Genomic DNA, 131,934 nt, shown 5'->3' with positions numbered 1-131,934 from the left:
CTGGCCGGTCTCACCTGGAGGCCGGGGACATGAAAGCCAGAGCCGGTGCCAGCCACTGCCAGGCCGGAGAGTGATGTCACACCGGCCCTGGGCTGTGGCCTGTGAGCTGTTCTCTCCCTTGGCCCCGTGTGAGCTGGAGGTGAAAGGAAGGAAGGAAGGAAGGAAGGAAGGAAGGAAGGAAGGGAGGGAGGGAGGGAGGGAGGGAGGGAGGGAGGAAGGGAGGGAGGGAAGGAGGAGGGGAAGGGAAGGGAAGGGGAGGGAAGAAAGAGAGGAAGGAAGGAAGGAAGGGAGGGAGGGAGGGAGGGAGGGAGGGGAGGGGAGGGGAGGGGGGGAGGGAGGAAGGAAGGGAAGGAAGGGAAGGAAGGAAGGAAAGAAGGAGGAAGGAAGGAAGGGAGGGAGGGAGGGAGGGAGGGAGGGAGGGAGGGAGGGAGGAAGGGAGGGAGGGAAGGAGGAGGGGAAGGGAAGGGAAGGGGAGGGAAGAAAGAGAGGAAGGAAGGAAGGGAGGGAGGGAGGGAGGGAGGGAGGGGAGGGGAGGGGAGGGGAGGGGGGGAGGGAGGAAGGAAGGGAAGGAAGGGAAGGAAGGAAGGAAAGAAGGAGGAAGGAAGGAAGGGAGGGAGGGAGGGAGGAAAGGAAGGGAGGGAGGGAGGAAAGGAAGGGAGGGAGGGAGGGAGGGAGGGAGGGAGGGAGGGAAGGAAGGGAGGAAAGAAAGATGGAAGGGAGGAAGGAAGGGATGAAGGAAGGAAGGAGGAAGGAAGGAAGAAAGGACGGGAGGAAGGGAGGAAGGAAAGATGGAAGGAAAGGAAGGAAGGAAAGATGGAAGGAAGGAAGGAAGGAAGGAAGGAAGGAAGGAAGGAAGGAAAGAAGAGAGAAGGGAGGAAGGGAGGGAGCAAAGGAGAGAGAAAAGGAGGGAAGGAAGGAGGGATGGAGGGAGGCAAGGAAAGAGAGAGGGAAGGAAGGAAGGAAGGAAGGAAGGAAGGGAGGGAGGGAGGGAGGAAAGGAAGGGAGGGAGGGAGGAAAGGAAGGGAGGGAGGGAGGGAGGGAGGGAGGGAGGGAGGGAAGGAAGGGAGGAAAGAAAGATGGAAGGGAGGAAGGAAGGGATGAAGGAAGGAAGGAGGAAGGAAGGAAGAAAGGACGGGAGGAAGGGAGGAAGGAAAGATGGAAGGGAGGAAGGAAGGAAGAAAGGAAGGAAGGAGGGAAGGAAAGAGGGAGGGAGGGAGGGAGGGAGGGAAGGAGGAAGGAAGGAAGGAAGGAAGGAAGGAAGGAAGGAAAGAAGGGAGGGAGGGAGGAAGGAAAGATGGAAGGGAGGGAGGAAGGAAGAAAGGAAGGGAGGGAGGGAGGGAGGGAGGGAGGGAGGGAGGGAGGAAGGAAGGAACAAAAGAGGGAAGGAAGAAAAAGAGAAAGGAAGAAAGGCAGAAAGACTGACAGGGAGAAAGAAGGAGAGAAAGAAAGAGAAAGAGGAACGAAGGAAGGAAATGCTAGTTCCAGAATATCAAAAGGAAACCACAAAACGGAAATTAATGAGAAGTTAATTAAATGTCGGCAAACCCTAATATCTCGCCCATGAGTCAACTGTAATCCAGCTCACCTGCCCGGGGCCGCGGGCTGCCTGCACACCAAGGACGCCTGGGGACGTCTCACCCCATGCCTCAGCTCCACTCTTTGGGATTTGCTGCTGAGGGGGTGGGCCTCTCCCTTGCTCTTGGGGTTTGTGGACCACCGAAGCCTGTTTCAGGGTGGTGGGAGGGGAGCCCGGAGCAGTGGTGGCCCTAGTCACTCTCCAGCTCTGAGTCCTTCCTGGCTCAGAGAGAACAGGAGCTGGCAGTAGCCGGGCACTCGGGGGCAGGGGCGGCACCTCTGTCTGTCTGTCTGTCTGTCTGTCTGTCTGTCTGTCTGCTTCTCATTGTACCCAGTGGTTCTCAGGGCTTACCCCCTGGCTCTGCACTCAAGGACCGTTTCTGGTGCTACTGTGGGGACCATATGGGGCGCCAGAGATCGAACCCGGGTCAGCCTCATGCAAGGCAAGCGCCCTGCCCGCTGGGCCAGCTCTCTGCCCCCCCGCCCGTGAACCCCATTCCTTACCACCTCCTGGGGCTGCTCTGAGCACAGCAGTGCATGGGGGAGGGGGTGGGTCTGACTCAGCTTTGACCCCGCCTGGGAGCGTGTCAGCTACAGCCCGGCTCTGCCGGAACAGCGCAGGACCAGGAGGTCACTGTCGCCGTCTGCCGATTCACTGGTGACTGACGCCCACCCCAGAGCCCAACACTCACTCAGGAAACGCTTCCCAGAAGCCCCAGAGAACGGGTGTGAGATTCCCCACAGGTGTCCTGGGCCGTTGGTACTGCCGGGAGGGGAGAAAAACCGTCATTCCGATGCATCAGGGCTGAGTCAGCATCCGAGGCGCTTTGGGGCCACCAAGGAGAGAGCAATTTTTTTTCTCTTTGGGTCACACCCGGCGATGCTCAGGGGTCCCTCCTCCTGGCTCTGCACTCAGGAATCGTTCCTGGTGGTGCTCGGGGGACCCTATGGGATGCTGGGAATCGATCCCGGTTCAGCCGCGTGCAAGGCAGACGCCCTCCTCGCTGTGCTATTGCTCCGGCCTCGAGGGAGAACAATTTATTCTCCCTGGGGGAACCCCAGAAAGCAGCGCCCCCCAAAGGTGGTGTGTGACTAGAGTCTTCAGCACCGCGTAAGAGGGGCTCGGGGCCCCCGGAGTTCCCCCTGGAGGCTGAGACGCTCTCCCTGGGGTAGGACGGCGGGATCAGGGGAGCACTGGAGACTGTTCCCCCCACCCCGTGCTTTTAGGCTTGGTGTCGCTCTGCTGGGCCCCCGCTGAGATCCGGTCCCCAGGCCCGGTGCCTCCTCCGCGTCCATCCTGCCCCAGATGCCCAGGCCTCATCCAGCACAGATGTTGTGTGGGTCCCCCAGTTTCCCCAACTTACAGTTTCACGGTCCCCTCCTCCCTGCGTCTCCTACGCCGCTTTCCTGCCCTCTCTTCTTTCTCTCTGGATTTCGCTCGCTGGGCCCAATCCTGCTAGAATTTCTGTCTGTCTCTGATTTCCCTACCTCACTCCCATGCCCCCCACCCCCACTCCCAAAGCTCTCTCAGGTCCCACCTCTTCCTCCTGGAAGTCTTCCCTGATTGCCTGACACGGTAGGTCACGTTTCCTTGGTGCTCCTGCAAGACCTCCCCTGCCCCTTCCCTCATTCCAGGATGGCCCTTTGGGTACCAGAGAGGCCTGTTTACCTCCCTGTTAGAGGCTTTAGGGTTAGGACAGAGGGACTCGAGGCCCAGGTTTCCTGAATCCATAACCTGGTGTCTGCGTCCATGAGTGAGATCGCGTGCCTCGGGGCTCTCGGCTGTAAACCCGCCTTGAAAGGAGTTTATCAAAACAAGCCCCAGACTCCAGAGGCCTCGGCGTGGGGTGGCCCCGTTTGTTTATCTTCGTCTGTTTGCTTGGCTGACATTTTCCAACCGTTTTCGAATCTCTGGCTTCCGGCCGGCTACCGGAGTAGCCCGTGGACATATTCCTATGAGCAATGGCTGGTCAGCCACGGTGCCCCAAATAAAAAAGGTTCCTATCTCGTGGGACCCGTGGGAGCTTCCGGAATGTGCCAATTCCTAGCCCGGGGCCAGCTCCTGTTCCAGAAACGGTGCCTATAAGTCAGCCACCCATCAGCCCCAAACTTGGGGGTCCCCGGAGACCAGGGCAGAGTCTTGCTTGCAGGGACCACACCTGGCATTGCTTAGGGTGCCACGTGGGGACATCAGAGACTACAGCCTGGGGTCCTGCCTATAACACAGTCACTCCAGCGCCTCGAGCAAACATTCCGGCCTGAGTCGCTGCCTCCGAGGTTGGCATTTGAACCCGGGCTCCCTGGCCTGCCCCCGGCCCCCTTTCCTGCAGCTGCCCCTTCTGAATGGTGCAGCGGCTGGCTCCGAGGACATCTGTCCATGCGGGCACTGTCCAGGGAGCCGGCCACCCTCTGCCCAGCAGGTGGACCCGCCGAGCCCGGTCCCTCCCACTGGACCCCAACCCCCCCCTCGACCCCCCTCCCGCCCCACCTGGGTGGTCCTTGGTCTCAGCAACAAAGAAGTTTTTCTTGGCAGCGATACTAATTAGTAGCGAAAGACGATTAGTGTCATTAACAGGCTGGAAACATTTGTAGGATGAGCTCCTGGCTGGCAGCTGCGGGGAGCCCCGGACAGTGGTGGGGGTCTGGGGCGACTCGGAAAGGGTGGGAGAGGCAGCGGGGAGGGAGAGAGGGAGGGAGGGAAGGAGCAAAGCGTTGGCAGGGAAAAAACGAAATTTAAAGTGGATGAATTATTTACTGCAGAAAACAATCCTGGACTCACTTACTCTCCCTCGGAACATCCCAAACCGTAATCCCCGGCATTTTTCACATCTCCCCAGCGTGCTGAGTGATTTTCTTTATGACTGAGTTCCAGAGGCCAGGGTAATCTTGTCGGAGATTGGCTTAGCACTGACCACGAGCGGCCGGCCGGGCCCTGGGCTTCACCCCGCAGGCCGGCGGCCCCGGCCGGGGCCAGAACTTGGGGTCAGCTCAGAGAAGGGGGAGTGTTCTGGGGGTGGGCACTGGGGAGCACCAGGAGAGCCCCTTACTCATGAAGGTGCCCCTGCCTGAGGTCCTGGGCCAGGCTCGCTCTCTCCCCCGCCCCAACCCCTGGGGACGAGCCCCTGCTGGTCCCAAGTGGCAGCCGCACTGGGGGCCACGAATCCCCCCTTTTCAGCTGACTCGATGCTGACCTGTCCCTGGGTCCTAGGTGCTGGGCTCATGCCTTCTCTGCATTGCTTTTCTGGCAGCAGCCCTTTATGGGACCGCCCAGAGAGGGTGATTGAGTTGTCTGGGGTCACCCAGCACAGGCGGGCTCACGGCCAGCAGGGGGCGCTCATGCCCTCGGTTGGGAGCGGGAGGAGCTGTTCCGATAAAGACGATACAGCAAGTTCTGTGTATCCCTGCTGAGACCCTGAGGGGGAACCTGGGTCCGCGCACAGGAGGACAAATGGGGAGACAAGGACCATACCAGATGCCAGCTGGCCTCGGAGTTCAGGGAGACAGAGGTCGTGGGAGGTGCGGTCAGTGATGGGAGCTGGTGCCTCTCTGCAGAGGTGGGCTGGGGGAAGCGGGAGATGCCACATCTTCCCGCCCATTTCACAGAGAGAAAAGCTGAGGCCTAGGGACCGCCAGGACAGTCCAGGGGATCAAACGCTTGCCTGGCATGCAGCTAGCCCAGGTTCGATCTCCAGCGCCCCATAGGATCCCGCCAGGAGTAACCCTGAGCACAGAGCCCTGAGCACTGCCAGGTGTGCCCCAAACGCCCCCCCTCACAAAAGAAAAGAAAGTTAAGGTCCAGAACTGGGGCCGACGCGGGGGCCCAAGCCAAGGCGCCCTTCTCCCCAGCCAGGCTTCTCCAGGGTGTGGCCCCTCCCAGCAGCGGGCACCAGAGTCCCCGGGGGCCACTTGGGTTGGGGCAGAGGGATCACAGGTGCGGGGGGGGGGGGGCGGGTGTCAGGGCAAAAGGACGGGGCACTGCGGGCAAGGCTCTGGCCTTGGTGCTCTTTGTCCTGCCCTTGGCACTGTAGATCAGGTGGCCGGGACGGATCACGGCTCTTAAAGGGTTTAACAAACAGTAACACACCACACACACAGCACAGGGATCTTCCAGCCAGTTACTCCTGGCGGTGCTCGGGGGCCCCTGTGGGATGTTAAGGAATAAAATCGGGTTGGTGCCTGCAAGGGAAGCTCCTTACCTGCTGTACTGTGTCTCTCCAGTCCCGAATAATTTTTTTTTTTTTTGCTTGTTGGCTCACACCCGGCGATGCTCAGGGGTTCCTCCTGGCTCTGCACTCAGGAATCACTCCTGGCGGTGCTCGGGGGACCCTATGGGATGCTGGGAATTGGACCTGGGTCGGCTGTGTGACCCCCCCCCCAAAATAAAAGGGGAAAAATAAAGATTTTCGGCGATGAAGGGGTGGCAGCTGTTCTGTTAGACCCAATGTGCCTCGGCACAGCGGACCCCGGCGGAGTGCAAACCACACTTTGATCGGCAGTGAGACCCCCGAGCCTCGAGGGGCTCGATTCATTGCGACGACGACGGCAGCTTGACCGTGCGTGCCTGTGCTGGTCCCCACCTCCATGCCACCCCCCACCCCTGCCCGGGCGCCGTCCTTGGAACTCGCCTGCTTGAGCTCCCACACTGCGCTGGGAGCCGAACCCGGTGCCCACAGGCGCTCAGCGGCAGCTGCTCGGAGCCCGGCTCCCTCCAGCCGAGATGGGTGCAGGAGGCCGGCACTGGCCCAGAGGCTGCCCGGTGGCCGCCCCCCGGGCTCAGACCCCCACCACCGCGTGAGCTCCCTCTCCCCCCGCCACCGCAGAGGGGGCGGCTGTGGAGCAGGGAGCAGGCGCAGTCCCCCAGACAGGGGGGATCTGGGGGGCCCTCGGGGTCCTGCACACAGAGCGAGTCTCGGCGCCCGCAGCCTCCGAGCCGGCACGAGGCAGAAGCGGGGTGGCGTGGGACGGGCTGGTTCCGGGTCCCGGGGAAGCCTGGGATGTGCACGGGGGACAGATGTGGGCTTGGGAGCGAGGCCCCTCCCTGCAGCCCAGCGTGGGAGGTGGAGGGTCTCGCAGCCCCCCATTGGCCGGGAGGGTGGTGGAGCTGGAGTCCAGCTTCGGGCAGGGGGCAGAGGGCACAAGAGGGGCTGGCAGTGGGCCCCCCCCACCTCGGGCAGACACTTGCTCCCCGTGCACCGGCTGAAAGCCCTGCGTGCACCCCGGGAAGGGCCACCTCCAGGCTGGCTGACGAGGGGGGTAGGGACAGAGGGAGCTTCTCAGAGGGACGCCGGCCTAAACCCCAAAGCAGCTGTGGGTGGAGGCTCAGTCTTCCCGTCTGGGAAATGGGCCCAAGGAGTGGCTCCACACCCCCACCCCGCTGCCCCCGCATGTTGAAAGACTTGGTGTAGGTTCTCTAGACCTTGGGCAGGTAACCGAGTGCTTCTGTGCCTCAGTTTACCCAGTGGAGCCTCGCAGGACTTACTGGGATCAGAGCAGCACCTTCTCCGGTCACACCCGGGGCCCCGGCATTTCCAGAGTCACTTCTCTTGGAGCCAGCGGCGCAGTTGGGCAGCCTGGTGCCTGGGAAGGTCACCAGGCCCGGCCTCCCCCCTGCCTGTCCCCCCTCCGCCCGCCTGGCCCCCCCACCATGCCCCTCCACCCCCCTGGCCAGGAGTGAGAGGAGCCACAAATCCAATTAGCCCCGAGCACACGCAGAGCCCGGCCCCTTTAATAGAGCCCCAGGAGCCGCTGAGATAAGTGAGAAATTAGAATTCTGCAGGGGTCCGAGACCCGCCCCGCTGCGCAACCGTCCCCAAACCTGGGGCTCAGAACCACCTCAGGTGCCCGAGGGCCCTCGACTGCCCCCCCCAGACACCCCCAGACAGAGGAAACAGCCTGGCCCGCCTCTCCAGGCCCGAGGGCAGCTTTGTGGGGAACAGAGACGGCACCCCCAGTCTGACCTCAGTTTGGGGGAGTCCCCAGCCCCTGCCCCACCCAGCCTGGGTCCCCCCCGCACCCCCTCTAGCCAGAGCAGGGGACAGTGCAGGGCCAGGACCAGGCAGGCTCGAGGCTGGGGGAGCAACTTCTGGGTCTGCCCAGAAAGTTCTACCCCAGGGGTCTCTGCAGAGCATGCGCCAAACGGGGCACCTGCACCCCCCTCCTTGGGTGGGGTGATGCCACCTCCAGCTGCTGGCAGCTCCCCGCCCTGCTCAGGCCTCAGTTTCCCCTCCTGCACAATGAGGAGAGAGGGGACATCGAGTGGAGACCAGAGGTGGGGGTTCGGAGCCCCCAGCCGGGGGGGGGGGGTCCCACGCTCCCACCCCCTCCCAGAGCCCCGCCCTGCGCCCCCACCCCCTCCCTCCCTCGGGGGACACATCTGCTGCTGGGAAAGTTAATCCATTACAGTTAAAGGCTCCCTTCCTCGCCGGCAGTAAATTACCTGCTTTGCATTTCGCAGCAACAACTTAACGGTATTAATTTATTGTGCTCTGTCTTTAACAAACATCATTATCATATTGCCAGCCAGGATTATGCAAATGGGAGGGACATGGGAGAAAGAGGCCGGTTCTCGTCCCCAAAGTCACCTTGATTTATTAACTTTGGGGACTTGCAACTGGCCAGGCCCAAGAGGTGGGCACGGAGCTCCTGGAGGAGGCCAGGGAGACCCCCGCGACGGAGCAGCTGGCAGGCCTTGCGGGCCCATCCTGCTCCTGTCCTGTCCCGTTTGCCTTCTCTTGCCCTCAGTTTCTCCACCTGTGAAATGGGCGTTTGAGTGGAAAAGACGGCTAGGGTTGATCACACACGCACTCGAGTTTACATATTCTGAATAATCCAAGAGGTGTGTGTGTGTGTGTGTGTGTTGTGTGTGGTGTGTGTAGGTATGCATGCCTGTGTGTTCGCTCGTATGTGTGTGTGTGTTGTGTGTGTGTGTAGGTATGCACGCCTGTGTGCTCGTTCGTATGTGTGTGTGTGTTGTGTGTGTGTAGGTATGCACGCCTGTGTGCTCGCTCGTATGTGTGTGTGTTGTGTGTGTGTTGTGTGTGTGTTGTGTGTGTAGGTATGCATGCCTGTATGCTCGCTCGTATGTGTGTCCACACATACCCTTGTGTGTGTGTGTGCGCATATGTGTATACATATGTGTGGACACATGCATCGTGCGTATGTATGTGCGTACACAGATACCTCCATATGTGCATGGACGTAAGTGGATATAAAGATGAGCCCGTGTGCACGTGTGTACCCCGAGACGACCATGTGTGCGGGTGTGTGCGCACACGGGAGTTTGTGGCACAGAGAGGGGGAAGGTCTGGGTCACACGGTCCGGGCGGGGCCCCTTGCGGTCAGGCTCCTGATGCCCCCAGCCGGGTGGGCCCTGATGGAGGCGGGGAAGGGAGAGGGGACGGAGGCCCGGCCGGGTGGGTGGGATGCTCACAGTGAGTCCTTCGCTCCAGACTGTCCCGGCTGGGCCTGGGCTCCCGGGGGGGGGGGGGGGGGCACACGCCAGGTCAGCCCACCCAGGGAGCACGGCCCGGGGAGCACGGCCTGATTGCGCAGCTGGCTGCCCCGCCTGCTCCTGCCACCTGCAGCCGGGCGCTGCCAGGAACTCCTGGGACGGCTTCCAAGCGCTCCTGCCCAGGCTCTGCCCTGCAGAGGGCCAGGGTCGGGACTGGAGTGGCCGGAGAGGAGACGGTACCCGCTGGGCAGCCGGGGGTAGGGAGGGCTGCCCAGCCCAGCCTGGGGACATCTTGGCTCCTGGTGCCTGGAACGTGGGTCTGGTCTCTCCTCCAGCTCTCTCTGCTATCAGGCGGGCGCAGGGGGAGCGGAGGCGGGGAGGGGTGGGAGCTAATCCAATTTCCAGCCCTCGGGCCTTGCAGGTGTGTAGTGATAAGAAAGCTATTTCCTGAGGGGCCTCCTCAGCCTCTTCCTCTGCCTCTCCCCCCCCCCCCCAGGGGCCAGGGGCCCCAGGGACACCCGGTTCCTGTGGCAGAGGGCCGCTTGGCCCAGCTTTCTCCACCCATGAGTCACATTGAGGCAGTCAGTGAGGCCAAGCAGGGGCGCAGGCCTTCAGGAAGGAGGAAAGGAACAGCCCCCCAGGACATTCCGCTCCCCCCTCCCTCAGCCTCCCTCACAGCTGGCCTGGAAGGTGCCCATTCTGCAGATGGAAAATTGAGGCTCCAAGTGGCTTAAAGATCTTCTGAGAAGCACCGCGCCAAGCAGTGTAGTTGATGGGGAACCGGTGCCCTGGGCACTCGGGAGGAGCGGGAGGGGGGCGGGAATGGGATCAGGCCCCGACACTTGGGGGGTCCCTTTCACCATCCCCTGCTGACGGCGGAGGTGGGCAGGGACTGGGCACTGCTGGACGGTAGTTGGGGACTGACCCGAGTGACATCCCAGGGACTTAGGGTCACCTGGGGGCCTGTCACAGCAGCAGCCCCCGTGGCGGGTGACTGGGGTGAAGAAACGGGGGACACAGAGGGAGAAGAAGGAGCAGACGCCGGAACTCGGGGTCTGGGAGGAGCAGCCTCAGCTGGGAGCCCCGAGGGCCGCCCTGTACCCCGAGTCCTCATACCCTGCCCCTGGGTCTGAGGGACCTCGCAGGCCCTGAGGGCTGCCTGGAGGAAGAGGCCAGGGGAGCAGGGTGGGAGAGGGAGCTGCCAGGGCTGGGCCCCGCCCCGGGGGCGGGGACTGGCTGGGGGGCTGCCGCCCACTTCTTCTCGCTCGGAGGGACTCCGCAGCTCTGGGCGCCCCGTCCTGTCTGCCTGTCTGTCTGTCTCCCTCCAGGGTGGGTCCCTTCCTCCTCCTGCCCCTGCCTCGACCCCTCCCCTGCAGTGGAGCGGTGGGGGGGGCGGCCCTGCACAGCTGGCGCTGCTCGGCCGTGGGTGGCGCGAGGGCCCGCGTGAGCACCGAGCTAATCTCATTTGGTTGCCGCAGCCCCAGCGACCGGGGCTGCATGCTAAGTGGCCGGCGCCGCCGCCGCAGGGCCCAGGACGCGCTGAGCGAGGGTGTCACCCGCCAGCGCCCAGAGCTGGGCGCTGTCCAGGATGGGAAGCCACTCAGGGCACTGGGGGGGGGGGGGGGGAGTCCCGGGAGTGGGGGTGGCAGAGGTCGCCGCAGCCACTGTCCTCTTCTTCGGAAGGGGGCCTCTGGGGTCTCCGTCCATCCTCTCCCCGCCTCCTGGGGGTGCCGGGCGGGCTCTGGGGACCCGGCAGGAGACAGATGCGGAGTCGGGGCCTTGGGCAATGGCACCAGGGAGCGCCGCAGCCCAGCCGTGGGAGCTGCAGAGGGAAAGAGCTGGAAGCAGGAAGGGCCCCCCCCCCCCGGCTTGGCGGTGGGCCCCCTGCTCTGACCCCCCCACGGGGCCCTGCCTGGGGGAGGCCCTAGTGACATCCAGGACCCGCCCCAGCGGTAAAGGATGATCCCAGGGGACCATGGAAGGGCCTGGGATGGAAGGATGGGTAAGGATGCAGTCGGGGCTGGCACCAGACGCAGAAGCCGCGTGGTCCTGCCTGTGTCTCCCGACTCGGGGTCCCCTGGGCCTTTGCACAGCCCATGCGTCTACTCAGTTGCCCCCTCTCGCTTCCCGCCTAGACTCAGAGCTTCAGGCTCAGATTGGGGGGGGGTTCCTGACCTGGGGTGTGGGGCGCACACACAGCCAACGTGGTGGGGGAGATGAAGGGCTGTGTCTGAGATCTGACACTCGTGGCCCAGGAGCATGGAGGGACCATTCGCACAGTGCTGTGGGACTCAGTTTCCCCAGGGGTCCCCGCAGGTGGAGGCTAAGAAAATGAGAAGAGGAGGATGTTCATCGTCCCTGGGTCCCTGGGGCCATGTTTGAGCTTTACAGCCAGCACCTTGCGGGGCACCCCCAGGCATCCCCAGCACACCACAGTCTCCACTCCGGGCATCTGGCTGGCCTTTAGGGAACTGCCTTTGCTGTGCGGCGGCCGGAAAGTGTCTCCGTTTCTCTGAACTTCAGCTTTGCCACGGGCCACGCAAGAAGAGGAAGGCTGGGATTGGAGCAATAGCACAGCAGGTAGGGCATTTGCCTTGCATGCAGCCGACCCAGGTTTGATTCCCAGCATCTCATAGGGTCCCCCGAACACCGCCAGGAGTAATTCCTGAGTGAATGAGCCTGAAGGAACCCCTGTGCATTGCTAGGTGAGACCCAAAAAGCTAAAAAACAAAAAGAAGGAGGAGGAGAAAGAGAAGGAGGAGAGGAAGAAGAAGAGGAAGAGGAGGAGGACAAAGTGGTGGAGGAGGAAGAGAAAGAGGAGGAGGAGGAGGAGGAGGAGGAAGATGAGGAGGAGGAGGAGAAGAAGAAGAAGAAGAAGAAGAAGAAGAAGAAGAAGAAGAAGAAGAAGCAGCAGCAGCCCCACCAGGAGTGATCCTTGAGCACAGAGCCAGGAGTCAGCCCTGAGCACTGCCCACCGCAAACACAATAAAAAAGTTTGTTCCCCGGGAAGCCTGTCTGTCAGGGAGACTGTGAGACACAGCTGAGCTCCAGGCTGGAGCGGAGAGGGTTAAGTGACCAGGACAGGAGTTTAGCCCTTGGACAAGGCCCCCAGGAGAAGGCCGGGGGCCTATGGGGCTCCCAGCTGGGCGCTGAATACTCAGGACTCAGCCGAGGGGTTCCAGAAGCTTCTTTTGGAATCTACCTCCTCCCGTTGGGTCTCAGCTCTGGCTCAGTGACCCGTGGGTGCGCTGTCCAGGGTCCTGGCCACCCAGGCCACTTGCCCGTGCAGCTGCCCTCACCCGCCGGGGTCAGAGGTGCCTGACTCGGCTGACCTGGGGGAGAAGTGACCCCTTCTGAAGCCAGGTGGCGTCCGAGCCTTGGATGCCGGCTCTGTTGGCACTGAAAGTCCCCCCTGGTTGTCTAATTTAATCACAGCTGTGTGCACGGCAACTCTATAAATAATTTTTAGTGCGACATAACCATTATTTCACTAATTGCCTCACTCGCACCCCTGGCCTGTGAGATAAATTAATGTTTGCTGAGTCAGCACCTTCGGCTGCCACCGCTCTGAGGCTTGGAGGTGTAGCCCTGAGACCCGCTGCTCCGGTGCCAGCCTCAGCCGGGCAACCTGAGGTGGGCAGACAGCTCGCAGGCAGGGAAGAGGCAGCGGGAGGAAGAGCAAGGAGGAGGAAGGCAAGGCAGGGTGGCTCTACCTGTCGTAGCCTGGGCAAAGACGGCTGAGCATGGAGGGTCCGGGGTGGCTGGGCCAGGCAGGGGGGTCTGACAGGGCACCCTCCTGACCGGGTGATGGGCCTGCTGGTACCGCCTAGACCTGCAATAGCACCTCCCAGACCCACCAGAGTCTCCACGGCCCAGAAGCCCGTCCGCCTCTGCCAGTGCCCGGCCCGTCTATCCCAACTCAGCGCTCAGATCTCTTGGACCCCAGACTTGCTCTTCCTCTCCCTCTCAAACTCGTGGGAACGGGAGAAAGTGGATCCCTCAGAAGCCCAGCGTCACCTGTGCCTATGGACCTGGTCGCTGAACTGGTCCAGTCACCAGGGTGTGGACAGGGACTGGACACTGTGTTATGAGCGTCTCTCTTCGACTCCGGCTCATTCATGTGGCATTCTCACCCACGTGGCATCTCACCCACGTGGCATATCACTCACGTGGCATATCACTCTCATGGCATGTCACCCCTGCGGCATGTCACCCATGTGGCATCTTACTCATGTGGCATCTCACCCATGTGGTACCTCACCCTCGTGGCATCTCACCCATGTGGAATCTTACCGATGTTGCATTATCACTCATGTGGCATCTCACCCACGTGGCATCTTACCCACGTGGCATTCTCACCCACCTGTATTTGGTGACGACAGGTCTGGAGTGTGTGACTTGTCTGTCCAATGGAGACATATATGGCCATGCTGAAGCCCCACCAGGTTGGTCTGGTTCCAGAAGCTTCCTTGAGTTCCCAGCCCCAGTCTGGGAGGATGTGCCCGCCTGCCCCACCATTGACTCAAGTTCTGGTCCACTGGGTCCCTGTGTGACGGCCACCATCATGCCACCCCTGGGGAACATCCTAGGCCTTTGGGTCTCTCCCAACCCCTCTGCACGCCACGTCCTAGTTACCTGGCCTGGGCATTGCTGGGGCGACTGAGACATAGTGATGACACTCGGGGGCCTGACTGGACATCGGGGACAGCCAGGGATGGGGGGAGCAGGCAGGGAAGGAGGCTGGGCTTTGCCTCAGCAGAGTTGTTCAGGCCTGAGCTTCCCCCGAGGACTGCCCCAGGAGGCAGGTTCTCCCTCCCCTTTGTCTCAGCTGTCACCCGGCTGCTACGGGGGCAGGTGACCAAGCAGGCCACTGGCCAATCTTTGCTGGCCGCTCTCCCGAGAGGGACATGCAGAAGGACGGTCACAGCCTCTCCAGCCTCCCGGAGCGACCCTGGCCTGTTCCCTGTCCTGAACAAAGAAATGGAGGATCTGGGGGTGGCCGCGAACACCTGCCCCGCAGGGTCGCGAGTTCAATCCCTGGTGTTGCTACCTGTGTTGAGTGCAATCCTGGAACTCTGCTGTCTGAGATGATAGACACCCTGAGCGGTTCCGGGTGTATGATTACCCCAGACGGACACCCTGAGCTGCCAGAAGTGTATGATAACCCCAGCTGAGAGGGTGCCACGCCCCCGGAGTGGGAGTGGGGGGACCAGATCTGAAACCGGCACCAGCATCCTCATCATCAGGGAAGTGCGCCCCCTGGTGTGCGGGCTCTGCAGCGTCCCCGGGGAAGCACCATGCCCTGACCGCATCTGAGCACCCCAGGGAAAGGATGGGACCCACAGCGAGACACGCACCAGAACAGGGGTCACAGGAGCCTTACCCTCGCGAGCACCCCCCCAGTGCGTGTGACTCTCAGGATGTGTGAGCCCACAGCTCCGCCTGCTTGAGTCTGGTCACCCCCACGAGGGTGGGGCGGAGCGGCACATCAGGCAAACATAAAGTCTTAGAATTTTTAAAATATCACTCAGAGCAGACTTCTGTGAACAATCTAGGGCCAGAACACAGAGGAAGGAGAGCCCGAGCGACAGTCCAGCGGGGAGGGTGTTTATCTTGTACGCGGCTGACCCAGGTTCGATCCCCGGCATCCCATAGGGTTCCCCGAGCACCGCCAGGATTAATTTCTGAGCACAGAGCCAGGAGTAACTCCTGAGCATCGCCAGGTGTGACCCAAAAACACCCAAACCGAGCAAACAAGAGCACAGAGGGAGAAGGCGGGAAGGTGGGGCTTCGTTGCGCCCGCTTCGAGCCAAAACCGTTTCTCTGCCGCGGGTTGCGTTGTCGACACACCAGTCATCTCAGCGAAGTCCCGCGACTTTGTCACCTGCAGAAATCAGATCTCTCCTATCAGGCTGCAGCCGTGGCTTTCCAAATATCACTGACACTCACCGCAGCCTCTGCTCTAGAGTTAACATCTCTGCTGCTGGATCTCATTACTCCCGGGGCTGGGAGAGAGGCACAGAGACCACCGAGGCACACGTTGGTTTGGTCAATATTTTGAAAACCGTGTTTCCGTATATAATTAGCGTCCTTTGTAACGCTCCGCTTGTGAAGAAGAAAATGTGGAGAAGAGAAAGCATGAGTCGGTCTCACCAGGCGCCCAGGCCGTAGGGACTGAAGGGGTTAAGTGCCTGCACATCACTGGAGGGGGCTGAGGTTCAGGTAGAGGCATCTGGGGTTTCCCTGGGGAGGTGGTATTTGTGCAGCAACCTGCAGAATCAGGAGCCACCGGGAAGGAGGGGAGTGAAATTCAGTCTGGGGCGCAGGGAGCAGCCAGGCTGGGGTTCGAGGACTGCTGGGAGCAGGAGACACCCTGGCCGGAAGCCCAGTGATGGCAGGAAGAGGGCAGACCAGCAGGGTCTCTGCAGGGCTTCACCGCAGAGACCGCACGGGACCCTGAGCATCATCAGGATCCAGGGTCTCCTCACCAGGAAAACAGACTTTATGAACCCATGCCAGTTGTCAGCAGTCTAAGAGCACTTTGTTGAGAGCCGGAGCTTCTCGATTGGACAGGAGTTAAAGCACTTGCCTTGTATGCGGCTGACCTCGGTTTGATATCCAGCACCACGTGGGGTTCCCCAGTCCCCGACTTCCAGGAGTGATCCTGAGCACAGAGTCAGGCGTAGCCCCTGAGCACTGCTGGGTGGGATTTGCCCTCCTCCCCCCAATTCCTTCCTAACACAACCACAGGCCAGATGTTTATTAGAGGCCTCAGCTGATTAACGTGGGCCCTCAGACAAAGCATGTCATCTTTCTCTCAGGACTTCTGCTTTTGGAACATACTCATCTGAGAAGAACGAGGAATGAGAGTATGAGATTCTCACTTCCCATCTACGACCCCTTTATCCACCAACCCACCACCCATTCAGTGATATGGACACCCACCCAGTCATCTGTTCACCGACCAACTCAACTTTCCACCCACCACCCACCAACTTTTCTTCTATCCATTTATTCATCCATCTACCATCCACCATCCACCAATTTTCTATCCATCTATCCATTTATCCATTGACCCACCATCTATTCACTGCCCACCAACCTTCCATCCATCTATCTACTGCCTACCAATCTTCTATCTTCTATCCATCCATCCATCCATCCATCCGTTCATCCATCTATCCATCCATCTATCATCCATCCATCCATCTGTTCATCCATCCATCCATCCATCCATCCATCTGTTCATCCATCCATCCATCCATCCATCCGTTCATCCATCCATCCATCATCCATTCATCCATCCATCCATCCATCCATCTGTTCATCCATCCATCCATCCATCCATCATCTGTTCATCCATCCATCCATCCATCTATCCATCCATCCATCCATCCATCTGTCCATCTATCCATCCATCCATCCATCCATCCATCCATCCATCCATCCATCCTTTATTCCACCCATCCTTTTGTCTTCGCATCCATTTACCCAATAAGCTTTTGTCAAACATCCACTAACTCTTGGGCCCTATGCTTGACAAAGCTGCTAGAGATATGAATAATATATAATATTTGATCTCCACTTGCTTTCGTGGGAGTGGCTGTCTCTGGAAGAGGGTAGCTCCGAGGAAGTCAGAAACCATGGCTTGTCCTCACAGAGGGAGGCTGGGGACTCGTCGTTACGGGGGTGCATTCCTTTAGAACCCTTTGAATTTTGTCGCGTCTGTTTGGATTCACTATCTAAACAGTTTAAATTAAAAATATATGTACATCCCATCCGGATTCCCAGCGTTTGCCTTCTCCTGATTTGAGGCAGCTTTGCGAGAATACACAGAGATGAAGGAAGGCCGCCTGCCCGGCTGTCGGGAAGCCAACGGTCTCCTGGGGAAGAGACAGGCGTAAACAATCCCAATTCCTTGTCACCTGAGGGGCAGACGGACGCGGCTGGTCCCACCCGCGTGCACCGCCGAGCCTTGGATGGGCTTGAAAGCGGAGGTGGCGGGTAGGGGGCGGAAGTGGCTGACGCCCCCCCAGCTGGCTCAGCCACTTCTCGGCCCCCCTGCACACCCCCCTCTCTTCCCGGGGAAGCTGGAGAGGCAGCTGGGATGGAGGATTTGGACCCTCCCCTGGTCCCCGGGGCCCTGTTCGTGCAGGCGGGGGCTGACAGAGGCAGGAGCGCCCCCGGGAGGAGCCGGTCCAGCTCCTGCAGAAACGGGGTGGCCTTTTCAGAGGCGCCCTTTGAAACGGAGCAAGAATAACTTTCAACAATGAGATGCTTCTCAGCTCCCCCTGGCTGTTTCCCAGGCAACGCCCGGCTGCCCAACAACTGTTTGGTTCTTTAAGGAACCACGCGGCCCTCCCCCAGGTCAGCCCCCGCCGGGAAGATGAAGGGGCGGCGTGGGCGCCCCTCAGCCCATCCTGCGCGTGTGCGGGAAGCCGGGTCAGCGCCGGAGGCAGTGACATTTAAATCTGACGCGCCACGGTATAGATGAACCCCAGAGCCGCGTTGCCCAGCCGCCGCGGGCACCCTGCTGGCACACTGCCATCGCCTGCCCCGCTTCTGGTCCCTCGTGGGGGGTGCCCTCGGTTGGCGGGGTCGCGGCACGGAGCATGCCCTCCACTTGCTAGGCCCCTGGTGGCCGCTGTGAGCCCAAGGAGTAACCCCTCCTCCGTGCCGAGCTCTGGACATCACCCCCAACTCACCCCCAGGGGCTCCCCTATAACCCCTGCCTCAGAGGGGGAAAGTCCAGCTCGGTCATGGTGTGTGTATGGGGGAGGTTGTCCATTTCTGGGAGGGGTCAGTTATTGGGACGGATCCATTACCTGGAGTGGCCCGTTATCCAGAGGGGCCCTTACTAGGAGGGGAGCCGTGACCCGAGGGGTCTGTGACCCAGAGGAGGGTTTTGTTACCTGGATTGGCCTGTTACTCAGAAGGTAACCTGTTACCTGGACGGGTCTATTGTCCAGAGGGCCCCGTTACCTAAGGGGTCCGATATCCGAGGGGTCCACTGCCCAGAGGAACCCATTACCCAAGGGCCCCATTACCTGGAGGGTCCATCGCCCAGAGGGGCCCGTTACCTGGATGGGTCATTGCCCAGGCTCTAGAGGCTGTGGACACCGGGCAGGGACCCCTCCCACCAGCAGCTGCTTTTGCTCCATTTGCCAGAAGAAAACGCGGAGCTACCTACCCCCTTGGCTGGAGCCAAGGGGCACGGCCTGTTTGAGGGCCCCGCTTGCCTCTGCAGCAGGAAAGCCGTGAGCTGTGGACAGAAGTTCTGACTCTCTGCATCCCTCGGGGGAACCCCAGGAGCACTTGGGGCCTCCTGGAGCTGGCCAGGGAGTGGCGTTGGGTGACGGATCCTGCCCTGGAGGAACTTTCACTGAATCCTGGCGGGAGCTCGCCCTGGGGTCTCCGGAAGCAGCCCTGGCAGCCTGGGGAAGCCGGGCCGCTGGTGAGTCACCTCACCCCAAAGCTGACAGGAGGCCCCCACAAGCTGGGGCCAGGTCCTGGCCCACAGAATATTCCCCAGTAAGTGTGGGCTCTCAGCTCCAGGGCGGAGGGGTGGGGGGCGGGGTAGTGCTGGGGTGGGGGTGGGGAATCCGTCTCCTGGGAGACCCAATATGGGAGAAAGTGAAATTTGGAAGAACCCAACCAGGTTAGAACCAGCCCCTTCTCCGGGCCCGCCAGCAGCAGCGGAATGAGGCTGGGAAATTGTCTCCGACCACAACGGAGCCCAGAGGCCAAGTCTCCACCGTGTGTGAAATGAGAACGGCCTGGGCTGGGTAGGAGGAGGGGAGCCACCCCCCGCCCCCTGCCTGTCCTGCCGGCCTTGGAGGGGGGGTCCCACACGGGAGCTGGGCAGAGCTGGGCAGCTCGGTCCCACACGCCCCCTCCACCCCCCACCCCCCTGCTCCCTGACACGCCCCCTCCGGCCTCTCGCTTCTTCCCGAGAACGCCCCCCCACACACACACCTGGAGCCCCCTCCCCGAACTCTGCTAAATAGCAAGCCCTGAGGTGCGGCGACAGGAGGGTAATGAACCCCCATTGGCTCCGGGCTCCAGATCACCGCCGTAATTTACGAGGCCTGAGTGAGTCTCATTTCCCCAGTGCGCGTGGAGTAATTAACTATTAATAAAAGCATTACTGAGTTAACCACAGGGGCATGTTTAATTCATGGGCCAGCCCGGGAGCCGGATGGGCGGCCTGGGCTGGGGGGGGGGCGGGTAACATTCTTCCCTGCGCTTACATCTCCTTCCGTGGGTGCTGCCCTGTCAGCCTGCAGAGGGGGCCTCGTCCTAGAGGGGGGTCCTGGTCACCAGCCGTCCCCCCAACGAAGCGGGGAAGAGGGGTGGCGGGCGCAGACACCCCAGGAAGGGGCCCAGGGGGCAGGGGGGCTCCCTCCAGCTGGGAGCTGGGGAGGTGAGCGCCCTGAGGCAAGGCACTGGGAGAAAGTTGGGGCTAAAGGTCCCTACCGACCCCCAGGTGGGCGGCAGGAGTAAATCTAGGGAACGGTGCGGGAGGGAGGAGGGAGGGACACACCTGCCTTTTGGTCAGAACCTGCAAAGATTGCTACCAGGAGCCCCCCAGACCCAGGCCCCCTCTGGACCCCAGATGCCCCTATGGCCATCCCCAGGAACCTGATTCTTGCAGGGTCCTTGGTCTTATGCAGGTTGGGCCCTCGGTGAGCTGAGGCCACCTTCAGGGCTCAGCTGAGGGTCCGTTCTCCTCGGCCACAGCTGTGGACGGATTATGGACATATGTCCATATGTCCTTCCCACTGCCCATCACACAGTCATTCACCTCCGTCCCTGCTTACCCATCCATCCGTCTGTCCATCCACCCACCCGCTCATCCATCATCCCTCCATCCACCTCTCCGTCTGTTTACCCATCTATCCATCTGTCCAGCCAGCCAGCCATCTAGGACCCATCCCTTCTGTCCATCTGCTTATTTACCTGTCCACCCCTCCATCCATCCACGTGTCTGTCCATTGTTCATCCATCCGCTTCTCTGTTTACCCACTCATCCATCTGTTCCTCAATCCATCATCCATCATCCCTCTTCATCCATGTCCATCTATCATCCACTCACAGTTAAGAAGCGTCTCTCCGTTTACCCATTCACCCATGTTCCCTCCCTCCCTCCTCCCTCTTTCCACCCACCCAGCCATCATTCATCCATCCATCCATCCATTCATCTCTCCCTCTATTTGTACATGTGTCCATCTGTCTGCCATCCATCCATCCATCCATCCATCCATCCATCCATCCATCCATCCACCCACCCATCCATCCATCCATCCATCCAGTCATCCAGCCAGCCAGCCACCCATCCACCCATCCATCCATCCACCCATCCATCCACCCATCCATCCACCCACCCATCCATCTATCCATCCATCCAGTCATCCAGCCAGCCAGCCACCCATCCACCCATCCATCCATCCACCCATCCATCCATCCATCCATCCATCCATCCATCCATCCATCCATCTCCCCTCTGCCCTCAGCAGCCCTTCACTCACCCGCCACCTACCACGTCTTCCCTGGTGTTTATTGAGTACCTACAGTGTCCGCCTCTGCCCTTGTCTTGTCTGATTTGCTCTAGACCAGTGGTTTGGGGGGAGGGGGGCTGGTCACCCTGTGCTGGGAAAATGCGCCACGTACGTCCAATGCCAAGGACTGCTCCCTCCCCCATGCCGAGGTCAGGCTGTGGAACCCGGGCCTGGGGGACCCAAGCGTGGAGTTGTTCAGATCTCTCCGTGGATAAGAAAGACTGACATTCCCCCTGCCCGATGCCCCCAGGAGCGAGACTGGGACAGCCCTCTGTGGCCAGGTTTCTCTGGCAACTCGACCGGAAGAGAAGGCGGTGTCCAGCGCCACACCACGTCTGGGGCCGGACCTGTCCAGGCACCAGGCAAAGGTTCTCACCCCCATGTGACAGAACTTTAAAGGGTCATCCCTGCTCTGGGGGCTTCCGGCGGGGCTGGCTGGAGCCGTCATCAGGGTTATTTGAAGCCCTTTTCTCTCCCCGGCCCGTGCCTGCATCCTCCTCCTCCCATCCTGGGTGCTTTTCCCAGGAGGACCGAGTCCCGCATCTCTCACACCCTATCCTCCACCTTGAACCCGCCTCCCGGGAAACCCGTTCCCGTGGGACACAGGCGTCCCGTAGAAGTGCCCCGAGGACAGACAGTATCTCTTCAACCTCTGAAGCCTCCCGGGTGGGTACCTGGTCCAGGCTCTGCACTGGCTGCCGGGGGTCCGTCCTGCCCCTCCACTCCCGAGCAGGCAAATTCGAATCCCACCCAGGGGAAGGGCTGGAGCCTGCAGTGCGAGGCCTGTGGGACTGGGTGGGGGCTGGGGATTGGGGGGCTTCTGGCTGCTGCAGAAGAGCCGGGAGCAGAAGTCAGGCTAGTTGTGAGCAGGGCTAGGGCTGGGCTGGCCTCCAGGCTGCGTGGGGACAGGTCAGGGCTGAGAGAGATGGGCTGGGGTGTGAACAGCCACTTCCTGTGGGGCCCAAAGAGCCGGCCTGGCCTCCTGCAGCTGTAAAATTCCCTTTCTTCTCCACGGCTGGAAATTCCTTCCAGAACAAACAGCCTTCAGGGGTATCATATCTGCTGTGCCAGCCGCCGTGATGTGGTGGGAGGGGGGCCGGGAAGGACAGCACCCGCTGTGGGTCCCACCCCCCGCCTATCAGCTGTGGCCTCCTGGCCTGCCAGGAGTGTCCAGCACCCAGCACTGTGCCAAGCCTCCCGCGGGCACCGCCATCCAGCCTGCACAGTGCTCGCAGGAGAGGGGCACCATCGCTGATGCTTGATGGGCGAGATCAGCGGGTGGGTGTTGCGCCCCAGGTCACACAGCAGGCACGGGGCCAGCTCTGGGAACGTCTGTCCGGTAGAGCCCGCGTCCCCTCACGCAGCTCAGCTTGGCGCCCGGTGCCTACCACAGTGCCCACCGAGGTGCTGGGGGCTCCATGAGCCACACCACGGGCCACGAGGATGCTGTGAGATGCCGTGTCCACCCCAGGCCCTGCCCAGCTGAGTAGCTGGTGGCCCCATGCACCAAGTCCCCGAGGACGATGTCTGGCCCCCAGGACCGGTGCTCAATTCTGCCCGTGACCCCCGAATGCTGCTGAGCCAAATGGGTGGTCTGGGATTTGCACCTGGGGGACCCTGTTCTCAGAAGTGCCCTTTGCAGACCCAGCTCCTGGCATCACGGAGAGCCACGGGGGGCACCGTGAATCGGCCTCCCTCTCCCGGGACCACGGAGCTCACGCTCCGGCCACGGGGGTCTTCGGGGAGTTTCTCCGGGGAGGCAGAGGCGAGCCCCAGAGGCTGCTCTGCAGTCTGGGTCCCCCCCACCCCACGCACCCCACCTGCAGGCATCCCGCAATGTGGTGGTGGGGGGGCACCGACTTTCCGGGGAGCGGCCGCCGCTCGCGCACCTGCAGTCCCCGACCCCCCGCCCCCCACTGGAGGCTGCTTGGGGACAGACACCACAGCCTGGAGATCCGAGTCACATCCGTGGCTTCACATCCGCGGCTTCCCTCCACCGGGTTGCCATGGCAACGGTGCAGCCCGCGCTGCAGTGGCTGCAGACAGCATGGGTGCTCGGGGCTCCGCAGAGGGCGGGCGCCATCCAGCCCCAGAGGCCAGAAGGGGCGGGCGGGGTGGGCTGGGGGGGCGGGACAGCTCCTTGAGGCCTGGCGGGTAATTGAGGGGATGTCACTGACCCGACACGACACGACACAACACGTAGGGCCATCACGGCACCAGACAGCAGTGCTTCCCGCCCCGTGGGCCCGGGAGGGCAGAGAGCGGCGGCCGGGCCCTGCCCGCCCTCCCCCACCCATGCGTCCTGCAGGCCAGGGGCGACAGATGGGGAGTCGGGGCGGGGGGGGGCACCCCTGTGTTCCCCACGGGATGAGCCCCCCAGGCAGATTTCACCTTCCCTCCTCCCGGGATGCGGGGCAGGGCCTCAGCGCCCTCCTGGGCCTGCCTCAGGCCCCAGACTGGACTTGGGGAGGTTCTCGGGGCGTCTCCCCCTGCCCGGGCTCCTGCCAGGCCCTGAGGAGCCCAGAGGCCCTAGGGGCTGAGTGAAGGGGCCAGGCCCATGGCGGGAAGTTCGTGGGTCCGCTTCTAAGGGATGGACCTCTGTCCCTGGTAGGGACATCGCCTTCGAAGCTCCTGGTCCCTGCCACCCGGCAGATGTCCACCCGCTGGCTGGGGCAGTGGCCGAGGGGGGGGCTGGAGCCTGGTGCAATGGCGCCACCTGCTGTCCAGGGCTGAAAGAGCCTCGGTCCCGGGTCCAGGCCTGGGGGTGGGGGTGAGGGGGGGTTGGGTGGTCAGCCCCAGCCCTTCTGGAGTCAATCTTGCCCTTCAACCCTTTTTTGTTTTCTCAACAAGGAAAGCCTGGCCGGATAGCAGAGCGAGGAGGACACCTGCTGATCCCGGTTCGATTCCTGGCACCCCATAGGGTCTCCTGAGCCCCCCGCCAGGAATCAGCCCTGAGCACGGCCAGGTGGGGTGGGGCGGGGGCGAGGGGGATCAAACCCGGAGCCAGTGTCCTCCCTGCTTTACCAGGAGTGACCCCCGGAGGTGCTGGGCTCAGACCGGGGCTGGCAGGATGCAAGGCCAGCACCTTACCGCGTCGCGTCCCATCTCCTGAGAGGGGGCCGTGTCCTCCCTGCCCCCCCAGGAGGCCCCAGGCCCCTCCACCCCCCAGAACACACACGTGACCGTGAGCCCCTTGGCTGCTCCCTGAGGCTCTCAGACTTAAACAGACAAGACTTCTGTCGCCCGGCGAGGTGACCGGTTTGGGTTCACACGGTGTTGGAGTCCAGGCGGGGCCCGGCCGAAGCAACAGGCTGTCCTGCCTGCAGAAACGGGGTCTCCGGTGGGTGGGCGGCCCCGGGGCTGAGCTGGAGGTGGGGGGGATGGAGGGAGGGGTGGGGAGGAGGCGCAGGCCCGTGCCCACCCCCCAGTCGGCACCGGCGCCAGTGGACCAGAAAGCCTTTATTCCAAACTATAAATAGATCCGCTCTCCGGGAGAAAACGCCCCCGCAGGCCCAGCCCCTCAACAGTCCAGACTCGGCCCCCGGATGGGCCGTGCACGCCCGCCGGAGCGGCTGCTGGACCCCGTCCCTGAGCTCGGGCTGGGCTGTCACTGCGGGCCCTGCGCCAGGAAGTACTCCTTCTCGTCCTCCGCGCCGGCGTCGTCCTCCTCCTGCGCGTTACTGCGCAGCAGAAGCTCTAGGTCGGGGCTGGAGCCCAACGCCTTCAGGGCCTTCGGGGGACCCTCACCTGCGGGGACAGGGTGGGGGAGGGGTTCTGGAGGGGCTGCCGCGGCCTTGAGGGCGGAACAGGGTAGGGGAGAGCCTGCCCGCGGCGGGTGTATGTCTGCGAGTGTGTCCGAACATGTCTCTGCGATTGTGTGTGTGTGTGTGACTGCAGGATTGTGTGTGTCTGAGGGTGTGTCACTGCAAGAATGTGTGTCTGAGTGTCCTGAGTGGGTCTGCAAGAGTGCGTGTGTGTGCGTCGAGAGAGCAAGAAGGCAAGTGCCTGCCACAGAGGAGGCTGGGGGTGGGGGTGGGGTCAGGGGCTGGCGGGAGGGGAACGGGGGCGCTGGCGGAGGGACGGGTGCTGCCCAATTACGAACCCAATTTGTAGTGGTCTCTCCACTCACAGATATGCAATTAAAAGGGAATGTGGAGTTCATGCCCACTTCTGTCGGCTGAATCAGTGGCTGAATGACTAGCAGTGCCCCAACATTAAAAAAAAATGTGTATCTGAATATATCTATGAAACTGTGTGTGTGTATCTGCGTGTGAGTGTATCTCTGAGAGAATGTGTGTCTGTGTGTGTGGGTGTATCTATGAGAGACTATGTAGCTATGTGTGTATCTATAAGACTGTGTGTGTCTGTGCATATATCTTGTGTGTGTCTGTGTGAGTGTATCTATGAGACTGTGTGTGTGTGTATCTGTGTATGTGAGTGTCTGTGTGAGTGTATCTGTGAAACTGTGAGTGTCTGTGTATCTGTGTGTGTCTGTCTGTGAGTGTATCAAGAGACTGTGTGTGTCTGTGTGTGCATCTGTGAGTGTGTGAGTGTATCTATGAGACTGTGTGCATCTGAGAGTGTGTGTGTCTGTCTGTGAGTGTATCTGTGAGAGACTATGTAGCCAGGAGGGTGCGTGTATCTCGAAGACTGTGTGTGTCTGTGCGTGCATCTTGTGTGTGGGTGTCTGTGTGAGTGTATCTGTGAAACTGTGAGTGTCTGTGTATCTGTGTGTGTCTGTCTGTGAGTGTATCAAGAGACTGTGTGTGTCTGTGTATGCATCTGTGAGTGTGTGAGTGTATCTATGAGACTGTGTGCATCTGGGAGTGTGTGTGTCTGTGTGCGAGTGTATCTGTGAGAGACTATGTAGCCAGGAGGGTGCGTGTATCTCGAAGACTGTGTGTGTCTGTGCATGCATCTTGTGTGTGGGTGTCTGTGTGAGTGTGTCTGTGAGACTGTGTGTATCTGGGCGTGTGTGCCCGTGGCGGGCAGTGGGGTGCGCCTTACCTCTGGAATGTATGGCCTTGAGGGCCACGTGCAGGGAGATGCCCGAGAGGCAGAGAGCGAAGCCCAGCCAGTTGAGCAGGCTGATCTGGTCGCCCAGCAGGTGTGCCGCCAGCAGCAGCGTGCAGACCTCCTGCGGGCAGAGGGGCAGGGGGGCGCGCGTGAGTGGCTGCGCTCGGGGGTCCCCAGCCCTGCAGGGCCCAGCCGGCCGCAGCTCCTCCCAGCGGTGCTCACGGCCCACGGCGGCTACTGCCGGGCAGAGCGGGGTCAGTCCCGGCCGGCTGGCCACGGCGCCTCCACAGGGGGCTTCGCTCTGCCCGCCTGGGGGCCGTGGGGTCCCTCAGGGGTGCGGGGGAGGGGGCGGGGGCGGCCCTCCCGGATGGCGCGACTCTCCTCTGCCGGGCCCGTGTCGGCACCTTGAAAATGCCGGCGATGGAGAGGGTGAGGCTGGAGGTCCGGGAGACCAGCAGGAACTCGGAGAAGCCCAGGCCGAAGGCCAGGATGCCGCCCAGGAAGAGGCTGCCCAGCACACGCAGCAGCAGCGTCAGGTCCTGCGAGCGGAAGATCTTCTCCGACGTGGACAGGTGCAGGCCTGCGGGCGAAGGGCATGGGCAGGGCGGGCAGGGGGCTGCCCGAGTCTGGGGGAGTCGGTGGGTGCAGGCACGGGGGCCTCCAGGGAGCCCCGGCGACCCAGCCCAAGAAGTGAGGGGGACGGGTCGGTGTGCGTGCGCGTGCATGTGTGTGTCTGTCTTTGCAGCTGTGCTAACCGCGGCCCAACAAGGGGGCAGCCTGTCCAGCGAGAAGGCCCCCAGGGCACCCCGTCCCCCTCTCCACAGGTCAGTGACCCTGGCACCGCACTCGAGAGCAGGTGCTGCTATTCTTGGCTGTGGGCCTTGGGCCAGACTGATTAGCCCCGCTGGACGCTCTGCCCTCGAGACTGAATGACACTGTTGGACAAGGGCAGTTTCAAAACGCACACACACACTCTCACACACACTCTGACTCACAAACAGACAGACACACAGACACACACACTCACTCACAGACACACACAGACACACACCCTCACTCACAGACATACAGACACACACACTCGCTCACAGACACGCAGACACACACACTCGCTCACAGACACGCAGACACACAGACATGCACTCACACACAGACATGCACCCAGACAGACACACACAGACAAGCAAACAGACACAGACACGTATACACACTCAGACACACACACACTCACTCACAGACACACACATTCACTCACACACAGACACTCACACACACACTCGCTCACACAGACACGCAGACACACAGACATGCACTCACACACAGACATGCGCCCAGGCAGACACACACAGACAAGCAAACACAGACACAGACACGTATACACACTAAGACACACACACACTCACTCACAGACATGCACACACAGACACACACGTACACACACTCACAGACACACACATTCACTCACACACAGACCCTGACACGCACACAGACACTCACACACACACTCGCTCACACAGACACGCAGACACACAGACATGCACACACATACTCACACACAGACATGCGCCCAGACACAGACACTCACTCACACAGACACAGACAAGCACACACACAGACACAGAGACACGTATACACACTCAGACACACACACACTCACTCACAGACACACACATTCACTCACACACAGACCCTGACACGCACACAGACACTCACACACACACTCGCTCACACAGACACGCAGACACACAGACATGCACACACATACTCACACACAGACATGCGCCCAGACACAGAAACTCATTCACACAGACACAGACAAGCACACACACAGACACAGAGACACGTATACACACTCAGACACACACACACTCACAGACACGCACACACTGACACACACTCACAGACACACACATTCACTCACACACAGACCCAGACACGCACACACACACTCGCTCACAGGCGTCCTTGGCCGTGTACCAGACAAGCGCACGGCCCGCCCCCGGCGCCAACATTCTCTCCCCCGCTCTCCCCTGCTCTCTCTCTCCTCTCCCGTCCCTTTGGAGAAGGACTGTGGGTGGCTCCCTGCAGGCCAGCCCTGGGGGCGGGGGGCGGGGGCAGAGGCCACCGTCCAGCAGAGCCGCCCGCGTCCTGGCCACGCGCCTGGCGTGCGTGGGGCTCGGCTGCTCGGGAGCGGAGACTGCGGGGAACTCGGGGAAGAGCATCGTCAGTAATGAAGGTGCTTGGGGGATTAATTTAGCGGGGAAGATTAAAGGAGGTAAATCCATGCAGCTCTGCTAAGTGCCCACGACCAGGGGCTTGGGGCGCGCAGCGGGCACGCCTGGGCAGGGCGGGAGCGGGCGTCTGGCGGGGAGGGGGGCAGGAAGGAGGAAGCGGGGAGGTGCTCCAAAGGAATAAAGCGGGGCTGGAGACCTTCACTGCAGGGTGTGGGGGGGCGGTGGGGGGGTACGGAGGGGCAGGAGCAGGGACCCCGCCTCCCCACTTCCCCTCCAGGCCAGGAAGGCCACTTCCAGCCCACAACGGAGGCTGCCCCCTCCCCTCCCCAGACCCCTGAATCCTGGGCCCCCCAGGGCCCCGGGCAAGGCTCCCTGCACTGAAGCTTCAGGCCTCAGTTTCTCCACCTGCAGGTGGGGGCTCCTCAGTGCTGATGGCCACGGGGAGTGGAGGATGGCGTGAGACCCGCCATGGCTCTGAAGGTGGGTGACTGGTCCGAGGGGAGGGAGGGGGACAGCGACGCCATGGGAGGGAGGTGACTGACCTCGCACCCGGGGAAGGGAATAAAGGCGCCCACCATGGGGGGGGGGGGGGGACGGGTGGCAGACTCAGGGCCGGGGGTCCCTGGGGAACACCCGGATGACGGACACACCTTCGAACACGGCGAAGAGTGGGAAGAGCCCCAGGAACATGAGCGGCTGCAGGTGGAACATGGTGTCGATGGGGTTGTGCAGGCCTGCAGGGGGGCGGGGCAGGGGTCAGGCTGGGGCGGGGGGGGGGGGGCGGCCCTGCGGCTGCCCGCCACCCCCGCCCCCACCCCCGGGCGCCCCTCACCGAGCTCGGCCTTCTGCAGGAGGATCTGCGTGAGCGTCCAGCGGATGCCGCCGATGAACGAGGCGCCCAGCACCAGGGCGAAGCCCTCGAGGTTGAACTGCGTGGACTTGTAGGTGAACATGAAGAGGCCCCCGGCGATGAGCAGCACCACGAGGACCAGCGCCGCGCGCTGCGGGGCACAGGGCGTCTACAACGGCCCGCCCTCCCTGCTCGGGCCCCTCCTCCCTCACCCCTTCTCGGGTCCCTCCTCCTGCACCCCTGCTCGGGTCCCTCCTCCCTCCCACCCTGCTTGGGTGTCTCCTCCCTCCCACCCTGCTCGGGCCCTCCTCCCGCACCCCTTCTCGGGTTCCTCCTCCTCCACCCTTTCTCAGGTCCCTCCTCCCTCCCACCCTGCTCGGGTCCCTCGTCCCTCCCACCCTGCTAGGGTCTCTCCTCCCTCCCACCCTGCTCGGGTCTTTCCTCCCTCCCACCCTGCTCGGGCCCTCCTTCCGCACCCCTTCTCGGGTCCCTCCTCCCTCCCACCCTGCTCGGGTCCCTCCTCCCTCCCACCCTGCTCGGGTCTCTCCTCCCTCCCACCCTGCTCGGGCCCTCCTCCCGCACCCCTTCTCAGGTCCCTCCTCCCTCCCACCCTGCTCGGGTCCCTCCTCCTGCACCCCTTCTCGGGTCCCTCCTCCCTCCCACCCTGCTCGGGTCTCTCCTCCCTCCCACCCTGCTAGGGTCTCTCCTCCCTCCCACCCTGCTCGGGCCCTCCTCCCGCACCCCTTCTCTGGTTCCTCCTCCTCCACCCTTTCTCAGGTCCCTCCTCCCTCCCACCCTGCTTGGGTCCCTCCTCCCTCCCACCCTGCTTGGGTCCCTCCTCCCTCCCACCCTGCTTGGGCCCTCCTCCTGCACCCCTTCTCGGGTCCCTCCTCCCTCACCCCTGCTCAGGTCCCCCCTCCCTCACCCCTTCTCGGGTCCCTCCTCCCTCACTCCTGCTCAGGTCCCTCCTCCCTCCCACCCTGCTCGGGTCCCCCATCCCGCACCCCTTCTCCTCGGGTCTCCCCTCCCTCCCACACCCCTTCTCTCAGATCCCTCCTCCTGCACCCCTTCTCCTTGGGTCTCCCTCCCTCCTGCACCACCCCCGAATCCCAGGAGCCTGGGCTGCCCCGAGTTGACAGGCCTTCTTGCTCGTGTCTGGGCCTCACCAGCTCCTCCAGCTTGAAGATCAGAGAGAAAATCAAGATGAAGAGGACGGCCGAGGACTTGGTCATCGTATACCTGGGAGGGAAGGCGGCCGCGATGTGGTGGGAGGGAGTGGCCTTGCACCCGTGCAGGAGAAGCAGGCCCCTGTTCCCGGGGCGGCTGCGAGGGTGCCCGGGACAGAAGCCTTCGTGGGCACTGGCGCCCGTGAGACTCTCTCCGGGCGGGCCAGGCTGGTGGGTGGGGTGGGCCACGACGCCTGACAAGAGCCACCCTGCGCCCTTCTGTTGGGACGCCCGGCCAGGGACACGGGGAGCCGCCCGGGGAGGGAGGCCACGGGCAAGTGGTGGCAGGTGGGGAGCAGGGTGCCGGGTGGGGCATGGGGTGCCGGGAGGGGTAGGGGGTGCTGGGTGGGGTGCAGGATTTCAGAAGGGGTGCCAGGCGGACTGTGGGGTGCTGGGTGGGGTGTGGGATACAGGGAGGGGTGCGGGGTGCGGGGCGGGACACTGCACACTCACAGTGAGACGGTGATGTAGAGGAAGCTCCAGTTGGACAGTCCCACATCAAGGGCTGTGGCCAGTGCTGTGGGGGACAGGCCACCCGGTCATCACACGATGGGGCCCCTGCGACAGGCATGGCCACTAACAGTCCCGGGGCCCCAGGAGGGACCCCCCTTTACTCTGGGCAACTGCTCTTTCTTGGGGTCTCAGGTCTTCCTTCCTACCCAGGAACTGACGGGTTGACTCCAAACCACCCCCCACCCCAGAAGAAGATGGAGGGGGGAGGGTCTGCTCCTGCACCAGTGCTCGGCCCGTCTGCACGGTGGGGGGGGGGGTCTCCCCGGACCCCGCCGGCTCTGGGGCATCTGCCTCCCTTTCTGCCCGTGCTGGACCCTGATGCCCACTTCTCCCCGCCCCTCCCCTACCCGTGGGGGCCGGGCCTACCCGTGGGGGCCACCTTCCGGAGGTAGTCGGCCCAGCTGAGCACCACACGAGCACGGTGGCTGGAGCACTGAACCAGCGCCCGTGACAGCGCGGAGAAGAGGAAGATGACGGCCAGGTGGAGCATGGTCATGAAGAGCGGGAAGTGGAAGCTCTGGGGGTCCGGGGGGGAGGTGGGACTCAGGCGCGTGGCATGCCACGGGGTCACAGGCCGGTCCCCACCCGCTTGGGGGCTCCAGCAGGGGGCGCCGGGCTGCGCCTGACCCCCCCCCAGGGGACCGCCCAGTGTGGGCGAGCCCGGGCCTTGTCCCCCCGCGGCTGGTGGTGGGCAGCCGTCCTGGCCGTCACCCCTGCGGGGGCTCCGACGTCCCCCCTGGCCCCGGCCCGGCGCCCGGCACCTTCGTCAGCCATTTGTTGTAGAAGGTGATGCCGATGGAGAAGCAGTAGTACAGCAGGACCAGCCCCAGCGTCAGGCCCGCCTTCCACACCAGGGCCAGGTCGAGGGCCCAGCGCGGCCCCATCCGGGCTCAGCAGGCCGGGCTGGGGTCTGTCCCAGGGCACGCGGCTGCTGCGGTCCAGCGCCTCAGAGCTGCGGGGGTCCTGTCCATGGCGCCGGACGTGAGCGAGCTCTCGTCTCTCGGGCGTGCGGCTGGAAGGAGAAGGCAGCTGGGGAGGCCGGGCTGGGGGCAGGCGGACGCGGGGAAGGAGCTCCGGTTGGCAGTGACCACCCGCCCTCCTCGGCCTCCGTGAGCATCACCCCGGGGACGCTTCCGGGAGGTCAGCACTGGCTGGGGAACGGAGCTCAGCGGGGAAAGCTCACCTCCTTGCATACGTGAGGCCCCCTAGGCTCATCTCTGACACCGTGCACACACACACACACACACACACACACACACACACACACACACCCCCGAGTTAGACCCCGTGCATCAACACACACACACACACACACCTGAGTTAGACCCCCTGCATCAACACACACACACACCTGAGTTAGACCCCCGGCATCAACACACGCATGTACACACACCACACATACACACACAACCGAGTTAGACCCCTTGCATCAACACACACACACACACCCGAGTTAGACCCCCGGCATCAACACACGCATACACATGCACACACACACACTCACAACCGAGTTAGACCCCTTGCATCAACACACACACACACACACACACACCCCCGACTTAGACCCCTGGTATCAACACATGCATACACACGAGTTAGACCCCTGGCATCATACCACATACACACACACCCGAGTTAGACCCCCGGCATCAACACACACATACACACACACACACATACACACACACAACCAAGTTAGACCCCTTGCATCAACACACACACACACATCCGAGTTAGACCCCTGGCATCAACACACGCTTACACACACACATACACACACACACCCGAGTTAGACCCCTGGCATCAACACACACACACACACACACACACACCCGAGTTAGACCCCTGGCATCAACACACGCATACACACACACATACACACACACAACCGAGTTAGACCCCCCACCAGCATCAACACACACACACACATGGGTAGCATCACCCACGAGTCCAGTACAGGAAAGCTGTGAGGTGACGACACCTGCATCCCCTGGTCACAGCCACCACCGTGCAGCCTCTCCTCAGGGGACAGGCACCCTCTGCCCTGTGGGCCCAGCCCAGCACACCCTTCCGACCTCTGCCTCGGGGGCCGCCACCCGATGGGCTCGAGATGCTAGCTGTCTGCAAGGCCCAGGGCATTTGGGTGGTGTTGGTGTCCCCAGTGGGGCTGTGGGACCCCTCCATGGAGGGGGCCACCGTGTCCGCCTAGCCTCACTCCCAGCTGCCTTGTCCACAGGCCATTCATGCTGGGCATGGGCAAGAGAGTGCAGGGGTGAAGTAGGCCATGCAGGAGCTTGACAGAGGGCAGGGAGTGGCCCTGCCACGCGACCTGGGGGACTTCCCTTTCCCAGGCCGCGGGAACAGCGGCCTGGACCGCCCGGGTGTGTCTGTCTGTTTTCCCTGGTGATGCAGAGCATGTCACGCCACTGAGAGGCCACCTCCTCCCAGAAGCCCTCCTAGCCCTGGTTCCCTGTCAGCATAGAGGTGACAGACTTTTGTACTCTGGAACCTGGTTATCACAATTCCCCTCCCCCTTGGCCAATGGGGAAGCTGGCTGGAGGCTACCTGGAGGGCACCCAAGGTCACAGAGTCACTTGCTCCACAGGCCTGAGAGACAGCCTGGGGTGAGGGCAGCTGCCAGCTCCCTCCCCCTCGCCCCCAGCACCACCACGAATGATCCTGAACACAGAGCCGGGAACAAGCCACTGGGGGTAGACAAACTCGGCCTGACCCCACTAGAACCGTGTCCCCCACGCAGTCACGCTGAGAAGACACCGTGTGCCGACATGGAGCGGGACACCCACACTTCCGGGCTCTGAGTGGACACAGGTTCATGGTTCACGGAGTCTGTCTTAGTAAGACAGTGATAACTGCGCGTTCAACACCTCAACACATCCCCAGCTTTTTGTTGGTGGCGTTTTGTGGGACACACCCGGCAGTGCTCAGGGATCACTCACTCCTGGTGGGCTTGGGGACCACACGGGGAAGCCGGGGATTGAATCTCGGCCAGCCGCATGCAAGGCCAGCGCCCTGCCCGCTGACCTACGGCTGCGGCCCCAGTTTGGAAGAGCCGCACTAGTAGCCATGGCACACAAGGGTTTGGGGTCATTTGGGGGCTGGGGGCGGGTCACCATGGGCGCAAACCTAGAACTGCAGCCTGCCGGGACTGTGGGGTTTTGGAGCTGCTGGTGACGGTGACCTGGTGACGGTGACGTGGTGACGGTGACGTGGCCACAGAACCGAGACACGGGAACTTCCGTGCTGACACCATCTTATTTATCTGACCGCCACCTGCCTACCTGCTCAAGGGCCCTGGATGTGACTCCGGAGCGGAACCCAAGCCTGGCACGCCTGGGGCCCTGGGGTCAAAGTTCAGCTCCGCACGTGGCCATCTGTTGGGGCCCTTTGTCTTCAAATCTCTTTCACAGGACTAGCAGAGCCGCTGAGGCAACAACTCAGCAGAAGGGCCCGGGAGAGCTTAGCGGGACACAGTGCATGCCTGAGCCCCAGGTTCTGCCCCTGACAACTGCCTGGTCCCCCGAGCACTGAGCCCGGAGGAGTCAGGCGCTAAGCACTGGCTGGTGAGTCCCGGCACAATTCCAGGGAGGCAGGCAAGGGGCTCGTTGACAAAACTGTCTCAGACTGGGCAGGAACCCAGAGCCATGGTGTCCCTTGAAATACCTCCTGCATGCCGGCCTCGGTGGACACAGCCCTCGGACCCCCGGTGCATTCTTCGTGGGGTGTCTAATACCCGGTACCCCCCCTCCACCCTTTTCCTGCTTCCGTGGTGGGGCTCAGGAAGGACTTTTCACTGCATCAACACACATGTGGTCGGCTCCATCTTCAAGACACATTCCTGGTTTTCTGTTTGTTTGGGGGGCCCCACCCAGCGACGCGCAGGCGTTACCCCTGGCTCTGCACTCAGGAATCACTCCTGGCTGGTGCTCGGGGGACCCTAGGGGATGCCGGGGATCAGTCCCGGCTCTGCCACGGGGCCAGGCAAGCGCCCTCCCCACTGTGCTATCTACTCTGGCCCAAACATTGCTGGTTTGTGCCCGCACAGAGACCCCTTGCGCCCACCCCCCACCCACATAAAGAAAGAAAAGTATTCCAAAGACCGTCACAGGCTCCGATTCACCGTCACAACCAAACCACCTCCCCTCCCTGACAGAATGCCTCAGTTTCTCGTACTGTCGTCTCTGCACGTGGGGTCCCGCCCACCCTGCTAGAGCAAGGGGCAACCCCCACTTGGTGGTGACATCCCCCACTCTTTCCTCTTCACCCAGCTGCCTTTGGGGCGAAGGGCCCCTCCTGGGTACTGGAGTGGCAGCTCCAGGGCCTCTACCGAGAGGCGCCCCAACGATGCAAACGCCTGAAGCCCCGACCCCGAGCCCCCTGAGGGGTCCGGGGCTGCTCCCGCCAGACGGGACCCAGGGCACACGGCCCTGAGAGTGTGCTCAGCTCTTGCTCACCCTGGGGCCCCCACACCCTCCAGGCCAGGCCGTCGACTGGTCCTGGTCGACGGTCCCCCTCTGGGGATCACGTCCTGGCATCATGGCTGCTGGTCCCTGCTGGGCCACTGCGGAGGCCCCCCTCCCCGTACTCCTCCCGCAAGCAGCGACGGGACTCCCGGGGCACCTCGGCGGGCCGGCGCCACTAACGGGGCTGACTCTCTGCCAGGCCACTCAGAAGGAGGCACGAGCCTGCTCAGCAGGGAGTCAGTGTGCAGAGACAGACAGGAAGCAGACAGGGCCGCGGGCTGTCAGTAAGATAAAGGACGCCCGCAGGGAAGGGCCTGCCAGGAGAGCAAGTTCAAGTTCATCTACCTGCCTGGGGGCAGCGGGGCAGCCCGGCCTGGGGAAGGGGAGGTGCAGGGTGGGATTCAAAGTGTGGGCTTGGGGGGTCCTGAGACAGAGAGAGAGAGAGAGAGAGAGAGAGAGAGAAAGAGAGAGGAGAGTGGGGAGGGCATTTGCCTTGCATGTGGCCGACGCGGGTTCGATCCCTGGCGTCCCTTCCAAGAGTAAGCCCTGGGCATGGCCCCCAAACCAAAACCAGGTGTGTGGGCTTGGAGGGGCTTGGAGAGATAAAAATGCCCAGGCACGGCCCTTGCCTGGCACCCGGTCCGCCTGGGCTCGATCCTGGCATCACATATGTTTTGCCGAGCACAGCCAGGAGTGACTCCCGAGCACAGAGCCCGGAGTAAGGCCTGAGCGCCGCGGAGTTTGGCCCAATAAAACAGAACAAAAAGCATGCTCCAGGAGTGCAAAAAGACCTCAGGGAACATCCGGGGTCCTCCACTTGCTTCCTGCTGACCTTCGGACCTCAGTTTCCTCAGACACAAAGAGGACAAGGACGAAAACACCTGTTTCCTGAGGGCAGTCCCTGGCACTTGATGCTGGCTCAGGGCAAGGCTGGTCCCCTCCTGCCTCTGCAGAATTTCTGTCCCCAGAGCCCCCTGGCACTGCCAGGTCTGGGGCAGGGCACCCTTCCTCCTCCCCACTCCCCCCTCCCACACACACAGACACTCTGGCCCCAGGGGGCAGGCCTCTGATCTTACATAACTGATCACTTCCTCCTCCGGGATAACATCTGGCCACCAGCCTCCCCCAGTCCCTTGGCTCAGGTCCTGTTTCTCTGAGACACTTGGTCCAACACTGGCTGTAAACCCCAGGGACTGAGGGTTGCATGAGTTCCTTCACTTCCCAGCAGGGGCCCGCCCCGGGGTCTGCACCCACACGCACACAGCTCGTCTATTCAGCCCCTGGGACCCCGCCAGTGGGCCCCGCTGGCCTGGCTGTGCTTGGGGTGGGGTGGGGTCACACCCAGCAGGGCCAGGGGAGCTGGAGTCAGCTTGCAGTGCCAGGGATGGAAGCGGGGGTCTCAGATACACCAGGCTGGACCCCTTGAGCCACACCCCCCCTCCCCAGACCATCTCCCTCTCTTGCACACAAATCCCCCCCCCCCAGGGCTGTACCTGCACCTCCCAATGCCTACTTGGTGGCACCCCAGTCATGACCTGAACTCTAGGCGCTTCAGACAGAATTCCCGACTCCTGCCCCATTCTGCTCCAGAGTCACCAGCAAGGAAGTTAAGCGCAGAGCGACCCTGGCCACTTGCCCCCCAGACCCCCTGTAAACCAACGATGAGAATGTTCTCGCTGTTGCTCCCTTCTTCCCCTCCTGTGGGTCAGGGGGCACCTCCCGTATGCTTCGTTCGGGACCCCTGGACCTCTCGGTGGGACTCACCACCCTGCCTAAGGCGAGCTGGGCTGTCCCGGGGCGGGGGGTTGGGGGGTCCCCGCTTCCGGTCCCGACCCCTCCTCCGTCCAACGGTGGGGGGGGGGGGTCCGCACAGCTGCGTTCGGGGGGTCGGTGGGGGACGATCACGCGTTACACACAGGAGAGTGGGGTCTGCAGGACCCAGGCAACCCCGGAGCAGCCGCCTTGGGGCGCCCCTGCACCCCCGCTCTCGGCTCTGCACACCTGCGCTCCGCACCTGCTGGGCGCCCGACCCCGAGGTGCGCCTGCCCAGGCCCGGGCATCCCTGCGCGGGCCCCGGGCCCCTCCGCGGCGTCCGGCTGCCGGGCCCGATCGGCCCCGAGCATCCCCCGCCCCGGCCACCCACCCCCCGACCCCGCTCCGGCCAGCGCCGCCCGCCCACCCGCGCGCGCGCCCCCCTCACCTGGCCGCGGGCGGGCGCCGGCCGGACGCGCTGTCAGAAGTGGCGGCGCGGGGCGGGACTTCCGCCGGAAGTGCCGGGGGCGGGGCGACGCGAGGGGGACGGGGGGGGGGGACGGGGGGGGCGGGGGGCGCGGCCGAGCTGGGCACTGGCCCGCACTGACGGGCGGGACGGGACGCGCGTCTCTGCAGCGCTGGGCGAGCGGGGCGACCTGCAGCGCGCCCGGGCGGGGCCGAGTGACCACCCCGGACCCGGAGGACCGCGTCGCGGACGATGCACCTGCAGCTCTTTGCTGCGCCCGCTGCAGGGGCCCGACCCCTCCCCGGGGAACGAGGCCGGAGGGGAGGCTCACACCGCCCCCCACCCACCTCCGGGACCCTCCCCAGACTCTGGCCAGGGCAGGTGGAGGCCCCAGGAACGCTGCCCGCGACCGGGATCTTCCTCCTCCCACAGGAGGACTCCGGGCGCTGATGGGAAGGGTCCTGGCCTGGGAGCTTTGCAGCCGCCTCCTGCTGCCGCCGGTGTCCCCTACTCTAAGGCCGCACTATCCACGCCCAACAGAATGTGCAAGGCCAGACTGTATGCAGGGCATTGTCCCTGCCCTGGCCCACTGGCATCATTCACTGGGTACCGCCACCAGTGGGCACCCACCCCCTGCCACGGCCCCGAGCCCAGGGGTTCTGCACTCCTGCTGCTTTAGAAAGTGTCTGAGGGTCTGGAGCGATAGCACAGCAGATAGGGCATTTGCCTTGCCGACTGGAGTTTGATTCCCAACATCCCATATGACGCCAAGAGTCATTTCCTGAGCATATGAGCCAGGAGTAACCCCGTGCATCGCCGGGTGTGACCCAACACACACACACACACACACACACAAAGAAGTGACCCAGGAGGCTGGGCCAGTGTCTTCCACCACCTCTAAGCTGGGGATGGGGAAGGGACAGTGCACACCACAGCTGGCAGATGGGCGCCATTCCCGTGGGCACAGTGCACGGGCCGTTCCTTGGCCCCATGTCCAGCAGGAGAAGGCAGGGGCTTGCTGACGGGGCGTCCGGCCAGAGGTCTCCCTGCTGTCCCAGTAGGCCGCACAGACCAGACCCCAGCAGTGTGCGCCCCGGACCGGGTTATGATTCTGAGCACCTCAATCGGGGGGGTGGGGGGAGGGAAACAGAAGGTGAAGAGCAGGAAGGGGGTCTATGTACGAGATTGGTGTCAGCAGAAGCAAGTGCGGCACCCAGAGCTGGGCATGAAGGTCGCCCGCAACTCAGTGCGTAAGTCAAAGAGTCTTTATTGAAAACAGGTTACTGGCAGGCTCCTGGCCGCTCACCTTGGCACGCCCGGAAGGGTCCCTTTCCCAGGTACCAATACAACTGGCCTCCAATGTTGCTTTCCTCACAACATTCATTCCTTGGGTGGGCAGGTCTCATATAAATATATATACATGTCTGTCGACGTATGGCCGAGAGTAAAGAAAACAGTCCCCCCTTCCGGGGCAGTACCGACCACGCCAGCTACCGGGCCAGATGTCCCGGCTCCTGGCTGCCCGCAGCGGCTGTGCGGGAGGGGTGGGGGATGAGGGTGGGTGGGTGGGTGGGTGACCTGCCACTGGCACAACTGTGGCCTTGGCAGCCCCCTGAATCCATGGGCACGGAACCACAGTGCCAGGGCGGGCGAGGGAAGGCAGACATCCTGAGGACAGCAAACCCGGGGGCCGGCATCCTCAGGCTTGGGGCCCATCCTGCCCCAGGAAGGAAGAAGAGACAAATGAAGGGTGGAGTGGGGAGGGGCAGGGAGGCCTGTGTGACGGCACTGCTGTCCAGCTGGAGGTGAGCGGCAGGGCCTGCATGTCTGGGTCAGCTGGGGGAGGGCGGGAGAGGCAGGAGGGTGAGCCCGTCTGCCCCATGGGCAGGAAAGAGCCGGGGCGGTGGCCACGGGTGTGTAGCCATGGCAGCAGCCCGGCACGGGAGCCCGGATGTGAGATGGGCACAGATGCTCCCCCGCTGGCAGAGGCTCCTGGGGGTCCCCGTTCGGGTCCAGCAGTGGGCTGACAAGATGGGCTGAGGGCTGTGATGACACCCAGAGGCAGCTCGGGTGTTGGCGGGGCTCCTGGGCCCCCTTCAGGCGGTGCCCGGGAGGGGGAGTGGAGTCGAGAGGATGCCCCGGGTGGGCCCTGGCCGGCTGCCCCCTCCCCAGTGGCCACTACAGGTTCTGTACAAGCGGAAGACAAGGCACCAGACCGAGGGTCGCTCCTGGGCCCAGCCGGGCACGGCGGCCGCCCCCCTCCCCCCCGCCCCACCCCGGGCTCAGCTGTAGTGGTAGACGAAGTCATAGCTGCTGGGTTCCTTGGGCACCGGCGGCGGCGCCTCGGGGATCTGCACGTTCTCCAGGTCCAGCAGCCGCAGCTTCATCTCCATGCTCAGCAGCGTGTCCAGGTCGCTCTTGGTCAGCTCGCTGGACATGTCCTTCCCCAGCAGGGCACTGATGCCATCGATCCAGATGCAGTACTGCGGGCCGGGGTACACAGGGTCACGACGAGGGGGCCTTGCCCAGGGCCCTGTCTCGTCGGGGACTCAGGGCCTCATGGGCCCTGTGCCATATCAACCAAAGTGATCTGGGGGGCTAGATCCCCAGCAACACCCCCCCACCATGTCCACCAAGCACTACCAGAGCCCCCCATCACAGTGAAAGTGAAAATATACAAGGAGATCCCACTTTCAAAAAAAAAAAAAGCATCTGGGAGAAGAGCAGAGATCAATCAGGATGGTGTCATTCATTTTTGCAAAAGATCAACTGTTCCTTTTTAAATTTTTTTTTTTTTTGCTTTTTGGGTCATACCCCGCGATGTACAGGGGTTCCTCCTGGCTCTGCACTCAGGAATTACTCCTGGTGGTGCTCGGGGGAACCATACGGGATGCTGGGAATCGAACCTGGGTCAGCCGCGTGCAAGGCAAACGCCCTCCCTGCTGTGCTATTGCTCCAGTCCCCCAACTGTTCCCTTTCGCTTGTGAGGGCATACCTGGCAGAGCTTGGTGCTTACTCTAGGCTCTGTATGCAGGGTTTGCTTCTTGTGGTGCCAACCCAGGCCGGTCGCAAGCAAGCACCTTGCCCACTGTATTCTCTCTCTCGCCCAGTATTTTGGTTTTGTTTTGGGGCCATACCTGATGGTGCTCAGGGGACCCTGTGTGGTGCTGGGCATCAAACCAGGGTCGCCCCCAAGCAGCCGCGCACCAGGCAAGTACCTCTTGTGCTACTTCTCGGGTCCATGCTTTGGGATTTACATTTTAAGGTAGTAAGGGAGCATGGACTGCAATTTAAGAAATGCAATTAAAGGGCCAGAGAGCCCAATGGGCTGGATCTCTGGCACTGTGACTTACAGTGCCCAGAGCACTGCGAGGAGTGACCCCTGAGCACCAAGCCAGGAGCCCCAGGCATCACTAGGGGTGTCCCCAAAGCCAAACACCAAAAAAACGGGAAAAAATATAATTAAAGGGCTCGTAAAGGCAGGGATAAAGACGCATAGGAAGGCGAGGGGCAGGAAAGAAACCTTGCCGACCTCAACTGCTTGCAAGTCCATCTAGCCACGAGCCGCGCTCTTTAAATCCACCGGAAGGCGCCTGCCCTGGCATCCGGCGCCCTTGCCACTCACCTCATACTTATTAGGTGCTATGAAGTTCAAGGTCTCGTCGGGGTCGTAGAGGATGGAGAACGCCAGCTCCAGCACCTCCTGAGGAGAACAAGGGCGCTGTGAGGGCACAGCCCGACCACCTTAGTGCTGCACACCGAGGCCTGGGCCACTGGACCATGTGTTCGGATGGGGACAGGTGCCACTGGGGTCCCTGGACACACGTGTGACTGTGGCCAGAGGCAAGGCTCAGTGATGACTGGCGTCACCACCTGCTCCCTGCCCAAGGAGCTTGTGAGGGTGCTTATGAGGGTGGAGAAGCCGCTTCTCAGCAGGAAGAGCCTGAGTGTCGCTGCCCATGAGTGCCTGTGGCCTTAGGGAGACAGCCTGGTCATGGCTCCGAGTCCCGACGCCTGAAGAGGGCCCATATCTACGGCCATACCACCCGGAAGACGCCCACCTCCTCTGAAGAGAATCGGAGCGAAAGTGCAATGGGAAGGGCGTTGGCCATGCACGAGGCCGACCCGGATCCAATCCCCAACTATGGTCCCCCGAGTAATTCCTGAGTGCAGAGTCGGGGGTAAAGCCCTGAGCATCGCTGGGTGTGGCCCCCAAACTAAAAACAAACCAACAGCCTAAAGAGCCACTGCAACGAAAGCACATTTTGGCCAAAGAGAGGATGACCCGAGCGGCAGCCAACAACTGCGGTGGAAGTGAGTCGGATTTGCTCAAATCCCTGAATTCAGGACAGTGTGGAGAATGGACATAAAGCCACTCGGACTGGGTCATGGCGCGGGGCCTCCCTGGGGGGGCTGGCTATTTTAACAGAGGGTCCAGCTGGCCCACGCAGAGGACAGGCGGATCAGGACCATCTCTCAGAAGCCACAGGCCAGGCGGCTCTCACCACACGCCACCCCACCCAGGTGGTCATGCAGAGGGGGGTTGGGGGGTGGGCCCACTTGGCTGGGCTTGGCGTCCGCATCTCTCAACCAGCGGCAGTCCTAGGACCGAGGAACAAACTACACCACACCCAGGGAAAGGGAACTGGCAAAGCCTGGCTCGGGAAACTACTCTGACTGCAGGAAACTACTCTGGGAGTTGGCTTCTTCAATACCGAAGTTCACAGAGACAGAGGGAAGGCTGGGAGGGCCAGAGGGAAGGTCAGGAGTGAAGAAACGTCCCAGAATAATCACTGTGTGTGTGCGTGTGTGTGTGTGTGCGCGCACATGCGCGCAGAATTGGTATTCTGAATGAGAGAGCGACAGAGACAGAGACAGAGCACACTTGTACGCGCACACACACACACACACACACACACACACACACACACACAGAGTACGAGTCTATACACACAGCAAGTAGCAAGTCAGGACACTTCTAGGACAGTCTGTGGAAATCCAAACATTGACACATTGACAGAATGTCAGATACCAGATACACGTTTAGGTGTGGCCTCGGTGCCGTCAGCTGGAGCGAGAGCCTGACACTGGACCAACGCTCTCAACAGCCCTGACACACGGGGCTTCCTCAGCGTGCTAAGGGAAGGGGCAGGATGGTGCTTGTCTCACACTCTGTGAGAATGTTTATTTCTGGGAGTGTTCAGGATGCTGAGCCAAGTGTCCTGGGGCTGGTGAGAGTGAGCGGGGCAGGGGGGGGAGGGGGAGGGAGGGCGTCCCAGAGGATGCTTGGGTGTGGATTCGGGGTTCCTGCCCCTCTGACCCTGCCCTGTCTCAGGGCCCCTCACCTTGTTCTGCTTCAGGGCGCTCTTCTCTTTCATGTGGGGGCAGTCCTTCCCGGTGACGATGGCTTTGATGTCTGCAACGGGAACTGAGGGACGGGACGAGGCGGGGTTAGCTTCTGGGAGCTTCTATGTTGCAAGTGGGTGCTGGAGGCTGGACCGGGGAGGAACTGCCTGGATCCCAGCACCCCCCGCCCCCCTCACCCCGCCTCAGCTCTGCTGGGGAGGGCTGGTGACGTCCCCTTGTCTTGTTCCTTACTGAGCGTGACCCCGGCCTGCAAGCTGGGGCCCACTCAGGGGCCCCTCGACCTGCAGCGCCCCTGGCAAGCAGAGAGAGCCGGCGGGGATCTGCAGAGTGCCCGGCATGCTCCCGCCCATCCTGCGCCCTAAGGAGGGGCAGGCGACAGCAACGCCCACTTTCCAGAAGGATCCCAGAGGCAGGCACCCGGGGCGGGGTCAGGGGAGCCCCCAACAATCATGCCCACTGCTCTCGGGGAGGGAGGGTCTGTCCCTACCCTCTAGTCTCCAGGTGCCAGACCACAAGAGCCAAGCCCCAACTACTAGCTCCCGAGGAGATGATCAGGCCATGGCCAGACACAGCTGGAGACAGCCTGATACCAGGCCCAGCCTCAAAGTGCCACAGATGGAACCTGTAGGGGTCAGTACGAAAGGACAGCGGACCAGGCTCTGGCCCTGCACACGACTGACCCGGGTCTATCTGATCCCCGACACCCTCCAGGGTCCCTGAGCACAGAGCCAGGCATGATCCCTGGGTACTACCAGGTGTGGAGGGGAGCCCGAAAGGCCCTTACTTTTCTCCTGCAGCGACTCAAATGTCACCTCCCCCTGCGGGTGGTCGTCCAGGTCCCCGTAGTGCAGGACCTTGTGGTTCAGCGCCAGGCGGCAGTACCAGAACCGTTCTGGAACAAATGGGCCAGGCCAGTGAATGAGTGAGGAGGAGGCCGCTGGGAGGGGAGGGCTCGGGGCCGGGGGTCCCGGGCCTCACCCTGCCGCCGGCGATTCCCGATCTTGCGGAAGCTGCTGCCCTCACACAGCCGGTTCAGGCGCTGCTGCTTGATGAGCTCCAGGATCTCGGGCTGGATCTTCTCCCGCAGTTCCCTGCAGAGGACACGGGACACGGGAGGGTGCAGGTCACGGGGCTGCGGGCCTCCTGGGGTAGTGCCCGAGTGTGTGTGTCTGCGGGTGTGTGTGTGTGTGTGTGTGTGCACTGTGTGTGTGTGTGTGCGTGTAGTAGCAGATGGGGGGCGGGGCGTGGGCCCCACCCGGGCACTCACACGATGGGCGGCGACTGGAAGTCGTCCTGGCTCATCCGCTCCGACTGGCGCAGCCGCAGGATCTCCGAGTAGCTCAGGCTCCGGAGCTTGCTCTTGAACTGGTCCAGGGAGTTGGGTTTGGAGGGCAGAGCCCGGGTAATCTGCTCGCGGACCACCTGCATGACCTGTAGCGGGAAGAGGCCTCAGTGAGCAGCAGGAGGCACTGGAGGCAGGTCCCGGCAAGGGGCGTGGCTAAGGGGCGCGGCCAGGGTGTGGCGTGGCTGGGGGGCTGGGGTGAAGCTGAAATGGGGGATGGGGCCAGGAGAGGGGCGGGGCTGGGGGAGCAGGGCCTGGACTGGGGGGCGTGGCCGGACCCAGGCTGGGGCCTGGACCACGGGGTGGGGCCTAGCATATGCTGGGGGCGGGGCCGGGACAGGGCCGAGTGGAGGCGGGCCTAGCGTTGGGGCGGGGCCAGGCTGGGAGAGGGGCGGGGCCCGGCCGAGGCTGGGGGCGGGGCAGGGCGAGGCCAGGCTGATGCTGGGGGCATGGCTGGGGCATAGCCAAGCTGTGGCCGGGGGCGGGGCCAGGACAAAGGGCGGGGCCGAGGTCGGGGCGGGGCCAGGCCTGAGGGGCGGGGCCTACGCACAGGCCACGCCCACCCACCTTGTTGAAGTCCTCGGCCGTGGCCCGCATCTCCTTCCAGGTCTTGTTCAGCAGCTGGATGCAGATGCCGAAGAGCTCCTCGAAGGCCCGGTCGTGGGTGAAGAACATGGGGTGGTAGTCGTTCCGCCCCTCGTTCGCTGCAGGAGGAAGGGGGCACGCTGGGTGCGGGGGCAGGGCCGGGGGTCCCGGGAGCGGCCCTCCCACGCGGGTGGGGAGCCCGGTCCCCAAGGACGCCCGCTCGGGGCCCAGCTGCAGCCGGCGGCGGCGACTTACGGAGCTCCCCGACCTGCAGGATCTCGCACAGCATCTTGGTGAGCTCGATGGCGCTGCGGCCGAATGGGCACTCGTGCTTGTCTTCGCGGCTGCTGTTCTCCAGGACGATCTGCAGGGCCCGGGGAGGGGGCGGTGAGGGGGGCCGGGAGCCAGGCGGGCGCCGGGGCCGTGGGCGGGGGGAGGGCCGGGCTCTGCCTTTACCCGGATGTAGGTGTCCTGGTGGACCTTGGCCAGGTACAGCATGTTGTCCAGAGCCAGCATCCCAGGGGGCGTCTGGGTGAAGTCCATGGCGGGGTTGATGTGGTTCTGGAGGAAGGATGGACCCGACTGAGACCAGGTAGGCAGCAGGTGTCAGGGCCACGTGGTGGGGGGGGGGCGGGCTCCATTCTTCCATGAGCACAGCCTGCGACGGGGCTCTGCTCACATGGGTGCTGACGCCCCCCAAAAAACCTTGTCGCACCATCAAAGACCCACTCCAGCTTCTCCCTCAGGGGACTCTGGGTCCCAGTGCTCCTGGGCTAGGCCTTACAGTGCTCAAAAGGGCTCGAGGGACCATGTGGGGTGCTGGGGTTGAACTGGGGTCAGTCCCACGCCAGGCAAGCACCTTATCCTGTCCTGCGGCGGCCAAGGGACCCTCCTGTCCTACTGACAGATCCTGCCACTGGGCCAAAGGTGGCGCCTAACTCTGACAGCCGCCAGGTCCCCTCCTGCTTTTCCATCGGTCAGCCTTGGGCTGCCCTGAGGAGGTGGGGTATGGGGTGGGGTCCCCGATCTGTCAGTGTGGGCCCACTGCCTGCACCGGGGGGACTCACGGTGAACCCCAGCATCTTGTAGTCCTTGGTGTACATGGCTTTGCGTTTCTCCGTGCCACTCCCGGGGCCGCTGCCGGGGTCAGCCTCAGCGTCAAACGCAATCCGCCGCAGCTCAAAGATGATGTCCCTCTGCGCCTGAGACGGGGAGACAGGGACGGAGCCATAGGACGGCGGGCGGGCACTCACCTCTCATGTGGCCGACCCAGGTTCCCCAGTTCCAGCACCCTAGGAATCACCGGGAGTAGCCCCTGAGCGCAGAGCCAGGAGTGACCCTGGGCATCTCCAGGTGTGGTCCAAACACCCCTCACCCACCAATAAAAGGAGGGAGACAGAGTCAGTGGGTGAGGCAGTGAGTGAGCAAGAGTGCAGGCCCACGAGTCCCTGTTGAGCCCGACAGCTCCAAGCAGGCGTCACTCATGGGCAGGAAGGCTGCAGGCTCGGGAAACGGCCGGCAGGAAGTGGGCTCAGAGAGGCACCAAACTGGACACAGGGACACCAAACTGGACACACCAAACAGGTGGTGGGGGGTGGGGGGAACCCACGAGGACCCACGAGGCCCAGCAGGGCTCAGCACCGCCCGGCACCTGCCTGGTCATTGGGGTCCATCTTGGTCATCATCCTTTCCTCCAGCAGGTTAAAGGTCAGGACCTGGAGCACGTACAGCTGATGGGCCATCTCGGTTTTGATGGGGCGGTTCCCGCGAATGACGTGCTGCGAGGAGCAAGGCGGCGTCACTCGCTGAGCCCCGGGGGGCTCTGGGCAGGGGTCTGCGGTGCGCACAGGCCGCTTGGCTGCAGGCTCGGGGGCTCCCGCCGGACCCCCACTGCTCAGGGCTCCACGAGGCCAAGCGGTGGAAGGGAAGGCGGAAGCTGCAAGTGAGCTGGGTCAGAACCGAGGACTACAGACACGGGCCATGGGCGGAGGTTGCCTCCCTACCCGGCCTCGTGGCTCTTAGCCCCCCTCAGATGCAGCAAGTGCTGCCCGCCCCCTCCCCCAGAGCGGCTTCAGGAAAGGCTGTTTCCTCTCATGCTACCAAGAGACCCTCACTCAGAAGGGGCTGGGGGGAGGCACACATCCAAGGGTCCTCACCCCCCACCCCCCGGCCTCTCCCGTCACTGATGTGTTCCTTCCCTTCTCCACGTGCCTCCCCCCCCAGTCCAGCCCCTCCTCCCGGGGGTCCCTCCGCTGCCCACCCCTGCTGCCCGTGTCCTTCCCCCAGCAGCCTGCATCCTGCCAGCTCCCAGCACTGCCCGCGCCCTCTGGACAGTGTTGGACTCTTCCACGCTCTCGAATGGACAAGGCTCCAAGTCTAGCCCCACCCGCAGTCTGCCATGTCCTGCCTGCTCTCCGACTCAGACTCAATGCGAGGCCGTTTCCATCAGTGGAACGAGGCACGATCTCGGGCGCTCTGGCCGCGGGGGAGGGCCAGTGGCCATGTGTGGCCAGTGGCTGCCCCTGGCCACAGAGCAGGGAGGGGGCGTTTTCCATCCTCTCCGAATGTTCACGTCAGGGCTCTGAGTGACAGCGGCACCTTTACTGTCCTCAGGGGGCAGCAGAGCTGCGGTGTCAGCTCTGGATGGACCCCTTGACACCTGACAGCCGAGGCCGCGAGTGTCACACGAGTGTCACCTCTCCCTACGAGGCAGCCTCCTGCGTGCGTGCAGGACAAGGGGAGGTCACTCTTGGGAATGTATGGGGAAACCGGGATGTCCAGTCACTGGCCGGCCGGCTGCTGGAGGGAGGTGGGCGCGGGCCCCTCCTGCCAGCAGGCTGGGGGGTGACGGCCAACGAGAAGGGGCTGTGTCTGCAGCCTGGCACCTGGTTCGGTGGTTCTGCCTGCCAAGAGCCATGGTGGCTGGCTCCATGCACAGAACCGGGATCCTGTGCGCTGGGCACCCTGGCACTGCACCGGCTGCCCGGTGCTCTTCAGCCTGGCGGTCCGTCCGTCCTCCGTCCACCCTTTGCTCCAGAGAAGCAGATGGAGGCCCGGAGACTCAGAAGTCCACGCTCAGATGCACCGGGCCGGACACGGTCATCTCCCGGTGCCTCGTACCGCTCCCAGCTGCCCCAGCTCCCAGCCTTACCTCGTTTCTCACGACCATCCCCTTCCTGTCCCTGGCCCTCCCTCTCCCCTGGATCCCTGGGCCCGCCCCTGAGAGAGAGCTGAAGCCCCACTCCACGCCTCCATCCCTCCCCGCCACACACGCAGGACCTCCAGGTGCCATTTGAGGAAATCCCGACCGTGGGCCCACAGGGCTGGGCCTCGGGGCCACTTTCCGGCCTCCCCCGGACCCACCACACCTTCCCAGGTCCTGTCCCTGCAGGTCTGTGTGGTGTCCACTTGGGGCAGACATGCCTCACGGGGCGCCTGTCCCTCACCAGTCTGGCCTGTTCCTGCTTGGTGCCCTCCAAGCCCACATGGGCCCCTGACACCCATCCTTCCCACTGGCCCGAAGCCCCAAGTGGACGAGGCACTGCTCAGAGACCCCTCCCACGATTCATCTGGACTGACGGCCTCTTGTGGGCCCAGTTAAATACACCCATCCCACCCCACTCCCACCCCCTGATAAAGCCAGGTGTGGAGGGACAGGGCGGCCTGAACCCTTCCTGGGCTAGAGGCTGTGGTTGCTGGTGAGAATGGGATGGACATGAGAGGCCCACATTCAGCTGACCAAGGAGGAAAAGTTTCCTGGGCCCAGGCTCAGCAGGAATGTACGAGGCCTGGGGAAGGGGGTGGGTGTTGGTCTCCAGCATGATTAAGATAAAAAAAAAAAAATCTTCCCTAGCCTGAGTAGTGTTCTGGAGTGTTCGTTAAGTCCTCTCTACGTGACCACCCACTTGACACAAATCTCATTTTTCTTTTTTGGTGATGCTCAGGGCCTCCTCCTGGCTCTACACTCAGGAACGGCACCTGGCGGTGCTCAGGGGACCACACGGGGTGCCAGGGTGCCAGGGGCTCAAACCCAGGTCATCGGCCACGTTTACGGCAAGTGCCTGACCTGCACCACTGCTCTGGCCCCTTCGAATATGCGTTTCCATCGTGACAAGGACGGGAGCGACCGCAGTCACCCACAGCTCAGGAGCGGGACCTCAGGGGAGCCAAACCCAGGCCGGGGCGGGAACTTACGTTCAGGATGATGGAGCGCAGGTGCTTCTGCGCGAAGGCGTTGGCCATGTCCTGGGAGAGAGAGAAGCTGGCGTGAGGCCAGCGCCTGCTGCCCGCCGCCCAGCTGCCCCCGCTCCCCTGGGAATCAACGGGCCGAACAACTCCCCCCCCACCCCCGCCACCCTGGTGCTTCCGACTCGAGAGAGCCCCCGAGTTTTCTTGGTGTCTGTGGGTGTTCACCGGCCCCAAAGAGGTGGCCCTGCTCCGGGCAGGGCAAGGACATGGTGGAGAACGAGACAGGCAAGGCACATGGACGCCGGGGATGGACAGATTGTGCGCGGCTGCAGCAGACACGGGCCCCACGGGGGGGCAGCACGGACCCCCACACCCTGTAGGCCCCCCGCCCAGCACTGCAGCTGCACAGAGCCGCGCTGACCCTCTGGTCGGGAGAGCATGGGGTGACTGGCCACGCTCCGGGTGCTCTTGGAGCTCTTTTCCGGGTGTGAGGTCCTGACCCTGACAGGGCACCCCAGTTCCCGGGAACTCTGGGGGAAATAAGAGCCCTCGCCCCAGGGGCCTCCTGGCGAGGGAATGCGAAGCACAAAGGGTGACCCCCCAACCGTCCCCTTCAACCGTTCTGCGGCTCTTCAAAAACACATCTGCTCTACACTGTGTCTCTCTGTGTGTGTGAAGCGATGACAATGGTGATAGTTTAATCACCGCCGAGGGAATGTCAGGGTGGTGACGTCAGAACACCCTAAGGAGCTCCGCAAGGTGAAGCTGTTCCCCCACAAACAACGCGGGGGGGGGGCTGCTACTGCCCTTCAGGGCACTGATGGCCTCTCATGGGTCTTGTCTCCTGGCCCCGCGTCACCTAATAACTTTAAGTACTGTGCCTTCCGAAATTAGATTTTTTTTTCTCTTTTGGGTCACACCCGGCGATGCCCAGGGGTTACTCCTGTCTTTGCACTTAGGAATCACTCCTGGCGGTGCTCGGGGGACCCTATGGGATGCTGGGAATCGAACCTGGGTCAACCGCGTGTAAGGCAAACATCCTACCTACTGTGCACACTGAGGCCTCAGCCTGGAAGCTTCCCTTGGGGGATATGCTCGTCCTATGTCACTGCCTCATGAGGCTGACCTCTCTGAACTGCCCAGAACCCAGCATCTGAACCCCTTTTGGGTCAACGGCTGGAGCCTTTCCAAACTTCCCCAGATCTGGGAAGCAGCCCATGCTTAGGGCCAACGGGACGGAAGGCCGCCGGTGCCCAGGGCCTGCCCACATGAAAGTCATGGGCCATTTCCAAATCTGATCTTCCCTGGCAGAACCACCGTCCATGGACAGGAAGTGAGAAGCGTGAGACTGGCCTCACTCTCCGGCTGTGGGCGGGCACCCCTGCACCCCTGGTGCGCCCCTGAAGCGTTGGCATAATAGGGAGATTTGAGGGCCGGCTGCCTGCCCCGCGTCTGGGCGTCCTGAGCCGTGCCCTGCTTGGCCGCCCCCCTCCGGCACGCGGCCGGGGCCCTTGGCACGAGGCAGAGCTACTTACAGTCACAGGCAGGTCTAGAGGGTTAAGGTGCTTGTCCTGCCGGCAGGAAGCAAAAAAGCACAGAGAGAAGCAGATGGAAGAATGAGCTTTCAGCCGACACTCAGAGCAGGGAGGGAGGAGGGAGGAGGGAGGAGCCTCACAGCTCGAAGCATCCGAGAAAGACGAGGACACATGGAACCACACACAGATGCCCCAGGTCCTCCCACGGGGCCGACCAGAGCTCGGGAATGTGCCTGGGGCCCAGAGAACAGCGGCGGGAGGAGAGCAGGCAGGCTCCCTCTTCCCCTCCGCCCCTCCAGGCTTCCAAGCAGGGAGACCCAGGGTGCTGGCATGCCCCCTGGCCCTCGTCCTCAGGGGAGATGGAAACTGAGTCCCAGAAAGGCACCAGCCCCACCAGCAGCCGGAAGTTGCGGTCTCAGGGCCCTGACCGGGGTCAGCCATCGCCCCCTGTTCCCTGACCCCCTGCTGTTCCCTGGCTTGTCAGCCTTCGCTGTCCCCGGGACATGCCCAGGGCTACAGATGAGTAGCAGAGAGACCCAGGGTGCGGCTCGCAGGTGAGGGAAAGGGTTCAGAGGAGTGAAGGGCGAAGGGCACGGAGGAGGAAAAGCACCGGGAGCCGGGGCTGAGCTGTTGCACCGAGGGCCACGCTCGGGGCTCTCTCCCACTTCTGTTCCCGGGGGTCATGTGAGTCCAGTCCCTGCGGACTCAGCAGAGTGGCCCTGAGGTCGGTCTGCGTGGCCAGCGGAGGGGAAACCCCAGTGGCTGTGGCTGGCTGCCGGGGCAAGGGGCGTGGGAAACAGCAGCTGGCCCCTCCCCCCACCAGGGAAGTTCTCTCTGCCAGCTGGGCCCGTCCCACGCAGTCCCCGAGGGGGCTGGGGAAAAGGCCCAGGTCACAGTCTGCAGGGCCCAGGCGGCTGGGGCGGTTCCCTTCGGAACAAGCCGGGCGACGCCGCACGGGAGGGTGGCCACAGACCTGCCGCTTGTCCTCTGGGGCCTTCAGGAAAAGTGCGTTGATCAGTGCGATGGCGTAGGTCTGGATCTCCTGGTTAGAGCTGCGTCAACAGAGAGAGAGGCAGAGGGGTTAGGAGGCCCATGCGGCGAGGTGACACATGCGGACGGTGTCATTGCATCCTCCCATTGCATCCTCCGGGGCAAGGCTCCAAAGCCCCCAGGGGCAGTTCCACCCTCTGGGCACTGCTTCCCAAACAGGACGCAGAGCTGGGCCTGGGCTGACAGCCAGCTGCGCCCTCACGACCTGGTTAAGGAAAGCACCAGGGTTGGGGAGATTATAGGGCAGGTCGGGCGTCTGCCTTGCACACGGCCGACCTGAGTTCAGGCCCCGGCACCCAACAGGGTCGAGTACTGCCAGGAGTGAGCCCTAGGTGCAGAGCCAGGAATAAGCCCTGGGCACCATGGGGTGTGAACCCTGAGTCCCCCTAAAGAGAAAGAGACGGTGACGGATGCAAACGGCCACGTTCTTCAGAGACTGAAATCAGGGCGGTCACTAAAAACCTTGTCAAAGCCTCTTGATCTGGGGCTCAGGGATGGGCCCAGAGTAAGTGTGAACCCTGCAGGGGCTGGAGCGATAGCACAGCAGGTAGGATGTTTGCCTTGCACACGGCCAACCTGGGTTCGATTCCCAGCAACCCATAGTGTCCCCGGGCACCGCCAGGAGTAATTCCTGAGTTTAGAGTCAGGAGTAAGCCCTGTGCATCGCCGGGTGTGACCCAAAAAGCCCCTCACCCCCCTCCAAAAAAAGCACAGGGGAGTCTAAGCAGGAGCATGACGAGATCAGGTTTGAACAACGGCCGAAGGTGGTCGGAGACTAGAAGAGAAGGGGGAGGCAGGGAGGCAGGAGTGTGCGGCGGGCGCCAGCCCCCAGAATGCAGCAGGGCTGCGGCGGTGGCCCGGGGCCTTACTCACACCTGGAGGTGGGAGATGAGCTGTCCCACCGTGATCTCCTCGGCGACCTTCTGGTACAGACTCTGGCTGTTGAGGACCATGCTCTCCAGGATGGCCAGCGACCTCTGGAGGATGGACACGTCCACCATGGGCTGGCTCACGTACCCCGCGATCTACAGCCGGGAGGGATGAAAACCCGTCAGGGTGCCCCGGGCCCCCCTGTGGGATGGACGCCCACCTCCGGGGCCGCTGCCTCCAGGGCGGACAGGTGCCCTCTCCGCCCAGCTGACGGCTGCCCCGGCCCACGTGCCAGGAACCATCTCGGCATGGACGCCGCCACCTCTGACCGCTCGACACAGTCTACTGTGTCCCCTCAGAGTTAAAAGGCGGGATCCTGGTTTCCTCCAGGAGGGCTGGAGCGGGAGGGAGCTGAGTGAATGTCCTCTCCACGGCCCCTCCCCCAACCGCCACCCAGCCACTGCGAGGACCTCAGAGACAAAAAGGCCTGAATTCTCCCAGTCCAACCCCCCAGTCTGACATCCTTGCCATGGGCTCAGCTGGCTCTTGCCCACACCCCTCCGACATCAGCAAGTGCAAAGCGCTAAGTCAGGAGGCACTGTAACGCTAGCAGCCCATAGCACTGCTTGCAGGGGTGAGGCCTGTGGGGTTTTTTTTTTCTTTCTTTTCTTTTGTTTTGGTTTGGGTGTGTATTTTGGGCCACACCCAGCGATGCTCAGGGCTGACTCCTGGCTCTGCACTCAGGAATCACTCCTGGCAGGGCTCGGGGGACCCAAAGGGATGCTGGGCATCGAACCCGGGTCGACCACATGCCAGGCAAGTGCCCTCCCCGCTGGACTACTGCTCCAGCCCCTGAGTTCAGTTTCCTAAACTGGCACTCGGAGAAGAAAAAAGAAGAGGGCAAAACTAGCAGGGCCTCCTCTTGAGCTCCGCCCGGCAAAATCCCAACGGAATCCGTGAGCGGAAGGCAGGTCTGCACGTGCAAAGCTGAGAAGTGGGGGCTGGGAAGACCCGGGGAGGGGCCGGTGGCCTGGCTGGTGTGACCCCAACTCTCACTGATGGCCGTTCTCACCCTGGGCAGGACTCCCACTCAGGGTCCCCCCGCGAGAGGAGAGCAAGACAGTAGGCGGGAGCCGCACCTGCTTGATGAAGGTGATGGAGACCATGTCCCAGGAGACGATGCCGTGGTCCATGAGCTCCAAGAAGGCGGTCAGGGTGAATGCCAGCATCTCGCTGTAGCTGAGACACGCACGGAATAAACCAAGATTCAGAAACGGGCTCTGGGGGGTGGGGGGAGGCCCAGGCACGGCCCCGAGGGCGGGATGGAGGAGGACAGCGCGAGCACCCCTGGGACACGGGGGCAGGCGCCGTCCCCCCACCCCCGTTGCCCTGGCCCCACGTGGAGCCTCCTCTCCACATCACCTCACTGCGGGGGTGCTGTCCGCTGCATCTCCCAAGCCAGCCCCCTGCCACACCCCGACACGCGAGGGGCGGGGGCTCCCTTAGGAAGCTTCTGTGCCACCGTCACCTTGAGGCCAGAGGGTGACGGCGTGCGGGGGAAAGGACCAACTCTGGCCCCGCCGAAGTCAGCTCCTGCACAGCGATTTTTTCACCGTGCACATTTCCTCTCCCGAACTGGAGATCCTTCCGGTGTAAAACCCGTGAAAGCTCTCTGTGCTCAGCTCGCCGGGCTGGGTCACAGGCAGGATGACAGAGGGAGAGGAGCGGGAAGGGTGGACACGGTGTCTCCATTGTCCCGTGCCCTACACCCGAGTCCCTGCCACGTGGGCACGGTGCTCTCATGAACCGGCCGTTCAGATGGGGCTGAGCCACACCCCTCGCTGCCCCCACGGCAGGGAGGCACGACCCTCGCCTGTTCTTCAATGTGGCCCGGCCCCGACCTGGCGGGAGTCGGCAGGGATGCCCGGCCTGGCTCCTGGCAGCCTAGGACTTGGGGATTTCAGTGCGGTTGGGAATCCGAGGCTTCCGACGGTGACCTGGGATTCGTGGCTGAGCTGAATCGTGGTTGAGCTGATTCGTGGTTGAGCTGAATCCCACAGGGGCGGAGCCACGGGCTACACGCCCTCGACTCCCTGTGTGTGAGCTTAGCAGACAATGGAAAGGTCTGCTTCTTCCCTGTGGGGGGCAACGAGGCTAAGCCCCACAAGGCATCTATTTTTTTTTCTTTTTTTCTTTTTGGGTCACACCCGGCGATGCTCAGAGGTTACTGTTAGCTCTGCACTCAGGAATGACTACTGGCGGTGCTCGGGGGGACCCCTAGAGGATGCTGGGAATCGAACCCGGGTCTGCTGCATGCAAGGCAAACGCCCTCCCCGCTGTGCTACCGCTCTAGCACCCACCAGTGCATCTTAACTCTGGCGTCTCCTGAAGGTACTGGTGGCGTGTCACCGAGTTCTGATCTCGGATGAGGGGGGGAAGGAAGAAGGGGGATGGGGTGGGGTGTGCTGGGGGGTGGGGGGCGTGGACACACACACACACGTACGTGTGTGTATGCAGTGGGGGCAGGCTGGGGAGTGGGGGCCGAGGAGTGTTCCGGGCACACATCCATGCGGGCACAGGCCAGTGGCCCCAGGTACAGCAGGCCACACGCATCCCACTCACCAGCAGAGCCTGTAGCTCTCATCCTGGCTTCCCGGGCCCCGGTTTCCTCATGCTCACCCAGCACAGAGGTGCTGGGTGCCGCCTCTTAGCGTGAAAGAACCCAAGGCTGAGGAGGGGCCGGTGGGGAAGCACAGTGCTGAACGAACAACCCCCAGGGCACTGACCCCAGGACATTGGCCCAACCAAGGGCACAGCTGGGGGGGGGCGGGTGAAGGGGGGTGCGGTCACTCACTGGGACAGGAGCTTGGTTCCGCTCTCCACCAGCCGCGTCAGCACCACGATGCCGTCCATGTTGATGAACTCGGTGGCGAAGGTGACGTCGGCGGAGAGCTTGGCCAGCTCCTTCATGGCGTCCAGCCGGGTGTCCATGCTGGAGGACTGCGTCCGCTCCATCAGCTGGCGGGCAGCCCGGGACTGCGGGAGACCAAGAGCTCAAGGTCTGCCACTTGCCCGGGGGGCGGGGGGGGCGGCGGTGGGGAGGGGGGAGACACGCTCACGGCGGGCAGCGACGCTCTCACGCTGCTCACAAGTTGCTATAGAAAACGCCTGTTAGGGTGGACCGGGATATCAGCAGGGAGAATCCCGCCAGCAGCTCTCCGAATCCATTCTGCACCACCAACCACTCTGCTCTTTGGAGAATGCAGTTCCCACCAAGGGCTGGAGCCATAGCACCGTGGTCTGGTTTGATCCCAGCACCCCATGCGGTCCCCCCAACCCCTGCCAGGAGTGATCCCCTAAGTGCAGAGCCAGGAGAAAGCCCTGAGCACCACTGGGTGTGGTTAAAAAATAATTTTAAAAAGTTCCCCCCACTGGGAGAAACGGGGACAGTCCACTCCCTGTGGGTGTCTCAGAGCGACCGGGAGCAGAGAGGGACAGGAACGCCCCCGCTGCAGCTAAGCCGCCCGATGGTGGAAGCAGCTGTCTCGTGGCGTCTGTTTGTAGGATGACACTGGTTTGTGCTTTTCCCCGCTGCCACAAAGAGTTTAGGTTTACCAGGTGGTACCCGTCACAGTGCTCTTGAAGCACCGCCATTTCTCTGTGTTTATCGGCGTGTAGCTCTGAACATTTTAGGATAACGTTGGCATGTCCTGTTTCCCCTTGCTACTAACAAGGGAGCTCAGGTTTATCACAGTGCTCCTGAGGCACTTCCATTCCTCTGAGTTTATCGGTAAACTCTTCTCTCTGTGCTCTCTTCCCCAACCGGTCTATTACCTTTCCCCCTTCATCAGACTCTTAATTTGTAAGGTCAGATTCCTCAAAAATCTATGATTTTTATATTTGTGAATGAAAGATTGCTTTTCAAACTTTGGTACATCGACACAGTGGAATACTATGCAGCTGTTAGGAGAGATGAAGTCATGAAATTTGCCTATAAATGGATAGACATGGAGAGGGTCATGGTAAGTGAAATGAGTCAGAAAGAGAGGGACAGACATAGAAGGACTGCACTCATTTGTGGAGTATAAAACAACATGACATGAGGCTCACACCTAAGGACAATAGATACACGGGCCAGGAAGATTGCTCCATAGTTGGAAACCTGCCTCATGAGTGGGGGGGAGGGGAGAAGGTAGTTGGAATAGAGAAGGGATCACTAAGGAAATGCTGGCTGGAGGAATCGGTTGGGACGGGAGGTGTGTGCTGAAAGTAGATAAAGGACCAAACGTGATAACCTCTCAGTGTCTGTATTGCAAATCATAATGCCCAAAAGTAGAGAGAGAGAGTATGGGGAACATTGTCTGCCATGGAGGCAGGGGGTGGGTGGGAAAAAAGGGGTATACCAGGGATACTGGTGGTAGGGAATGTGCACCGGTGGAGGGATGGGTGTTTGATCATTGTGAGATTGTAACCCAAACATGAAAGCTTGTAACTATCTCACGGTGATTCAATAAAATTTTTTAAAAAAGAGACAGAGAAAATAAGGGGAAAAAAAAAGAAAGAAATTGTGCTTTTTTTCCCTTCTCTTATGTCCTTTTGCATAGTTTACTTTAAAGCACTGTCCTTTTGTATAGACACAGGAAGACAGTTAATAATACGCTTTTGGAACTTGGGAGTTAGTTGGCTCTGAATAATATTCCCTCCAGGACATCTGCTTCCTCAACTTAAGCCTCAGTTGCCCTTAGCTTTTAGCACCCCAAAAGCAGGGTCCTGACGAGGGACTATATGGACCCAGGGCAAGCTGTGAGCTACCCTGGCATCAAAATGGGCCAGGCCAATTGCCACAATACTCAACTGTAAGTTAAGAGCCTGGTCATGGACAAATGCTGTCATGATCCAAAAAGTAACGATGAGATTAGGACCCTGATAGGGATAGGAAAGACTAATCTGGCCTGAGCCCTGTCGTCTGAGATCGAAATGGCCCCAGGAGAGCAATTCTATAAGCTTAATGTCTCTCTTACTGTGCCCATACAAAATGACTAATATTGTGAATGTGTGTTTGTTGGACTAAGGAAAGGAGAAACCACACCCATAAGTGGAATTTCAGTCTTGGGAGAGTCCTCTTGCTGGATGAGAATCTGTTCTAGAAGCAGCTTCCCCTGAGGGAAGGACTTTACCTCTGTTGATTGCATGACCACTCCTACGTGTAAGCCCCAACCCTTCATGTCTTGGGATTTAACTAGACTGTACGAGTGGTCTGGGGGGGCGATGGGCAAGAAGGAGAATGAAGTAGAATGGGGAGGCTGAAGCAGGGAGGAGAGGTATGAAGGCGCAGGACCCAAGAGGAGGATGAGGGGGGTCTGGACGGGGAGGAAGCAGCAGGAGGAGAGTCAGAGGAGAATGGAGATGGGAATGGAATAAACTGCCACTGACACCAGCCAGCCTGGCCCTCGTTCCTTCCTTCGTCCACCCATCGCCATCGGCCTCTCCGGGGTGGGAGAAGCGGCCCGAGACCACCGAACATGGGCGGCGAGAGAGACAGAGCGCCGTGGCCCATTAGTAAATGCACATCTGGCCCCCCCGGGGGTGGGCGTAATTTACTTTTAGTAAATACAGAGTTGTTGTTCTGCTTTTTGGTTTGGGGGCCCCACCCTGCAATGCTCAGGGGTTACTCCTGGGGGTACTTGAGAAACCATATGGGCTGCCGGATCAAACCCTGCTTTGCCTTGAGCAAGGCAAGCCCCCTACCCCTTTACTCTCCCCCCCACCCCCCTGCCCGGGAGGCTGTCCTTAGAGATACTGAGCCCTCCTCCCTGGAGGCAACCAAACAGCATCTGTCAAAGCAGCTGAAGAAGGTTCCAGGTCTGGGTGGAGAATTGGATCTGGGAACCACCAGGAGACAGTATTTTCTGAACTTTCTCTCAAAGTCCTGATGACAGGTCCAACAGGTGACAGACAGTCCAGGGGACACTGGAGGGCTATCCAGGGCCCAACGGGCTACTTTCTAAAGAGCCCTCAGACAAAGCTTCTCTGTCCCAGGGGAAGGAAGTGCTCCTGCAAGGCTCCTTCCTGTCAGCCCACGTCTCCATGCTCCCAGGGCGGGAGAGATCGGCCATTGGGCCATCTCCCTTTGGAAAAGAGGCTTCTGGACCAAACCGGCGCTGCTCAGGGCTGTTGCTGGTTCTCTGCTTGGCAATCACTCCTGGGGGTGCACAGGGGAACCTCAGGGTGCCTGGGTTTCAAACCAGGGCCACGGCTGCCACGCAGGGTCCCCCTGAGCACTGTTTGCGGAGGGCAACCGTGAACAGCTCCCCCGGCAACTTGCCCTCTGTCCCCCAGGGGTCTGGAGCCGATTTACTCCCGGCATGGTTCTGAGAGCAGGGCTAGGCTTTCCCGATGCCAGCACCAGTTTCTGGGACGGCGTGGGAGGGTTGGGGGGGCGCAGAGCACTCACCGGGGAGACGGCCAGCTGGAGGATGGTGCCATTCTTGATGTCACCGCGGGTCTGGGGAGCAGAGAGGGGACAAGAGGAACCGAGGCAAAAATTAAGGAAAGAAAGACAGAAAGAAAGTTGGGGCTGGTGCGATAGTGCAGAAGGGAGGGCGGCTGCCTTGCACGTGGCAGACCCCGGTTTGACCCCCAGCACCCCCTACGGTCCCCCAAACTCCCGCCAAGAGAGTTCCCTGAGCAAAGAGTCAGGAGTTACATCGCCAGGTGTGCCCCCCGCCCAAATAAAAACAGAAGGAAACAGAAATGCGACAGCAGGTTGGCCCGACGAGAGCCGCGAACGCTTTTCCAGCGTTGGAACTGGGGCTCCTCCCTCCGGCCCGCTGGCGTTCAGTTCCTTGACAAAGCGTCGGGAGCCCCGAGCACTCAGGGAGACAGCCGGGGAGCAGCTTGGGGAAGGACCGCACTCAGGAAGGAGGGCGGCCGGGCGCAGGAGGGGCCGGGCCAAAGGGCCACGATACTCAACTAGAAGTTACGAGCGAGGTCACGGACAAATGCTGCCACGATCCAAAAGTAACAAACAGATCAGGACCCTGCTAGGGATAGGAAAGTCTGCGCACCTGCTCGGTGATGTAGAACTGGGGGCCGTCGGCGTAGCGGAGGGTGTAATACTCCGGGTTGGGCAGCGACCACCTGGGTAAGAGAAGGGGGACGTAGCCTGCCGGGCCGCGCCTCGGGGCTGGCCGGAGGCTGCAAGTAGTTGTCACTGGGGCTGCTTGTGGGCTCGGGGTGGGGGGTCCGGGATGAAGGGACAGGAGGCGAAAACACACAAGGCCGCAGGGCCCGGGGGATGTTCCGAAGGGCTAACGCACGAGCTTGGCAAGCAGGCGGCCAATAGTCACACCACGCGCCCCCCCACCCCCACCCCCTGCACTGAGTGGTCACCCCCCAGTCCAGATGGGGAACATGCTGTCCAGGGGCATCCACTGTGCGGGGCCCAAACAACAATGAACGAAGAAGCGTTGGGCTGGGGCCAGAGAGAAGGGCGGGGACTCAGTGCCACCCAGCCTACGGCTCACCTGTGACCTGGCTGGGCCCCCGGCACTGCATGGCCCCTGAGCATGGCCGGAGGGACACCCAGAGTCAAGAGTAGCCCCTGGCCGAGCACTGCCCGGGGTGACCCAAAGCTCCCCGCTGCAGAAAATAAGTCTGCCTTCTGCAGGTGACAGGCCGCAGCCCCGGGGCTCAGGCTGGCCTTTCCGGACCGGGACAAGCAGAGCCTGACCCAAGGCCCCGGGCCAGCTCCCAGCTGGGCACCACGGACCCCCCAGAGGCCTGGGCGGCTTCGGCCCTTTCCGTCCGGGGGCCAGCCAGGGCTTCGGAAGGGCAGCTCGACTTACCCGTCACAAACCTCCTTGATGATGGACGCCAGGGGCCGTTTCTGCAAGGGAGACAGACAGAGGCCCTGCAGCAGTGCTGAGCCCGAGCACGCCACAGGAAGTCCCTGCCCGGCCAGCTGACCTACGGGCTGGCTGCCCCAGAGGCCCGCAGGCCTCTCCCCTGAGGCTGGTCTCAGAGGCATCATGAGTCCTGACCCTGCGTCCCACCCCCAGCCCTGACCCCAGATCCCCTCCTCTCCCCAGCCCTGATCCCAGACCCCCTCTCAGCCCTAGCCCTGACCCCAGGCCCCCTCCCCACCCCAGCCCTGACCCCAGACCCCACCCCCACCCCAGCCCTGACTCCAGGCCCCTCCCCATCCCCAGCCCTGACCCCAGATCCCCTCCTCTCCCCAGCCCTGATCCCAGACCCCCTCTCAGCCCTAGCCCTAACCCCAGACCCCCTCCCCACCCCAGCCCTGACTCCAGGCCCCTCCCCATCCCCAGCCCTGACCCCAGATCCCCTCCTCTCCCCAGCCCTGATCCCAGACCCCCTCTCAGCCTTAGCCCTAACCCCAGACCCCCTCCCCACCCCAGCCCTGACCCCAGACCCCCGCCCCACCCCAGCCCTGACCCCAGGCCCCTCCCCATCCCCAGCCCTGACCCCAGATCCCCTCCTCTCCCCAGCCCTGATCCCAGACCCCCTCTCAGCCCTAGCCCTAACCCCAGACCCCCTCCCCACCCCAGCCCTGACCCCAGGCTCCTCCCCATCCCCAGCCCTGACCCCAAACCCCTCCCCCAGCCCTGACCCTGACCCCAGACCCCCTCCCCACCCCAGCCCTGACCCCAGACCCCCTCCCCACCCCAGCCCTGACCCCAGACCCCCTCCCCACCCCAGCCCTGACCCCAGGCCCCTCCCCATCCCCAGCCCTGATCCCAAACCCCTCCCCCAGCCCTGACCCTGACCCCAGACCCCCTCCCCACCCCAGCCCTGACCCCAGACCCCCTCCCCACCCCAGCCCTGACCCCAGACCCCCTCCCCACCCCAGCCCTGACCCCAGGCCCCTCCCCATCCCCAGCCCTGATCCCAAACCCCTCCCCCAGCCCTGACCCTGACCCCAGACCCCCTCCCCACCCCAGCCCTGACCCCAGACCCCCGCCCCACCCCAGCCCTGACCCCAGGCCCCTCCCCATCCCCAGCCCTGACCCCAGATCCCCTCCTCTCCCCAGCCCTGATCCCAGACCCCCTCTCAGCCCTAGCCCTAACCCCAGACCCCCTCCCCACCCCAGCCCTGACCCCAGGCTCCTCCCCATCCCCAGCCCTGACCCCAAACCCCTCCCCCAGCCCTGACCCTGACCCCAGACCCCCTCCCCACCCCAGCCCTGACCCCAGACCCCCTCCCCACCCCAGCCCTGACCCCAGGCCCCTCCCCATCCCCAGCCCTGATCCCAAACCCCTCCCCCAGCCCTGACCCTGACCCCAGACCCCCTCCCCACCCCAGCCCTGACCCCAGACCCCCTCCCCACCCCAGCCCTGACCCCAGACCCCCTCCCCACCCCAGCCCTGACCCCAGGCCCCTCCCCATCCCCAGCCCTGATCCCAAACCCCTCCCCCAGCCCTGACCCTGACCCCAGACCCCCTCCCCACCCCAGCCCTGACCCCAGACCCCCTCCCCACCCCAGCCCTGACCCCAGACCCCCTCCCCACCCCAGCCCTGACCCCAGGCCCCTCCCCATCCCCAGCCCTGATCCCAAACCCCTCCCCCAGCCCTGACCCTGACCCCAGACCCCCTCCCCACCCCAGCCCTGACCCCAGACCCCCTCCCCACCCCAGCCCTGACCCCAGACCCCCTCCCCACCCCAGCCCTGACCCCAGGCCCCTCCCCATCCCCAGCCCTGATCCCAAACCCCTCCCCCAGCCCTGACCCTGACCCCAGACCCCCTCCCCACCCCAGCCCTGACCCCAGACCCCCGCCCCACCCCAGCCCTGACCCCAGGCCCCTCCCCATCCCCAGCCCTGACCCCAGATCCCCTCCTCTCCCCAGCCCTGATCCCAGACCCCCTCTCAGCCCTAGCCCTAACCCCAGACCCCCTCCCCACCCCAGCCCTGACCCCAGGCTCCTCCCCATCCCCAGCCCTGACCCCAAACCCCTCCCCCAGCCCTGACCCTGACCCCAGACCCCCTCCCCACCTCAGCCCTGACCCCAGACCCCCTCCCCACCCCAGCCCTGACCCCAGGCCCCTCCCCATCCCCAGCCCTGATCCCAAACCCCTCCCCCAGCCCTGACCCTGACCCCAGACCCCCTCCCCACCCCAGCCCTGACCCCAGACCCCCTCCCCACCCCAGCCCTGACCCCAGACCCCCTCCCCACCCCAGCCCTGACCCCAGGCCCCTCCCCATCCCCAGCCCTGATCCCAAACCCCTCCCCCAGCCCTGACCCTGACCCCAGACCCCCTCCCCACCCCAGCCCTGACCCCAGACCCCCTCCCCACCCCAGCCCTGACCCCAGACCCCCTCCCCACCCCAGCCCTGACCCCAGGCCCCTCCCCATCCCCAGCCCTGACCCCAGCCCCCCTCCCGAGCACTGGCTTCTCAGCTCCCGCTTACCTGGTCGATCTCCAGCAGCTGTGCGTTGGCGCCCGGCCATTCGATGGCCACCTTGACTATGTCTGACGGGGGTGGCATGGCTCCCGTCTACCCGACTGCGCCAGGACACACAGCAGGATGCCGCCGCCTGGGGACAGAGTCACAGAGAGGAAGGGGTCGGGCTCGGCCCCGCGCCTCCCCTCTGCAGAGTCAGAAGCCGGGCGGCAGCGTCCAGAGCACCATCCGGAACTGCTCGGCTTGGATTTTTCTCAAGATCAACAGCACCACCTCTCCGGGCGCTTTCTGTCTCTTTAGATGAACTCGGGAGCAGGAGAGGGACAAGTGATTTATCAACAAACAGCACATCAGCCAGGGGCAAGAGCAGCCCGGGTGAGGCTTCAATTTCAGGGTCAAGAGGCCTCTGGGGTGGAGGAGCTTGTTTACCGCCGGGTCCTGCCGGCTGGGCCTCGAGTGGAGCCGCTGCTGAGGCCAGCGGAGCGGCCGACAGACGCAGCCACCAGGCGGCTGAGCGTGGGGAGCCGCCCGTGCTGAGACCCCTGTGTGTGTGGGGGGGGGGGGCGGCCTCCCTCCCCACCCCCACCCCCAGGGCCCAGCGTGGCACCTCCTCTGTGTGGGATGCCAGAGGACAGGAAATGCCATTTCAGTCCCTCCTGTCCAAGGACAGGGCCCCGGGGAGGAGGGAGGAGACCCTCCCCAAGACCCTCCCCCACACCTCTGGAAAAGGAAGAACTCAGTGAGTGCGGAAGATGGGCCCATGTGACCCGTATCCTAGGCAACCCCACGGGGCTTGAGGGCTTCGAGGTCTCCAGCAGCCGCTCCAGCTTCCCAGGAGGACTCATGGGCCTTGCTGAGGGGCCCACAGAGGCCCCTCCCTCCGTGAAGACCCTCCTCTGGAGTGACCCCGGAAAACCCTCCCCCACCTCACCCGGCCGCGAGCAAGGCCCCCGCTCCTCAGTCCTGACCCAGGGCTCGGGTCTCACAAGCCCCGGGAGTGAAGGGTCAAAGTCTCAGGAAGGGGGTGCACATCCCATGCACCTACTATGGGGGGGGTCCCGCTCACAAGTCGACAGACCCCAAACTCTGTAGCCTTCCCAGCAAGCAGGCGAGCCGGCGACAGGGGACTCCCAGGGGCTGGAGCCGTAGCACAGCGGGGAAGGCACTTGCCTTGCGGGCAGCCCTGCTGGGGTTCAATCCCCGCATCCCACATGGTCCCCCAAGCTCCGCCACAGCTGACACCCTGAGAGCAGAGACGGAGTGACCCCTGGGCCTCCCTGGGTGTGGACTCCCGCCCCACCAACCAAATAAAAAAAAAAAAAACAACGAAGGAAGGAAGGAAGGAGGCTTCCGAGAGGCCCCGGGCTCCGCGGGTGGCCAGGCAGCTGGCGCACGGGCGGGCAGGGCCAGTCTCCAGGGACGGGGGCGAGCGGCGGAAGCTCAGGGCTGATCACGCCGCCACCTCCTCCTCCGCCCGCACCTCGGGAAGGAGCCAGAACCCGGGGCTGACGCTGCCCACCCTGCCCACGCTGCCCAGTCGGCCTGGCCATTGGGCCCACCCCGGGTGCCGGTAGGTCCGCGGAATTCTTCGTGAGTGAGTGACGTTGTGCCTGGACTAGCTTCGGAGAAGAGGGTCCCACTAATGCGATTCCTATGGCAGTGCCCACTCCGGTCACGTGGGGGAGCGGGCAGCTACCAGGATGCCTCCTGCCAGGGCGGCTGCCACACCCACGCCGGCAATAGACGCCCTCGGCACGCAGCGCCGCCTGCTTGCAGGACCTCCAGAAAGCCCCACTTGTCTGGGTTTTGTTTTTTTGTTTTAGGATAGCCCAGTGGGTAGGGTGTTTGCCTTGCACGTGGCCGACACAGCCAAGCCGGGTTCGATGCCTCCACCCCTCTCGGAGAGCCCGGCAAGCTACCGAAGAGTATCTCGCCCGCACAGCAAAGCCTGGCAAGCTCCCTGTGATGTATTCGAGATGCCAAACACAGTAACAACTAAGTGTCACGATGGAGACGTTACTGGGCCCACTCGAGCAAAAATCGAACAACGGGAAGATAGTGACAGTGACAGGACCACACCTAGCGGTGTTCAGGGGTCACTCCTGGCAGGGTTGGGGGGTTGGGGGGTGGCTCAAGGGACCATACGGGGTGACGGGGATTGAAGGCAGGTCCGCCAGCACCTCCCCGGGTGTCCTACGGCTCCGGCCCACCCCAGGCCTGTTCACACAGAGCAGGATACAGCGGCCACGGGAGGGGTGTGTCTACCCACGGGAAACCGCAAGTGACAGACGGACAGACGGACAGACACATCTTCCTGGCCCCGCCCCCCAGGGATGCACATCCGTATCCTCCCTTGGAATCTCCCTCACGCCCTTCCAGTCGCCCCCCCCCTAGCCCCCCAAGAGAAGGCTTTTCCTTTTGCTGGGATTTGGGGCCACACCCAGCGGTGCTCAGGGCTTACTCCTGGCTCTGTGCTCAGATCCCTCCTGGTGGGTTTGGGGTGGGAGGGGGGAAAGGGGTGGGTCAGGGATCAACCCCCGGGCCTGCCTTGTGCATGCGGGGCAAGCGCCCTGCCCGCTGCCCCCCCCCCCCCCCAGCCCCAGGAAACAGCTCCTTTCTGGCCTCCATCCCCATCCATTCACCAGGCCGCGCGGTGGAAGGCAACGCTTTCAGCTCTTGGTTACTTGGCTCAGCTTCCCCCTTCTAGAATATATGCACAGGGTGGGTGCACGAGAGATGCTCTTGGCTGGGGGGGGGTGTCTCCCACGAACCTTCCCCCCCACCCCACGTCACACACAGCGGATGCTCAGAGATTCCTGCTGGCTCTGCACTCAGGAATCACTCCTGGCGGTGCTTAGGGGACAATGTGGGATGCCGGGGATCGAACCTGGGTCAGCCGAGTGCAAGGCAAGTGCCCTACCCGCTGTGCTATTGCTCCAGCCCCTGGGACTGTCTTCCTAGATGAAGCATCTCTGGGGGGGATGGTCCCTACACGGCGTGCAGCTGGACTCCCGGCTGGGGCCTCGTGCCCGGCCTTCCACCTCCGCTGTGTCAAGGCTGTGTCCCCACCCCTCTGCCCAGGTCCCGGCTCTTCTCCGCTGGACGCGTGAGCACTGGATCTAGGAGCGGGCCCGGCGCCTTCCGGCGTGAACACCCTCTGCCGGGAGGAGCTCGGCGACGGCGCCTGGCAAAGTCCCTCACCCAGAGACGCCGCGTCCCGGTTTCAGCCCTGCTGCTAAGAAACAAGTGTCCCCCACCCCCCCTTATCTTCTTCAACTCCTTTCCAGATACTATCTTGGGAGACACACCAGCGCGCGCGCTCATTAGTCTTACAGTTACACTTCGTTTCGACCCTAGGTTGCGCGTCTCTTTCCTTATTTAAGTTGAGTCATTCTGGGCTGTTCCAAAAATTCCCATCCATTTTGAAGCATGCAAATCCGCCCGGCGAGGCGAGGGGAGGCCAGGCCAGCAGCGCGAGGAAGCCCCTGTTCCCGGCAGCCCTGCCCTCCCCACCAGGCCGGACACTCCCCGCCGACCCGCCACTGGCCAGGGACCAGGACGCCCTCCGGCCTCCTGGCCTCCCAGCCTCCATCCACGCTTCCTCTTCTCGACTGGGGGGAGAGGGCACGCAGGGCCACAGAGTCGCGGTGGGGGGGCGGGTGGACAGGACGGTCACGGCCAGCTTCCCCTGCAGGTTCAGGGCAAGCCAACGCCACAGAGAAGCCATGAGGCGGAGCAGCAGGGAGGGAGCACTTCTGCAGGAGGAATCCAGACAGGTCCCCGGGAGAGAGGGACGAGGCCATAGCCCAGGGTGACGCTTCTCCCGTCTGGTGGGCCCAAGAGCCTCCCCCCCTCCCCCCCGCGGCCATCCTACCAAATCTCTCCATGAATGGGTCCGGGCTTCTGTTCATTCCCATCCAAATGACCCTGGTCTAAGACTGACCCCTCCCCACCACAACACACACACACACATACACACACACACACACACACACACACACACACACTTCTGAAGGACTCTCTGGTGGAGGTCTGGGGGGACAGCAGCCTAAGAGGGTGTCCCTGTACGAGCTCCATTTGAAGCGGAGGGTCTGCGGGGGGCTCAGGAGTAACCTCCAGGGCTGTCAGAGCGACACATGGACACGTCAGAAAATTCTTGGACACAGGCTCAGCCCCGCCCTGGACCCACAGTGCAGCTCAGAGGCCCAGGAAGCTCCGTGAGGGCGCAGCCTCCGTGCCGACCCTTCCTCTCCGCCCCCCCTCCCCCCCCAGAGAGAGACAACGGGGTCCCAGGACTCTTGGCTCTAAACCAGATCTCCTTTGCAGGGATGCTGACACCAGCGAACGAGGACAGGAGCACACAGCCATTCCCGGGGACACCACACCAGGCCCCACACGCGGGGATGACGGCCCTTGCCTGCCCAGCAGGGAGGCAGACACACACACACACACACACACACACACACACATACAGGCAGGGAGACAGACACACAAACACGTGTGTGCGCAAAAACACAGGCAGGAAGGCAGACACACACACACACACAAAAGCAGGGAGATAGACACACACACATGTGCACACACACAGGCAGGGAGACAGACACACACACACAGGCAGGGAGATAAACACACACACGTGCGTGCGCACACAGGCAGGGAGGCAGACACACACACGCGTGTCACGCGTGTGCACACACACGCAGGGAAGCAGACACACACACGCGCACATGCATGCAAACACACACAGGCAGATAGACACACATGCACACACGCACACACACACACGCACACACACACAGCACTGAGTCACACGGCCAGCTGTCCTTTGAAAGGCACCTGGGAGCAGGTCTCGCGCCACCTGGTCCGCCCCGCGACTCGGTGGATACTTTAGCCTCACTGCCCGCAAAGCTGGAGCACAGGGAAGCGAGTCCACGGCGCTGCCCCAGACAACGGCCTGTCCCGTGTCTACCGCGGGGCTCAGGCTTGCCCGGGCGGCGGCTGGTCTTCCTGGTTGGCTGGCCAGCCTGGCCCCCCGCCCCCGGACTGCCTGTGACTTCCACGAGGAGGCCGCATCTTTCCTTTCCTTTCTTCTCCACCCTGGCACGGCAGGGCTGCCCCACCCCTGGCCCCCCAAAAGGAAAAGACGGAACTGGTACCTTAGCAAAGGCCCCCGTGGCGCCTGCCTCTCCTGGCAAGAAGATGGGCACCTCCCCCACCCGTCCCCGAGAAAGGCAGGGGAAGGCACCCCAAGGGCAGACGCAGGGTCAGGGTCCCAGCCCCCCCGCCCGCACCCCTGCACCCCTCCCCAGAGGCAGACGGACACGTGCTCGATGGCACTTTTGCTTTTGATTCGGCGGGGCGGGTGGGGGAGAGGGCACTGGGGGGCGGGGGGTGGGTGGGAAGGTCTGGTCTGTGCTTCCTGCCACAGCGCACCCCGCCACCCCCGGGAGGTGACACCCCAGACGCTGCACCCCGCCGCTTGTGGACAGTTTCCCTCCAACAGTCCCTACCTCAGAGGTGACCCTGCAGACCACAGAGCGAGGCACAAGGCTTGAGGGCCGGAGGAGGGGGACGGGGTGGGCAGAGGCGCCGGGAATGGACCTGCGGCCAGAAGGGCGGAGAGGGGCGAGGACCCCAGGGGGCGGCTGGTGGATCCTGGAGGGGAATCAACGTGGGACACATGGGACAAGGATTAACAGTCACAGAGTCGGGCAGGAGTCGGCTGAGGAAGTGGGCGGAGGGGAGCAGGGCGCCTCCCTCGAGCACTGCCCCGGGCTCTGCTTTCCCTACTCAGCAGCCTGTCGGAGCCACAGAGCCACAGGTCACGACACAGAGGGGGGGGGGGGGGGGCCCACCCCTCAGGGCAAGGGAACTCGCTCCTTGCTCTGGGTCCTCCCTGGCCAGTTCCGTTACTCTGAACGCTCCCTGCGCAAGGTTCGTGGCTCCTTCCTCTCAGCTCTCCCTGGTCGGTCCCGTGGCTTGTGTGGGATCCTTGACTGCAGCCCTCCCTGACCAGTTCCATGGTGTGTTACTCTCAGCTCAGAGGGCGGTTCACTGCATGGAGCAGCCCCAAGGGGCTCTCACCTCTGCGAGGGTGTCATCCACACCCACCCTGCGCTCTGGTCAGCACCCCCCCCAGTGGCCAGGGACTCAGCACCCATCAGTGCCGAGAGCAGGACGTCACCAAGCCACCTTCCTGCCCCACTCTTCCTTGAGGTCTGCAGTGCAGTGCCTGGCCTGGTGGGGCCCGTGAAATCCCACCTCCCCAGAGGCTCTCCAGAAGACACGAGCCCTAGTGAACAGAAAACGGTGCTCACCAGGGCCAGATCCTGGGACGCCCGACGCTTCAGAGATAAACACTAGCACCCACGTCCCTCTGCATCAGACCCAGAAGGCACGAGGGGGTCCAGCCTGGACGGACTCTGAGCTGCCGTGTCCCTTCCCACAGCTCTGCTTCTTTGGGGAGCTGAGAAGCGCCCCAGGCGAGGGCGGAAATCCCGGGGTGCGGGGCCGGCTCAGGACAGAACCCAACAACAGGGCATTGTGCTCGCCGGAAAGGGAGCCAGGCCGCTTGCTTTATACAGCAGGGAACTGCGGTCCAGAGAGCCGGCTGGGCCACCCTGCCCAGCAGGGGCAAGAGGCCGAGTAGTCCCCGCCCCTGCCCACCCTCCCATCAGGCCTGACCCTCCCTCGGCCCACAGGACACTGGCCCGGAACAGACTGTCCGCGGCCCTGCTCTGGTTCTCTTGGGTCTTGTCCCAGCTTGACCGAGAGAAGAGGGCAGCGGGGGCGCTTCCTGGGATCCCAGATCAAACTTCTCCGTGAACGGGCGCCGGCAAACCCCGCAGTGAACCTTACGGGGCGGCCCATCCTTGGAAGCGCTTCCGCACAACGCCCAAGTGGCAGAAACTGGGTACTCGGGCACGCCACCTCCCAACCTCAGAAAGAAGCCGCGCCCCCACACGCCTCCAGGCACCCCACCCTGACAGAAGGAGAGCGGGCAGATGTGAAGGCAGGCCAGGAGGAACGGGGCTAGGTGGGCCCACCAGTGCTGGCTGCATTTGGCCCCGGGGGGATGTGGAACGCCCACTCGGGAGCCCAGTGGAGGCGAAACTCAAACCTAACGCAAATCTAACACATCCGCGGCTGGGCTAGGTGGTCACTGCAGCCTCCGGCTGCACCTCCTGTCACCCCACCATTCTGGGACCCGCTCTGGCCTTTCCGCCTGCACCGTGGACGCCCCACGGCCTGGACTGATTCGGCCCAGCACCCTGGGTGCCTGGGACAGGGCTGGGCCTCACTCAGGAAGCACTGCTGGGGTAAAGGCAGCTCAGATAGAGAAGGGAGCACCAAATAAAGGGTGTTGGGAAGATCCGCCCAGGATGGGAGATGCATGCTGAAAGTAGACTATAGACCGAACATGATTGCCACCCATTGCCTCTTTTGTAAACCACAGCACCCAAAGGAGAGAGAGAGAACAAAAGGGAGTGCCCTGACACAGAGGCAGGGTGGGGTGGGGGGATGGGGGGGCGGGAGGGATACTGGGATCAGTGGTGGTGGAGAATGGGCACTAGTGGAGGGATGGGTACTTGATCATTGTATAACTGAAACCCAAGCACAACAATTTGTAAGTCTACAACTGTACCTCATGGTGTTCCACTAATAAAAATTTTAAAAAAGATTTTAAAAATTGAATTTTAAAATTCAAAACTGTCAATCAAAAAAAATAAAAAATAAATAAATAAACTCATGTGTTTCGAGGCTTGAAAAAAAAAAAAAAAGGAAGCACTGCTGAACCGAAGTGTCAGACAGTTAACTCAAGCCGACATCTGCGGGTGCTGCCTCGGGAGGGGTGGGGGCACACAGACATCCTCCCACCCCCACCTCCCAGTTCCCCGGACCACCCGAGCAGGTGCAGGCTGGGTCAGGAGTGGGGATTGGGTCAAACAGGACTCACTTTGCAGGGTTTTCCCCTCAGGAGAGTGGGAACGAGGCAGCTCCCCACACCCACGACGCACCCCCATTTCCCATACCGCCAAACATCCCCAACACCTTCTAAAGTACCATAAAGTGTAAACGAGACCACGTTTCTGATTCACAGATGGGGGGGTGGGCAAGTTTAAATACCGCCCCCTCGAAGATGATGGGTGACCCACAGCAGAACTCTTAGGAGCCTCCTTATTTTCACTAGTAAAATGCAGATAATAATAATAACCTCCAAAGACTATACGGGGGGAGGGTTAAACACCCCAGGTTACAACATGCTCGGCCTCACAGAGCACTGTGGCTTCAAGAACCAAGATGGGCTCAAAGCATCCCATCACACCACACACACACACACACACACACAAACACACATCCCAGATGGGCTCGAAGCATCACACACACACACACACACACACACACACACACACACACACCCCAGATGGCAAAGACGGAGCACACACATGCTCTCACACACGCGCAAAGTGAGAAAAATCTCATAAACAATGTTGTTATATCGATTACATGCCCCAAATAACATTATTTTGAAAACTACCGGGCGAAGTAAAATACATTATGAAGATTGATTCCACCAGTTTCTTTTCACTTTGCAAAGGCAGTTACTAAAAAGCTGTAAATTACCTGGTGGCACCCTACTTCTGCCGGGCAGCGGGGCTCCAGCAGAGAGCCCTCACTGGGCTTGCGGGCCAGCTTCCTCCTCCCAGCCTCCCCTCAGTCAGATCCCAGCCCTCCACCCAGTTCTTCCAAGACATTCCCAGTGCTGGGGCTGGAGCGATAGCACAGCGGGTAGGGCGTTTGCCTTGCATGCGGCCAACCCAAGTTGGATCCCCAGCATTCCACAGGGTCCCCCGAGCACCGCCAGGAGTAATTCCTGAGTGCAGAGCCAGGAGTAACCCATGAGCATCGCCAGGTGTGACCCAAAAAGCCAAAAAAAAAAAAAAAAAGACAGACATCCCCAGTGCCTGGCCCTAGGTAAGAGACAGGAGCTACCAGAAGCAAAACCAGACGCTCCCAGTCTATTATCTCTTATTGCAATAAAATCTTATTATTATAAGGTTGGGAGGAAGAAAACAAGTGTTGTCTTCACACACTTGTTTTCAAAGATCAGGGATCACTCTTGGCAGGGCTCAGGGACCATATGGGATGGGGTGGGGGGTGGATCCTGGGTGAACCGCATGCCAGCCCAGCGCCCTGCCCACTGTACTTGCCAGCCCACCACGGTGCCTAGTCGGGTGCTCACTTGTCAGAGAGCTGGGGACTAAGGAAGCTGATACCTCGTGAAGTCTGAAGGGCGAAGGGGTTTACTGGGTCCAAACTGGCCCCAGGAGCGGCCTGGGGTGAGTGGGGGGTGGAGGTGGAGTAGCTGAGGCACAGAGACCGAGGTATGTATGGGGAGGTAAGTTGAGGCACAGAGACCCAGCGCGCGCGCACGGTATTAAGAAGGAAGCGGGCAAGGTCACTGCAGGAGAGGATTGGGCAAGAGGGATCAGTGACCCGAGCCTGGAGAGGTCAGCGGGCCCGGTCTCCCGGGAGAGGGCGAGGACGGGGGTGAGGCCCCGCGCGCGGCCGTGGACAGCAGCCGGCCAGCTCCGCGCGCGCGAGCTCCGGGCTGCGCGGGGGCGGGTCTGATTTGCATTTTGCAAAGATCTCCCGGGGCTCTGGGTGCATCAGCCCGGCTGGCTGGAGGGCAGGGCCCGGGGCAGAGCGGGTCAGAACCCTTCCACGGCCCGGCCCGGGCTGAACTTGGGAGAGGCGCAGTGGGGGAGAACGGGGGTCTCCCGAGCCCCCATCGGTTGATGGATCGCCCCGTGGAGCAGGCGCGACAGGACGGCGGCGATCCTGATGGGCGGCGTGCAGCGGGGTGCAGGGCGGGCAGCGATGCACGCACGAACCGGGGGGCTGGCTCTGGACTGGGGTCCCCCAGCCCTGCCCCGTCCGCTGGCCGCGCCCCCCGAGCTCCGACTCCCACCTCCCCCCACCCCACGCCCCTGCCCGGCGCCGCCCCGGTCCCTCCAGGCCTGGCCCGGCCTCTCCTGCACCCGACGCCCTGTCCTGGCCGTCCTGGAGACGCCCCCTGCGTCCCACCCGGTCCCCCACCCCCACCCCCACCGGCTGGGCCGCGACCCCTCGGGGACCCGAGGAAGCGCCGCGGTGCAGCCCAGGCCCGCCCGGTCCAGCCCCTCGGTCCTCCGGACAGCAGCAGGCCGCAGCCTCCGCCCCCTTCGCCTTCCCGGCTCGGCCTGTCCTCCCTGCATCCCTCGGGCCTGGCGGCTCAGGCGGCCCGCACGACCCCGGCCCCCGCGACGCCCCCCAACTCACCAGGGTCCCGACCTAGGCCCGGATCGCGCGCGCCCGGGTCCCTCCCCGCCGCGGCTCCCGCAGCCTCCGCCCGGCCCCGCCTTCCGGGGGGCTCCGCCCCGCGCGCGCCAAGGCGGACTCCTATTGCTCCGTGGAGCCGTCACTTCTGACTTTTCTTTCTCCGATTGGACGACGTGCTTGTCAGTCAGAAGGGGGCGGGCGCAGGTGCCCGGGAAACGCCGGCAGCGCCCGCCCCCTCCTCGGTGGAGGCCTCTTAAAGGAACAGGCGCGTTTCCCGCCGTTGGGGGCAGGTCCCCGGGAAGGGACACTTCCCGGCAAGGGGAGAGAGAGGCCGCGGGTCCAGCCCGCCGCCGCCACCACCTCCAGCCTCCGCCCACCAGGCGTTTCTCCGGGCTTTTCTAATAAGGAGAAGGCTTCGGTCCTCGGCGATGCTCGGGGCCCCGCGCCCAGCCGGCTCCCCGGTGGGGGGGACACCTGGGCTCGGAGCTGGTGGGAGGTGACAGCCGTGTCAGAGGCTGCGAGCAGCCGCGCCGGAGCTAATTATACCGGCACCCAGGGCTGGCCGTGGGCGCCGAGCTGAGCAGAGGGCTCCGCGCGGCGGTGCCGTCGGTGGGCACCCGTGGGAGGCGGCGCTGCCCGCGCACCTGCCGAGCGGACCGGGCCGGGCGCCGCGCCAGCGCCGCTGCTGCAGACTCAGCGCCCCTCGCTCGAGGGGGGCGCCGCCCCGGGGGGTGCAAACGGGGCTAAATGGGGCACATGCACGGGCCCCGGACCAGGCACGAGCAGAGATGCCAGCTCCTTGGACGGTGTGCGTGCGTGCGTGCGTATGTGTGTGGGTGGCTGGGTGGGTGGGTGCGCGTGCGTGCGTGTGCAGTTATTTTGTTGTGCATTTTACAGATACTCAGCAAAGAGACCCTTTCTTTGGCACTTTCTTTTTTGGTTTTGGGTTTGGGGCCACATCCTGCGGGGCACAGGTCTTAGTTCTTGCTCAGCACTCAGGGATCACTCCTGGCAGTGCTGGGAGACCATGTGGGGTGATCAAATTAGGGTCCTTCAAGAGAGGAGGGAGACAGAGAGAGAGGAGATGAGGGAGCCAGAGGAGAGGTGATGGGAGAGAGACAGAGGAGAGGAGGGAGAGAGGGAGGGAAAGAGAGGAGAGAGGAGGGAGAGAGAGAGGAAAGAGGGGGAGAGAGAGGGAGTGAGAAAGAGAAGGAATTTGCTTGCCATAGAGGATGATGGGAGGGAACCTAGGAACACTGGTGCTGGGTAATGCACACCGGTGGAGAGATGAGTGTTGGAACACTGTACGACTGAAGCCTAATCATGAACAGCTCCGTAAGAGTCTATCTCACAGTGACCCAATAAAAAACAAAGGGTGCTTGGAGTGGGAAGCAAACACTTCACCCCTGGGCTTCCTGGCAACTTGCTGTCTGCAAAGACCTTTGATGGGTGCTGATTCATGGGGGAAGGGGGGGTTCTACTTTGCTAGTGACTGAAATGATGCCTGGGGGTCCTGCAGGTAACTTGGGGGTGTGCCCCACTGAGGCTCCATCCTAGGCACCCCATGGCCCTCGGGTACCAAACACAGCCTGGGAGGCTCGACTGTGTCCTGGCTCCAAGGAGCTCAGCATCTCTGATCTCACCTCTCTGGTGAGCCCAGTATTGCTTGGGAGAAACCCTAAGGCTCCTGAGCACTGCTTGGGAGATGCAACAGTCCCTCCCCCGCAGCTCAGGGGCGCCGACACTAAGTCACCATGAGCATCACAGCTGGAGTTGGAGTCAGTCATTGCTTGTGGCCAGCCCTGTGCAAGCTGCTGCCATCTGCATCCAAAGGCCTGGGACCCTGTTCCAGTAAAACTATTTTTCTTAATTACTTATATGTTTGGGGTTGGAGCCATAGCACAGCGGTAGGGCATTTTCCTTGCGTGCAAGCCAGCCCAGCCAAACCGGGTTCAATTCATCTGCCCCTCTCAGAGAGCCCGGCAAGCTACCGAGAGTATCTCACCCGCATGGCAAAGTCTGGCAAGCTACCTGTGACGTATTCGATATGCCAAACACAGTAACAACAAAGTCTCACAATGGAGACATTATTGGGCCTGCTCGAGCAAACCGATGAACAACGGGAGGACAGTGCTACTTATATGTTTGGGCTGGAGCAATAGCACAGCAGGTAGGGTGTTTGCCTTGCACATGGCCAACCCGGGTTCAATTCCTCCGCCCTTCTCAAACAGCCCAGCAAGCTACCGAGAGTATCCCACCCACAGAGCCTGGCAAGCTCCCCGTGGCGTATTCCATAGGCCAAAAACAGTAACCACAATGTACGTCCTCACAATGGAGATGTTACTGGCGCCTGCCCAAGCAAACCAATGAACAACGGGAGGACAGTGCTACAGTGATACAGTGCTTATACGTTTATTTGTTTTGGGCATACCCGGCATGCTCAGGGCTTAACTCCTCCTGACTCTGCATTCAGGAATTACTCCTGGTGGTGCCTGGGAGGGCCAGATGGGATGCCGGAGTCAGACCCGGGTCAGCGATGATATGCAAGTGGTACCCGCTGGACTATCCCTCCAGCCCCTGCAAAACTCTCCTGACAAAAGCGTGGCTCCAGTGTGCCCGGTCCTGGGTCACAGCACGTTGCTGGCTGCTGGTGGCTTTCATAGAGGTTTGCTCGGGGCGGGGCTGGGGAGCTCCGGCTCGCAATCGCATCCTTCTCTGTGCTATTCTTATTATTTATTATTTTGCGCTGTTAGCATCCTCACCCTTTGACAAACGAGGAATTACAACCAGGTGGGGATTCCCCCGTGCCCACCCCCACTGCCCCCTCCCCCAGGATTGTCCGCCAGGCTCCACACTTCTTGTCCCATCACACCAGAGCAGACAGCGGGTCCCCTCTTTGGAAGCTGCCTCCCCCGGGTCTCAGCCACTGTCCTTTACTCCCTGTGAGTGTGGGAGGCAGGGGACGGTGCTGGGAGGAAGGAAGGGGGGAGGGAAATGGTTAACCCAGGCAGGACTGCAGCCAGGCTGCCAGCAGCCCCCCTGAATCCTCCCCCCTGCCTCCCACACTCACAGGCCCCAGCTTAGCTTCCGGGCCCAGCCTGGCGGCCGTTGCCTGTTGGCGCTGCCTGAGTCGTGGCTGGGGAAGTGATGCGGGAGGCGCAGGTGAGTGGACGTGGCCTCTGCCTGGCTCTTCCCAGGTCTCGGTGGCCGGAGGAACCTTGACCTTCTGTCTGATGAAGTGCCGCCACATAGATGGGTGTTGGGGGGGGGCGGATGTTGGGGGTGGGGGGTCCTTCCATGATCACACAGTCACTGTCACTGTCCTCCCGTTGTTCATCGATTTTCTCGAGCGGGCCCAGTAACGTCTCCATTGAGACAATTGTTACTGTGTTTGGCATCTCGAATACGTCACGGGGAGCTTGCCAGGCTTTGCCGTGTGGGTGAGATACTCTCAGTAGCTTGCCGGGCTCTCCGAGAGGGGCGGAGGAATCGAACTCGGGTCGGCCATGTTGGCCACTTGTAAGGCAAATGCCCTACCGCTGTGCTATCGCTCCAACCCATGATCACACAGTGGACCTGGAATCTTTTCTTGGTTCTCTAAGACATTTTCCCCCTCTTTTTTGTGGGGGTTGGGCTGGAACGATAGCACAGCGGGTAGGGTGTTTGCCTTGCATGCGGCCGACCCAGGTTCGATTCCTTCGTCCCTCTGAAAGAGCCCTGCAAGCTACCGAGACTATCCCACCCGCATGGCAGAGCCTGGCAAGCTCCCCGTGGCGTATTCAATATGCCAAACACAGTAACAACAAGTCTCACGATGGAGACGTTACTGGTGTCCACTCCAGCAAATCCATGAACAACGGGAGGACTGTGCTACAGTGCTCTGTGGGGGTGAAGGTTGGGAGTGCAGGGTGGAGGGGCATTATTGAGGCTCTTCCCTGCCTCCCAGGCGAGCACCCCCTGAACTCACTTGCCAAGCCCATCCTGCCTCGCCCTCCTCCTGCCCCTCATGCATGTATCCAAGGAGTGAATCACTCGTGTTGGCTGTAGGACGCTTGATCTTTCCCCAACCGGGCCAGCCCGGGTTTTTTCAGTGCAAGTCCCAGGAAGTAGATCTGCCGAGCTTTCGCACAAAAAAAGGGTTTATTGGCAGGCTGGTAGCTCATTCCCGGGGGGGGGGGGGGGGGGGGGGGCGCCAGGAAACTAGAGAACCAGAAAAGCACAGACCCTGAGGGTTTAGAGAACCAAAATGAACAGGGCCAGTCTGGCCTCCCCTTCCAAGTCAGGTCCTCCTCCTCACCTTCTCTTCCTCTTCCCCTTATTTCTCTTCCTCTTCTCCTCCTCCTCCTTTTAAATTAATTTCTCTTTCTCTTTCTTTCTTCCTTCTTTTTCCCCCAAGGCCACACTTGGTGATGCTCAGGGTTTACTCTTGGCAGTGCTTGGGGGACCATATGGGATGCCGGGGATCAAGCCCAGGTTCACCGCGTGCAAAGCCAGCACCTGACCCACTGTGCTATCTCTGCAGCCTCTTTCCTTTCCTTTCCTCTCCTTTCCTTTCCTTTCGTGTGTGAAGATTGTTGTAGTTCATCCTGGAGCCATTAAGCCCTTGCATAAGAGATTACTAACATGCCTGTTAAAACCCATCAAATGTTGCGTGTTACTCTTGGCACATCAGTGGCGTAGGGTATGAGAGGTCGCGTGGTTGCCTTTGCTCCGGGAATTCTAAAATTCAGGATACAATTATACAACAGATTCACTCATGGGTCAGGCCTCTGTTGCTCTCTTCAGGGAGTTTATTTCCGAGTCTCTGGATCATGGCCGTGGATGAGATTTCCTTTTCTTTTCTTTCTTGATTTTGCAGAAGCCTGGGTCTCGCACACGAGGAGCAGAGATTCCAGCACGAGCTGCCTCCCTGGCCTTCCCAGCTCTTTCTCTGAACACAAAGCCCTGGGAGCCACAGTGGGGATGTGACATCCTCCCCTTAACAAGGGCGGGTCGGAACTTGATTGATTAGCTGCAGCAAAGCGCCAGACGGTGAGGAACCCCACGGGTCCGTATCTCTTCCTTGGGCCGCTGTCGACTGGCGGCGCTCTGTGTTCAGGCCGGGGGTCAAGCACCTGAAGTCGAGAATGTCGTGATCACACAAACCAACAACTTGCTCCGCGTGTGGAGGAGCTAATAGCTGAAGCCTCTGAGGGCGAGAGAGAGCTTAATGGGCTGGGACACCAGCTTTGCATCCAGAAGGCCTGGGTTGGACTCCTGGTACCACGCAAACTCCCTGATAACGCCGCTAGGAGTGACCCAAGAACACCAAGCCAGGAGCAGCCCCCAGGTATGGCCCACAAACGTAAAGCACAGCCAAGAGGTATGAGCTTTCGAACCCCGCAGAGTTCAGGCTGACTAGAGCTCTGGGAGCCTCAGTCTCCTCATCTGTACAATGGGATAACAATGGCACTGACCCATAGGGCCGTTGTGAGCAGTAAAGGAGACACAGTACGTGGACCCCAGGGGGCCCATCCCGAGTGCCCGCCACACTGTTTGAACACAGCAGCACGCCCACACTGTTTGCTGTGCTGGGAGTTCCTCCTCGAAAGTCACATCTGAAACTGGAGTGTGTCAAAAGACTCTGCCCAGTTCCCTAACCATGACCTTCTACACAGATGTCTGACCTTTGCGATGTGGCTGCACTTCCTGCCTCTCCCAGAGCAGAGCCCAGATCTCCCCTAAAATCACCCCCTTGGGCTCTTGCTCAACTGCCAGCTCCCTCTCCCCTTGCCCCCCAGCAACCCTCCCCTGGCTCCCCACCAACCCCAGCCCCAGGAGACCCTCCCTTTCCCACCACCCATTTCCCGCCTGTGCTCAGCAGTTGACTGGAGCAGAAACATACAAACCTTCTTGGCTTGGGGGCATCGTCCCCACCGGGTCCGGGTGAGGGAGGCTCTGCACTACTGTTCCCCTGCTGGCCCATGCCCAGGTCCCAGAGGCCGCCTTGCTCCTTTCCTTAGAGAATGGCCTTATCTCTGATAAGAAAGAGCATGAGGGGGCTGGAGTGATAGCACAGCGGGGAGGGGGAGGGCGTTTGCCTCGCATGCGGCCAACCCGGGTTCGATTCCCAGCATCCCATAGGGTCCCCTGAGCACCGCCAGGAGTAATTCTTGAGTGCAGAGACAGGAGTAACCCCTGTGCATTGCCGGGTGTGACCCAAAAAGCAAAAAAAAAAAAAAAGAGAGAGAGAGAGAATGAGGAGGAGGAGGAGGATAAAAAGATAGAAGGACAAGGGAGAGGAGGAGGAGGAGAAGGGAAAGGAGGAGGGAAAGGAGGAGGGAGAGGAGGAGGAGGAGGAGGAGGAGGAGGAGAAGGAACAGGAGGAGAAGGAACGGGAGGAGAAGGAACAGGAGGAGGGAGAGGAGAGGAAAAGGAGGAGGAGGAGGGAGAGGAGAGGAAAAGGAGGAGGAGGAGAAAGAGGAGGAGGAGGAGGAGAAGGAAGAGAAAAGGAAGACAAGGAGAGTAGGAAGAAAGCATCTCTTCCTTTCCAAGTCTCTCTCCACCCACACCTTCTCCATCTCGCCTTCCGCTACCCCCAAGGCACCTCCCTGCCCTTCCATGAGGGTGACTGTGGGGGTCCCCGCCGCCTTCTCGGAGACTTGCCTCCTGTGTCCCCTCCTGGCTTCTGCATCTCATCACCCCCTTCTCCTGTACCGGGAGGGAGGCAGCAGCTGAGAGGAATGAACTTGCTCTGTGGCCCAGGGCGCCCTGGGAGCTGGGATGCCCACCGCGCCCCCTTCCTCCGTCCCCTCCCCGCTCCCTCTGCCAGTTGCCATGGACCATGGTCTTCCTGCCCCTGGGTTGCCCTCCCCTCCGCCTGGCTCCCCCCAGGCTGTTCCTGAGGTCCCTCAGCCCAGCCTGGGCAGTTTCCTGGCCTCTTAATGCATCCTCCTCCTCCTCCTCCTCCTTCTCCTCCCCCTCTTACCTCTCTTCCTCCTCCTCCTCCTCACTCTCCTCTCCCTCCTCCCCCTCTCCCTCCTCTTCCTCATCCCCCTCCTCCCCCTCCTCTCCCTCCTCCTCTCCCTCTTCCTCCCCTTCTCTCTCCTCTCCCTCCTCCCAATCCTCCTCCTCTCCCTCCTCCTGATCCTCCTCCTCTCCTTCCTCCTGATCCTCCTCCTCCCCCTCCTCCTCCCACTCCCCCTCCTCCCTCTCTTCCTCCTCCTACTCACTCTCCTCTCCCTCCTCCCCCTCTCCCTCCTCTTCCTCATCCCCCTCCTCCCCCTCCTCTCCCTCCTCCTCTCCCTCTTCCTCCCCTTCTCTCTCCTCTCCCTCCTCCCAATCCTCCTCCTCTCCCTCCTCCTGATCCTCCTCCTCTCCTTCCTCCTGATCCTCCTCCTCCCCCTCCTCCTCCCACTCCCCCTCCTCCCTCTCTTCCTCCTCCTCCTCACTCTCCTCTCCCTCCTCCCCCTCTCCTGGTGCGGCCTTGCAGCCCAGCCATTCCCTGAGCCTGCCCGGACCCCAGCCAGAGCCCTGAGCATCTGGGATGTCCCTCTCCGACTCCTGCCGAACGCGTGCCCCCCGCCCCGCCACGGCAGGCTCTGAAGCTGCTACCCGCTCCCCACCTGCATTCCCACCTTCTGGAACCGAACCCGCCACCAGCATCCTACTGATCGCCCCAGTAAGTAAACACAGAGAGAGAGAGAGGAAACCATGAGAGGGCCAGGAAAACAGCTCAGGGATCAGGAGGGACCCAAGTTCGAGCCCTGGAACCGTGTAGTCTCTGAGCAGTTGGGAGTGGGGGCGTCCCCAGAGATAGAGCAGCAAGTAAGGCACTTGCGTTGTACACGGCCTAGCTAGGTTTGATCCCCAGCACCCCGTAGGGTGCCCCAGTCCCTTCAGGAGTGACCCCTGAGTGCAGAGCCAGAAGTAAGCCCTGAGCACTGTGGGGTGTGCCCCCAAATTAAACAAACAAAGCACTGTAGCATCCTCCTCCTCCCCGTTGTCCTCCCGTTGTTCATTGATTTGCTTGAGCAGGTACTGGTACTGGTAATGTCTCCATTGTGAGACTTGTTGTTACTGGTTTTTTTTTTTTGCTTTTTGGGTCACGCCCAGCGATGCTCAGGGGTTCCTCCTGGCTTTGCATTCGGGAATTACTCCTGGCGGTGCTCAGGGGACCATATGGGATGCTGGGAATCAAACCTGGGTTGGCCGCGTTCAAGGCAAACGCCCTACCCACTGTGCTATCACTCCAGCCCCTTGTTACTGTTTTTGGCATATCGAATACACCACGGGGAGCTTGCCAGTTTTCGCCTGTGGGTGCGATACTCTCAGTAGCTTGCCGGGCTCTCTGAGAGGGGCAGAGGAATTGAAACTAAGTTGGCCCTGTGCAAGGCAAATGCCCTACTGCTGTGCTATCGCTCCAGCCCAGAAACAAACAAAACCCCCAAATATAACCCTGGAGGTCATATCCTAGGTACTTGGGGATTACCCTGGTGACCCCCAGAACCACATTCTTGGGCTCAAGCATTGAACTGGTGATTGTATAGCACTGGAAGGGACCCCAGCTTGCCAGAGCACTGATGAGGAGCACCCCCACCCCATGAAGATAATAGCAATGAAAAGAAGCCGGGAAATCAAGTTTTTCTGGACTGCACTCATACCCATCCTCCAAACCCCACAGGGAAACCCGGGTGCCAGACAGTCCCTCTTGCAGGGGTCCTGGGCACTCAGGAGCTCCCATATGGGGTGCACAGATACCCAAAACTATGTGTTTTTTTTTTGCTTTTTTGGGTCACACTCAGCAATGCTCAGAGGTTACTCCTGGCTCTGCAATCAAGAATTACTCCTGGGGCTGGAGTGATAGCACAGTGGGTAGGCCATTTGCCTTGCACGCAGCTGACCCGGGTTCGATTCCCAGCATCCCATATGGTCCCCTGAGCACTGCCAGGAGTAATTCCGGAGTGAAGAGCCAGGAGTAACTCCTGTGCATCGCCGGGTGTGATCCAAAAAGAAAAAAAAAAAGAATTACTCCTGATGGTGCTCAGGGGACCATATGGGAAGCCGGGAGTCGAACCCAGGCCGGCCGCGTGCAAAGCAAACACACTACCCACTGTACTATCACTCCGGTCCCCAAGCTTACGTTTTTCTGTTCAAGAAACAGGACCCGAGTTTACTGCGCATTGTCTGGGAACCAGGTTGTTGATTTTTGGGTGGGGGTTGGGGGGCTGGCCCACATCTGGGTGCTCAGGGGTTATTTCTGGCTCTGTGTCCAGGGGTGATCCTAGCAGGGACAGCACTGAGCAAGGCAAGTTCTGGTCACCAACCCTATACTCGTCCCAGCCCTGCATTTCTGGTTTTAGCTGGGGACTGTTCTAAACACTCATCAACTTGCTATGAGTATCAGCGTACCCATTTGTTTATTTATTTATTTATTTATTTTTTTGCTTTTTGGGTCACACCTGGCAATGCACAGGGGTTACCTCCTTGCTTTGCACTCAGGAATCACTCCTCGTGGTGCTCAGGGGATGCTGGGAATCGAACCTGGGTCAGCCGCGTGCAAGGCAAGCGCCCTACCCGCTGTACTATTGCTCCAGCCCCTAGGCATACCCATTTAATAGAAAGGAAGACTGAGATATAGAGAGGCAAAGACACTTGGCAACACTGCCTGGTTGGTACCCAAGTTGGCGTGACCTCAAAGCACATGGTTTTCTCTTTAACTCCCCACCGGAGGCCATGACGGTCATTTCATTCGTATTTTTTTTTTCTTGCAAACGTTCACTAAGCCTGAGTACATACGAAACCTGGTGCTGAGCCCTTCTCCTGGTCCTCCTCCCCATCTGATCCTCGGAGACTCACACTTTTGTTACCTTCACTCCACCAGCAGGGAAACTGAGGCACGGCGCAGCCTGAACGTTTGCCCGCGTGCCGTGATGCAGCAGCCGGGCTGAGATCCAGTTCCAGCCGGTCACAGGGCCCGGCCCGCTCCTGCACCCCTGCGTGCTCTCCTCGCAGACGGCTCCCTGCTGCCGAAGCAAAGAGAAGAGAAATGGCTAAAACGGGCGAATAAAGTATCATTACGAAAATTCATGGTGACTTGATTCTTTAAGTGGGAAGCAAAGGGCAGGAGGCAGACAGCCAGTCTCGCGGCGGCCCCGGCAGGTTGGGGGTTCACATAACTCACGATAACTTAATTTGGGAAGATTGCTCTTCCAGGAACTGGGGTTTATTATGTATTTGTGTGAGTGGAAGCGGAAAGAGGGGGCGGGACTTGGAGACAGTGGGGAGCACTCAGCTGCCAAAGGGACTTGGGGATCACAGGGAGCACCCAGGTCTCAGAGGGACTGAGGGAGCACGGGGAGCACTCTGCTGTCAGAGCGACTTGGGGAGCACGGAGAACACTCAGCTGCCAGAGGGACTGGGGAACATTCAGTTGTCAGGGAAGCTTGGGGAGCACGAAGAGCACTCAGTTATCAGGGGGTGGGGAGCATGGAGAGCACTCAGCTGTCAGGGGGGATTGGGGAGCACGGGGAACACTCAGCTGACAGGGGGCTTGGGGAGCACAAAGAGCACTCAGCTGTCGGGGGGCTTGGGGAGCATGGAGAGCACTCAATTATCAGGGGGTTGGGGGACATGGAGAGCACTCAGCTGACGGGGGGCTTGGGGAGCATGAGGAGCACTCAGTTGACAGGGGGACTTGGGGAGCATGGAGAGCACTCAGCTGTCGGGGGGCTTGGGGAGCACGGGGAGCACTCAGCTGACGGGGGCTTGGGGAGCACGGGGAGCACTCAGCTGACGGGGGCTTGGGGAGCACGGAGAGCACTCAGTTGTCAGAGGGTTTGGGGAGCATGGAGAGCATTCAGCTGTCGGGGCTTGGGGAGCACGAGGAGCACTCAGCTGTCAGGGGGCTTGGGGAGCACGGAGAGCACTCAGCCCTCAGAGGCAGCCAGAAGCACTCGGGCCTCCTGTGGGAGACCAGCGCCACCTGCTGGTGCCATGACTCATCTTCAGACTCTGGCGGTGTCGGGGGCTGGGGGGTGGCGAGGGATGCATTGGGGATCATACCCAATGAGGTCTGCAAATGTCTAGCACACCCAGTAAATGAGAAATAACAGCCACCGCTTACCCAGCTAGCATCAGCGCAGGGCTCAGGCACCATTTTATGGATTTTATATTCATTTTATTTACTCCTAGGGACTTTACATATGGTATCTCATTTAGCCTTCACCCAAAGCCCTCTGTAGTAGGAATTATTATTAGCATTATTACTCTCATTTTTCCACAAGACGCGTACAAAGAGGTTAAGTTCTTTGCTCTCTGGCTCTGGGTGGCAGATGCGGGGTTGGAACAATTGCTCTTTAATCCCAGGCAGAGACCGTCTGCCGGGGGGGCCCTTGGCAAGCCCCTTTGTGGAGTTTGACTCTGAGCAGGCACCAGAATGGCTCACAAATTTCTCCAAAAATGGGAGCAAGCTGGGACTTGGTGGCAGGAGAGAGCGTGCTGAGTGATGTGCTTCCCAGGGCTGCAGCTGTCTGGGCCCGAGATAAGCTCTGAGCTGGGCCCCCCGGACCAGCTTCTCCGGCAGGCAGACCGGAGCCGAAAATCCCAAATAATAATGCAGAAGAGTTAGCAACCAGCCAGGCGTGAGAGCCTCACGGATCGCGCAGACAGCTCTGGGTTAAGACCTCCACCTCTTAACGCTTTCCTGACGGGAAAGTGGGACTGGACAGAACCGGGGGAGTATCAGAGAGATAGTACGGTGGGGTGGGGAGGGCACTTGCCTTGCAGACGGCCGAGCTGGGTTGGATCCCTGACTCCCCTTCTAACCACCCCACCTCCCCAGGCACTGCTGCGACTGATTCCTGGGTGAGCCAGGAGTAAGTCCCGAGCACAGCTGGTGTAACCCCAAAACCAAAACCAAAAACAGGAGCTGGGAGGAAGAGATCTGGCTGCCTGCGGATTAAGGAAACAGGGCAGGAAAGGAAGGGTACCAAAATTCCAACCCCTTAACCTTGGAAGTGTGGCTCAGGGGGCGTCTTGCCTGGGGGAATTTGCTCTATCTTCTCTGAAATAAACAGGGACATTTGCAGAAACTGCTCTGAGTCCAAGCTTTTTCCCCTGGTCACGTGAGTCCAGTCCTGTGAGCGTCTGGTTCCTTTGATTTGTTTTAGTTTGGGGACCACACCTGGCTATGCCCAGGGCTTACTCCTGGCTCTGCACCCGGGGAATCATTCCTGGTGGACGCAGGAGGGACTATCAGGCCAAGGAAGACAGGCCAGGGAGACTGGTCAATGGTTGGTCAGTGGTGTGGGAGACAGAGGCTAGTTAAGATCGAGGAGGGTCCGTTATGACAGTGCGAGTTGGCAAGGATCACTCTGGACGAGAGCTGAGTGTTGAAAACGTGTAAAGGGATATACGTGATAACCTTTCCTTATCGCAAACCATAATGCCTAAAATGAGAGGGGGGGGGGGAGGGAGGAAAGAGAGAGAGAGAGGAGGTGCCTGCCATAGAGGCAAGCAGGGATGGGGGGTGGCTTGAGGGGGTGGAGGAACACTGAGGACCAGGTGCAGGGACGTTACACTGGTGGAGGGATGGGTGTTGGAACACCGTGTGACTGAAACACAAGCATGAACAATTTGCGATGCTCACGGTGATTCAATAAGCTAAAAAGGAAAAAAAAAAAAAACAAAGTCGGTCCTATCCTCGGAGGTAGGCAGGAAGGATGCGCAGCCCAGCAGGGAAGGGAGATGACAAAGAAACAGGGCAAGCAAGCAAGCTGTGAGGAAGTGCTAAGCACGCCAGGAGCATGGCGTGGTGCCCCTCCCCACGGCCTTGGCGTCCTCGGCAGTGGCGAAGACGCCAAGGCCAGACAAATGAATGGGAGTCCTCTAGGTGCACAGCGCGGGGAGGGTGTTTCAGCAGAACCAGCGTTCCTGTGGGAAATCGTGGTTCTGCCGGGAACTGTGAAGCGCCCCCTAGAGGTGGCTTTTCTTTTTGCAGCACAAAAGCTGTGAGGTCCCTTTGGGGCAGCTGAGCAGGATCAAGCACCCACAGCTGGGGGTGGGGGTGGAGAGGCGCTGCTGACTCAGTGGTCCCAGCCTCCTGCCTTCGGAGGCTTCGTATCTCCATTTAGGCATGGCTGGGAAAGCTTTCTGCTATATTTATTTGTTTTTATTTTGTTTGTTTGGTTGGGGATCACATAGGGCCCTATCTGGGTATTTGGAATATGGTTCACTGGCCAGACGGTACACAGTAGCCAGTGGGCAGCTTGTGGGGCCTCACGGCAGCCTCTCAGGGTCCCCCTTCGCCACCCAGCAGTGACGGCAGAAGCACCCCTCCCCCCAGAGAGCTGAACCCCACAAGAGCGGGACACACTCATGAAAGAAGCACAGAGAGGGGGGTATAAGGTCTCAGGCCTGGTGCTCACCTGGCAGGCGACCCCAGTCCATTTGCAAGGGCGCTGAAGGAGGCCTGCGGAACTGGAAAAGGCTCAGCGGCAGAGACTGGGCCTAAAAGCAGAGAGCACTCAGGGTCCGATGCCCCACTCAGCTGCCTACACCCGCCTCTACCACGGGGCTAACGCCGGGCCTCTGGGGTTGGCGGGGAGGGTTAACTGTCTTCCTCACGGAGTGCCAGCAAAGCCTTTCGGGAGACAGATGCCGGCCTGTTCTACTCCCCCTCAGCAGCCTCACCACGTGGGGTTCAGCTTCTCGCTCTCGGCGGAGTGGGCGTGAAGGCTGGTGGCGTTCCCACAGAGCGGAAGCCGGGAACGGAGAACCTTTGGATGTCATTGTCTCGGTGAAGGCTGATAATGAGGGTAATGGTAGTTTGCTTCTGTTTAATGAGCGTCTACTAGGGAGGTGCCGAGCATTTCACAGATCTTATTGTGCCTTGTCTCGTCATCAAATCGGTATTTAGCGCACTCCCCGCCAGGCAGGGTGCTTGGAGCTCTGTAATCATCACCGTGGCACTTAAGTGTGAGGTTCGGTGACTCCTGAGGGCGCTGAGGGCGAGCGGAGAGAACCAGGTTGCAGAAGCAGTTTCAGGAATACCAAGGGCACATGGAAACGTCTCTTACGGATTTTTCTTTTCTTTTTTCTTTTTGGTGTTTGGACCACACCCGGCGGTGCCCAGGGCTGACTCCTGACTCTGCTCAGGAATCATTCCCTGCGGGGCTCTGGACCATATGGGGTGTTGGGGACCCAACCCAGGTCAGCCACAATGCTCTGAAGCAAATGCTCTCCCCACTGTGCTTTTTCTCCAGCACCATCCATTTTATTTTTTCAAAGCTCTGAAAGTGTGGGGGGCTGGGAGTTAGAGGGGCTTTGTAGGCAGGAGGCTGGGGTTCTTTCTGTTGTTGCTTTTAGTGGAAAGGGTGGGTGTGCATACCCAACTGTGCGCCGGGCTTACTCCTTGCTCTGCGCTCAGGGATTGCTCCTGGTGAGACTCTGATGGTTGAACCCAGCCAGCTGCTTGCAAGGCAAACGCCCTACCTGCTGTACTATCACTCCAGCCCAGCAGGGACTGACTCTTACCCAGCATTGCATGGTCCTCAGGCATGCCACGGGTGAGCCCTGAGCACTTCTGGGTGTGATCTTAAAACAAAACAACCAACAAAATCACCCAAAGGGTTTGGCTTCTCTAAAAAAATAATGATTTCTGGCTGGAGCATAGCACAGCAGGTAGGGCATTTGCCTTGTACATGGCCGACCAGGGTTCGATTCCCAGCATCCCATAGGGTCCTCTGAGCACCGCCAGGAATGATTCCTGAGTGCAGAGCCAGGAGTAACCCCTGTGCATCTCCAGGTGTGACCCAAAAAGCAAAAAAAAAAAGAAAAGAAAAGAAAAAACCCAACCAAACAAAAAATAATAATTTCATTAAAATAGACGGGTTAAATAGTAAAAGGAATTAGGGAGTGAATTAGTGAGCCAGGTCAAGACAATCTTTTGGAATTCAGGAGAATGAAACTAAATGGACGGAAAGTATGAACCACATTGTTGAAAGAGACGTGATGGACAGATATAAAAACTGCACCATCTGCTTACTTGGGGGAGAAAACAGAGGAGAGAAAGTCGCCGAAACAGGCAGGCGTTCAAGACATGTGTTTAGAACTTAAGCAATGCATGCGCTTTTAGAGAGAGCCCTGAGCAAACAGATACCGGGAGGAGGAAAACGACCTGCATGGAAGTACATCCCGGTGCGATTTAGCACGCTGAGGATGAAAGGCAACCCCGAGGGTTTCCGGAGTGAGAAGGAATAATGCCGGGTGGGCTAAGGCTGACATCCATCCTCTCATGCTCGACCTTGGAAGCAGGAAAACAGCAGAAGGAGAGCTTCAAAGTCTTCGGGTGGAAGTGAACTTTCCTGATCCCACCAAGCTCAGCATGAGGACACCATAGAGATGCTCTGAGGCGTGAACGGCCTGAAAACACTTGCACGTCACTCTCTGTTTCTCGGGCCAAAGGGGGAGAGAGAGAGAGAGAGAGAGAGAGAGAGAGAGAGAGAGAGAGAGAGAGAGAGAGAGAGAGGAAGAGAGAAAGAGGGGGCTGGAGTGATAGCACAGCGGGTAGGGCGTTTGCCTTGCACGCGGCCAACCCAGGTTCAATTCCCGGCATCCCATATGGTCCTCTGAGCAAAGCTAGGGGTAATTCCTGAGTGCAGAGCCAGGAGTAACCCCAGTGCATCGCCTGGTGTGACCCAAAAAGCACCAAAAAAAGAGAGAGAGAGAGAGAGAGAGAAAGAGAGAGTCCAATGGACAGCAGGTCATGCTTTGCTTTGCATAGTTGGATCTCAGGGCGAGAGAGAGAGAGAGAGAGAGAGAGAGAGAGAGAGAGAGAGAGAGAGAGAGTTAGTTCAGTGGTCAGTGCACCATGCTTTGCTTTGCATAGTTGACTCTCAGGGCCAGACAGAGGGCTCAGTGGGTAGCGCACCATGTTTTGCTTTGCATAATTGAAGCCCTGGAGATGAAAGTACCATGCAGACTGCTTATACTCTCCGTTCCATCCACGAAATACCAGCTGCGTTCCTCGCCGGTCACTTTACTAAGAGCAAACACCCTCATGCCGGGAAGGAGTGCAGCAAAGCTTCTGGTGGAGTCCGGAAGGTGTGGTCCACCAAAGAGGAAATTAAGAAAGTCTTGGTGACCAGAACCGCAGGTAAGCCGGAGCTCATCCAACCTTTTGTCTAAATAAGTATCTATTCTGGCAACAATTAATTAAAATTAGAGAAGTGGAGCCCTGCCAGCCTTCTCGAGGACGTGAGTCAGGAGAGGGCGAGTCATTGCCCCGAGGGATTGATTCAGGAATCTGGGCCGGGTCTGGCTGTGGTTCAAGTGATGGTGGTGGAGTATGTGCTTTACATGCATGAGGTCCTTGATTCTATCTCCGGAATTTATGCCCTCTTTTGCACAGCTGGGAGTGGCCCCTACAAAAATAAAACGAGAGAGACTCAGAAACAAGCCTCGGAACCCAGCGGCTTTTGACAGAAATGCCTCCGAACTCCATATTAGGTCACCGGCGATGGGCCACCCCAGGTGGGAAAAGGTTCTGTCCCTCTGCCTGTTCCCCCTAGTGGCTTGGTGGCCACCATCTTCCAGAGGTCATTGGACAGTCAGGTTTGGGCCCACAGTGACGAGACACGCGGGGCCTCATGGGATGGGGGTGGAGCCGGCCCTTTCCTCCTCCAGACCCCGAGTAGCTGCCCACAAAAGACCTCTCTGACTACTGATCAAGTTGCTTAATGACCATGATCCCAGAGACTCCAGGAACAAATCTCGGAACCCAGCAGCTTTTGGCAGAAATCCCTCCAGATTTAATTATTAAAATTTCAGAATTCCAAAATCACTTGAAATCATAGGCTATTCATAATCAGCAATAGAAAACAAATTGCTTAATAATGTTGCCCTTTCGGTAGATCTGAGTGTTGGGGTAAAATCCCAAATAATAATGGTGGGTCTGATGTCAAAATATTGAACGTAATCAAAGTAGAGAGTAATGTGGAAATCATCTGCCCCACAGGTAGGGGGAGTGTGTGGGATGGGGGGGGGTATACTTTGTTTTTTTTTTTTTAGTGAGACACCATGAGGTACAGTTGTAGACTTACAAATTTTTGTGCTTGGGTTTCAATTGTACAATGATCAAGTACCCATCCCTCCACCAGTGCCCATTTCCCACCACCATGGATCACAGTATCCCTCCCACCCCCTATTCCCCCCATCCCACCCTGCCTCTGAGGCAGGGCATTCCCTTTTGTTCTCTCTCTCCTTTTGGGTGTTGTGGTTTGCAAAAGAGACATTGAGTGGCAATTATGTTTGGTCTATAGTCTACTTTCAGCATGCTTCTCCCATCCTGGGAGGATCCTCCCAACACCCTTTATTTGGTGCTCCCTTCTCTATCTGAGCTGCCTTTCCCCCTAGCATGTGTGGCTGGCCTCCAAGCCATGGAGTAAACCTCCTGGTACTAATCTCGGCTATTCTTGGGTGTTAGTCTCCTATTTTGTTACTTTATGTTCCCCAGATGAATGCAATCTTTCTATGTCTATCCCACTCTTTCTGGCTCATTTCACTTAACATGATACTTTCCATGTAGTATCACTTGTATGTAAATTTCATAACTTCATCTTTTCATAACCGCTACATAGTACTCCATTGTGTAAATGTACCAAAGTTTCTTTAACTACATACTGGAATTTTTGATGGTGAAAAAATGGGCACTGGTGAAGGGACCGGGTGTTTCATCATTATATTATGAAACTTAAACCCGAAAACTTTGTAACTGCTCTCATGGTGATTCAATAAAAAAAATTATAAAAATGGTGCATCTTTTGTCGAAATAATGAATGTAATCAATGTAGAGAAAAGTTAAGTGGAAATAATCTGCCTCACAGGCATTGGGAGGGGTGGAAGGAGGGTATATTGGGGTGCTTGGTGGTGAAAAATGAGTACTGGTGAAGGGAAAGGTGTTTGATCATTGTATGACCAAAACTTAAACCTGAAAGCTTAGTAACTTTTCCCACAGTGATTCAATAAATAAATAAAAGAAGAAAAATAAATAAATATGATTGTGAAAAAAAGTAAGGTGGAGTTCATGCCCAATTCAATCAGCTAATCAGTGGCTGAATAAATAGCAGTACTCCTACATAAAAAATAAATAAATTTATAAAAGAAATTAAATTAAATTAAATAGAAAATCACCACCACTCCCCCTGAAAAGAGTTATCTTTGAGGCCCCTGAGGGATATGGCTCAGAGGAGGAGCATGTGCTGCGTGTGTGTGTGTGAGGCCCTGGGTTCGAGTCCTGCCACCACTAGTACCCGACACATGGCTTTGCTTAACCACGTCTGCCAAAATATGAGGTTAATTGGAACAGTTACATACTGAGTTGAAGAAAAATTAGTTGGAAACAAACAGAATGCTGTCAAGAGACTTAAATAAAAGGATGGGGGAGGATTTAAAGGAGAACCATGAAAACATCACACAGAAGAGTAAAAACAAGGTAATTTGGTAAAACATGGAAACATATCAGTACACATGATACATATGAACACAGTGAATTCATTGTTAAAGATGGAGATTCCTGAATTGAGTGAAAAGTGAAACTATATGCTGCTTTATACCAGACAGTGGGAATAGAGCAATGGACAAAAGTCGAAACGACTGAGGTAGGAACAAATTGTGAGACTTGTTATTACTGTTTTTGGCATATCAAATAAGTCAGGGTAGCGTTCCAGGCTTTTATGTGTGGGCAGGATACTCTTGAGAGCTTGCTGGGCTCTCCGAGAGGGGCGGGGGAATCGAATCCGGTTGGCCGTGTGCAAGGCAAACACTCTACCCGCTGTGCTATCGTTCCGGCCCTCCTAATCCTAACAATTAACGTTATTTGCCATAATATTTTAAACTTAGGATTTCCATTGTACAACAATGTTTTTTTTCTTTTCTTACATCAATGTCTGACATGAGTAGGTTAGAAAAAGATAAACCAGGCCAATACCAGGAAGAGGAAACGGAGTGTACAAATAATCTCAGCACGACCAAATGGATTTCAGGGCCAAAAAAAATCAGTATGATTTGAGAAGAAAAAAAAATAATCATATGTACTGTAATTATATGTATCTACTCTACCGATATGTTTATCTTGTATGCTTGTCTAGTTTATGTCAACAGAGATTTTAAAAAATGGTTTCAATGGTTAAGCTAGAAAAAAAAAGAGTTGATTAGCTAATCCAAGAGAAGATTCGAACCTGGAAACTGTCAGAGAGCTGTTCTCTAACTGGGAATTCTGAATCCAGCGTAAATACCTCATTATGCAGTCCACACCCCGACCTCAAGCAACAGTGAGTCCTTTCCGTCAGGAGTGTAATAGCTGGACTGAAGAGACAGAAGAGCCATTTGGGTTCTTACCTTGCACGTGGCCAACCTGGGTTCAATCCCTGGCAACCCATGGGGTCCCCCAAGACCGCCAGGAGTAATTCCTGAGTGCAAAGCCAGGAGTAACCCCCAAGCATTGGTGGATGTGGCCTTCAAACAAGGACAACTACAATAACAATGGAATTTTAAAAGTTCATCTTAGTTTTTCCCTGGTGATGCTCAGGGGTTACTCCTGGTTCATGCACTCAGGAATTACTCCTGGCGGTCTTGGGGGACCCTATGGGATGCTGGGGATTGAACCCAGGTCAGCCGCATGCAAGGCAAGCGCCCTACCTGTTGTGCTATCAGTCCAGCCCCCCCGAATAATTCTTTTAAAAATAAATTGCTGTTATGTGGCTCCTTGTGTAGCTCCTGGTCTACATAGACGTGCTCAGGGATCACTCTTGATGGGGCTCGGGAAACCTTACGTGGTGCCAGAGATCAAACCCAGGTCAGCTGTACGCAAGGCAAATTCCTAGCCCACTGTGCTATCTCTCTGGCTCAGGAATAGAATATATCTGACGGGGGTCTCTGGGTTTTGCCTCTGAGATCCCGTCTCCTAGAAACACTACCCTGTGTGTGGCGCTGGCACTGATTCCAGAGTCTTCTACAGGCAAAATGAGTGTCTTTCTGTGGAGAACCCCAGCAGCTCCACACCCCAAACTATCTGAGCCTAAAAAGTGCAGATTCCGTCGATGCCCAGAAAAGGCCAAGCTCAGGAGGTTGTGCCCCTGGGGTGTTCTGGCATCTGTAATGTACCCCCGAGGCGCATGGGCTGGCACCCATCTCAGAACTCCCGGAGCTGGCCGCTGGGCTCAGAGCAGAGGTGGCGCTGGCCAGGTGCTGCCCCACTGCGTGGCTGCCTCGTGGAACAGCTTTCTCAGCCTCTGCAGATGGCATAGCTCCTCAGCCTGCGAGACTGGCAAAGGGGGTCAGATATCCCTACATTCCAACTGGCAAGGGAGGACGGAGATTGGTGGTGGGACAAAAGAGATGATCTTCTACCCCACTGGGTTCTGGGTTCTTCAGAGGTGAACAGATAACTTAACAGGCACCAGACTGAATAGAGACACTGTAGCACTGTCCTCCCACGATTCACTGATTTGCTCGAGCGGGCAGAGCAGGCACCAAACGCCCTACCCGCTGTGCTATCGCTTCAGCCCCGAGGTGGCAAATTTTTGTTCCCCCACACAAGTTCTGTAATACTAAAACTGAGAATTACAGGGGAAAAATTATAAGGAGGGGGGGAAAAACCCAAAACTAAACCTACAGCCTAATGGAAAACTTGAATATACTTGTTAGAAAGCTACAGAAAAATCAGTCAATCAAGAAGGGAGTGTGGAGGGTCTGAATACCATGATTGACACACTTTATCTTTAGAATACATTTATAGAGCGAGAAACGCGTCTTTGAAACACGCAAGATAACTTCGCCAACCTTGTCCTTATTTAACATAATTTTTTTCCCCTTTAGTCCCCTCTCCAGCTTCTTCAAGTCTTAGTTTTTCATTCCTCCGTTTTTCTCTGTCTGAAACATCTACTTTCCTTTGCAGATATAACCTTGCTTGCTAAATGATTATAGCCTTCTAGATTTTTCTTTATGCGCAGAAAATCAGATGCAAATAAATGCTTACCGTGTCATTTTCTCTCCCCAGCTCTTACGAAGTTAGAACCAGGGTTTTTCTTGCCTCTCTCTCTTGCAGAGATGGGAGATGGAAGCTCCCGGAAAGTCAGTAGATTAAAAAATTGTTTCTAGGAGCTGGAGCAATAGCACAGCGGGTAGGGCGTTTGCCTCCCACGCAGCCGACCCGGGTTTGATTCCCAGCATCCCATAGGGTCTCCTGAGTACCGCCAGGAGTAATTCCTGAGCGCAAAGCCAGGAGTAACCCCTGAGCATCGCCAAATGTGACCCAAAAAGCAAAAAAAAAAAAATGGCTTGGAAGTCAATAAAATAATATTAATTTTTTTTTTCTAAAGTGGGATTTGGGCGGTGCTCAGGGATTGCACCAGGCATGGCTCAGGGGAGTGTGGTGCCCAGGATCAAACCTAGCTGGGAGTCGTGTAAAGCAAGGGCATTTCCTGCTGTGCTGGGAGGAATTTCCAGGCATGGCATTGTGGGTCAGCGCACAGGTGGCCTGATCTTGTTTTGCCATCTGTTGCCAGATGGCTTTCCAACAGGGGCCTTGCTACTCAATGTGGCACCGAGAGTCCCTTCCCAGCCTGTCGTTGGTGTTATCATGTTTCTGATTTGCAAGTCTCATGTGAGTAAAGTGATAACTCTATGCTAGCTAATTTGCATTTCCCTGACTCCTAGGGAGAGTGAAGGCATTTTTATGTTGTTGTTGTTGTTTTTATTATTATTGTTTTACCATTTGGATTTCTTCTGTATGTTTAACCCAATGGTAGCTTCTGCCATTTTTATTTAGATATTAATTTAAAGGAGCTCTTTGTGTGTGTGTGTGTGTGTGTGTGTGCATTGCAGATGATTAAAATAATGTTATTTAGTGCCAGGTATATATTGTGTCATGTGCTTTTCTAAGATTTAAGTCATTTCATTTTAGTGTCCGTTTGTTAATTTTAGTGGTGCTGGGGATTGAACTCAACAAGGGCTCTGCCGCTGAACTGTCCCTCCAGTCCCTTTATGGTTTTCTTTTTCAGATTTAAGACATGAATTCATCCAGAATTTATTTTTATTGCAATCATGTGAGTGCAGGACTCTGCTGTATTTCTTCTATCTCTACACTGATCAATGACGTCATCGCCAGCCACATAAATGGTTTATAGATGTGGGTTATTTGAAGTCAAAGATAGGTACCGTGGGCCAGAGAGGTAGGAGAAAGGTAAAGATGCTGGCCAAGCACGTGGCCCTGAACTCGAGCCTGATTCTAATTCCTGCTCCACACACGGGCCCTCTGAGCACAGAGCCAGGAGTCACACCTGAGCACCTGTAGCTGCTCCCCTGAACGATACATACCACATTTCCAAGACTGTAGCATTGTAGCACTGTCCTCCCATTGTTCATCAATTTGCTCGAGTGGGCCCAGTAACGTCTCCATTGTGAGACTTGTTACTGTGTTTGGCATATCCAATATGTCACGGGTAGCTTGCCAGGTTTTGCTGTGAGGGCAAGGTACTCTCATACTCTCGGTAGCTTGCCAGGCTCTCCGAGGGGGGTGGAGGAATTGAACCCGGGTCAGCCGGGTCGGACACGTGCAAGGCAAACGCCCTACCTGCTGGGCTATCGCTCCAGCCCCTTCCAAGACAGTAAGAAAAACAATATCAAATATTTCATTCAGTTTTTATAGTGGTTACACATTAAAATCGTATTTGGAATGGATTAACACATACGCATATACACACATTCAACAGACACTCACTCACATAGGTGCACTCACACCTGCTCCAGCAACACACATGCACATGGACTTACAAACACATTCACAGCAACACACAGACGGACTCACGCATGACCTCTGTGCACTTACACACACATACATGCACTTATACAAAACCCAGTGCGCATGTGCACACACACGCACGGGACCGAGGGCCAAGGGGACACCAAGTGTTGAGGCTGAGCCTCCAGAGGGCGGGACAGCCCCTGTGGAAATCACCCTGTGGCACCCCTGGGAGCTGAGCCGCACCCTGACCCAGAGCGGGGGAATCAGAAGCTGGGGTTGAAGCAGCCTCTCCAGGTCTCATGCATTCTGGCTGCCGGAATTGTTGGGGTCGGCGGAACGCGGGAGACGGAGGACAGGCACTAAGGAAGAAGGGGGGACCCCTGTCCCGTAAGAACCTCCTTCTGTGACCGGCCAGTCCCCCAGCCGGCGCTCTGCCATTCTTCTGTCTCCTTAAAATTGGCTGGACTGGGGCGTCCCTGACCGAGAGAGAAGACGCGGAGCTGACTTTATTCTGAATTCGAAAGGCCAGAAGCTGACAGGTTTCCTTATGGGACAGGACCCACCGCCCTGCCAGGAACCCGGCCTCCCTTCCGGCCCATGAGCGCCCCAAGGGGTTGAGTGGTGGCACCAGCCAGAGGGCAAATGACTGGTGGGGGGAGGCTGGAGCGACAGCACAGCCGGTAGGGCGTTTGCCTTGCACGCGGCCAACTCGGGTTCGATTCCCAGCATCCCATAGGGTCCCCTGAGCACCACCAGGAGTGATTCCTGAATACAGAGACAGGAGTAACCCCTGTGCATTGCCAGGTATGACCCAAAAAGGAAAAGAAACAAAAAGAGAGAGAGTGCAAATGACGGAGCAGCCGAGTTGTGTTCCGGGAACCAGCGGCAGAGCAGAACCATCCACTCGACCCACAGACTGGGGAGAAACACGTCATCAGGGGCTCAGGCTATACCATAGAGCACTTGCTTTGCATGTGTGAAGCCTGGCTTTGATCTCTGCACCACACACACACACACACACACACACACACTGTTGTTCAGTCCATCCCCATACACCCATTTCACAGACACAGATTACTGAGGTCTAAGCGGAGCTTTTGAAAAGAGGACTCATCTTCAAGTATGTTTTGAGCAAAAACACTGAATTTTAAGAATAAAGTGCACCAGCCTCTAGACAGAAAAGGTGAGTAACTTGGGGAGGAAAAACAGTAAAAGTGGCACAGGCTGGCTTATCTGCAACCTGGAAGCAGAGGGCCAGGTAATAGCAACCGCAGGCATTTGAGAGAAAATAAAGTCTGAGCAAAATATCATCCTGATATTTCCTCATAGGGAACTGCGGGTGTTCAGGGATCTCAGCCCTGAGGTCTGAGTAAAGGCATTTGAGTCTCTTTGGGGGCTGGGGGTAATGGAGAGGCAGAAGTGTTATAAGTGGGTCATCTTAATGTGGGGAATGGCTTTTTTTTTGTACAATGGAAGATTATGTAATTGCAGTTGTGCATTTTACTCGGGCTCTGGAAGAAAAGGCAACTGCAAGCAGAATAGCAAAGTGTCGAAGAACAACCAAACTCTGAAAGCAAAAGAGATGATAAATGGCCTTTTTATCATTTACCAGCAAAAAAAAAAAAAGGAAAAGAGAAAGAGCAACGTAAACGAAATAGGAAACCTGCCTTCAAAGGAAGGAACGAAGGAAAGTGCATCCATTTTGGCCCTAATCTCAAATGAGCTGAAGCTCCTATTAACCCCCTCCCCCCCCCCACTCGAGCCTGCTAAGCAGGATCAGAGAACAAGCCGAGGCCCGGCTGTTATTCGAAATAGAGTCCGACGCGCACGTCACATGTTCCAAAACTCAGAATCGCTCAAACGCAGAAGGAGCCTGGTTTTTTGTTTGGAACGAAACCTCTGCTCTCTAACCCCGGATTGCCCCTCGCCCCGGGGAGTTTTGCTGAGTCCAGGGCCCGATGTGGGCTGGGGCTTTCTTGGTGCTCCTTAGGGATCTGAGCCCTGCCAGGCCCCCGGCTTGTTCGCACGGCTGCATCCATCTCCTCATCACCCCAACTGTATCCCTCATCCACCTGCTACCCCAGGGTTCTGCTTCTCTGTGGACCCCGCGCCCAGCCCAGGCAACCACGCCTGCACCGGGGGTGATGGTGGGTTAGGGCTCACGCAGCTTCCACCTGCCACCTTGTCCGCCTCTGTTCGACCCCCTGGGGCACCGCCCTAGGCACCGGCCCTGATGTCCAGTGGCCACCCTGACATACTGCGGACCCACCCTCTCTCCGGACCTAGCTGGCTGGTAGAATTCAGCGAAAGCCAGTTTGCTCCAGCCCTATGACCCTTCATGCTCCCAGAACTCGGACTCCACTCCGAACCGCAGCCCACAGCACGCCGGATGCCATTTATTAGAGAGGTGTGTCAGTCACTCTCTGCCGTAAGGGACCCGGCCTGGCTCCAGGATGGTGGGAAGCTGAGTTATCCCCTCCCCGCCCCCCCACGGTGCTTTTCCATCCGTCCTCTGGGCGTTTTCTCTCGCTTCCTCATTCTCTAATCGCACTAGGCTTGCTGGTCAGACAGTCCGACTTTGGGGCCACTTAGGGAATGCTGGACCTGCCAGGGACCCCTTTCCCACAGAAACTCCCCTTCTTTCCCTCCCTCAGCGTGGGGGAGGCATCCAGGGCACCCAGGATAACAAAAGCAGTGAGGCCAGGGGGGCTGCTGAGATCCATGGGGCTTATGGCAATTGCTTTCTATGGGGTCAACCCAATTTGATCCCCAAAACTGCATACGCAGACTGCCAGGAGTGACCCCTGAACACAGAGCCAGGAGTAAACCCTGAACTCTTGACAAGTGTAACCCTCCCTTATCCCTTGCCAAACACACACACACACACACACACACACACACACACACACACACACACACACACACGAACTGTTGAGTGGCCCCAGAAGCACTGTCTGGGTATCCCCAGCACTGCAGGACCCCGTGAATCACCTGTGTAGCCCCAGGACTCCCGCGCACTGCTGGGGTGCCCCCCCTTAAAAGAACTATTGAGGTTGACCTACCCCAAACTCCAGGAGAAAGAACAAGACCGTGTAGATCTCAGAACCGAGCGGCTCGCTGCAGAGCTGCCTCCGGACTTTAAGGCAGGTCGACTTCACCGGGGTGCCTCAGATGGAAGTAGGCATCGTCCCTCCACCTGCCCCCTAAGAATCCTGGAAGTCGCCAACTTCCAGAACCCAAAAAGAAGTGCAGGTACATGGCAAACTCCGGGCCTCAAGGGGTAGGGGAGGAGCTGGTCCTTCTCATCTCCCTGTCCCCATGGGACCCTGGAGGTCACACCCACAAACTGCTCAGGCTGCTATTTAAGCTTCTTAACCGCCAAGATCCAGAGACACACAAAAAAATCTCTAAACCAAGAAGCTCGCTGCAGAGATTTCTCCAGATCCTAATTATCTAAATTTTAGAATTCTAGGAGCATATAACTCTCTTTCTATCTCCCCCTTGTAAAGAGAGTATGGGGGGAGATTGTCTGCCAGAGAGGCAGGGGGAGGGGTGGGATAGGGGGGAGGATACTGGGGACATTGGTGGTGGGGAATGTGCACTGGTGGAGGGATGGGGGTCCGATCATCGGATGACTGAGATTCAGACATGAAAGCAACTGTATCTCACAATGATTCAATAATAAAAAAAGAATGAGACCGTGTATCCCTAGGCGCAGGTGTGGGACATTAGTGGCATCATCTCTTGATTTATATCCATGTGATGTAGGGTTTCTCAACCTTTATTTACAAAATTATACACCCCTTCCCACACCCCCCCCCCCAAAAAAAAACCTTTTCAGGTATTTTTTTTTCCTTGTCTTTCTCCCCATGAAATTTTAATACCACAGATTTCGCCATGTAACTGTTTGTGGCACAAACAGACCTCTGAAATATCAAAAACGTTTTCTGAGTCCCGGGAACCTGTTTTGGTCTCCTTGGGCTAATATTGTTCTTACTGGGAAGGCATGCCTCTTCCCAGAAGAAAAAAATTACAGCAGACAGGGACAAAGCGGTATTGTAATTAAAATGATTCGATTTGATTCTTTGACAGAAATGTAGTGGCACATCTAACTGCAAAATATGTTTCCCCGGCACTGTGCGCTAATGTGGATAATGAAAATGGATGGTTGCTGGGGGGGGGGGGGGGGGGGGGGGGCGCCGCCAGGGTCTTTGGTGTGTGGCGGGAGCCCCCTGGTGGCCACTGGGGAACAGAGTAAACTATCCACCATCCCAGAGCATCCTCTGCATTTCCTCTGCATCCCGGTTTGCCCTGCATCCCTCGTGAGCCTCTGCCAAGCACCAAGCTTAGTAGAGTCAGAACCCCTCACATGATTTCTTTGGGGATTAAAATGATAGCATTTACAATAAAGCATAGAGCCTTGATCATAGTGGTGAGCAGTGATTGTTCTGTTGAGATCATCTATGTCACTGTCACTGTCCTCCCGTTGTTCATCGATTTGCTCCAGCGGGCCCAGTAAAGTCTCCATTGGAGACTTTGTTGTTACTGTGTTCGGCATATTGAATACATCACGGGTAGCTTGCCGAGATCATCTAATATGTATCTAATATGCATCTAATATGTATCCTTTGTACAATAAGCATGGCAAAAGAAGTAAAATTAGCAACATTTATTCAAATTCAACAATATATACAAAGACTTTTAAAATATGTATTATTTTTCCTATGGCAAAAGGATTAAATCTTTGGTAAACTTGTTCCCATTAAATTGCAATTCAGAACATAAAATTTAAAAAAAAAAAGTAGAGTCAGAACCACACTGTGGTAAATGACCTTTCAAAGCCAGGCTCGGCTCGCCCCAACATGAAGCCATTTTCTCCTCTCCTGCGAGTTCTGACTTTTTTGTTTGTTTGTTTGGGGACCACACCCAGTGGTTCTCAGGGCTTACTCCAGCTCTGCACGCAGGAGTTACTCCTGGTGGTGCTCAGGGGACCATACGGGATGCCGGGGATTGAACCCTGGTCCTCTGTGTGCCAGGAAAACACCTTAGCTCTCTCCGACCCCATGCCAGGTTCTTGTGACTTTACAGGAAGGAGGACTCGGGCCAGGCAGGGGCGGGCTTGTGGTGAAGTCTTGGATATTTCACTTGACTTCCCTTCCTCTGAGGAGGAGACTGTGCCCTCAGGGAAGCCTGAGCCGGCGGGTTCTGCAGAGACCCAGGAGGTGGCTGAAGAGAACAGTAATGAGTAGGCAGGAGTTTCTCAGGTGAGCAGAGCAGAGGGGGTTCGGGGGCCCAGCGACCCTCCTAGACATAACTCAGGAGGGCTGCTTTCCTGCCCCAGGGTGGTGTAGACAGGGGAGAAGTTCCTCAGAGACAGGGGTAAAGGCAGCTCAGATAGAGAAGGGAGCACCAAATAAAGGGTGTTGGGAAGATCCGCCCAGGATGGGAGATGCATGCTGAAAGTAGACTATATTGCTGAAAGTAGACATGATTGCCACTCAATGCCTCTTTTGCAAACCACAGCACCCAAAAGGAGAGAGAGAACAAAAGGGAATGTCCTGCCACAGAGGCGGGGTGGGATGGGGAGGATGGGGGTGGGAGGGATACTGGGATCAGTGATGGAGAATGGGCACTGGTGGAGGGATGGGTACTCGATCATTGTAAAACTGAAACCCAAACACAAAAATTTGTAAGTCTACAACTGTACCGCATGGTGCTTCACTAACAAAAACGTAAAAAAAAAAAATTAAAAAATAAAAAAAGAAGTTCCTCAGAGAGAATAACCTGAACAGCCTGCAGAGGTGCCGGTCACAGACAGCGGGTGGGAGCAGTGAAAGCCCAGACAGCGCATGACCCTGCCACTCCCTTGTGCTTGAGGTCCCTTGGGTGATGCAGGCACCCGGGCGGGGGCTTCCTATTCAGGAACTGGCATCGGGGGCCAAGGGCTCTGATATGCTTCTCTGAGCTACAGCGAACATAGCGGCAAGGGACAAGGATACCAGGTCCTGTTTAGGACACGCAGCGGGGTGTCCCCACCACGCTGGGCCACTTCACTGACAAAACTCGCCCGCGGTCTACCAGCGGCCAGCCGCGAAATGATGGGCACCGCCAGGCTTGATCCCAATGTCTCGCTCTAGTTAAGCATTTCCTCTCCAGGCATTGATTCTGAACTGTACCCCCAGCGTAAGAATGTTTTGGCTCCACCGTCAAACTCACTTTAGACATCCAGACATCTCCCTGCCTGAAGTTACAGTAGTTCGTCTTCTGTAATTTCCTTTCTGTGGAGAGAAATGCCCAGAGTGGTTCGTTTTATTTATTTATTCGTTTTATTTTGGGCCACATTCCTTGGTCCTCACGCGCTCCTGGTCCTGGGGTTGTGCCTAGATGTGACGGCCCTGTGGTGGTGCTCAGGGGTGTCAGGGATCAAACTCTGTGTGTGCGGCGCACGGTCAGAGCTGCATGCAAGGTGAAAGCTCTCCCTCTGGTGCTCTCTCTCCGGCTTCCCTTGAGTGATCCTTCAGGGCAGGCCTTCAAGTTAGTGGCTGTTTGGGGTTTTCTTTTTTTGCCAGGGGAGGGGGGAGGGATCACACCCGGCAATGCACAGGGCTTACTCCTGGCTCTGCACCCAGGAATTACTCCTGGCGGTGCTGGGGGACCCTATGGGATGCTGGGAATCGAACCCGAGTCGGCCGTGTGCAAGGCAAACGCCCTACCCGCTGTGCTATGGCTCCAGCTCCTCTTTGAGGTTTTCTTTACCTGAGTTTTGCTTCTCCACTCCCAAAGAATATTGTTACTGGAGATCACGTGTGGCATGGCAGAGTTCTTTTCTGTCTATGCTTGGAAAATGTCATGTTTTCTGATCTCTGTGGTCACCCCAGACAAGGCCACTGCCTTTTCAGCTTGTTCTTCCTTTAAAGAACACAGCATCTGGGGTCCGAGCAATTGTCCAGTGGGAAGGGCATTTGCCTTGCACGTAGTCAACCTGGTTTCAATCCCTGGCATCCCATATAGTCCCCCAAGCACCACCAGGAGTAATTCCTTACTGCAGAGCCAGGAGTAACCCCTGAGCATCGCTGGGAGTTACCTCTCCCCCCAAAAAAGCAAAACAACACAGCATCTGGACAGCCATTCTGCCCCTCTCTCTCTGCTTTCAATAATATTTCTCCTTTAATTTTTTTTTTAATTTTTTGCTTTTTGGGTCACACTCGGCGATGCACAGGGGTTACTCCTGGCTCTGAACTCAGGAGTTACTCCTGGCGGTGCTCAGGGGACCATATGGGATGCCAGGAATTGAACCCGGGTCGGCTGTGTGCAAGGCAAACACCTTCCCAGCTGTGCTATCACTCCAGCCCCAATATTTCTCCTTTAGAGTTCAGGTATTTGCTTTGCTGGGTCCTAAGTCAGGGTTTTTTTTTTAATTTATTCTTTGTTTTTTTTTGTCACACCAGGTTGTGCTCAGGGCTTGCTCCTGGCTCCTTGCTCAGGGATCACTCTTGGTGGTGCTCAGGGGACCAGACAGGGTGTCAGGGATTAAACTCAGGTCGGCTGTGGGCAAGACAAATGCTCTCCCCACAGTACTACTTTTCTGGCCCCTTTCCATGATTTATTCCATATGGGGGTTCACTCTGCTTTTCTAGATTGATTCTTCTGCCAAAGTTAGCTTCCCTCTGAAGCAGGATGTTGCATGAGAGTCAGGAATGTGCATCAGAGGACACAGAGATGATTCTAGAGACTCTGATTTGGCAGGTGTGACCTAACCAAATGTGTAATCTGGTAATCTAAGAATTTTTTTGGGGGGGGTATTGGGTGGGTTTGAGGGACACACCTGGAGGTGCTCAATGCTTATTCCTGGCTCTGTGCTCAGAGATCACTCCTGGTGGTGCTCAGGGGCCCACTGTTCCATACCGGGAATTGAACCAGAGTTGGCAGTACACAAGGCAAGTGCCTTAACCTCTGCATTGCCTCTTCACCCCGAAAGAGGCAGAGTTTCATTGGAGTTCGGAGGAAAATGAATATTCTGGGCTGACCTGGAAAAGGCAATGACGGGGCAGACGCGAGTGAAAGCAGGCGTGTCGAGCCAGAGGGAACTGGGCAAAATTCCAGGCGTGACAACTCTGCTTCCTTCCAACTCTAGTCAGTTCGAGAAATATCTGTAAACCTCATCGCCTCGCCTTGCCTCTTCTCTCCTCAACTCTCTCCGCCTCCCCTCTTCTCTTCTTCTGGGGCTGGGGTGGGGGATCTCCCATGCAGTGCTCAGGAAGCCTGGCTGGGGTGGGGGGTGTGGGCTCCACTGGTGATTCTCAGTCAACCAGGCTGTCGGTTCCATGCAAGAATCTGAGAAGAGGGGGCTGGGGCGATAGCACAGCAGGTAGGGCGTTTGTCTTGCATGCAGCCAACCTGGGTTCGAACCCCAGCATCCCATATGGTTCCCTGAGCACTGCTGGGAGTAATTTCTGAGTGCAGAGCCAGGAGTAACCCCTGAACATCACCGGGTATGACCCAAAAAGCCAAAAAAAAAAAAAAAAGAACCCAAGGAGAGGATGCAATACTGTATGGTGCTATATGGGCTCTGCATTGCCAAGGGCCAGTCAGGCCACCCCTGACTGCCGTGCCTGGAGGCTTTGAGGATCACACCTGGGGGTGCTCAGGGGCCACCAAGTGAGGCCCAAGAGACCATGTGGTGCCGGGAATCAAACACGGGTTGGGAGTCTGCAAGTGTGCTAACCGCTGTACTATCTCCCTAAACCTTGTTTTTCTAATTTCCAAGATGGGTGTGGAAAGAGAGTTCGTCTCAGGGCTGGAGTGATAGCACAGTGGGTAGGGTGTTTGCCTTGCACGCGGCTCACCCGGGTTCGGGTCCCAGCATCCCATATAGTCCCCCAAGCACCGCCAGGCGTAATTCCTGAGTGCATGAGCCAGGAGTAACCCCTATGCATCACTGGTATGAGAGAGAGAGGGAGAGAGAGAGAGAGAGAGAGAGAGAGAGAGAGAGAGAGAGAGAGAGAGAGAGAGCCTGTCTCATTCAGTGCATTCTGAAGAGTAAATGTCACAGAACATGGAGCTGGCTCCTGAGTAAAAGCCATAACCGTCACCCGCTACCACTAACATTAGCCCATCCTCACCATCACCACCACTGCCAGGCATCTAGGGATGCTGGGATTAGGCACCAGGACGGGCTCTTGCGTCCAAGAGTCCCAGACTGACTTTGCCAGCTCAGGTAGCACTTTCCACCCCCCACCCCACCACTGCCGTTGGCTGGCATCATGGTGTGGGTGCAGCGTGGGCTGGGCGGCAGGGCGGGTGCCAGGGATCCACACTCAGCCCTGTGGAGTGGAGCACTGTAGCACTGTCCTCCCGTTGTTCATCGATTTGCTCGAGCGGGGCACCAGTAATGTCTCCATTGTGAGACTTGTTGTTACTGTGTTTGGCATATCAAATATGCCACAAGGAGCTTGCCAGGTTCTGCCATGTGGACGGGATACTCTAGGTAGCTTGCCGGACTCTCCGAGAGGGATGGAGGACTCGAACTCAGGTCGGCAAGGCAAATGCCCTATCCACTGTGCTATCACTCCAGCCCGTGGAGTGGAGCTGGGGATCAAACCCTCAGCCTTGAGAGTGCAAGGCAGACGCTTTACCTGGACCCAGACATCTTTATTTAACCAATAAGAAAATGGGTGCTTGGAGGAATGAGTTCTTCCACATGCAAAAAAAAAAAAAAAAAAGCAGCTGGTGGTAACGGAAGGTTAAACTGCAGAACTCTTGGACTTTGGTTTGATGCTTTCCCGATAGATCAGGCTACCTAAAACCCAGATGTGGACTTGAACCGTTTCTGAATTCAGCACACTCACCCCAATGCATTGGCCCCAGGAAATCAAATATTAATCCCAAACCCAATCACTTCCTGCCTTTCGCTGCTGGGATTTTCTGCTGCTTCCTGGGCGGAGGAGGCCGCCAACCCTTCCCACAGCTCCGGGAGTCCCGGACTTGGTGGCAGCATCTGCTAGTCTGTTGCGGCGGCCCTGGCTGGCTTCTCTGGGGTAAGAGCCGAGAGACCAGAGGCAGGAGGGTTCCTCAGAGACACACTGGCTCTAAAGGAGGAGGTTTCACGAGCTTTTGTGTTTTGTGCCTGGAGAATTTTTCACTGCATGCATCAGTTCCTGTTTGCTGGGAGTAAAACCCCAGTGAAATGTGACTCACCATCGCCTCTGAGAAGAGAATCAAGGGACCAGTTCTGGGACAGAAACAGATTTTTGTTTGTTTTGAGTGCTCAGAGAGAGCTTCCTCCTGGCTCTGTGCTCAGGGATCACTCCTGAGCTGGGGGGACCCTCTTGGGGTGCTGGGGGTCGAACCCAGGTGGACCACGTGCAAAGCAAGCACCGTACCCGCTGCCCTACCTCTCCAGCCCCAGGAAACGATTCTCAGTGGGTTTCAGAGCGTGCAGAATTTACCCTGTCATGCTCGGCAGAGACTGTCGGGACGGCAGAAGGTTTACAAATGACAATCCGCAGAGAAGCCCGAGCAGGGGATTGGCAGGAACTCCCCAGGGAAGGCCGATGATTGGGCGTCTGCAAAAGCGTGTCCCAGGCAAGACAGTTACATCAGGCCCAGGGAGAAAATCAAATCTCAGAGACATTTCTATGCATGCTCGAGCCATCTCTAGCCGCCACTCATTCCTTTCTTTTCTTTTCTTTTCTTTTCTTTTCTTTTCTTTTCTTTTCTTTTCCTTCCTTCCTTCTCTCCCTCCCTCCCTTCCTTCTTTCCTTCCTTCCTTCCTTCCCTCCCTCCTCCCTCCCGCCTTCATTTCCTTCCCTCCCTCCCTCCTTCATTTCCCTCCCTCCCTCCCTCCCTCCCTCCCTCCCTCCTCCCTCTCTTCCTTCCTTCCTTCCTTCCTTCCTTCCTTCCTTCCCTCCCTCCCTCCCTCCCTCCCTCCCTCCCTCCCTTCCTTCCTTCCTTCCTTCCTTCCTTCCTTTCCTCCTTCCTTCCTTCCTTCCTTCTCTCCCTCCCTCCCTCCCTTCCTTCCTTCCTTCCTTCCTTCCTTCCTCCCTCCCTCCCTCCCTTCCTTCTTTCCTCCCTCCCTCCCTCCCTCCCTCCCTCCCTCCCTTCCTTCCTTCCTTCCTTCCTTCCTTCCTTTCCTCCTTCCTTCCTTCCTTCCTTCTCTCCCTCCCTCCCTCCCTCCCTTCCTTCCTTCCTTCCTTCCTTCCTTCCTTCCTTCCTTCCTTCCCTCCCTCCCTCCCTCCCTCCCTCCCTCCCTCCCTCCCTTCCTTCCTTCCTTCCTCCCTCCCTCCCTCCCTTCCTTCCTTCCTTCCTTCCTTCCTTCCTTCCTTCCTTCCTTCCTTCCTTCTTTCTCTTTCTCTCCTTCCTTCCTTCCTTCCTTCCTTCCTTCCTTCCCTCCCTCCCTTCTTTCTCTTTCTCTTTCTCTCTCTCCTTCCTTCCTTCCTTCCTTCCTTCCTTCCTTCCTTCCTTCCTTTTCTTTATGCCTTTCTTCCTTCCTTCTTTCCTCCCTCCCTCCCTTCCTCCTTCCTTCCTTCCTTCCTTCCTTCCTTCCTTCCTTCCTTCCTTCCTTCTCCTCCCTCCCTCCCTCCCTCCCTCCCTTCCTTCCTTCCTTCCTTCTCTCCCTCCCTCCCTCCCTTCCTTCCTTCCTTCTCTCCCTCCCTCCTTCCCTCCCTCCCTCCCTCCCTTCCTTCCTTCCTTCCTTCCTTCCTTCCTTCCTTCCTTCCTTCCTTCCTTCCTTTCCTCCCTCCTTCCTTCCTTCCTTCCTTCCTTCCTTCCTTCCTTCCTTCCTTCCTTCCTTTCCTCCTTCCTTCCTTCCTTCCTTCCTTCCTTCCTTCCTTCCTTCCTTCCTTCCTTCTTTCCTTCCCTCCCTCCCTCCCTTCCTTCTTTCCTCCCTCCCTTCCTTCCTTCCTTCCTTCCTTCCTTCCTTCCTTCCTTCCTTCCTTCCCTCCCTCCCTCCCTTGGGTTTTTGGCACACACAGCTGTATTCAGGGCTGACTGCTGGCTTTGCACTCCACGGCCACTTCCAGCAGGGCTCAGAGGGGTCAAATGCGGTGTCAGGGATTGAACCCAGATTGGCCACGTGCAAGGCAACCCCTTCCCTGCCATCCTGTTCCCCCAGCCCTTCTCATACTTCCTAGAGCCTCATCTTTGGCTTTTTGCCCTTTAATGAATTATTCAGAAAGATAATGCTGGAAGAGCATGGTAAGAATGTGGACTGATCTTTCTGTGCTCCCGTAAATCTCACACGCTGAATTCCAACCCCCCCCCCCAGGTCATGGTCTGAGGAGGTGATGAGATCTGTGGGTGCAGCCCTCAGGAATGAGGAGGCCCCATAGCCTGGCTCCTCCCCACCCCGTCACGGTCACCTCGTGAGGAGACAGTGGGACCTCAGTGGCCACTGATTGTGCTTGCTCTGGTCTCTGGCTCTTCAGGCTCCAGAACCGTTAGAAATCTTTGCCGTTTATAACTCACTCTGTCGACTGTTATAGAAGCTCAGACAGACGATGATGTTATATGAATCTGCCCCTTCGTTCTAAAGATGAATCAAGACAGACTACAGGCAATGTCAAGGTTAGAACTCAAGCTGCCCACTCTCAGCAGCCGGTCCATCATTCCCAATGAAGTCAAAACAAAGAGCTTTCAAAGCTCCCTCCTTAGGAATGACAGCCGGGGGAGCACCATCCATCAATCAGAAGGAGACACGCCTGAAAGTCTCTTCCCTTCTCTGCCCTTTCCAGAGCTTCCTGCGAATCCACTGACCGTGAAAGGTTAAAGGCATTAGTTTAGGGCAGCAAAGCCCAGCGTCTGGGTGCATTTTCATATGGAGATTTCCTCAGATTTCCCAACACGACCATATTTTTAGGAGAGGCTGAAGAATAGCTCATGGTTAAGAACACGCTTGGGTTCCACACGCGTAATCACAGGACTTGGGCCGTGAATGACGGTTAAAAGACTTATTTGCGGGGGCTGGACCGATAGCACAGTGGGGAGGGCATTTGCCTTGCATGCAGCTGACCTGGGTTCGATTCCCAGCATTCCATATGGTTCCCCCAAACACCACCAGGAGTAATTTCTGAGTGCAGAGCCAGGAGGAACCCCTGTGCAACGCAAGGTGTGACCCAAAAAGAAAAAAAAAGACAAAAACCCACCAAAAAACCCACATTTGCCCCCAGTTCTATTTCTTTCCAGTTTCCTTTATCACCTGATTATATATATATATATATATATATATATATATATATATATATATGGACTGGAGTGATAGCACAGTGGGTAAGGCATTTTCCTTGCATGAGACCGACCCGGTTGACCCAGGTTCGATTCCTCTGCCCCTCTTGGAGAGCCCAGCAAGGTACTGAGAGTATCTCGCCTGCACGGCAAAGCCTGGCAAGCTCCCCGTGACGTATTCAATATGCCAAGCACAGTAACAACAAGTCTCACAATGGAGACGTTACTGGGCCTGGGAGGGTCTTGGAGGAGGCCAGGGAGAGCCTCTCAGTAACTGGGCCTGGGGTTCAATGCAGGGGTCCTGAGGAGATGCCGCTGCTGCTCCAGCCCGACAGTGCTTGGGGTCTGTGGGGTGCTGGAAATTGAACCCCCGTCTGGCACAGATCAGACACGCGCCCACATGGTTGTACTATCTCCCTGCTCCAGAATTCGCCTTTCTGTCACCTACGAATAGACTTCTCTGCTTTTGATGTGTGATTTCAATGGTTCATACTATTTGTGGTGAAATTTTATTTTTTTTTAAATTTTTTTTGTCTCTTGGGTCACACCTGTCGATGCACAGGGGTTCCTCCTGGCTCTGCACTCAGGAATTACTCCTGGCGGTGCTCGGGAGGACCAGAGGTCGAACCTGGGTTGACCGCGTGCAAGGCAAACGCCCTACCCACGGTGCTATTGCTCAAACACCCAAAGTTTAAAATCTTGTCTAGTCTTTACAGAACGTTGGTTTTCTTTTCCACTTTATATTTTGGTCAATGTTCAGTTTATTATTAAAAAAATGAGGACACATAAGGTAATAAAGGGGATATAGGATCAAGAAATTCAAGGTTAGAGTCAAGTGACAGACATTTGGGACGATTGTTGTGGAGGTTTTGAAATCAGGAAACTAGACATTGAGAGACCAATCTTGACAGTGATTGGCACTCAAACATTGTTGTGGCTAATATGCTTTGTTTTTGGTTTTGGGGGTTCACATCTGGTAATGCTCAGGGCTTACTCCTGGTACTGTGCTCAGTGATCATCCCCAGTGGGCCCAGGGGATCATATGGGGTGCTGGGGTCCAAACCTAGGTTGACTTTGCAAGGGAAATGATGGCTGACACTCTAATGCTGTCATTTCAAGTCTGTTTCTTGACAATGTAAAAGTTTCAGGGCTGGAGAGATAGCACAGCGGGTAGGGCGTTTGCCTTGCATGCGGCCGACCCAGGTTCGATTCCCAGCATCCCATATGGTCCCCTGAGCACTGTCAGGAGTAATTCCTGAGTGCAGAGCCAGGAGTAACCCCTGCATCGCCAGGTGTGACCCAAAAAGCGAAAAAAAATGTAAAAGTTTCTTTACATATATATGTATACATGACCAAGCCAGAGTGCAGCTTTGACAAGGTGGCAGAAATGAGAAAAATCAGGTGGGCCTAAGGTTCGGTTATGGGAACTAAAACAGATTCAGCTTCCCAGCAATGAAACATGTGTAACTAGCCAACCTGAATCCACCTGGGAAAGTTTCTAGGCTCAGAAAGTGGACTCAATTCTCACAATGCCCCAGAAGTTGCTTTTTGTTAACTCTGAAAGAATGAGAATTCTATGTAATCACAAAATTGGTATTGATACTGGAAATTATTGTTTAATTGTTGCCTGACCACTGTTACCCTAGACACTTGCCCAACCACCTTTGTTTGGTAACTAAGTTAGATTCTTTTTGAAACAATAAGGCATGGACTGCCTATGTCATCAAACCCTATAAAAACTGCTTGCTGCCTGAAGTCGGGGTCGCTATCGAGAGACCACGCTGTGGGTGAGATTGTTGACCCCAGTATACTGGAATTAAACTCCTACTGCTTTTGCATTATTGTGTTTGTGTCTCTGTCTGTCTTGCCACTTGGGAGCTCAGAATCCTGAGCTTAACAGTGTCAGAGTAAGAAAAATAACAAAAGGAACACCTGTATACTCATGATTCTTTTAAGAATTTGAAATTGGGCCAGAGAGACAGAGACAGAGACAGACAGACAGAGACAGAGACAGACACAGAGACACAGAGAGATAGAGAGACAGAAAGAGTGGGATGGTTGAGCTCAATGAACTGAGCCCACGCACTGCAGGTTAGAGGCCCAAGTTTAATTTCCAGCACCACTTATTTTAACCTCAGGTCCCCTGAGGGGTAAAAGAAATATGAAGTTTACTCTTTTTCTAAGTATAGGGACCTCAGTGCTCCATGATGCAATAACTATTCTATATTTTTGTGGTAACAATCCATTTTCGGTTGCATTTTATTGTTTATATAGCTACTGTGGAATTGTTTTTGCTCTTTATATAAATGCAATAACACGACATCTTTATTTCCCCCTTTTGTCCGACATCATTGCTCTAAGATAGAATAAAATTTATTTTCATTGGTGTATATCTATATGGTCAGACCAACTTTTTACTTAATATATCATTAATGGCTTTTTCATTACTTTGCTAAATCATTTCCACAATTGCTACAATGCTCAGTGGATGTTCCTGCATGTGTCTGTGGGTACAAGCCTGGAGGTTTCTCTAGGGCGGGGTTTTCTCTGAGAGCGCTACCGGCACAATGGCCGAGTCTCTTCATTCTGATCTTTTATTGACACTGCACAGAACTAACTTCGGCTTTTGCACTCATCAAATGCCTGTGACCTGCCAGAGTGACAAATGATCCCCGTATCAAATATTTTCTTACTTTCATCCCCAACACACTTTAGGATACTTTTGAGAACTGTTGTTTTAGGGTAGTATATATCTAGAAGTGGAGCTTTTGGTCCAAGTGCTATACAACTGGGCTGGAGCGATAGCACAGCGGGTAGGGCGTTTGCCTGGCACGCAGCCGACGCAGGTTCGATTCCTCCATCCCTCTCAGAGAGCCCGGCAAGCTACTGAGACCATCCCACCCGCACACACGGCAGAGCCTGACAAGCTCCCTGTGGTGTATTCGATATAAACAGTAACAACAAGTCTCACAATGGAGATGTTACTGGTGCCCGCTTGAGCAAATTGATGAACAACAGGAGGACAGTGCTACAGCGCTACATAATAACTTGGTTTTCATTTATGATGTATCCTGTGCTTTCTGAGATTCTGTGGTGGGTTTCTCTAAATGCATCCAACCCAACACACTCATAGTTCATGATATATATATAGGTAAAGGTAAAGGTAAAGGCCCTCCCGTTGATCATCGATTTGCTCGAGCGGGCCCAGTAACGTCTCCATTGGAGACTTTGTTGTTACTGTGTCTGGCATATCGAATACTCTCGGTAGCTTGCCGGGCTCTCCGAGAGGGGCGGAGGAATCGAACTCGGGTCGGCCATGTTGGCCGCGTGTAAGGCGAACGCCCTACCCGCTGTGCTATCGCTCCAGCCATATATATATATATATATATATATATATATATATATATAGCACTCTCATGCACGCCATACCAATCCCTGGTGCAATGTACCTCAGAAGATTTCCACATACCTGTTTAATGTTCTCATGTCCATGACAAATTATCCCATGCATTTACAAAAGCTTGGCAGCGCACACGCTACTAAGAACAACACCTGATTTTTTTCACCCCTGCAGTACATCTGGAAGCACATCTAAATATGACTTTGAGTGAGAAGCTCTTCAACATTTTAATCCGTATTTCTAAAAATTACCTACTTCTCCTCAATAGTTTTGAATCTGAGTTGACATTTTCTTTTTCTCCACAAAGGACCTCAGTTCTAGACTAATCGTCCCATTTCAGTTAGCTGTCGCTGACGGATGAAGGCTTTGTCCCTTGCGTCCCTTGAGATTTAGCTGAAGTTCCATGGGTCTGGCTGGTGGATGTGGCCTTTTGCTCCTGGAGAGCCTTCGGGGGAGTTTTCCTCTTATGTGTTTTCCTCTGATGTTTGGTGAGCGCCGACCTCTGGCTGAAGGTCTTTTGACATTCATTACACTCATAGGGTTTCTCCCCGGTGTGAATCCTCTGATGTTTGGTGAGGGCTGACTTTTCATAGAAAGTTTTCTCACATTCGGGACATTTGTAGGGTTTCTCCCCGGTGTGCGTCCTCTGGTGGACCACGAGGTTAGATTTCACACAGAACGATCTCCAGCACTTGTCACATTTATAGGGCTTCTCTCCCGTGTGGGTCCTTTGATGCTGAGTTAGGTTTGATTTCACACAGAAGGTTTTCCCACACTCATTACATCGGTACGGTTTCTCCCCCGTGTGAGTTCTCTGGTGCACCGTGAGGGCTGACTTCTGACAGAAAGACTTCCCGCATTCATTACATTCATACGGTTTCTCTCCCGTGTGGGTCCGCTGATGTTCCGTGAGGTTGGACTTCACAGAGAAGGACTTGTCGCATTCATTACACTCGTAGGGCTTCTTCCCCGTGTGCATGGTCTGGTGCTGGGAAAGCAGCATTTTCTTGTGGAAGATCTTCTCGCATTTGTTGCAGTCGTAGGTTTTCTTTCCTCTCCGAGCTCTCGGATTCTGAGGGAGGGCTGGCAGCTCCCTTAAGTTCTCCTCAGGCTTCCCACACTCGTTGGGATCCCTTACCCTGCGTTTTCTCTGTTGCGGAAAGCGTTTTGACTTCTCAGCAGAGGGCTCATCACGTTTACGGCCTTTAAAGCTTCCCTCTCGGGTGTTATTGCTCTGAGGGCTAATGGGGTGTGACTCCTTAGCTGTGCCAACCCCATCATCCCGTTCCCGGAGGTTTTCTGTGGCACGGACTCTTGGATGTTGAGGAAGGGCTGACTTTTCGTGGAAGGCGTTTTCAAGTTCATGACACTCCAAGGTTTTCTCTCCTGCGCGGGTCCTCCCAGGTGGGGTGTGGAACGGCTTCTGCAGGGATGTATCAGGTCCACCCTCTGCCTCAGGTTTGTTGTCTATGGGTCTCCTCTGATGTCGAGTGAGGTTTGATGCCTTGGGAAAGGCTTTCCCAAATGCATCACATTCATGCTTATCGCCCGTGAGAGTTTCCTGTTGTGTGTATTCTGTCTTCCTGGATGGGGATTTCCCATTTTTACTGGATTCACGTGGTTTCCTGTCCCTAAGTGTTCTTGGACAAGCACTGAGCCTTAACTTTTGGCTGAAGGCCTGTCCAGATTTATCCTCCTCAGAGACTTTCTCTCCGGCCTGAATACTCTGACCTGCAACAGAGACTGTCTCTTTATAAAAGGTGTTCTCACAATTATTACATCCAAGAAGTGGCTCCAAGGCTGACTTCTTCTGATGTTGAGGTAAGTCATCCTTGTGAATGTGGGATTTCTCTTTTTCATCATTTTCATACGACCTTTTCCCTGTGTGAGTTTTCTCGTCGAGTAACTCACACTCACTGAAATCATTAGCTTTTTTTCTTACATGACTTCTATTATTAAAAGTTATTGTGGACACACTTGTTCCAAGACAGCCACATTTGTGGACTATTTTTCCTGAAGGTTTTATGGTCATATTAAAAGCCTTTCCTAATGTTTTATTTCTCTCCTTGGTCTCCTGGTTGTTGAGAAATAGAGTTTGTCTTGAATCTTTATCTTTCTTTTCTTGGCTTCTTTCCATGTGGTTGGCTCTCTGGATTTCTAGAAATAGAAAAAAATAATAAATTAATATTTTAAATATTAACACATTTATATACATTTCTTATTTAATTTCTTTTTAATTATTGCTATTTTTGTTTGTTTGGGGGACACACTTGGCATTGCACATGGCTTATTTATTCCTGGCTCTGGGCACAGAGAATGCTGGAGGGGCCAGGACTTGAACCATGGTTGCCGCATGCAAGGCGAGTACCTGACCTGCTACACTATCTCTCTGTCTCTCTATACATTTCTTAAGGAATAGAGTAATACAAAGGTCGATGTTTGGGTTGATGCTTGAGTTTCAGTTATAGTCCGGGGTAGAAGAGCTGTTATGAAGATTTTTTTTCCTACTCTTGAGCTGGAGAGATAGCACAGTGGGTAGGGCGTTTGGCTTGCACGTGGCCGACCCAGCAGAGCCCAGTTCGATTCCTCTGCCCCTCTCGAAGAGCTCGGCAAGCTACCAAAAGTATCTTGCCAGCATGGCAAAGCCTGGCAAGCTACCCGTGACATATTCAGTATGCCAAACACAGTAACAACAAGGCTCACAATGGAGATCTAACTGGGCCCGCTCAAGCAAATCGATCAACAACAGGAGGACAGTGCTACTCTTGGTTTGTTAACATGAAAACAAAGGCAAACATTACATCTATTTAGAAAAAGGGAAAGTTAATAAATTAATACAAGTTGCTTTATCTTGATGCAACTATGGCCTCTATGTGGATAAAGAGTTTGGAATATGACATAAAGAGTGGGGAAGTAGAAGAAAGTGTGTCAGGAAAATAATCACTTCTAGGATGGAAGGAGTGTCAGAGAATGGGGAAAAAGATTAGGGACACCGTGTCCAGAGAGATTGTACAGCGGGGCAGAGTGTTAGTCTTGCACACAACCAATCCAGTTTTGATCCCCAGTAACCCATAAGGTCCCCTATGCCTGCCAGGAATGATCCCTGAATGCAGAGCCAGGGTAATCCATGAGCACCACTGAGTGTGGGCCCCCAAAAGATTAGGGACAGAAGAAAAAGTGAAGGGCCATTAAGGGGAATAATAGAGCAAAGGATGTGGTCAGGAGGCAAATCAGAGACTAGAACCGTAGTTTCCCCTCTGGCATATGTTAATACCATAGTGGGATTCTTGATCCACTATACACGCTCCCAACCTCCTCTTCCTCCTCCCTTCTATCCACAGACTCCAAATGAAATTTATGAGCAAATCATTTCTTAAGGTCTAGAGATCAGTCCTAGAGTTGTGATCTCATCAGTTTACATAGCATGTACAGAAGAACAATATCCAAAGAGTGTGCAGAGGACAAACCTTGCCTGCGACAGGATCCAGTAGAGCCTGGTGACCCCTTTTTTGGGTTTCAAGTCAATTTCCCAGGAATAATACCTCTTACTAAGAGAATTAAGGTGCTATAGTATAATTTCTAGAACCAAGAGGTTAGCATCGGTAGGGTACTGTGCTGTAGATAATAAAGCATCAGGTCATCTATCTGTCCATGCGTGTGCGTATTTGGATTGTTGGTGCTATAATATGATTCTACTGGTTAATCAATATCTATCGTGTGACTTGGCAAGCCTACTTTCCCCTGTCTGAGGCCATCATTTACTTTACCAACAGTTAGTTCTCTGTCACACCATTTTAAATTATACTTTGAATCATGGGCTCTTCCTCTTTTATATTTCCTTTCCGGGAGAAACCAAGCACCCCAGTTTGTCCCTGGGGCCTTTATTAGTTTTTGTTTTTGTCTCACATTTTTTAGCACTTGGTTATTGTTATTCTCTGCTATTGTTATTTTATGCAAGAACATCAATTGTAAGCTTAAAAACAGATGACTTTTCTGTAGCAGATAAGGCTAATGGAAGCCAATAAGCTTGTAGGGAAAACGACTTGGAATTTATATTAGATTTTTAAATATACATTGAGAATCCACAGTCAAGCAATTGTTTTCCACATTTACAGTGCTGAAGGCTTCCATCACTCCAGGATATTTAATTGTGTCCTTTATGAAGTTCCAGCCGCTAGTCCACAAACAAAGCTCTCATGGATTTAGTTTGCATATACCATGGACTTAACCCTACCCACAGCCTATATGACTTCCAGGAGTGCCATCACCCCAGGGGCAAAGAACAAAACAAACCCCAAAACCTCTTGTGAGTTCACAAAGCATGTGGGGGTGCTGTGATGATGCATGCGTTTGGTGGCTGAGAGCTGCCTCCAGCCCTCCCCAGGACTCCCCAGCAGAGAGACAGAAAGAAGGGGACCACAGCCTGATGGTGAAATGGCCCGTTTAATGCAGAGCTGCTAGCATGCTTATAGAGCATCTGAAGGGGTCAGAGGTATAGGACTGCATGTCCGTGTGATTTACAGAGGTAAAACATTCCCGCAGAGGCAATTCTCTGGGGGAGACAAACTCAAGGAGACTCTCTGTCTCCCCGGGATATCTATATTGCTTTTCTCTTTCCTCCCAGTCATATATATCAAACAATTAAGTCAGACAATTAGTCAAACAATTAATTCTACTTCTTACCAATACTTGCAGTCGTTTGGATAAACACAGTAAGAGATAAAGATCCCAGATTTAGTTCTCTGGGCTCTGAGAGCAAGAGAGGCTTTTACCGTAAATCCCAGACTAAGTCCTCAGGCCAGTTCAGCTTGTCCTTCCCCATGGAGGTCCTGTCTTAAGTCATAACAGCTTGCATCAAGACCAGGCATTTATGCTGTCCTATTTTGATGCCAGGGTAGCTTTGCCTCTCACCCTGGGTCCAACTCAGGACCTCCCTTTTGGGATGTTAGGAACTACAGCAATCAAAGCCTGAGTCAAGTAATTATGACGGATGCCCAGGAGTAGATCTATCTCAGAGTCAATCAATTCCCAAACATTAGGCGCATGGCATTAAGGTCTTCCTGTGTTTAATCAAAGAATACTGCTCTATAGTAAAATATGAAAAAGACTATCGAGGAAGTAGAAAAGCAAGTAGCATTGTCCTCCCGTTGTTCATCAATTTGCTCGAGCGGGCCCAGTAACTTCTCCATTGTGAGACTTGTTGTTACTGCATTTGGCATATCGAATACATCAGGGGTAGCTTGCCAGGCTTTGCTGTGTGGGCGAGAGACTCTTGGTAGCTTGCCAGGCTCTCTGAGAGGGGCGGAGGAATCAAACCCAGCTCATTCGGCCGGCTGCTTGCAAGGCAAACGCCCTATTGCTGTGCTATCGCTCCAGCCCAGAAAAGCAAGTAATTCACTACAAATACAAAATCCAGAATTCCCAGAAAGTCTTGGCTTATAAGTAACCAAGACTGACTTGGGGAACTGTGACAATGAGACGTAAAACACAAAGGAAAGGTCAAAGATAAACTCAGGGGATTAGGGATGCTCAAGAGAGCACTGTAAGCTTCGCTGGGAGGAAGAAAAGGGGCTATTCACTGAGGAAGCCTAAAACACTTAGGGTTAATATCCAACACCTCTCATCACTTTAACATGCTGACGCTGAAGCTGCTATTTGCATTAATTGGACCACAGTCAAGTGGGAACCACTTGGTCTGGGTAGCTTACATTTGCGACAAACCTGCAAATCAGTATGGTCTATGCCATCTGCTCTGACGCTACTTTCTCCCAGTCTCCACTCTATCACTGGTGTGTAGCATGCTTCTTCTTGACTCCTATTTCCATACTTAATGCAGAGTTTTCTTGCTCTGGGTTATTTTTCCATCCCCCCACCCCACCCCCGCCCGCCCCCAGCTGTCTCTTACCTTCCATGAAAGTGAAGTTGATATTAAAAAATAAAATTCCCTGGCAGCCTTTGGATACATTTTGGGAAAAAAGAAAGAGCAAAGCTGACTTGACACTTCCTTTAGCCCCTTGGAATTTATATCTTCCTCCCAAAAAACCCAGCTCCCGGAAGCGTGCGGCCGCATTCGTGGCCGCGCGACATCTTATTATCTCATTCCTACTTTGGACAAACTGGCAGGCTACCGAATATAACCTGCCCACCCGGCAGAGTCTGGCAAACTCCCCGTGGCGTACCCAACATGCCAAATACCAGTAACAATGATGGGTCTCATTCTCCTAACCCTGAAAGAGCCTTGAATATGTACTTTTTAAAAAATCTCAGGGCTACCACGAAGGAGACGTTACTGGGGCCTGCTCGAGGCAATCGACGAACAACAGGATGGTCGTGATCGTGATCCCAAAAAACACTTTGGGGGGCTGGAGAAATAGTACAGTGGGTAGGGTTCGTGCCTTGCCCACAGGTGTCCTGGGCTTAATCCCTGGCATCCCATATGGTCCCCTGGACTTTGCCGGGGGTGATCCCTGAGTGCAGAGCCAGGAGTAAGTCCTAAGCATTTCTGGGTAGGGTCCCCAAATATGCCCCCTTCCAAAACGGTAAAATCATCTTGCTCACTTTTCGCTTTTGGGATACTACTGTCGCTTGGTTCTCCCCGCTACCATAAGGGCTGGGTTTTCTCAGTTTCTCTGGCTGGAGTCCTGCATCCCCTGAACCCCAAATGTCCTGCTCAGAGGGGATCCTCTTCCTAGTGAGGCCCTCACACTGCAATCCTGGCTTATCCGGCTAGAGAGTGCTGCCCCCACGAGCTCTCTGCACTCTCCCCACGAAGCCCTCTCTGGTCTTACCCTTCCTTGGTGTTTTCTGATTTCACTAAGCACATTCTCATCTCAGAGGCCTGCCACCTACTGTTTTCTTTCTTCCTTCCTTTCTTTCTTTCTTTCTTTCTTTCTTTCTTTCTTTCTTTCTTCCTTCCTTTCTTCCCTTCCTTCTTCTTTGACTTTTTGGGTCACACCTGGCGATGCTCAGGGGTTACTCCTGGCTTTGTACTCAGGAATCTCAGGAATTACTCCTGGCAGTGCTCGGGGGACCATATGGGATGCTGGGAATTGAACCCGGGTCGGCCGCGTGCAAGGCAAACACCCTACCCTCTGTTCTATCGCTCCAGCACCCCGACTGTTTTCCTGACCAGGAAATATCTCAGACAACTCATGACTCCTGCCATCCCTTTATTTAAAACTTCATTTTCCTTTATCTGTTCAACTGTTCACTTCCTCAAAGAGGCCCATCCTGAAGGCCCGTCTTAAAGCAGACCTCCCTGTCCGTCCCTCTCCCACGCATCTGAAGAATTTTTCAAAAGGCCAGTTGCATTTCTTTGCTCCCTGAATCGTTTGCTTCAGGAAGAGATACATTGCTTCTCAAATTCCCGTGCTTGGAATGTGACCAGAGCATAGCAGATTCCTCATAAATGTCGTGGAACAGAAGAATCCGACAAGAAGTGCTCATGCATTGGTACCGAAAGCGACAGATAATGGCCTTTGTTGAACAGAGAGAAAACAAGAGGAAGTGAAGATCTTGAATGAGCCTGTTAATTGGATTCCATAAATACCAAGCAAATGCCTCTCCATAAAAGTCAGGCAGAAAACAAAGAAGATTTATCTCGAAGTGTGATATTTGGAGGCCTGACATAGGTACGGCAACCATCTGCTCTTTAATCACTTCCAAAGGTTTGAGGTCTTTCGGAGAGATTTCCAGAACCAAACTCAAAGACAACAACCCCTGCTCTGGCCACTTGGGCTGCAGCTTCCAGAAGCCGCCCTTTCTCATCCTCTCTGACCCCAGGCACTTACCTGCGGTGAGTTTTCTCTTGAATACCCACGGTTCTTCTCCTCGCTCTAGCTTGGCTATCAGCTCCGGTTTGGTAGCACAGAGCCCTGGGATGGGGGAAATGACATGGAATTTGGCAACATTGCCTAGAAATTGGGCTCTTTGGCAAATCCACAGGGGACACTTTCGATGCTTTACAGGGAGGAGGTCCACCACCAAGAAGAGCATTTCCCAGGGATGGGCAACTACACGCTAAGAGGGTGATTTTTTTCTTTTTGGATCATAGCTGGGGATGCACAGGGGTTCCTCCGAGCTCTGCACGCAGGAACCACTCCTGGAGGTGCTCAAGGGACCATACGGGATACTGGGAATCGAACCCGGGTAAGCTGCGTGCAAAACAAACATCCTTCCAGCTGTACTATTGCTCCAGCCCCAGCTCAGAGGGGTTTTGAATGTGAAAGCTCAACCCCTCGATTTAGAGTGGTCTGGCCCCCAAACCGGAAGGGCGGGAGTTGGATGGGGTGTGGGAAGCAGCACTTACCCAGGGAAACCAGGTGCCTGTAGTTCTCCAGCATCACGTCCCTGTACAGGAGCCTCTGGGAGGGGTCCAGCAGCTGCCACTCCTTCTGGGTGAAGTCCACGGATATATCCCCGAACAGCACGGAACCCTGCAAGAGCCCACTCTGCTCAGTCCTTAGTGTGCCTGGCCAGGGGCAGGGGAAATGGGCAGGAGAGTGCCCTACTGGGCTCACTAGGAGGTGACCAGGAAATGTCCCCCGGGTCAAGCATCACCTTCTGCACCTTCCTTTGTGTTCCGCTTTGTAGGAAAAGCAAATCATAGCAGGCAGCAGTGATTTCTCGGTTTACAGATTGAGTCAGTTTCAGTTCCTCCACCAGCCTCGGTTGGCTGCAGTCACTGTCCCTGTTCTTAAGATGTTTACATGCCCACAGGGAGGTTTTCTACACAAGCATTCATCTGTAATGATGAATTATGGGAGCAGGGGAGAAGTGGATGTCCAAGGTAGCAGGCTCGGGAAAGGGCGGGAGGAGAGTCACTCCCCTGCTATGTGTAAATTGTACTTCACAGAGATGAAAGTTAGATTACCAGGCAAGGGTGGGATTTGCATGAATCAGGGGCACTTCCCAACCACCCCAAATGAAGGGGAATGCTGGGAAGGCAGCGAGATGGACCAAGGTGGGGGACTTGAAGAACAAAAAGAGCACGAGGAGTACCAAGTGGACAGACACAGAGATTTTGGATTTTCTTCTGTAAACCACTGGCCTCCAATAATTTAGCCACCCTGTCACTAAAGTCCTGGAATTTCCCTCAGTGTATTTATTTATGATTATGTTATGATTCTCCCACCATATAGCAACTTCCATCCTACCTTCCTTCCTTCCTTCTTCCTTCCTTCCTTCCTTCCTTCCTTCCTTCCTTCCTTCCTTCCTTCCTTCCCTTCCTTCCTTCCTTCCTTCCTTCCTTCCTTCCTTCCTTCCTTCCTTCCTTCTTTCCTTCCTTCCTTCCTTCCTTCCTTCCTCCCTCCCTCCCTCCCTCCCTTACTTCCTTCCATTCTTCCTTCTTTCTTTTCTTTACTTTTGTATTGAATCACCATGAGATACAGTTACAAGACTTTCATGTTTAAGTTTCAGTCAATGACTGAACGTCACTTGTCCCTCTAAGAAGCCCGCACGGCAGAGCCTGGCAAGCTCCCCGTGACGTATTCGAGATGCCAGACACAGTAACAACAAAGTCTCCAATGGAGACGTTACTGGGCCCGCTCGAGCAAATCGACGAACAACGGGAGGGCCTTTACTTTACTTTACTGTACAATGATTGAACCTCCATCCCTCCACCAGTGCACATTTTCCACCGCCAATGTCCAATGTCCCCAGTATCCCTCCTCGCCATTCTACCTCTCCTCCTGCCTCTATGGCAGACTTCTCTCTCTCTCTCTCTCTCTCTCTCTCTCTCTCTCTCTCTCTCTCTCTCTCTCTCTCTCTCTCTATCCTTTTGGGCAATTATCATGGTTTGCAATACAGATACTGAGAGGCTATGATGTTTGGTTCTTTGTCTACACTCTTAATTTTGTTTTTTTTTTTAATTTTTTTTATTAGTGAATCACCATGAGGTACAGTTGTAGACTTACAAACTTTCGTGCTTGCATTTCAGTCATACAATGATCGAGTACCCATCCCTCCACCAGTGCCCATTTTCCACCACCAATGGTCCCAGCATTCCTCCCACCCACCCCCAACCCCCCACCACTCCGCCTCTGTGGCAGGAATTCCCTTTTGCTCTCTCTCTCTCTCTTTTTGGGTATTGTGGTCTCCAATAGAGGCTTCTCCCATCCCGAGTGGGCCCTGCTAGCACCCTTTACTTGGTGGTCCCTTCTCTATCTGAGCTGCCTTTCCCCCCAGCATGTGAGACGGGCTTCTAGTACTTGTCTCTACTATTCTTGGGTGTTAGTCTCCCATTCCGTCACTTTATATTCCACAAATGTACACTCTTAGTTTTCTTAGTATCAAAAGGCATCCTATTTCTTCTGTTCTCTACCCTGGTTGATCATCTTGCATGGCTCCTTAGAGCTGGCATTCCTATCCTACTTCTTGGGACAAAGGGAGCATAGAATGTCACACAGGTGTGCACATTCCTCTATTTGGGGCATGCTAGAAGCAAAATGGAGCATCCTAAAGCAGGGGTTCTTAATTTGGGAGCATGTGGCAGAGTCTGAAGACAGTTTTCACAGTCACAGACGAGAAAAGGGTACTTCCGGGGGAGACCAGAGACACCGTTAACTATCCCATGATGCACAGGGCTGCCTCTGGAACAGGTAACCCACCCAAAATATTAATAGTATTGAGGCAGTGAAGTTTAATTTTCTTAAAAAATTTATTTTTTAAATTTTGAGCCACAGCCAGAATTACTCAGACATTACTCTTAGCTCCGTCCTGGTGGTGCTTGGAGACCACAAGATACCAAGGGGTCTGCACAAGGCTCTTGCATGCCGAGCTTGCATTGAGCATCACTTCGGCCCTAGATGACCCATTTAATTGGATTTTTTTGGGGGGGGGGGTGGCACACCTGGCCTTGCTCAGGGCTTTCTCCTGGCTCCTTGCTCAGGGCTCACTCATGGCGGGGATCAGGGCACCATCTATGGTGCTGGGCATTGATCTTGGGTCAGTCATGTGCCAGGCAAGTGCTTGATCCACTGAACTATTGCTCCAGCCTCCTGGAAAGACCCATTTTATTTATTATTTATTTTATTTTTAAAAAATTTTTATTAGTGAAACACCATGAGGTCCAGTTGTAGACTTACAAATTTTTGTGCTTGGGTTTCAGTTATACAATGATCGAGTACCCATCCCTCCACCAGTGCCCATTCTCCACCACCACGGGTCCCAGTATCCCTCCTACCCCCCATCCCCCCCCATCCACCCTACCTCTGTGGCAGGGCATTCCCTTTTGTTCTCTCTCTCCTCTTGGGTGCTGTGAAAGACCCATTTTAAAGGGAAGTCATGGATGTAGGTAATAGAGGACTAGGGATGGTGACATATGGTTTAATGTAGGAGCAGTAGAGATATAGGAGGAAGAGATCACTATTAAGAGAATCAGTCCATAGCTTGGTCGATAGAGGGAACAAGAAGCCCTATAAATCCCAGAGCGCATGAGAGAAGCAAGGTGCTGTGCTTGGACCCTGCCCAATGCTTTTATTGGATGGCAGCTCCAGGGAAACACTCAGGTGCTCCGTCATCAGACAAGGCACTGCTCCTCTTTGCCCCCTGGTGCAGCCTAAAGAGGAGGTTATTTGTATACAGGTCCCCATGATTCATGTCACTGTCACTGTTACTGTCCTCCTGTTGTCATCGATTTGCTCGAGCGGGCCCAGTAATATCTTCATTGTGACCATTGTTATTGTGTTTGGCATATCGAATACGTCATGGGTAGCTTGCCAGGCTTTGCTATGAGGAAGAGATACTCTCGGTAGCTTGCTGAGCTCTCCGAGAGGGGCGGAAGAATTGAACCTGGGTCACCCGGGTCAGCTGTGAGCAAGGCCAATGCCCTACCCGCTGCGCTCTCTCTCCAGCTAGAGGGCCCTGAATCATTCTTTCATCAAGGAACATCTCCCAGGGATCAGATTCTTATGCCCGTTGACTCATACCAGCTCCTGAAACTGATATAATGAAGTTTTATGTATGGGGGTGTAGGGGGCTCCCAAACAGTGCTCAGGAGGGCCAGGGACCCCACCAGCTGACCTAGCAGTTCAGTGCCAGGCCTGAGGTTGTAGCCGGTGCAGGGATTACCCCAGGCACTCCGGCACTGTACTTGGGAGTGTGGGGGAACCATGTGGTGCCAGGGATGGAACCTAACGTGGGCTGTAACCAACGGACTCTTTCCCGGTCCCTCCTAGGAGGGTTTTTCCCTAGTCACACAGAAAGCAAAATTGAGCCCAGAAGCTGGAGGGGAAAATACCATATGAAAAGTAGACAACAAGAAACGCAATCCAGACGAGCAGGACATCTAGAAACCTCTATATCCGTCCAAGAAGGATAGATGGATGATGATGAAAACCAATCACTAAGGAATTAAAGAGAATGGATACACATATTGGCTTGGGGGCCACCCTAGTGGTTCTCAGGAAATACTTCCTGCTCTGGGGACCATCAGGGGCCAGGGATCGAACCTAGACCGACTGTAGGCAAAGCATCTGCTTTAATCCCCCGAGTTGTGTCTCTGGCCCAAAGACGATTTTTTTTTAATTAGTGAGACACCATGAGGTACAGTTGCAGACTTACAAATTTTGTGCTTGGGTTTCAATTATACAATGATCAAGTACCCATCCCTCCACCGGTGCCCATTTCCCACCACCACGGATCCCAGTATCCCTCCCACTCCCCATCTCCCCCATCCCACCCTGCCTCTGTGGCAGGGCATTCCCCTCTGTTCTCTCTCTCCTTGTGGGTGTTGTGGTTTGCAAAAGAAACATTGAGTGGCATTCATGTTTGGTCTATAGTCTACTTTCAGCATGCATCACCCATCCTGGGAGGATCCTCCCAACACCCTTTATCTGGTGCTCCCTTCTCTATCTGAGCTGCCTTTACCCCCTAGCATGTGTGGCTGGCCTCCAAGCCATGGGGTAAACCTCCTGGTACTAATCTCAGCTATTCTTGTGTGCTAGTCTCCTATTTTGTTACTTTATGTTCCCCAGATGAATGCAATCTTTCTAAGGACAATGATTTTTGAGAAACCAAATTGCGGCTTGGGCTATAACTCTGTGGTAGATTTAATGCTTCATCTGATTGTGGCCTCAGGTTCAAATCCTGCCACCAATAACAAGAAGCGAGCATATCTCTAGATATAGAGAATAAAAGCACAGAAAAAAGGGATGATGAAACGAAAGCAGCATTTCTGGGTGGTGGCGGGGAGGCAGCAGGTGGTCTGGTGGCTTCTGGGGGCCAGGAGTGGTGGGGGGCTGCTCCCATTCGGCTTCTCGTGTCTCAGAACGTGAGACATGTGTAAGAAGGATGCTTTCCCTGGATCTTCTCAGGAAAGACCTTTCAAGCCCCAACACCAGAACTTGTCAATCATTCAGGCAACATGATGGAAGAAAATCAGATCAGGGGGCCCTTTGGTAGAGCTCCCTGGATGGAGCTCTCTCGTGAATCATCAGAATCTAAGGAGAAACTCAGGACCAGGGACTCACGGTGTGCAGGCAAGAGGGATGGAAGAAAAAGAGCATCCCCATAAGGCCAGAGAGGGGGAGATGGGGTGCGTGGAGCAGGAGGGAGTGATGCTTGCTGGGGCCAGGTCAGTAAGGAAGGAAGCCGAATTTCTTCATTGCTCCACACAGCTGTACGGAGTTTTGTCCCATGACTGAGAATTCCTGAAATGTGGCAGGAGGTGGCCCCAGTGATGGAGGGAGAAGCTGGAGGCCAGCTTGGCGGCAAGTAGGGTCCGACGTGGCGGGCAGACCATGTCTGGGGTCTGGAGGACCTGTGGCTGCCATCTGCAATGGCCACTTTCTACCCAAGGGGCAGGAGTGCCAGATCGAGAAAATTCTGTTACTAAACAGAATGTAACAGGCGCCCTGTTCAATTGGAAATACAGATAAACAGCAAATGTTCAGTGTAGGACACACTTGGACAGGCCTCGCCTCTCGTCTGACACCCCTCCCCGCTGCCTCTCCCCCTACTTCCCAGCTCGAAGTTGCTGAGGACTCACTCTCTACCAGGGGAGGGAATCATGCTGAGAATTTCCACTGGCACCAGACTTAGACTCGAGCTCTCCATCTGCACAGATTTCTAAATCAGAGGCCTTAGAATAGCTACAAAGTCTTGAAAAGTTTCTTAAATTTGTGATAGTCTCAGTAAGAAATGAGTAAGGAGCGAGTTGGAGAGACAGTACAGCGGTAGGGTGCTTGCCTTCCTGGGGCTGAGTCGGGATCAATCCCTGGCATTCTGTCAGTCTCCCGAGCCTGCCAGGATGAGCCCTGAGCACAGAGCCAGGAGCAAGTCGTAAACACCAACAGGGGTGGCCTAAAATTGAAAAGAAAAACCCCACAGGAATAGATAAAGGCATAAGGAAAGTACCAATCTAGTACTTCTATCACCTAAATTATGCAACCGGAAGCAGCCTAAGTTTTAGGTCATATAGTGGCTAGTTATTCTCATTTTATCCCTGTCACTGTCTGTAGCACTGTCTTCCCATTGTTCATCGATTAGTTCGAGCAGGCACCAGTCACGTCTCCATTGTGAGACTTGTTGTTACTGTTTTTGGCATATCGGATACGCCACAGGGAGCTTGTCAGGCTCTACCCTGTGGGCAGGAAACTCTCGGTAGCTTGCCGGGCTGTCCGAGAGGGACGGAGATATCGAACCTCGGTCAGCCACGTGCAAGGCAAATACCCTACCTGCTGTGCTATCACTCCAGCCCAAATTTATCCCTATATTTTCAAATTTATAAAATAAAAAATCAGGAAAAATACATTAAAATTAAAATTATTGTTTAAATAACTAGAGAATTTGATGTCACTGCTAATAAAGTCCCCCCCCCCCCCACACACACACACTACTATGTAAATAGAAAAGAGAAATCTTTGAAAAGCATTTTGAAATCTTCTAGGAAATTTGAGCGGAGGAAAGACTATCTCTTGGTTCAGAGCTACTATTGAAACAATTCCTGGAATTGATAGAAAGATATGCTTATGTGTGTGTTAAAGACATTAGAGACATAATAAAGAATAGAATAAAAAAGAAAATGCAGACTAGAAACTGGGGGTGGATGGGGGGGTGGCGGGAGAGATACTGGGAACATTAGTGGTGGAAAATGGGCACTGGTGAAGGGATGGGTATTTGATCATTGTAGGACTGAAATGTAATCATGAAAGTTTGTAAGTCTGTAACTATCTCACAGTGATTCATTAAAAAATAAAATTCTAAAAAAAAAAGAAGTATGAAGAAGAATAATGCAACTAATCTAAAAAAAATGCGGAATGCTGAAAGGAGACTATAGACCAAACATGATTGCCACTCAATGCCTCTCTTACAAACCACAGGACCCAAAAGGAGAGAGAGAGAGAACAAAAGGGAATGCCCTGCCACAGAGGCAGGGTGGGATGGGGGGTGGGAGGGATGCTGGGACCCGTGGTGGTGGAGGATGGGCGCTGGTGGAGGGATGGGTACTTGATCATTGTATAACTGAAACCCAAGCACCAAAATTTGTAAGTCTACAACTGTACCTCATGGTGTTTCACTAATAATAATTTAAAACAAAAAAAAAGGAAACCTGGGTCAGCCACATGCAAGGCAAAAAAAAAAAAAAAAGCAGACCTTCCAAACCACTGGGAAGGATAAGAAAAGAACAAAGGTAATAAGACAGGAAAAAAGAAATAAGAAAACAGCAACAACAAAAAGACTTGTTTCAAGCAACGAACCTTGGGGTCCACGGAGATCATGAACAATAAACAGATATCTCACCTGTGCTGTGCCCATTCGCTTCTGGAAAAGGTCAGACAACTGTGACGGCAGTGCTGCAGGGAAGAAGAGAGCAGAGAAGTCAGGAGAAGTGCCCAGAAAGTGGTGGAGGTGTCTCAGCAGCTGACAAACGCCTCTGTGTCCCGGAAGCAGAGGGGCAGGTCTGTGGAGGGGACCCTGTGGTCCCGGGATAACCACGTGGGACCAAAAAGTAGGGGAGAGTCACGATTTACTTTTCTTGACAAGTAAGTGCCCCTTCAATTGTATATCAGGGAGAGAATCCAATTCCAAGAGAGCGAGGGTCGAACAGACCCAAGCACACACACATTCTATAGATGTTTGGTCTGTCACTAGATAGATTCTGAATCTTTAGATGCCCAGGAGTAGCACTGTAGCACTGTCCTCCCGTTGTTCATCAATTTGCTGAGCAGGCCCAGTAACGTCTCCATTGTGAGACTTATTGTTACTGTATTTGGCATATCCAATACGTCACGGGGAGCTTGTCAGGCTTTGCTGTGCAGGCGAGATACTCTCGGTAGCTTGCTGGGCTCTCCGAGAGGGGCAGAGGAATTGAACCCAGGTCAGCCGAGTTGGCTGCGTGCAAGGCAAACTCCCTACCCGCTGTGCTATCGCTCCAACCCGGGAGTACTTGAGAATAACCCCACAGAGGACAGCAGGAATCGGGGGAGGGTCTATGAGTGGTTGTTGGGGTTGGGATTAGAGATAAATGCACCCCTCCCCCCGCCCTCTGCTCACTGCTAGGGCTGAGGCAGCCCATGGAGTTAGTCATGGTTTGGCTATCCCCACGAAGACAGCTTTAAAACAACAACAACCAGGGGCTGGAGCAATAGCACAGCGGGTAGGGCGTTTGCCTTACACGTGGCCAACCCGGGTTCGATTCCCAGCATCCCATATGGTCCCCTGAGCACTGCCAGGGGTAATTCCTGAGCGCAGAGCCAGGAGTAACCCCTGGGCATCGCTGGGTGTGACCCAAAAAGCAAAAAAAAAAAAAAAAACAAAAACAAAAAACCACCTTATGAAGAGCTGCTCATTTGTTTTTTACTTCTTTATTTTTTTTTTAAGTCCTTGAGGTCTGAGAGTTGTTAGAAATTTGGGACAACAGAAAAGGGAAGCTTTCTTAAAAAAAAAAAAACCCATTTTGTCCAGTCAGCTGAATCAGTGGCTGAATAAATAGCAGTACTCCTACATTGTTTTTAAAAAGGGGGACTTTGTCCTTTGGTTTTAGCATCTGCAAAGGTTTATTAAGAAACTTGTTTTGGGGGCCCGGAGTGATACTACAGCGGGTAGGGTGCTTACCCTGCCTGAGACCAATCCTGCACCCCATATGATCCTCTGAGCACCGACAAGAGTGATTCCCGAGTGCAGAACCAGGAGTAATGCCTGAGCGTCACCAGTGTGGCTCAAAAACCAAGACTAAAACAAGCAAACAAAAAAAGAAACTTGCTTTGGCTCACGAGTGACTCTGCAGACAGAGTCGGGTTCGGGAATAGCCCTGGTGCTCCTGCAGGACCCGCCGCGAACGAGGAATGCAGACCAGATTAAGATGCTCTCAGTGAAGTGGGATCTGCAGTGACAGACAGGACAGCGTTCGCCTCACAGGCTTTGTTCTGAGGCCTGCCCACGCCCTGCCTCGGCTCTCTTTAGAGCAAAGCGAGGACACCACGCGGGACCCGGTCAGAGATGGGAAATGGAGGGGAAGGAAGTTAACCAGCCCAGACTGGGACTTGAACCCTGGCGTTTAACCCGTGTGTGAATTAACCTCCCAGGACCATGACTTTACACTTTTACTCATGTTTTAGGGTTGGAGACAGCAGTGTGTGGTGGGGCAGTGCAGTGCTGGGGGGCACACCCCACTGTGCTCAGGGGGCCTTGCAGTCCCAGGGATCAAACTCAGGGCCTTGCACGCACAAAGCGTGTGCTCTACCGCTTGGGTTATCTTCCTGGTTCCTTTTTTTTTTTTCACTTTAAAATGAGGCAGAGGGCTGGAGAGATAGCACAGCGGGTAGGGTGTTTGCCTTGCACGCAGCCTACCCACGTTCGATTCCCAGCATTCCATATGGTCCCCTGAGCACTGCCAGGAGAGACTCCTGAGTGCAGAGCCAGGAGTAACCCCTGTGCATCACCAGGTGTGACCCCCCCCCAAAAAAAGCAATAAATAAATAAATAAATAAATAAAATGAGGCAGAATGCAGAGCTGGAGAGAATACAGCGGGTGAGGCATTTATCTGGCACACGACCAACCTGAGTTCCACCCCTGGCATCCCATAGGGTCTCCCAAGCACTGCCAGCAGTGATTCCTGAGTGCAGAGCCAGGAGTCATAATCCTGAGCATCGCTGGGCGTGGCCCCAAACCCGAAGATAAATATATAATCTTAATTTTTTAAAAAAGAATATATGAGGCAGAGTGCTCTCAGCCTTGAAATCCCCCCTGAATCCTGTCAATGCAGAAACTGGGGCTGGGGTGATAGCAAGTCCTAAATCCCAGATGAGCTAATGGGTGTGGTCTGAGGGCTGGGAGGAATCCAGGTTTGGGTTTGGAGAATTCAGAGCACGGGGAGAAGTTTCCAGAAAAAGACGAGTCGGCTTGGCCTTGTCCTCCAGGACAAGTCATTGCCCATCACTCCAGGAGATCCTTCTCTCCCAGAGCCTTCCAATGTCCAGCTCATTGTTCGTCATGGCTCATACTGGCCTCTGCGGAGCACTGCCTCCCGAGCCACGCCCACCAGAGCCACGCCCACTCAAGCCACGCCCCCACCGAGCCACGCCCACTCGAGCCCTGCCCCAGGCACCATCATTCTGGCATGAATTGCGGTGGGCAGTGAATCTAGGCCGAAGCATCAGGAAGTGCTCAGACCAATTCAAGAGAAAACCTGCTAGTTTCCGGGCACTCTGCCCTGCCACTGTAGGGGAGCTCTGAGGTTTGGGGGACCCCTCATCCCTCTTCCCTTACAAGAGCATGTAATGCTCACGCTCTCAGAATTCTCTCTTCCCTACAACGTTCTCTGGGTGTGGCCCCGAGCCCAGCACAACTAACTAGTGGCACTTGGGATCTTGACAGAAATGCCAATTCTTGGAGACTTTCCCACACCTGGTTCAGGTGGAGCCCACAAACTGTTGGGCCGTTTGTTGTAGGGGTGGAGGGGGCCCACAGAGCCCCCCATGTGAATGTCATTGCCAAAGAGATAGTGTGGTTTGGGGTGGGGGGCTGGAAACCAGGACTTGAATCTACCATTTGAGCCTCAACGGGGTTTTTATCAGGTGCTCTGAGGGATTCTGCTGCATGAGAAATGCGCCTGTTTGACAATCCTCTGGCCAGGACAGCTGGACAATGAAAGTCTAGAGGCCTCTGGGCTGTCCTCTGGGGGTCCTGAGGGAATAAGAAGAATCCACAGGAGGCTGGAGAGGAGACAGCCTCCCTGCTCCAGTTTTACCTGGGGACTGTGATGGATGAGCAGAACAGCAGTGGGGACTGACCTTTCCTTAGAGGTCTGTGTTCTAGCTCCTTCTCTCACTCGTCAGGAGGATTTTCTTTTTATTCTTCTTCTTCTTTTTTTCTTTTTGGGTCACACCCGGCGATGCACAGGGGTTACTCCTGGCTCTTCACTCAGGAATTACTCCTGGTGGTGCTCAGGAGACATTATGGGATGCTGGGAATCGAACCCGGGTCGGCCACGTGCAGACGCTCTACCCACTGTGCTATCACTCCAGCCCCAGGAGGATTTTCTTTAAGGTTAATATGGAGTTGAGGATAGAGAGATAGTACAGTGTTCCTGACGCACGGTTGACCAGGGCTCAATTCCCAGCACCCCATGAGGTCCCCTGAGCCCCTCCGAAAATGATCCCTGAGTATAGAGCCAGGTATAGTATAGTATAGAGCCCTGAGCACTAGCAGATGTGGTTCAAAAAATAAAGTAAAATAAAATAAAGTGGGGCTGGCAATACTGACTTTACAGAGGAGTCTTTGA

The 131,934-nt window shown here is 57.3% G+C and overlaps 3 protein-coding genes across 3 annotated transcripts; all 3 read right to left on the bottom strand.

The window, feature by feature from the left end:
- Nucleotides 1-24,027: 24,027 nt before the first annotated feature.
- SLC35C2 (solute carrier family 35 member C2) lies at nt 24,028-31,406 on the bottom strand. The gene is made up of 9 exons (XM_056108442.1): nt 31,184-31,406; nt 30,789-30,939; nt 30,363-30,426; nt 29,850-29,922; nt 28,666-28,834; nt 28,484-28,567; nt 26,004-26,179; nt 25,591-25,720; nt 24,028-24,330 (listed from the first exon to the last, which is right to left on the bottom strand). The coding sequence occupies exons 1-9, from the start codon at nt 31,304-31,306 to the stop codon at nt 24,191-24,193; spliced, it is 1,110 nt and encodes a 369-aa protein (XP_055964417.1). The 5' UTR covers nt 31,307-31,406; the 3' UTR covers nt 24,028-24,190.
- Nucleotides 31,407-39,403: 7,997 nt separating this feature from the next.
- Nucleotides 39,404-72,942, bottom strand: ELMO2 (engulfment and cell motility 2). The gene is made up of 21 exons (XM_056108443.1): nt 72,808-72,942; nt 62,490-62,614; nt 59,906-59,946; nt 59,126-59,198; nt 58,513-58,563; nt 54,913-55,094; nt 53,198-53,297; nt 52,062-52,213; nt 51,112-51,190; nt 48,610-48,660; nt 46,071-46,193; nt 45,483-45,617; nt 44,872-44,976; nt 44,671-44,779; nt 44,398-44,534; nt 43,756-43,919; nt 43,467-43,579; nt 43,273-43,380; nt 42,467-42,549; nt 40,747-40,824; nt 39,404-39,604 (listed from the first exon to the last, which is right to left on the bottom strand). The coding sequence occupies exons 2-21, from the start codon at nt 62,565-62,567 to the stop codon at nt 39,404-39,406; spliced, it is 2,163 nt and encodes a 720-aa protein (XP_055964418.1). The 5' UTR covers nt 62,568-62,614; nt 72,808-72,942.
- A 39,586-nt stretch (nt 72,943-112,528) lies between these two features.
- LOC130017708 (zinc finger protein 248-like) lies at nt 112,529-114,040 on the bottom strand. The gene is made up of 2 exons (XM_056108459.1): nt 113,981-114,040; nt 112,529-113,360 (listed from the first exon to the last, which is right to left on the bottom strand). The coding sequence occupies exons 1-2, from the start codon at nt 114,038-114,040 to the stop codon at nt 112,551-112,553; spliced, it is 870 nt and encodes a 289-aa protein (XP_055964434.1). The 3' UTR covers nt 112,529-112,550.
- Nucleotides 114,041-131,934: the final 17,894 nt, after the last annotated feature.

Source organism: Sorex fumeus, unplaced genomic scaffold (genome assembly GCF_029834395.1).
Source record: "Sorex fumeus unplaced genomic scaffold, SorFum_2.1 ptg000213l, whole genome shotgun sequence".
NCBI lineage: Eukaryota > Metazoa > Chordata > Mammalia > Eulipotyphla > Soricidae > Sorex > Sorex fumeus.
The sequence above is the reverse complement of the archived record's forward strand: the minus strand, read 5'-3'. Positions and strand labels throughout refer to the sequence as shown.

Bases quoted from the DNA above. Each gene is read 5' to 3' on its own strand.
- LOC130017708 (XM_056108459.1), bottom strand. From the start codon at position 114,040: ATGACTTACCTCAACATCAGAAGAAGTCAGCCTTGGAGCCACTTCTTG. The intron at 113,361-113,980 runs GTGAGAACACCT...TTTCCGCAACAG, and splicing joins ACTTCTTGGATGTAATAATT to AGAAAACGCAGGGTAAGGGA.
- ELMO2 (XM_056108443.1), bottom strand. From the start codon at position 62,567: ATGCCACCCCCGTCAGACATAGTCAAGGTGGCCATCGAATGGCCGGGC. The intron at 52,214-53,197 runs GTGCGGCTCCCG...TCCCGGCTGTAG, and splicing joins CCATCACCTTCATCAAGCAG to ATCGCGGGGTACGTGAGCCA. The intron at 43,381-43,466 runs GTGAGGCCCGGG...CATTTGTTCCAG, and splicing joins CGGGAATCGCCGGCGGCAGG to AACGGTTCTGGTACTGCCGC.
- SLC35C2 (XM_056108442.1), bottom strand. From the start codon at position 31,306: ATGGGGCCGCGCTGGGCCCTCGACCTGGCCCTGGTGTGGAAGGCGGGC. The intron at 28,568-28,665 runs GTGAGGGGCGCC...GCCCCCCTGCAG, and splicing joins CCTGCAGAAGGCCGAGCTCG to GCCTGCACAACCCCATCGAC. The intron at 26,180-28,483 runs GTGTGTCCGTCA...CTTCGCCCGCAG, and splicing joins ACTCTTCGCCGTGTTCGAAG to GCCTGCACCTGTCCACGTCG.